The 144,179-nt window shown below is 45.9% G+C and overlaps 2 protein-coding genes across 2 annotated transcripts; one reads left to right on the top strand and one right to left on the bottom strand.

Annotated features, from left to right (window-relative positions):
* Positions 1-66,057: 66,057 nt before the first annotated feature.
* Positions 66,058-68,433, bottom strand: ASCL1 (achaete-scute family bHLH transcription factor 1). Its single transcript, XM_087813980.1, has 2 exons — positions 68,424-68,433; positions 66,058-66,777 (listed from the first exon to the last, which is right to left on the bottom strand). The coding sequence occupies exon 2, from the start codon at positions 66,718-66,720 to the stop codon at positions 66,058-66,060; it is 663 nt and encodes a 220-aa protein (XP_087670106.1). The 5' UTR covers positions 66,721-66,777; positions 68,424-68,433.
* A 13,982-nt stretch (positions 68,434-82,415) lies between these two features.
* Positions 82,416-136,787, top strand: PAH (phenylalanine hydroxylase). Its single transcript, XM_016223152.2, has 13 exons — positions 82,416-82,475; positions 87,710-87,817; positions 98,373-98,556; positions 114,518-114,606; positions 123,516-123,583; positions 126,406-126,602; positions 128,533-128,668; positions 129,673-129,742; positions 133,280-133,336; positions 134,114-134,209; positions 134,748-134,881; positions 135,463-135,578; positions 136,273-136,787. Exons 1-13 carry the CDS (start codon positions 82,416-82,418, stop codon positions 136,314-136,316), a joined length of 1,359 nt encoding a protein of 452 aa, XP_016078638.2. The 3' UTR covers positions 136,317-136,787.
* The last annotated feature ends 7,392 nt before the right edge of the window (positions 136,788-144,179 follow it).

The raw sequence follows: 144,179 nt of genomic DNA, 5'->3' as shown, positions 1-144,179 counted from the left end.
GGTCAAGGGGCTTGAGGACTATAAAAAAGATTTGGCCACTCAGAAGTCCTCGTAATAGTCTTGGCTGCATAGTAATCAAATATTTCAATACATAATTATCCCATAATACAACCGCTTTAACAAAGAAATCATGGCAACAAAGTCTTGAGAATTTATTTAGTTGGCACTTCATGACAGTCAATCAATACGGCTAGATGGCGCTGGGATAGTTTGGGTCATGGCGGTGGAGAGGCAAGAAAATACATTTTTGCACTGAAGTCATTCGATAAATAGCTTTCTGAGAAAGAGTGTCTCAGATGAGGTGTGAACCACTGTAAAAGATGTATTCTTTTGTCTTTCAAGTAAGAGAAGCAGCAGCTCAGTGTAATTAAGACTTTTGTTAACTTAGACCTAGATGTGAATGTTTTCATGTTATAATATCAAAGAGACTAGAAATCCAAGCCACTTGCAGCTAGGAGAGTGTCACAAAATCCCAAATGTGAATCCTACTTTTCTCCCTGCAAATTAACAAAAGAGTGTAAATAGGAAGTTGAGATTATTTTCTGTCTATTGTTAGCTCCCTACACTTTCAGGGCATAGCCATGGGGACATCCTACCCAAAAGGCAGCCGAGAGCAGCAATCTGCGTGCTCCCTGCCCTGTTCCCCAGTGACTGAGCCCTGTGGTTGGCAGGTAATGGAAGTCTCTCCAGGCCAGTCCCTATTGTAGGACACTGACGTCCTTTGTGGTGCCCAGCAGGAGATGGTAGGAATCAGGGAAAGCTATTCCCTAATCAACAAAAACAAACCAAACCAAAAATCTGCTTGTCTTTGTACATTGACTCTTCTCCCCAAGCACTCTGATCAGTTACCATCATAGCCCCTGGCACAAGTGCTATTTATGACACCCAACCTCCCGGTGCCCTTTGCTACACGTGTTCCCTTAGATTGCGGAATGCGACAAGCCACTAGATAAAACACTTTAAAAGACACTTATCCTCACAGTGAGGGAAGAATTTAGTGTTGAAGAAAAAGCAGCATTGTGCATTCAACGGCGTGGTTCACCTAAGGGGAAAAGCGATTTCCACTAAGACACTTTATTGTGTTATGTGCTTTTAACAGCAAAAGGTAGAGGGAAGCCCCAAATGCCTTTTAAATGAAGGACAGCAGATCCCCGGGCTTGGCAAATGACGCCTGAGTAACAAGCCTCTATGTCTTAATCACAGTATTTACGGCTAACAATTGAATAACCCCAGTCTCCAGATTAATTATAGATTTGCCCTATCTTTTACTAACATTAGAATTTTTCCTTGGATGAGACTACATTTCTTGTGTTTCCTTCTCTCGTTTCTATGCCCAACCGAAGAGGGGACAGCTTCCATATCACATTACCATGCCAGATACGAACGCAGAAAATGGGGGGCAGATGCAATGAGCTACTAGAGTGGTCTGTGACCCCAGGGAAATGTTCTCTCTTGTATCTTTTTTTTTTTTTTTAATTTAAGACTGGGGGTAGGGGTGGGGGTAGGGGTGAGGGTGGGGGCAGAAACTTCAGAGAAGTAAACCTGAGACATTGATTCAAGAGCCAGACAGTTCAATGAACAGGATAATCGGGGTAGTTTTTGACAGGTGCGGCGGCCTGCCTATAGCTGGCATATAATCATTACCATTTTAATAAGGCTCTAATAGGGGGGCTGATCACTCAATGGGGTGTGAGGATCCTAATTCAGCTCCCAATCCCACATGAATGTGCTAGAATTTGCAAGCTTTGTTTTCCTCTTTTGTACCTCTGAATGCCAATAATTACTGGCTATAGATTCAAAAATTCTTAGAACTGGAAGCTAAATTAGCTCTCCTAATACTGCACAGAAATGTCAATACTCATAAAAAAAGGAAGCAAGTGGGTTTTTTTGTATTCTTTTTTTTATTATTATTACACTTGTTAGCATTGTGAAGACCAGCAGTTGAAGTGGGCTGGTTTACAGCGTAATAATGACAGTACTGTCTCTCGCCGGAGAGCCCTCCCCCTCTCGGGAACAAAAAGTTATCCATCGGGACACATGAAATAAGTCTAAGAATCACACGCTGCTTTCAGCTTTCGGCGTTTCTTGCTGTGAAAGACGTCTCTCTGGTCTGGTTTAGGGATAATATTTGTAGATGTTCTAGAACTCCCACTTGAAATGTAGATCTCTCCTTGGGGGCTGGGGAGGGAGACATTGGATCATAGCTGAAACATAATAATAATTATTGTGATATTGAATATCATTATTATTTAGATAGCACAATGTTCTAGACACTATGCTTGATGCTTTATGTGGATTATTATATTTAATCCTTCAATACCTCTATCAAGTAGATATTTTTTTCTTAGGCCCATTTACAAAAATGACACTTAGAATGATTAAATAATTTACCCAAAGTCATACATCAGTCACCAGTGGAGAAAGGATTCAAATCGCCTATATGACACAATTTCAGTTTGTGTTTCTTATAGGTGACACTCCTCAGAAGCTCCTCAAGGCTTGTGCCTCACCCCACGTCCGGCCCAATGTCACAAGGTGCCACAGCCATTCACTCCCCCAGCATTGGCAGAAATGTTTTTCCTTGGAGCTAAGAAAGCTGGCTGAGGTCACGCTCTGGCTGATGCCAGGACTTGATTTTCAGGAATGCTCAAATTCACCCTCCTTCACGGGCCAGACCACACTCTCTCCAGAGAAGCTGTGGGAAATGAAATGTTCAGGTTTGGATAGGCAGTCTCCGAAATGGACTTTGTCTACACCGGCAACTTGCTACGTTGCTGTTCTTTGTTAGATGCCCTGCTAGCTTCTTACACAGCATGTGGGCAGCTCGGTACCAAAGCTTCTTGATGGCATCGCCAATGTGCTTACCTCAGAGCAAAATCTCTCGGTGTCAATCAGTGACGTACTGAAGTCCACATGCTTATCTTTAAAGTCTGAGAATACCAATTACCATGATCAGGTCTTATTTTGTTTGGTTGATATGTTTATTAATAAAATTTTTAGCTAAAATTTTACAAAACATGAAACTAATATATCCAGACCATTGTCACATTGTACACTTAACACCAGAATCTAATTCTCATGATGCTTCAGAATTATTTTCACTATGAATCATAATCACTGGGGACCTTTAAAACACACACACATGCACGCACACAAAATCTCCACGAGTTGTTTCCTGGCCCATGTGAAACACTACTAGGAAAACATTGTCAGGCTTGATTCTCATATGAAAGATTAGAGTCTCACTAACTGCTTTCTGATAGGCCAGTGTGAACAGAAAGAAGGTAAACACTGGAAGGAGGTGTCAATAGGTATTTTGTGTTTATTTCCTTAAGTATCTGAGCCTAATTCTCTGTTACTCACTATAGCTCTGTATTAGCTATTGCTGCGAAAGAAACTACCTCAAATTTAGCAGCTGAAGGCAGCAACAAACATTTTTTGTTCCACCGTTTTTGTTGGCCAGGAGCTCAGGAGCAGCTGCGGTGAGTGGTTCGGGCTCAGAGTCTCTTGTGAGGTTTTTGTCAGGACGTCAGCTGAGCTGTAGTCACCTGAAGGCCTCCCTGGGGCTGGAAGATCTGTTCTGAGGATCACCCACTCACATGGCTGTCCAGTGATCTTTCGGTGTCTCACTGGATGGATCTCTCCATTGGGTTGCTTGAGTGTCCCCCCGTGATGACTGCTGCCCACAGAATAAGTGACCTAAGAGAGAACAAGGTGGAAGCCATAATGTCTTTTCTGACCTAGTCTCAGAAGTCACAGTCCATCATTTCTTCAATGTCCTACTGGTTGCATAGGTCAGTCCTATTCGATGCAGGAGGGGACTACACAGGGGCAAGAATGCTGGAGGGGAGAGCCGCCAGGGCCACCTGGGAGCCAGTTACCACCACCTCCATGGCAGAACTCTTGACTCTAGAAGTGTTTTGTGTGGGAAAGGCAAGAGGTCATTCCTGCTTAGCTAAACAAGTAAAGCCAGCTGGTTAATTCTTCACACATAAGTCTACACATGAGCAGAGACCACAGGGACAAAAATCGCAAGCCATCTCATAGGTGTTTTCTATTAATACAAGGACTTCTATTTCTTACTTGGTCATGTGCTCATCTTTTCATTCAACAGAAATTTGCTAAGGACCTGCTATCTGCCAGGCACTGTGCTAGGTGTTGTGTTGGGTAACAACAATGGAAAATATATCTAGAAAGTACCCTCTAGAATTCAGCTTCACAGAAGTGTATCGGGGAAGTGCTGCTTCCTCATGGAAAATTCTCCTCACATTCTAGGTTCAGGCCTCTTATTTTATCATTACAGGAAATCAGACTTGTTTGTGAGTTTCACCCCAGATGCCATGCTCCCTAAGGATCAGAGAACCACCAGACCCAGGAAAATGTTAGACAAATAAGCTACATTTCTCAACCAGTGCAGGGAAGGACATTATGACAAAGGTCAACTGCACGAGCGTTTACCTGCAAAAGGTGCCATACTATTTAATACCGTCACAATAGAGCTAATACCTGCTCCTTGGCATAATATCCAACTCATAACATTACTTAGAACATTTATGTGCAAATTTTGTACTATTCATAAAATTGAATGTATTAATCATATCTTATTGGATGAAAATGTTGCACTAATATAAGAGATGACTGCAATAGCCATACTTGACCTGATAAATAATCTTTCTTCCTTTAAACTGCTAAACCACATTTTACTCATTAGAGGGAAAAAAGGCATAAATTAATAGTACCTACTTCATAGGATTATGTGAGAATTGAATGAAATGATTTACATGCAGCTCTTAGCACGGTTGCCTGAACTACGGAAAGCGTTGGGTAAATGTTATTATCATATAGCAGTATGTTATTACAAGCCTCACCCAGATGACTGGCTTTCCTTTGATGTTGGTCATTTATTAATACTGTTTCAGAAAAGTTCAGCGATGGGTCAAGAATTCCCACTTTGAACTCTGAACTTTTCCTCTAAGCACCCCCTGCCCATGGTTTATGGGCTATGATCTAAAGTAGATGTTGCTCCTACATATTTTTCACATGTGGTATATGACTTAGGAACATCATATGACTTAGCACAGCTGGTGTTTTTAACAACTCGTAGTGTCATTTTGGACTAAAACCAGCATCACTTTAGTCTATGACATGTTTTCCCATCTGTAAAATGGGATGAACGTGTTTAGAAGTCTTTTGTCATTTAATATGTGACAGTTAGTATCTGGGGAAGCAGAAGGGTACATTTTGATGGCATTGCTAATGGACTAGTCAGTGAAATTAACCTCTGATGTCCTACTTTTGATAATACCCTTGAGGTCTTCACTTGTCTGGTGCTGTAACAGAGGAAAGCAACGTATTTTGCCAACATCCAAACTCAGGCTGGTTTTGTGAGTATGACCTTTAGAACCAAATTTAGGCCTTTCCTCCTTCCAGTTCTGCTGAACATGAAGAAAACGTGATTTCCTGGAGCAAAATAAAAGGCTTAGCATAAAGACTGAGAAGGCTTCCTAGGTATCAAATAGCTCTTACGAAACACCGTTTTGATGAAGCCGTGTAAGCGAATCAGAAACATATGTATTAGATTTCCCTTGAGTTATTTGGGGTTTCAAAATCAAGAGATTAAGGAGGTAGCAGGGGCTGTCCTTCAGTTGCACAGTGCCCTCTGAAACCCCCAAAACGTGTTTGGGGGAAAGATTTAGCCAATCCCTCCGAAATTCGGTATATTCTCCACCCGACCGGGAAGTGCCCAGAATTCATGAGATTGTCTCATTGCCAGATCCCAGTCCCATTTCTAGATCAAAGAAGTAGAGTTAAGTACCCAGATGCTGGGAGGCTTATCTGTACTGAAGTAATGATCCTCTCCTAAGGTTTACCACGAATTAGAAATAAGCCTCTCCTTTTTTCATCTAAAATCAGAAAAGAAATATTAGACATATTTTTCTTTACTGAACTCCCATTCTGAAGATAATACCCTCAGAAAAAAAACTTGTTAAATTAAGAAGTGTGACCAGCTCATCTTTCATTTAGCTTAATTGAGTAAAGTAACTCGTTAGGGCTGAGAGCCCCAATCCGCTGATGGTTTTGTTATTGGAGGGTGTCAACAGTTGTGTCCGAAGGATGTTGGGGAATGCTTAGAAATGCTCCAATTATATTATTAAACTATACATTTTTTTAAAAAAACAAACAGATTTCTAACATCACTATTTTGAGGGGGAGAAAGAATGAGGTGTCCAAAAATCTGACAAGGAAAGGTAAGCTCTGAGGTACTGGAGTTCCACGTGTTGAACAAATTCAGATTAAATTTAAATCCAGCCAGGTTTGGACGCCATTCTCTTTGGAGCTTGGCGAAATTGGCAAATCAGCTATTAAAAAATAGGACTGAAGTGTTTTATCTGTGTTGTCCTTTGTAATTAGGCTGCTGAATAACAGAAGTATTATCACACCAGGGTTAGTGCCAGAGGATTATCCAAAGTTTTACAAATGGGATGCTAAAGTGGCCTGAACAGGTGCACACACAAAGCCTAAGGGAGGGGAGAAGCAGGAGAGTGAAAGCTGAGGCCTACTACTTTCAGCCGCATGGCGAAATTAATGGCTTCTGTAAGTGAATGGCACAGTTAGGTTACCATTGAACTTGCAAAATTAGAGGAAGGAGTCAGATTCTTCATTACACTCCTTTTTCTCTCTTTTTATTTGAAAGGAGGAGGTTGACCTTAATTGTCGTTTTACCTAAAAAAAAAAAAAAAAAAAAAAAAAATCTTTTCATTTGAATAATTTTGCAGCAGGCACGGTGACTCCTCAAAAGAATTGTGCCTTCTGAAATCTTTCCCTTTTTTCATAGTCTACTCGTGTGACCTGTGTGCTGGAGAGAAAAGCGAGTTAGATTGGAGTGAGCTCATATTTGACACATTGGTGAATATGAATTTGCAGAGGAGAAAAGAACAGCTAGGACCTTAAAAACAACAGTGAAAACTGAAAGTCAATTGGGCTTTACGTGGGCAAATTAAGGAGATGTATAGGAATATATATATATATATATATATATATATATATATATATATATATATATTATTAAGAGTCTTGCTTAGAATTAGGAGCAAATGTACAGGAACTCGTGGATTCTAAACATCCTCAGCTGGACTTTATATTAATATCCTAAAACTGTATCCATTTCCCCATATAATGGTAGTTCCATTCATTTAACACTGAGTTACTTTCTGTTATAATTTACTTGCAAAAAAGCTCTAGATTATGTAACTTTGGAAATTTAAACATTCTGAGGCTCCTAAAAGATGATTCCTTTTCATTTCCACTAACTTCAACACTCTCTTACCCAGCTCCCCTATTTTTTTGGCTATCTGGATAAGCCTGCAACCTTGACTTTGCTTGAATGGATTTAGGTTTCAGGAACCTGAGAGTACTACCAAGATTCTAGGCCTTCCCAGGGCACCACAGGTTTGTTCTGTGTGAGCCGATATAATGCACGTGAAACTTAGCTCCTGACAAATGACAAGGTCCTAATGCATAGTTAGCTGCTGATGTTGTTACTGTTGTTATTGTTATTATTATTATTACCATCATGCCAGCACATCCTCAAACACATCCCACCAGTATAAACAGTGCCTATAGAAACAGGCTAGGGATTCCTGTACGACCACAGAATCCAGTTTGTAAACATAACCTGCACCCATGAAACCACATCACTGACACCCGTTTCCAAGAATGAAACGCACAGCCTGGATTCTGTCCTGCACCAGCCCAGTGATCTTGTCAGCCACATCAAGATCAGTACTTATGCAGCTCTTTGAGGAAGGTATCAAAACATTTACCTACATCTACAACTGAATCTTAAAATAGTTTACTTATTTGTGTAAAAATTTGGGAATTAGAAACTACAGTTATCATTGACTACAGCAAGCACTGTGCTAAACACATTACGTCCAACATTGCATTGAATTTTCCAACAAACCTTCTATGGAAGTCTATTCTTTCCTTTTCTATAGTTGAGTCTGGAGGTTAACTACTTTGCCAAAAGACACAGCGGTGGCAAAGCCCTAATACTTGGTTTCCCCAAACCCTAACTCTGAGTTCTTTCAGAAGTAGAGCAGTGAACACAAGAGACCAAAATTCTAGCCCTGGGGGCTGACATCCTACTGGAGAGACAATGGTAGAGGAGCATATGGTAAATACTCTACAGAAATAAAGTAAGCAAGTTAAGGACAACAGGAATTCCGTGGGTAAGTGGGAAAGGGTAGTTTCAATTTTAAGCAGGGCCGATCAGGGTAGGCCTCATTGCGAAGGTGACATTTGAGCACCTGGGGCATTAAGGAAGTGAGCCATGTGGCTATGAGGACGAAAAGTATCCCAAGCAGAGGAACAGGCAGTGCAAACTCTCAGAAAAAGTACACCTAGGATTTTCAAAGAGCGCCAAAGAGGTCTTTAGGGGACCTCCTAACTACTCAGACATGGGTGATCACTCTCTTTGATATAATTCCCTTTTCCTCTAACTTATGATTGTGCAATTTGGGCTTCTGTTTATGCCTTTGGTAATATCATCCATAGATTGTAGCCTTTTAGATAATTTGCATTGGTAAATTATTTTATCATAATTATCCCAGAGAACTGTTAGACAGTTTTTCCTCGGTTGATTACAAATTATTTTGGTGATCCATTCTACACGCATTCTTTCTTGGAAGTCATCGACGGTCCATTTTTGGCTTTGTTACTAATACCCAAAACAACCACCCCTGAGATGGCAATCGCTGGGTACAGTGGAAGGTGTTTAAGTGCTTGGGGATCTGGTGGCCACTTTATAAAAACAAAAGAAGACAAAGGAGATGAGGAGATGTGTTCACAGACGTCTCGCCTCCTCTGGGAGCAGCCCGAGGAAGCACACTGGGGCTGACCTCGGTCTGCAAACCAGATATGCATTCCTATAGCTGAGTCGTTTGAAGTTCCCCGTGTGGTTTAGTGTGCAGTGTAAGATGTCAAATAAAGCCCAGGATAAGGTGTCAGTGTCCTTTTGGACAAAGCAACTTCTGAATTTTCAGCAGGGACAAAATTACATTCGTAAGAATGGAAAACACCCACTGCCGAAAATGGGTCCCTTCTTTAAGTCTTTTCAAATATTTCGAGATTAAATAGACCATGCAAACAATACCCATAATCAAATTTTCTTCCCCAATACCTGTCATTCCCTAGACATAAATCTTAAGGGACTGCACTCAAAGTTTTCACTTTAATAGATTACCATAGACCCACCATATGAAGCGCAGGACATGCAGCTATCATGCGGTTGACTAAATCTAAATTTTGGTAGTAAGAATAAATATACTTTTCTGTTGTATTTTAATCAGAATCCCAGGGGAACTCCCAGGAGATAGAGGTAAAGGTGAATGACCATGGTGGTCACCTTGGCAGTAGCACCAGAGTTTATAGAATAGCAACTATACCATATCTTTCAGTGACTTCTAAAATTCTGGAATCAGGTATGCACTGATGAAAGGGAGGTGAAATGCAAAAATAAAAATAAAAATGTAAAAACCATATAAACTTTGATGCTTTGAATATCACTAGTTGATTGACTTTGGACAAATTCCTAATTTCTCTCTAAGCCTCTGTTTCCTCAACCTTAAAAATGGGCATAGTCTATTAATAATTTTATGAGAATTAAATAAATTAACATATGCAGAGCACTCAGAATAACTTCTGTACATAAAAGGCAATCAACAACTTTTAGCTTCTTTCCTCCTTATTTTATAGATGACTAAACAAAGGCCTCTGTAGTATCAGAGAACTGCCCCAAATCAGTCAGCTAGTGAACAGTAGAACTAAGGCAGATTTTTAAATTCTTATTCCAGTGCCCCTTTAACAGTATACAAATTGTTACCATCAACTTTTCCTTGACTTTTTATTTTCATCCAATTAAATTTTAATTTGCTACACTGTGAGGGTGAAAATGGGCCTGATTCAAGTTGTGACTGCATAAGAATAAATGTCACTAATGGAGAGAACCACTACAGGCTCTAAATTCAGGATTTTGATTCTTACCACTGATTTTGGAGATTAAGGTGCTGATGGCCCAGTTGGATCCCTTCCACGGTGCCAGTGACACACTAGGAAGCCTTGATCCCACCCTCACCAAATTTCAGGGGTCGCGAGTGTGCAGAGCTGTTCTTTTACAGTGTACCAAGATCACCTGGCACTAGGAATCTCCAGGAATTCTCTTGGCTCCCTGGGGGACATATTGCAGAGAGTTTCCAGCCAAGGATGCCGGCCTCCCCCTTTGTCACTAGCTGCTATGTAGCTAGCCTGGATCAGGGCAGCACAGTGGGTAAAAGCACAGGATCTGGGCTTAGTTGCCTGGGCTCAAATCCAGTTCCACCATTTACTAGTTAAGTGACCTTGGGCAAGTAACTTCTTAGTGCTTTGGTTTCTCCACCTATAAACTTAGTCCCTATGTCTGAAGTTTTTAGAAGATTGCCCAGAAGACAGTAAGTGCAAAGTGTTTGCTGTTACTAATATTATCAGGCTTCCTCCAAAGTGTGAGTCTATCTTGACTTTATAATCTCCAATCCCAGATTCTTTGCACCTTTCTTCTCTGTTGAGTAGCATTTTACAATGCTAAATAGATGTTTTCTACATGAGTTACTTCAACTAGCAATTTAAACTCAATGCCTTTGTAGAACATATTAATTACATCTTCAAATTTTTGAAAGGATGGCACAAGCAAACAGACAAATACATTCCTTCATATCAGTCCTAATAATTTGATACTAAATTGTACATACTTGGGCCAAATGGGTCTTGAACAAAGTGCCAAGATCTTCTTGCACACAATTTATATACAGGTAGAATTTTATTTTTTTTTTAACCTAGAAATTCAATTTAAGTTAATTGGCTGATATGAACAGCAGTATGGCATAGGCTGTTGGGACAGGCTGCTTAGGTTGGAATACTAATTCCATCCCTCACTATCTGGGTGACTTTGGAAAATTTTATTTACCTCTCATCTCATCTTCCTTATCTGTAAATGGTGGGCAATAATTACACCTAATGATAGGATTGATACAGGATTAAAAGAGTTATTTATACAGCACTTAGTACGCACTCTGCTACATTGGAGTGCTACATACACATTTGTTAGGTGTCATTATGTAAATAAGTGTTAGGTGTCGTTAGAATGGAACAGAGAGCGATTAGCGTAGAGCAGAATGATTCCAGTGAGAGATTTTGCCATATAATTATCACTGGACTTTTCCTACATCATCCATAAAAGGCAAAAGAGACTTTACCTATTCATTGGAGTCACTGAATAAGTCCCCTTTGTAGGAATGGCCCTGGACCCAGTCCTATGAATCTGAGAACAACTTCTCTGGCCCAAGAATAAGCACATTGCCAGGCCTCATGAGCTTAAAGATACACAGTTAGTTTGAGTGATCATTGTAAGAGTGATAGCCCATATTTCTCTTCCTCTTTCCCTCTTCTGATCACATGGAACATTAACTCCCTGTAAATTACCCAACAAGAACCCTAGGGAGTTCCAACACAAGACCTTACTAGTGTTTGAGAAGTTTGCCAGATACTGATGCGTGTTTCAAATATGTTGATTTCCTAAAGGCAACCCAACCTTAGGAAATCACATAGATGTCTCAAAGCATTTTAGACTCCACCTGTTCCAAACCAAACTCAGTTCCTTCCCTTCCCTTCACACTCCACTACGTCCTCTTGAGCTCTCCACGCTCCCTCACCCAAACTAGAAAATGTGGAGTCTTGCTCAACATTTCACACTTTCTCATTACCCTTCCCACCCCCGATTGTGCATGGAATCCTAATAATTATGCTTCTGAAATGTCCTGTAATATTTCTCCTCTCCCATAACCACTACTCTGATCAGACCTCCCACTGATCATAAATGAGGAGGTGACACACATGCAAGCATGTACAAAGCACTCATAGCAGCACTATTTTTAATAACCTAAAACTAGAAACAGAATACTAGCCCATCAACAGTAAAATGGAGAAATTGTGAATGTTCATGAATGGAGTATTATAAAGCAAGGAAAGAGGTAAACTGCTATATACAACAACATAATGTATGTCATAGACCAAATATTGAGGGCAAGAAGCCAGTAGAATTTATATTATGTAATTCAATTTAATAAAGTTCAGAGACAGGCAAACTAGAGCTATGCTTGTCATTTGTGTAATGACAGGGAAGAAGCAGAGTGAGCCTTCTGGGTGCTGGTAACCTCCTGTGTCCTGCTCTGGGCTGTGGCTACATAGGGGAGTATACTTTTTAGAATTCATTGATCTGTTAACTTCAGAATTGCTGTATGTACTTGACACTTCAATAAAATGTTTTCAAAAAGAACTAGGATTTGCTAATTTGTTAGGTACAGGCACTAAAAAGTGACAGGAGGTCTCCGGTGTGAGTTACTGGTGTGGGTGGGGGGATGGCAGGGCTACTCAGTGTGATAAGCTTACTGGGAGGCAGCACTGCCTAGTGGTGCAGTGTGTGGGCTCTGGAGCCAGAGCCTCTTGGACTGAATGCCATCTCTGTTCCTAATTCTAGGAGCTGGGCGAGTCTCATAACCTCTTGTCCCTCTGTTTCTGCAACTGTTACAAGAGTAGTGATGATAGTAGCACTTCATTCTTAGGGTCAGGGTGATGATTAAATTATTGAATATTTGTTTAGAGCTCAGTGCTCTATAGAAAGTAAATGTTATATATGTGTTTATTAAGTAAAATAAGCACTGAGGGATCCAGTTTTGGAAGGAACTAGGGGAATTCAGTTTTGGACAAGTTGAGCCTTAGACATATATCTGTATACCTATATATCTATATTATATCTATATCTATATTATATCTATATCTATATTATATCTATATCTATACTATATCTGTATCTATATTATATCTGTATCTATATTATATCTGTATCTATATTATATCTATATCTATATCTATATTATATCTATATCTATACTATATCTATATCTATACTATATCTGTATCTATATTATATCTGTATCTATATTATATCTGTATCTATATTATATCTGTATCTATATTATATCTATATCTATATTATATCTATATCTATACTATATCTATATCTATATTATATCTATATCTATATTATATCTGTATCTATCTATCTGTTAATCTGTACATGATAGAGGTCAGGGACACATAGGTGGTAACTGAAGCCCTGGCACTGCACGGGAGCCCCCCAGGGAAAGCGTGTGTGAGGAGACACATGGAAAGGGGGCAGAGCCCTGGGCAACAATCATCACCCAGGATGTGGAGGGTGAACGGGAGCTTTGCGAGGAGAATCGGGACCGCGCATTTTCACAGAAGCCAAGGAAATAGAGCTTCATGTAGGAAGAGACAAATATAATCGGAGTGTCCATTCGAAGGTCACAGTGACCTTGGCAAGACTGACTGTACCGCACCAGCGGGCGGAGGGGCCCACAGGTAGGGCAAGCAGGGGGGTGGGGACAGCCAGCATGACTCCCAGGAGAGCGTGGAGGAGAAAGGAACTGGAGAGGAGCTGCCTTCCCAGGCTCGAGGCCGAGGAGAGGAGCCAGGCCCCTGGCAGGGGCGACGGAGACCCGGAGGGAGAAGACTCGGGGAGCAAGGCCTCGGGAGGGCAGGGAGGAACGGGTTCGAGGGCTGGCGTTTGTCACTGATTCGTGGGTGTCCTGTGCCCTGGCCGGCGCCCATGCTGGGGAAGCCAGCCGGCTCGCAGTGCTCATGGTTCCTAAACAGGTTTTGGCTGTCTTCCTGTGATGCTTAAACATAAATATCTCTAAAAGAAGAATATTTACCTTTCACGCAGCAAAAGTTAGGTCCTGAAAAGGAGCAAAGGGAGTTGAGGAAAGTAAACCAGACCATGTATTTCTGGGTCTCTGGGGACCGCTTGCTGTGATGGCTGTCATCTCCTCTCCTGCAGTCATCCGTCTCTGCAGAGCCTCCGCCTGTCCTGTCCTGACAGGGGGACAGAGGAAGGCTGGCACCCCCCCTTAAGGTTCAGAGGCTCCTTTCCACGGGAGGGATGCCGGCGTCCCGGGGAACGCGCCGTCTCATCGGCGCCTCTCCAGGGGCCTCCCCAGCAAGGCCGCGGCTGGGGCGCAGCTGTCGCCCAGTTCCTCCACTGGAGTGGCCTGTGCTGGGCTGGTTTTCTGGGCCCTTTTGGCTTAAACTTGCCGGGGTTTTGTTTTGTTTTTCTTCCTCAGATTTGCTTCCCTCATCTCATCGTCACTGTTCATTTCAGGACACTTAGTTTTATATTCTTTCATGAAAATTATCATTTCCAGCCTCTGAAGGAACCCCATTTAAAGTACTATAACATAACACATGGGCCATTTATTAATGTACAGAAAATATTTTCAGTGTAGGAAACAGAGCTGGGTAAGGGAGAAAACAGTCATTACAAGAGCAGACACGTTTTTAAGCCTTTAATTTCCTTGCATTTCTAAGGCTATTTGTAGTATGTAGATAATAGTCCTATTTCTAATATTTTTGGAAGCTGGAGGAATTCACATAGATTTTTCTAGAGGCTTGAAGCTTACTCATATAAGATTCAAAAAGAAGTTTCTATAACACTGTGACCATTTGGGATGAAAATCGTTCTAATATATATTACATTCCCCCTCTTTGGTACCTAGGATAACCAGACCTCTACTCTTTCTCAGCGGCTGAGGTTTATTTACCCAGGTCTCTACAGTATACCCCAAGCTGGTGAGGTGTCTAGGCCTGCTTGCCCTGGCACTGAACGGCCTCAGGTTGCCATGTGTTTTGCACCCTAATGGCTATTCTGTATGGGATTTATCTCTTATATTCAGCCACGAGAACACAATAAAAACATTTACTCTCATTTGAAACATAATGAAAATTGCTCGGACATCTGCATTTCTAGCCCACAGCAGATAAGAAGCTGTGGCTGTCCCCATGTCTGTTTCTGGCAGCAATCTCATCTAAACCTCTGCTCAAAATCCATGTGGGCTGGACACAAGGCTGGATGAACACAACAGTAAAGGGAGCGGTGACTGAGAGGTGTGTAGCGTGGTCTAGAAAGGGACCATTTCTTCACTCATTGCTCTATTTGATCCTCACAAAAACCTTGCAAGAAATAAAAACAGCATTTATTGGACATCTGCTATGGACCAGGAACAGTATTAAGCTTGTCATATGCAGTAATTCATTTATTCACTGAACAAATTTCCACCAATTGGCTACTTTGTGCTGAACACTGTTTGTTCTCAGCCTGGGGAACACTGCAGGGAACAAAGGAGTCCCTCCCCTCATGTAGCTCATATTTCAGTGGAGTGGTGGATACCAACCAACCAAGTAAATAAATACTTGGCACATTAGATGGAAGGAGCATGTCGGAGGAAAATAAAGCAGGGAGGAAGGGAGTGCAGGGGGTGGAGTCATCTTAAGTAGGATGGTTGGGAAGGACTCACTGAGAAGGTGACACTTGAGCAGAGAACTGAAGGAGATCAGGGCACCGGCCACGCAGATTATCTAGGGGAGAAGCATTCTGGTCAAAGGAAACAGTGCAAAGGGCCTGAGGTGGGAGTAAATTTTGCCTGTCGTAGGAGCAGTAAAGAGCCAACGTGACTAAAATAGAGTGAACGAGAAAAGAGTATTAAGAAATGAAGCCTGATTACAAAGGGCCATTGAGAGTACATGGCTTTTATTCTGAACAAGAATGGAAAACATTGGAAGGTTTTTAGCAGAAGAGTGGTAAGGCCTGACTATGAAGTAGGATCACCATAGTTGCTGTGATGAGAACAGGCAAAGGGAGTAAGGACGGAAGCAGAGGAGCTGGTTCAGAAGGCATCGCCTAATCCAGGAGAGAGGATGGGAGCTGGAACTCAGCGGGTTGTGACGAGGGGAGGAGAGGTAGGACTCAGATGCACTTAGAAGACAGAGCCAAGAGGATTTGTTGATGGATTAGATGCGGGATTTGAGAGGAAAATAGAGTCGAGGACCACTCCAAGGTTGGTAGCCTGCTCGAGTGAAAGAATAATACTGCTGCTCATGATGTGGTGAAGGTAATGGGAGGAACAACTTTTGGAGATAGCATAAGACTTCTGTTTTGGACAGGTTCACTTGGCGATGGCTTTCATATGCTCAAATGGAAATATCAAGCAGGCAGTGGGTGCATGCATGTGGAGTTTTTATTTTTTCAGATCAGGGGTAGATGGGAAGGGATTGGATCAAGATGGGAGGGGAGAAGTTAGCTTTGGAGAAAGAACATTTCTTTTGTCCTTAAGATAGTTGCTTAGTAAAAGAAGAAAGGTACAAATACAAGGAAATAATGAGGCAGAGAAGAGGGGACATGCGGGAGCTCATTTGGGGTGACCTCAAGCTTCTAGATAAAATATTTGGCAAGTGTTAGGAACATATTATATCCTCTGAGGCAGGGTTTGCATAAATGTAATGCAGCACCCATCACAGACATCGTTAATCAGCCCCAGCGCTCTCCCATAGTGGTCCTAGATGCAGCCTCAGTCTAGTTGTCCTCAGCTCAACCCTTCTCTGTCCAATCACTTCAGTCTGGAAGTGCAGCCAACTGCCAGTCTACTCAAGAGTGAGCTCAAGGCCTCCGCTCCACTCACTTCATCTCGGCGAAGAGCAGCTGCGATAAGAACCAAGTAGGAAATGAAGTTATGGACACCAGGCGAGGCTCCCTCAATAAGGGGGTAGAAATTGCTGGGGGAAGAGAGAGGACATCATATACAGAACTGGGTGACAGTGCCTTTCCTTGTAGCTTCACAGTCTGCTCTATCCAGTGGAAAAAGGCAGAGAGATCGCCTCCTATCAGAAGGCCAATTGGAACCTGATTTTCATTATTTCTTTGAAATTTGTTCCTGCTTTAAGTAGATCCGCTTTGAGAGGTTTTGGTCTATGCCGCTCATCCTTGGACATAGAGAAACCTGTCGTTAGTGGAAGGGCATTTCGAGGATTCGTTCACTAGGTGGACAAATACGAGAGGAAAAGGCTGGGCAGGAAGGAAGCATACAAGGGTGCGTTCAAGGACAGGGCCAAAAGGAGGCATCAGGGAACAGTGGACCCATCTCTGTAAGTGAACTGCAAGGTATGTTGAGGAGGGAGCACTGGGGCGTGGAGGCGCAAAAGCGAAACTAGGAAGGTAGATAGTAGTCAGATTGTTTTAAAATATACCAAGGCTCTGCCCGGCCGGGTGTGGCTCAGTGGTTGAGCATCGACCTGGGATTCGGGCGATCGGGGTTCGATTCCCGGTCAGGGCACATGCCCAGGTTGTGGGCTCGATCAATGACTCTCTCATCATTGATGTTTCTTCCTCTCTCTCTCCCTCTCCTTTCATCTCTCTGAAATCAATAAAGATATATTTTTAAAAAAATAAAATTAAAATTAAATAAATAAAATAAAATATACCAAGGCTGTGCTCTGGCTTGCAAGAGGATGTTGTCATCTTTGCAAAGCTGAAGAATGCCAAAACATGTTCTATTTTCTTACAGCGATACAAATATCCACTCATGCAAAGGCTTGCTATAAATACTAAGTGCCCTACTTATAGGACTCATTTCATCCCGCAACAACCCTATCCCATAAACAGTTACTATCCCCATTCTACAGATGAGGAAACTGAGGCGCTGAAAAGTTCATTGATCCATTGTAACCCAGTTGGTAACTGACTCAGTCAGGATTTATAGCTGGGTCATTTAGCTCAATAAGTTCTTGGGACAAGGCCCATGTGGGATTTTTAATAAATCCTTCCCCCACCCCCAGAGAAAAAGGTCTGTCACGGTGCCTGGTACATGTCAGGCACTCAATAATCTTTGCTGCATCAGCTGAAGACCACTCTGTCTTACGTTCACACGCACATTCTCCACAGTAGCCTCAAGTAGCCTTACAGCACCGTTTATGGGGATTGGTGATGAAATCACAGCAAATTTTGACAGTGTGTTGAGCGGGTGCCAGGCACAGCATTAATCTCTTGAGGTCCATTTACGCACTGAATCACTGCAACCCTGGTGATTACCTGTGTGGTGGTGGTTACCTGTCCACAGCGGAGGCTCAGAAAGGTTAATTAACTCACCCAGAGTCACACGGTGAGTTGCAGGGCTGGGCTCTCCTCCAAGGCCTGACCTTCTCCAGCGCCCACTTCCCCCACTGCCTCCCTCACGGGTCCCCCCACAGTAGAGGATGGGTTTGCTAGGCTCTGGCTGGGCTGTTTTGTGCGGTGACCAGGGGCACACATTTTGTCAGACATTCGGCCTGAATAAGAGGCTCGGGCCTTTTAGTCTGCGGCTGTGGAACAGAGAAAAGCCAACTGACCCAGAAGGGGATTGAACTTGTGACCTAGATTTCAGAGCTCCGGGCTCTGACCGCTGGGTGCACGCAGCACCTCCATCCAGCGGGCTGGTCATGAGGGACCCGCCTTGCATTTTAAAATCTCTGCCGCTTCTCCCCAACGCCCTCCCTCCTTGCTGAAGATTAAGAAACGGGGGTTCAGAGGGGAGCAGGGCGAGAAGAAAATAGATCGCGATTTAAATTCATGCCTCTGGACGCGCAGCTTAGCCCGCTGAACCCCGCTCGCGTCATCTCTGCCACCTCCATTCTGTGATTTATTTCAGGCGGTGGCCCTCTGTGTATGTAAAAATCCCCCTGAATGCCTTCCCCTGAGGGCAGTCAATGCGTCTCTCTGAAGTTCAGCGCCAGTGCTGATGTGCACGAAAAAGGGATGAAAAACGTACATTTTCAAGTCTCCCCAAAGCTTCGAGCCAAAAGAGAAAGAAAGAAAGTTGTCCATTCCCCTTTTTCAGCCCTCGCACTTCAAATGCTAATGAAAAGCGTGTTGTCCCGGCCGTGAATAGGTCTAAAATCTCGGGTTGGGGAGTATTTGCATACCCCCCTGAAAGGGAGGCAGCCAGCAGACAGGATTAGCGCCACACATCACCTCCCCCGAAAAGGGGCTGACAGGGCTGGAGAAAGGGGAGTGTGGGCAGAAGGCGCGCTGTGGGGCGAGGGGGGGAAGGGCCTGCTCCAGACACTCAGCCTTCCCTTCTTTCTTCCTCGGGGAAACAGTAAGGGAGAGAATGCAGAGTAAACGCAGAATCCCAGTAAAGGAATTTGCGAAAGGAGGGAGAAAAATCTTAACCGATCACTCAGAAACAACTTGCATAATTTAAATTCTGCAAGTCATCGAAGATGCACAATGTTTTTAAACAGATGGGATTGCTTTGCACTTTCGATGTTCGTTGTAAGTTATGTAACGGCCAATGTTTTAGATTTCTCTGTAGCTTTATAAAGTATTATTTTTATTGGCTACTTGACCTTCCTTTGTTTTATAAGTTTCTTTCTTTAGTTACAGTAAGGATTTTCACACTTACAGGTGTTTTTCTTAATCCTGTTGAGTTATGTCCTTAGAATAAACACCTCTATGGTTTTTTTCAGGCCCAAATGGTATGGATATCTTTATAGTTTTTTTCCATGTTTTATCAGTTTGTGAACTGACTATTTAAAATGGTATCAGAAGTGTGAGGCCCAGACGGGCGTGGCTCAGCAGTTGAGCACCGACCTAGGATCCAGGAGATCTCGGTTCGATTCCCGGTCAGGGCACACGCCCGGGTTGCGGGCTCCATCCCCAGTTGGGAGCGTGTGGGAGGCAGCCGATCAATGAATGACTCTCTCATGGTTGATGTTTCTATCTCTCTCTCCCTCTCCCTTCCTCTCTCTGAAATCAATAAAGATATAAAAAGAAAAAAAAAAGAATGTGAGAACTGTTCCATTTCCCTTCAAACATGTAACTTGTTTGAATGTTAATTTTTAATGAATTTAAGTTTCTAAGATCTTAACATTTTATATAACTTGACATTTCTAAATTGACATCTTTTACTGTCAGTTTCTTTCATTTCCATTTCTCTGACCACTAGTAAGGATTACATTATTTTTTCATTTGTTTCTTACTTGTATTTTCTCTTGGATGAACTACCCATTCTTTGTCATTTATTGATTGGGATGTGGACTTCTTCCATAAACTGGAATGAATCTTGGCAAATTCTAATACGAGCATTTCAGATGCAACTATATTGCTCCAGCCTATTTCTGCTTTACTGCAGTTTTGTTCTGTATCGTTGTATAAGCACATCTGAATTGTTATACTTTCCAACCGATCTGTTTCCTTGTTTGTGATCCCAATAAACATTTTGTACGGGACACTGAGCTGCAGCCCAGACACAAGACAGTGGATCAACTTATCCTGAAGCAGAGGTGGTGGGCAGGGGACAGCTGTGAAGAGAGAGTTCAGTGGGGCACATCTCCGAGCTCGGGATCCTGGGTTCCATGACGCCCTGCCCTTCCTCATCCTGAGGTAGGGCTCGGTCATCAGCAGCCCTTTGGCTCTTCGCAGGGCAGTCTGATGGGCAGCTCTTGGGGAACCCTGCTTTCAAGGACAGCAAGGGCTCATTTCCACAGCCATCTTTTTTTGTTATCATAACTTCGTTCATACAAAGAAGTTAATCATATTGCACTAAAAAATTACTTCTTGCTACTAGCAAACCACAGGTTAACTCATTAAAGATCCTTCCACTCTTTAATGCCTAAAATAAAGGCTATCATTTTGCATGAAAAACACATTAGACTTATGACAACCCTTTGCCATTAGAGCTTTACAGGTGAATCAAGAAAACATCCAGCTCTTAAAGGCAAGTGAATTAGGCATCTCCCTTTTTCTTATTTGCATTTTACAGTTGAATTTTCTATCAGGGACGCTCAGATGATATAAAAACGTAATTTTTCTTTTTAAGAAAATGACATGTATGGTTGTTTTAAAGTAACCTTATCCACGATTGAGACACTTACGGGTTTATGAGGAGTTTTGAAATCTCTGTCCCAAAAGATCTCTAAAAGCAAGACAGCTACATTCGAGTTTATTAATGTGTAGATGCAACTTTTCTTTTTCAAAAGGAACTTCTTTAAAAGCTTTCTAAAACTGTTATGTTGTGTACATCATAAACAGTATGCTCTATAATAGGTTTTTAAAACTTTCTAAAGAAAGACTTTTTTCCTTATTAAAACTCCCAAAACTTTGAGCCAAGAGGGGTATAAACTTTAAGCCAAGAAGGGGTAAAAGGGAAAAAATGCTAAGTTCTTTATAAAGCCCTATCTAGCCACCTGTCATCTAGCTACCAAGTGCATACACACGGCACACATCCATTGAGCACCCAATATGCACAGTGTTTTCTCCTAGGCACTGCAAGGACACAGTATCTCTTTAAGGACATTAAAAAGGTAAATCACAATAAGTGATAGTATATGCTACATACTCAGTTAGTGGCAAAGGCAAGAGACAGAGAGCAGTGCCACTCGGTATAGAACCATGCAATGGTGCTAGACCCCAAAATATTTTTTCTGGTCTGTTATCTCTTGAGTTACTGAGTGTCACCACTCAGTCTTGAGGGTTTTATACCAGATTGAAAGTCACTTTTCCTGCTAAAACACAAGTATCTTACCAAAACCTTAAGGGAAAAAAAGCTAGATGAATGCTAGATGAAAAATTTAAAAGCTATCCCATCAAAGTCTGTTATATCATTTTTCAAAATTACTTGGGCAGAGAAATCACTCAAAAGGGCAAATTCCCATTTTCATATTTGCCTGACAGACTTCCTATAAATCTAAAAGAAAATGATTGAAGGCCCACCCATACCTTTATGAGGTTGGTATAAATACATGTTAGAAGTTACATACATGATATATACTATATAAATATATGATGGTTTTATTATAGTACATTTATCATATTATTTATAATATGTAGATATATGATAAAATATAATTGTATTATCTTTTAGATTATTAATATTGATACAAGCATAGATTTATGGAATCTTGGAGTTGAAAGAGATCGTCAAGGTTTGGCCAGGTAATTTGCAAAATATGCCCCATGGAAATATTGTGATTGGTTATATAGAAGGAAAAGGTTTCTGTGCTTACATAAGTCTAGGTACTTTTAAGTTAGATAAAGTTACTATAACTGGATTTCTGAGGCTTTATTAATATTTTCTGAACAAGGGGTCTATGTATTTCCCTTTTGTACCGAGTCTCACAGTCCTGCTGAGAAGGCTTAACTGTAAAGGAAACTTTTGCACAAAAACCCAAAGGAGGTAAGAGGGAAACTGTGAGGCTATCGGGGGCAAGAGCGTTCCAGGCAGAGGGCAAAGCATGTGCAAAGCCCCTGAGTGGGAGCATGCCCAGTGTTTCTAGGCCCAGCAGCGAGAAGAAAAAGCAGCCGAGGTCAGAGCCATGCAAGGAACTACTGTCGGGCCCTGCAGGCCATTGTAACAACTTTTAGCTTTCCTCTGAGTGAGATGGAAACCTGGAAGAGCACAGGAGTGACATGGTCAGACTTACCTTTTAACACGATCACCTTTGCTACAGTGTTGAGGGTGGAGTCCAGCAGGGCTATGAGGGTGGGGAATGGGAGGGGAGAACATTAAGGTGAAAGCAGGGAGAGCACTTAGGGGATGTTGGCAATAACCCAAGCAAGTGATGATGGAGGCCGGGACCTCAGGGCAGCTGTAGGAGTGGGGACAGAGATCAGATTCTGGATGTCTCCTGAGAGGGGCACAGGCACTCTGTGTTGGAAGATTGACTGTGGATGTCAGAGAGGATCAATATGACTACAGGGGTTTTGATTTGCAACAACTGGAACAATAAAATTGCTAAGAGGCATGATGGGGAAACTGGAAGGAATGGGCTTTAGGGAAAAGACCAGGGGTTCCTTTTTGGACATGTTAGCTTGAAAATGCAGAGGACACACCAGGATACAAGCATTGGGACTCAGGGGAGATGTGGCTGAAAAACGTAAACTTGAAAGTAGGCAGTTTATAGATGGTATTTAAACCATGGGATTGGGTGAGATTTCAAGGGAAGTGGGACACAGGTCTGAGCTTTGGGACATTCTAAAGTGAAGTGATCGGGAGATGAGAAAATACTTGCCAAGGAGGCTAAGAATTTTCAGGAATAGCAAGAATTAGCATCTTTTCAATACTCCTCCTCTGTCTTTGATACCCATTACATGAATAATACTTACCTTGTAAAGATTTTATGGCTTAACATAAATATTTAGAACAATCTCTGGCCCACAGTAAGTATTCGATAAATTATAGCTATTTATTATAACGTTTTAAGGATTGCTCATTTTGTTTCACCAATGAGGAAACTGAGGTTTAGTAATTCCCAGAAGTTCACTTAGCTAATAGCTGACAGGAACAGAGTCATATCCATGTCCTTTTGTCTTTAAAAAAAACACTCTTTTCCCACTATTATCTTGTATGACTTTGCTTCCAGATATTTTTAGCTAAACCAACAAAGAAATAAAATTTTAAATTCATAATCACCAAGCACTATTGAATGCTCTGATGTCTAAGAAACAGGTTGGAATGGAAATAATAACTGCTATGATTTATTGAGCACTTAATGTGTGGCAAGCACCGCATGATCTCATTTAATACCCACAACAGCCCTATGAAAGAGGAAATATTATAACCCCTTCACACAAATAAAGAACGTGGGTCTTGGAGCAGTTAGCTGAGTGTCTCGAGAAATGTGTGCATAGCCTCCAAAAGGGAGTAAGAATTTGTGTTGCATGGCTGAGCATGGCGGGTGTTTCAGCTGTGTAGTTTTGGGTTTGGATCGCGGTGACCCTCAGTTTTGGCATTTTGTACTTACCAGCTCTCCTGGAGACATCAGCAGCTGGTCAGGTCTTTTCTTCAGAAGTGCCTATCCATTTTTCTCCAGCTTTATTAATGTCTGATTGAGAAATAAACATTGTATATATTTGTGTTTAACATCTAAGGAAGATATATTTCCAGAGAGGAAACTTAAATTCTATCAAGAATTTTCCCTGAAATTTTCCTCCTTCCTCCTTTCCTTTCTTCTTTTTCCTCTTGCAGAGAGATGTCCTGAATTCAGACCCAAGGCACCTTCGGACAGGTTACCAAGGGCTGCAAGGTGGCTCCCTGCAAGGTTTACACAGGTGAGCAGAAAGAACTCCAGCAGAAGCAGCAGATGGTGAACTTTCTGATGTTCCTCTGTTTAGTCAACTTTCAGTGTGAATCGTGCAAGATGCTTTCACTTCCATGTCCCTATGGACCTTTGTTACAAAACCTACCACCTTGTACCTTCTCTATTTATATGATCACTACGACACTCCATGTACCCCAAGGGTTGGCACTAAGTCTTTCCACAATTAAAAGCATACAGAATATTTATTGTGTGAAAAATGGGGATGAACCCATTAAATAGAAAATAGCAGAGTAGTCAAGAGGGTGGGATCTGAAGATAGAGTGCCTACAATTAAAATGTGGCTCTGTCCCTTACCAGCATTATGAGCATCAACAAATTATTTAACCTCCCTGAGCCTCAGTTTCCACATCTTATAATAGAAATGACAGAACCTCTTTCCTGAGGTTATGAATTTGCAGCACTAAGTGCATGGAGTATATGATGCTGTGTCATGTTGGAACACTGTTTCCCCAGATATGTGCAAGCAAATTCAAGAATCTGCTTGGATGTCATCATCTCAATGAGCCATACCCTGACCATCTCATCTAAATCTCAAGGCCCTCCAGCCCTACCCTAGCCTCCCAATTCCCCTATCCTCATTTTACTTTTTTATAGCATGTATTGCCTTCTGACATACTATGTAATTTACTTGTTCATTATGTGCTACTTATTAAGCTAGAAATTCGATACCTGGGACTTAAGGAGATTCTAGTTTAAACGAGCTTGTGTCTGATCACCTGTTTGACCACACACTGAAGTGGGACGTTAGCATGTAATGACTGAGGTTGGCTTCGTTTGAAATAAGTCCTTGAACACTCAGTCTTCTTACTATTTGTTCCTGGAAAGCTGGAAGAATACTTCCCAAGAGGTCTGTGTGCATGGTTACTTGCCAGTGGTAGTCTTCAACAGTCCAGCTAGTGTGCCACTCTTGGTGATTACTGGGTAGCCCCTGTGTGAATAGCCCTCCTGAAAATAACAACACAAACTCTGGAAAAAAAATATAAGAAATAATGACCTGAAGGCGCTGGAAAGTCACCATAAAGGCAGATTCTGATGGGCGTTGACACTTGGAAAAAGGAAACAGCGCTGTGTGTTTCTGGTTTTTATGGTAAGCCACAGTGTCACTGAATTGAAGCACTAGAGGCCAGGATTCAGAGCAATTACAGGGAGAGAGGAGATGCCTTGGGTGAATGGAACAGAGACAGAGTGCTACATTCTGCCAAAAAACTTTGCTGAAATCTCTGGCTGATCTCTCAACTATACATTCATAGTTTAGGGGCAAACTCCTAATAGCTCATCCAAAGCTAAAAGAACTAAACTAAAATGTCAAAGTTCCCCAATTTACATGTTCATTTCACCCAAGAATACCCTCCAAGCTGACACACAAAATTCACCATTACATATGGTGGTCTACACTCTTTTCAAGAGTGTTGCTGTCACTTGGGAGCAATGTTTGCATTATGTCAAAGTCTGGTGGCAGTGAAAGGGAAGTGGCTCTGGGCCCAGGCCGTCCTGAATGCAAATCCTGACTCTGAGGGACGTTAGGCAGGTTTATGAAGCTCTTTGACTCATTTGGTTCGTCCGTATGATTAATATGGAGATGTCTTTGAGACATGGAGTTGCCAGAAAGATTGAAATATTACACACCTAACAATGTCTTGTACCGGGGACACAATGAATAAATATTATACCCTTTCCTTCCTTATTCTCAATTTTCTATCGTCTCCGAATGCCGAGGATGTCAGTTATCTTTATACGCTTGTCTTATTGAAGAATTAATTAGCTATAAACCCATTGAAGAGAACTCAACTAAAAATAAGCGGGGGAAAACGGCAAGCTACTTTTATATATTTCTCTTTTTTCTTTTTAAAATGTTTTTTTATTTACGTATGTATGTATTTATTTATTTAGAAAAAGAAGAAGGGAGAGAGAGTGAAACATTGATGGGCCGCCTCCTGCACGCCCCTTGCTGGGGACCCACCCGCATGCGCCCTGACCAGGATTCGAACCGGCGACCTCCGGGCACGTGGGACATCACTCAGCCGACTGAGCCACCCCGGCCCGGGCCTTACAGATTTCCTTAAGGAAGAAAATTGGGCTCAGCTGAGCCTCCCTGGGAAGGAGCTGGGGGCGCTGCCTCTGGGGGCGCCCCCCTTCTGACACACCCCCCCAATTCCTCTAGGGAGCGGCCGCCTCTCACCCCACTTCCCCCCCTACTCTGCCTCGCCTCCCGCTCGGCTTCCACCTGGTTTCCGTCAGGACCGGCTGCTGCCGCTGCGCATGACCGGCGTGCTCCCGAGAGTGGGAATGTGATTGGTTGTTGGTCAGCCAATAGATTTGCTAACATAGAGTCAAGTGTCCATCCTGGGCCAATCAGGGCTGGGGTGCGGTCCGAGCATGCGCGCTTAGTTTTGCCTGCGGGAGGAAGAGAGGGGTGGAGAGAAAGGCGCCTGCAGGGGGAGCGGCCCGCGGCACGCTCACCGGGGCCGGCGTCGGGTCCTGCCCCACTACAGGTACTGGCTGTTTCCTTGACGTGTCAGGAGGACGAGTATTCTTTACGCCCCCAAAGACGGTTTCCTTTCCTCAGTGCTTCCTCCAGGTGAGAAAATCTCTTTTCTCCGGAGAAACGTGTTTTATTTCCCCAAGCAGAGAGAGCTTCCGTTCACTCACCCTCTTTTTAATAAGACATCTTTTTAAAAGTTTCGCGCTGACATGCTCCCAAGAGACAGAGCCTTGTGGGCTTACTTTCTAAGTTACTGCTGTGCCACTTAATTTGATTGCGTCGTCTTATCGCTGCGGCATGTCGTCCCAGGCGCCCGGGACATCGGGCCCTGTGACTGCCCTGCCTTCCAAGCACCTCACCCTCGCCCGAATCGCAATTCTCCGCACGCGAATGCTGGTTATGCAGAACACACGTCCCAAGGTGGCCACGGCCGCACGAGCAAAATTAAATGGAGATTGGAGGTATTATTAGATCAGCGCGCTCAGTTTCGCCAGCCAGTTTAGATAACTAGAACAGGAAGAAAAACATGCATTTTTTTCTCTCTCAAAGTTTTGTCTTTTGGTCTACATGGTTCATGTCATAGCTTTGCGTCTTCCCTTGGTAGGTACAGTCGCGTGTTCCCCCCGGGCAGCTTGGTCATTTTTCTGCTTGAGCCACCACCTTTACTGGGAAGAAAACGGTCGCGGGTGAAATTACTCACTCTGCAGCCTACAAGGCCCAAAGCGAGTCTGGCGTTTTATTGTACGAGACCAAAGGTTACAATGGAAAAGGTCTACACGAAATGCAAATGTATTTTTAGTTTTTCGATTTAGCCTTCATAAACCTTGACCCCCTTAAGTAATGTGCTTGAGCCTAAAATAGATTAATTCAATCAAAGCTCTATTTTCTCTTCTGAAGGCATCTGAGGCGGGCATTCAGAGTGGCGGGAAGCTGTTGCGTTATCGACACTGCCTTGGAGCAGTGTAATCTGACTCATTTATCAGTTTTTGCTCAGGAGGACCTGGAGCTGAGCTAATTTAGAGACTGAATTATCTCTGGCCCTCAGAGCCAGATGGCCAGTTCCTGCGAAGGTGGGGAAATCGCTTCTAGGCATTATTGGAAAGTAATCTGCACACCTGCCGTGGCCTCCAGGAGCAGGTTGATAAAAACAGAACGTGCTACATTCCTCCCACCAACCCTCGGCCCCAAACAAACACTCCACAGCCAGAATCAAATTCAGCATGAAAGGCAGAAGTTATCGCCCCCTTTGCTCACAAGTCCCGTTGGACCCAAACTCCCTCAAATACTAACTCTGTATTTTCAACACAGAAAACTGGGTTAGCTATCGCTTTCCATCCAGGTGCTTAAGTAAGTCTTTTCTTCTTGCTGTCGTTACGAAACGGCATGGTCAAGGACAGAGGAGAATGGGAAAACACTCGTGTGTAGGTTTACAAGAGTATTATTAGAGAGAAGGAATTACTTTGCTTCAAAGGTGGAGATTTACAATACCGGTATAATGTTTCTAAAGGGGGTAATGAAAGGTTTGGCCAGAGTTCTCCTTCTTGTACTTATGGGGCTTTTTGACTTGCATATGCATGTTAACACACGCTCACAAGCACACACACACAGAGATACACAAGATCTATCTATAATATAGGGATTCTGCATATCCTGCCTGCCTCTTGGGGTTATTAAGAGAGTGATTCATTCATTTTCTTACTTAATGACTATGTTTTGTTGAAAGGGTACAAAATATAGAAGACACGGTCTAGCTTCCAAAGGGATCGGTCTTGGAGAAAGGGTTACTGTATTTAAGAAGTTGTCATTGTGCTAATAAGTATTGTAATTGTGGGCCTTTTAGTTTTATTTAGAAATATAGGCTCTTTTGAAACTATTGGAGCAGGATGGTTTATAGCAAAGACATTTGCTGAGTTGGCATTTTTCTTCTACCTGTAGCATTTTATCAGTTTTAACCTAAGTGGTGCTTATTATTTTCCTTTGGCTGTAAGAAGTTAATAAGAAAACGTGCTAGAGGCATGAGAGAACATGGGCTTCAGAGCCAGCCAGGCCTGCAGTTGACTCTTGGTTTCACCAGTGAGTCACTGAGTGACCTTGAGAGCACCACATAAAGTCTCTGACCTTTATTGTCCTCATCTGTCCAATGGGCATAACAATCCCTAACCCTCAAAGTTTTTTTTATAAGTTGTATATAATTTTGTACTTAAAAAGCACCTAAGAGAGTAAGTAGTTCAATAAGTGACAAAAATAAATGGTCAGATTTTGATCTGTAGAAAGCTTAGTCATTATAATATGACACATTAACTGAAGACTTCAGACAAATTGATACGTTTCCATTCCCAACTCTAGAAAACCATCTCAAGGAGGTCTTAAAATTTTTAAAAAGCCATATATAAATTCCGTAGGTGATTTTTGTCATATTAAATAAATAAGTCTAGAAAGTCATTAATATGGCATTCTTCTCAGTCTGTTAGAAGAAAACAAAATGTTCATTCCAACAAGGGGATGAGGCCTTCAGGCTGCTGTGTTGTTTTTTCCAAGAGGGATAGCTCTTAATCAGAGTGCATTCTCCATTCAAAATAATCTGTGAAGACTGGCTTGAAAATGTAGATTCCCAATTGGACAAAGACAATTATTTCCAGATTGAAGTACAGTGGTGAATAGCTCTGCGCTCCAATTACCGGCAGACTTCTATTGCAAATGGGAGGCTGAAATCACAGATGAGTTTGCCTTAATTGGGAGAACTGGCTGAAATTGTACTTTAATCCCCTACTGTAACATTGTATATGTAGGTCATCTTTTTTCACGTATACGTGACAGCGCCCTGTTTATGTCCACTTGGGACAGCAAACTGTAATGGTGAGAGGCTTCTCTCAAACAAAGGGAATAGCATCCAGGAGTCAATCAGAGCCTTAAAAGCATATCACTTTCAAATAAAGGAATTGAAGAGTAAATTCTTTATCACAGCTAAGTGTTAAATCATAGACTAGCATGAAAATCTAACCCAAGGCAGTGTTAGCTCAAGCAAGATTTTCCTTAATCCCGATCATTCCTTCATATGCAGCCGCTTAAAAACGATCCTGAGGGTAGCTTCACTATTAGCACATGCCCACCCACAAATCAGGGCAGGTCTAACAGAGGAAGGAAAGATGGTTGAAAAAAATGCGAAGGAAATACAAAGCCCATACTGCTCAAACAACCAGCGAGCAGTAAGGAGTGCCTGCTGCACGCTGAGTTGAGGGCGGTGTTGGGTTGGAAGAGACAAGGATATTGACACTTTGTTAGTCACGATTCTTCTCAGGTTCTTCCTCCACTGCAGTGGGGAGTCTAGACTCGGGTGCATGAAGCCATGTCCTCAGCCACCACAGATCACCCACGTTTGTGTAGGCGTTCCCACTTTGCAGAGGGATTTCCCAGACTGTATTTCGTTTGGTCATCGTCCCTCCAAGCTAGCTGAGGTGGACATCATCAGATCGTGTTCCAAACGAAGAAGCTGAGGCCCAGATCCTTGCTTCGGGTGACAGAGCGAATTCATGCAGAGCTGGGCTGAGGACCCAGCCTGGAGCTAGACCCAACCCAGACTCACTGACTCCAGACTCTCTGTTTTTTGTAACATCACCAGGACAGCCCCAGCTTCTTCTCCATCCCTTCTGCTTCATTGGCAGAATCATTTGTTCAACAAAAAATCATAGCAGTGTACAAAACAGACCCAAATCCCTGCCCCCACAGAGCTTACATTCCAGTGGGATAGACAGACAATGTACAAAATAAGTAAAAAGTACTATATATTTGTTGGTGGTTAGTGCTATAGAGAAAAATTAAGCTGGGAAGGATTTGCTGGGTACAAAAAAAAATGCTGTTTTGGATCGAGTCATTTGTGGAGGCATTACTGTAAGGTGGCATGTGAACAAAGATCTGAGGAGGTGAGGGTGTGAACCTGCATTTCAGGCAGAGGGAGGAGTAAAGTGGTCCCGGGCTCAGGGCTTGTCTGTCTTGTTCCAGGAGTCACACTAAAGGCCTCGGGTGTGACGAGCTCGGTGGGCAAGGGAACGAGTAAGAAGGAAGGAGGTACAAGGTAATGGGAGGTCACATGGAGCCAGGCTTCAGGCCTGCATGAAGAGTTTCCTGAGTGAAATGGAAGCTTTTGATGGCTTTTGAGGAAAGGATATTACCACCTGGCTTGTGTCAAAAAGCTAGGTCTAGATCTGTACTGAGAATGGACTGAACAAGGGTCCAGGACAGAAAGAGGAAAATCAAGTAGGAAGCAAATAATACTAAATAATAATAATAATAGTGATAATAACTGGCAAAAGATGACATTGACTTCAGCTAGGGAGGTGGTGAGAAATGGTCAGAAAGATGAGAAATAGGGCTACTCTGACCCTGTTGCTCCCTATTTGCCTTGGTTGCTAAGTACTTGGAGATAACTGAGAGGGAAGGAGCTTTCGCAGAAAAAATGCTCCTAGGAGTGGCAGGCAGCCATGGGAGTGTGTGGCTCAGACCTCCCTTCAGGAGAGAACCTGCTGCGAGGAGTGGAGCTCGCTGACAGCCTCCAGCTGCCTTGCCTTTGTGACCCAGGGAGCAGCACTCTCACTGAGGCCACAGTTGCCAGGCTGCTCCCAGCCAATGACAGCGCCCAGCAGAGGACCTGGAGCCAGGTCCTTGCCTAACCCAGGCTCCTCTAACAATCAGCGGCTGCTCAGGGCTGCATTGTGGCCTGAGGCTCCTCCTTCATCCCTTGGTGGGAACACTAACTATAGGGAGGCACTAGAATAACAGAAAACTAAGGTACTAGTTTCTTTTGCTGAGCCCCCAAAATAAGTTTGGTCAAGATCTTATAATGATGTTCGCAAGCTGGCAAAATAACCAAGAAGCATGAAGCCAGTGGGGCATGGCAGCAGGAGGACCCTATCCTGAGATGGACAGATGTCACACCTGTGACGCCTTCCCACCTATTCCTCTTCCCTCTCCCCTTGATCCTTTTATAGGCATCCCTTTGCCCCCCCCCCCCCCCCCCCCCCCGCCCCGTGAGCCTTGAGATTCCATTTTGGCATCTGCTTCTCAAAGGGCCCAAGCTGACACACTTGGACTTTCTCATCAGCCTTAAGCTTCCAGGGTTCTCTTTGTCTCAGCTGAGGTTCTTGGAACTCCAGTTGGCATATCCAATTGTGTGCTGTAGCCAATAGCAAAAATGATACTACTTCTAAGTATAAATTGAGCCCTTGCTTTGTGCCAAAAACTGGGCTGAATGCTTTGCATGGAATATGTCTCTTTGATCTTTACTGCAACACAATGGGGGATGTACTATTTTATGTTGAGGAAGCTGAGTCTTAGAAAGGTTAATGGGTCTGACCAAATTCGAACAGCTGGTAAATAAAGGAGCTTCCACTGGACTTCAGCAGTCTGGTATAGAATCTAAACTTTTGCTACTGTGGATCTCAGGACAAGGTCCTCCCACTGCCCTGCCCCACTGGCTTCATGCTTATTGGTTATTTGATGCCAGTTTGCAAACATCAGGAGATTTTTAGCAAACTTATTTTGGAGTTTCAGCAATCAGCTAATATCTTAGTACCCTAATACTCTAGTACTTCCCTGTGATTAGACTTCCCACCAACTTCCTAGGTTCATACAATTTCACCTCTCTCAAAGAAAATTATTCTCATTTCTCCGCAAATATTGGTCTGATGCCTGGTTAGTGTCTTTATTGCCACATTTCATTATTAATTTTTAAATTAATTCTAAGTGACAACTATTTTATCAGCTATCACAGAGTGAAGAAAAGAGCCCTGAATTGGGATCAGAAGACTTGATTTGTAGTCCTAACTCCAACACTAAGGCAGTTCAAGATGTTTTCCATTGCCAGTCACAAAACTCCATCTGAACTAGCCAAGGAAAAGAGGGAAATTACAGTATTTGCTTTTCAAACTGGAAAGTCCAAAGGGTGACTTTAATTTCAGACTTAAATGTAAGTTGTGAAACCATAAATCCTAGAAGAAAACATAGGTAGCAAAATCTCAGACATCTCACATAGCAGAATTTTCACTGATACATTGCCTAGAGCAAGAAAAACAAAGGAAAAAAATAAACAAATGGGACTACATCAAACTAAAAAGCTTCTGCACAACAAAGGATACCAGCATCAAAATGAAAAGGGAACTGTATGGGAGAACATATTTGCCAATGATACATCTGATAAGTGGTTAATTTCCAAAATATATAAAGAATGCATACAATTCAACAAAAGGAAGACAAACAATCCAATTAAAAAATGATCAGATGACCTGAACAAACACTTCTCCAAAAAGGACATACAGATGGCCAAGAGACATACTAGAAAATGCTCAATGTCACTAATCAATAATAAATTTTTAAAAAATTGAGAATGAAATCCAAAAGTGAATGAAAGTGGGCAAAATTAACTAAAGACCTAGTGTTCCCAAACGTGTTCTTCCTTTACAGTAAAAATATAAATGTTAAAATAAAGATTGTGTAATTAGAATGCTTATCTAATTTTTAAAATTATCTTTATTGTTAAAAGTATTACAGAAGGTGGGGGTAAGGGAGTAGACAGGGAGAGATTAATCAAAGAACTTATATACATATATGCCTAACCCATGGAATGCTTATCTAATTTTACTTTCAACCATGAAATGAAATATATTGGGCAGGAAGGAGGAGGAACTAAAGTCTGCCGAACTGTCTGTGGTCCTGAAAATCCAATTATTAAAAACATGGATACTTTTTATTATTTACTTTTTAAAAAAAAAAAAAAAATTATCTTTCTTGTTGAAAGTATTACAGATGTCTCCTTTTTCTTCCATTGACTCCCTCCACCCTGCATCCGCCCCACTCCCACCCCCCCTACCACACTACTGTCAGTGTCCCTGGGCTATGCATATGTGTACATATGCATATAAATTCTTTGGGTAATCTCTCCCCTCCCACCCCCCACCCCCACCTTCCCTCCAAGATTCATCAGTCTCTTCCATGCTTCTATGTCACTGAATCTATTTTGTTCATCAGTATATTATGTTCTTTAGATTCCACATATAAGTGAGATCATGTGATGATGTTTGTCTTTCTGTGTGGCTTATTTCGCTTAGCGTAATATTCTCCAGGTCCCTCCATACTGTCCCAAAGGGTACGAGATCCTTCTTCCTTACAGCTGTGTAGTATTCCATGGTGTAATGTCTCATAGCTTTTTTATCTAAATTACAGTAACATACAGCTACAAAGTTATAATAAACACAAATAGGAGAAAAATCACTAAACAGGAGCTAGAATGTCTAATCTTCTTCTTGGTCTTAATTATGGTTTTCTTACAAAGAAAACATCCAACTCTCTTATCAAAGCTTACATATTGTTAGATTTATTCTTTCTAATATTTATAAACAAGAGCTCTCCCATAATTACATTATTTCTTTTTATAAACACTTCAACAAATAAATTCAGTTTTATATTGTTGATGCTCTTTCTATTTGCAACACATTTTAGAGTTTGGCTTGTTGTGTTTGTATACTGTTTGAATGCAAATAGTTTACATGTCATTACTGTTAACATTCAAGGGGAAGAAAACATTTCTGCAATGTGGGCATCCACCTTAGTCACCGAGCTTTCTATAATATGGCTCCCCACAGGATAGAAGACAGACTGTGGCTATGAAGAGGCATTACTCACTCATATTATCCGTGAGGAAAACTGAGACTCATGGCACTTGATATTGTACAAAAAATAAATTGCAGGATCCAAACTTACGTCTGTCTAATTGTATGTCAAGCTAGCCTTCCTCAAGCAGTCTTCCCGGGCACTTACCGATATAGCAACCCCCCCCCCCCCCCCCCCCCCCCCCCCCCCCCCCCGCTTACTTTACATTTCCCTCCCAGCCCTCATCTCTCTGACTTCCATACCCTGAAGCTGTGTGCTGAAGGACTTGCAAAGTCCTGAACACACCAGGCCTTCTCCTGCTTCCATGCCTTGATGCACTCTTTCCTCTGCCGGGAACACTCCCGCTCTAGGCCTCTGCCCAGTAAAATTTTCTCTGCTGCTCATCCTTCAAGTCCTAGATACTTCCCCCTGATGTCTCCTTCACCTCACTCTGCCAGAGCCCTTCTCTGGTGCTTCCATCGTATGTTGGAAGGTTGGAAGTTTCTTGAGGACAGGGACCTGCAGTTTGATCTTTAAATTTCCAGGCCCTAGAATAGTGCTTGGTCCACAGAGTAACCAATCTCTAATAAACATGAGATTTGAGTGCATGTATACTGGACCCCCATTATATCGCCTCTTCAGCATCCCAGTCTCCCTTCTTATGGAAACAGCAGCTTGGTTTGCCTTTGGAGAGCGAACACCCTCCTCCCCTGCCCCATATGGGACCAAAACAAGGTCCAATTTGAATCTTGGGTAGAGAGTCACAAAAATCAAGAAAGGAGACATTCATTAATCTTGATAATGGTGCCCAAATGCACCTAGTTGATAGTAAATGATGAATGCTTGTTGAAGGAAAGAAGAGAGACAAAAGGAGGGAAGTAGGGGGGAAGAAAGGAAAATGGGGGGGGAGTACTTTAGAATAGCACTCAGGTGAGGACCCCAGGCACAGCCAAAACCAGCCTGGCTGAGCTACAGACAGGGAGCTGTGAAGCCCGGGGTCTGAACTGCTGGTACCTTCTCCACTAAGCGGCTCTGTATCAATGGCTGATTCCTGCCAGGACTATTTTGGTACATCTATTATTGGCTCCCATTTCATGTCTGTTTATTTAATTCTGCTTTCAACTGGAACATAATTCTCTTGATTATCAGTTGATGCTGAGACACAGTAGGAATACAGATAATTGTCAGTGTGCACATTCTGCTGGAAATATAAAATTATTCTCTTCAGAGCAGTTGCGAGGGATGTTTGAACATGTATATTGTGCAGCATGGGCGCATGGAATTTCTAGAGCGTTAATTGTTGGCTCCTTTGCTTTCCTCCAGGGATGTCATCTGAGCCTCCCCAGGGGACTCAGGCGGATGCCCAGCTCCCCAGCATCCTAACGTTTGCTCAGCTGTGGGGAGCGTGCAGTCTCCACTCATTCTGAGGCTTGGACCTCCCTTCGTGGTTATCAGGGACCAAGAGGCTGGAGGGACAGACCCAGGAGCCAGTCACCGCCTCAGGCTCCACTCCTTTTGGAGGGGCTGCCTGAGCCAGGGGACAATATCTGAGCTAAGAGGGCAGCTACACAGGCCACATAGAGAGCAGCCTGAAAGCAAGTGGTTAGAGACAGGACTGAGTGGGGCCAGGGTTCCTCCATTTCCACCCCTCCACGCCTCACTCCCCTCCCCTCCCCTCCCCACTCTGCACGTTTCTCTCACGCCTCACCTGCTCCCATCCCCCCCACCTCTCACCCGCCTGCCCCCCCTCCAAATGCCCAGTGCACCTACCTCCAGCCTCAGCTCCCCACCCCCAGCGAGCTGCTTCACTTACCAGCAGCATCACTAATTGCTTTTTAGGGTCCCCTCTCTGCTCCCTGTTCAAAATTCACGGGGCGTTCCCCAGCCCCTTTTATGCTACTTTTCTGAACCTTTTCAGCCTCTTTTACAAACTTAGCACTTTCTGTGCCTCTTTTAGTCTTTGCAAGAAGAAAGAGACTTGAGAGCGTTTTGTGTGTTTTTTGGGTTTTTTTTTTTTTTTTTTGGCAATAAAGCTCCTTCTCCCGTACCCCCTCCCCCGCCCTCTCCCCACCCCCTGTCTCCACCCCCATCCCCAAAAGCACACGCATTGACCCTCCTCCCGCTGAATGGCGCTTTGTGCAGAGAATTTCCGGAACATAGCCCAGTGCCCAGGCCTCTGAGTGAGGAGGGGAGGGGCCCAGCCAGGCCAGGAGACCCTTAAGCCCACCCCATTACCACGGTCACTGTTTGCCCTGGATCCTCTAAAAGGCCTATTGTTGCCGGTTGCCAGGTATTCCTTAGCAACACTTAAGCCAAGCTGCCTACCCTATTTAGGCCCAAAACTTTTCAATGGCCTCCAAAACCCGTGCTTGTCAGTGCTGCAGACCGCTCCTCAAACAGCCTCCAAGGGGAGGGAGAAGCCGAACCATCCCCCAGCGTCTCTGCCTTTCAAATATCTGTGTTTGAGGCTGCTTGGGGGCTTCTTGTCATTTGCCTAGGATCAGCAGGCCAAACAATTGCAATTAAAATTTCTCTCCCCCCCAGCCCTGGCATCTCCCTCTCTCCCCGAGCTCCCCACCCCCACCCCAGTTGCAGACCTCCCTCTAACTTAATATTCAGCTGGGACTGGGTTTCATCATATTCTACAAGGGCCTCCTGACTTTCCTGCCCAACCATTTCAAAGGAAATTGCTTTATTATTTCAGGGGAGTTTGGGTGCCCTTGCATGAGGGGTGTTATGTTCCTCCCCATCTCTGGTGAGAAGCCAAATAATAGAATCATAGAGTCTGTGTTCTAGAAGGAATCTTAATGATGGTCCCAGATGAGGGTCTGGAGGCCCAGATCCTGGAATGGACTTGCTCATGTCACAGATTTATTTAATAACAGGAGGAACTCCAGAGCCCAAGGCCCTAGCCCCCAATCCTGTGCTTTCCCCCACTACACAGCCCAGAGTAACATGAAGAGCAGATTGGCAGAGAAACAAAAACAGTCTGTGCACCTCAAAAAGTGTAAGTGGAAAGAGGGCTGGTTCTGATTTCAGGTATGGTATCCTGGCCCTGAGTTCTTTCCACTCCTTTCTTGCGAGAGAAACATGAATTTGCCCCAGTCCAGTGCTGAGCATCCTTGGAGATGGAGGAGTTTTATTTGCTGCCTTACTTTTCTTACTGTAAGGATTTGAGGCATCGCTCCCAGGTTCTGAATTAGATGAGGCTCAACTTAGCATTCTAGAGCCATTCAGCTGCTTCACACCCCCCTCACCATTTGACACAAGTTGAGTGACTTGCTCAAAATCAAAGAGCACTTAGAATAAAATCAAGCTCCTCCCCATGGCCTGCATGGCCCTGCAGTGACCTGCTCTGGCACATCACCTGCCTCACCTTGTACCTCTCTCCACCTGAATTCACCTCATTCCAGCTGCATCTGTCCCTGGTACATGACAAACTTCTCTCTGCCTGGAAAGTTCAGCCCCCAGATCTTTGTGGGGCTGAATCCTTCTCACCACTCGAGACTCAGTCCATGTGTCACTGTCACAGGGAAACCATCTCTGTTCACACTCTACCAGCTTAACTTCCCCTGTGGTCCTTCTGAAATTTCTTTATAGCATGTATTATAATAAAATTTCTAAATTAGTTATTATATGCCATAGACATCTTTATAATGGTATTTATTATGATGATTATTTATAAACATTTGGAGCTTATTATCTGTTCCATTCCCACACATAAACTCCCTGAGAACCCTATGCCTCGTTTATGATTCTACTTCCAGAGTCTAGTACAATGCCTAGCACATAGGAGGTACTCAGTAAATATTTAATGAATAAAATAAATGAAAGAATGTGCTCATTGGTGGTAAATATGCAAATCAGAACTCATCTCCTAACTCCCAATCTAATATCCTTTTTCTTGGGGGAATAAAGGGACAGCCTTAGTGTGTTTTTAAGTATTTCCATATAACCAGTGTTTCTGAACCTTTTGTTATTATTATTCCTGTAAGGAGCTTTTTTGGACAGTTTTTTGCCTCGCTGGCCCTATGAAATGATCAAAGATACACTGTATATCTATTTATGTACTGTGGTCCTTAAAATGCCCCCACTCCCAGGAACAAATTTTTTGCCTCCTTGAGAGTGCTGTTTCCTCCCTTGAGAATGCATGTTCTAACCAACACAGTCATTCAGAGTAAAAGCACACAGATTTCAGATGGTGCTATAAAACCAGCGAATGAATCCTGTCCTGGCTGAACATCAAGGACAGTTGTCTCAGAGGTTGGGTGCAGGAGAATTCTAACCATAGAAGCAACAAGAATGGGCAGAAAGGATGGTGGAGTGTTAACTTTGGGCTTCAAGCCCAGCCCTCATATTACATACTTCACAAAGGATTTTTAAAGATCTTTAGAAAAACCCTTTCAGCTTAGGTAAATGTGGTATTAAACCGCTAATCGTTAACCCCTCGCCTCTTCTTACTCAGCTCTTAATCAGATTATACAAAAGCTTTCAGATGCTCTTGGTTTCCAACGCCAGTGTGTGAGGATGAGGTGGAGTTTTTAAAATGCTGGCTTAGAAGTCTAAATTTTAAACTTTTATTGTTGGATATTGGTCCACAAAATAAATTCTTCCTTAAAAAAAAAAAATCAGCACTGCATCCTGAAAGTACCTGTACATTAAAAGCTGACATATCTACAGGGTGTCCCCCCAAAAATGTATACAAAGGCTTTGAATAATTATAAAGGTGGTATTTCTTAAAATACATTTCATTTTCAAAATTGAGCTATCAGCTGTTAAAGTGAGTATACATTTTTTGGGACACCCTGTACACTCAGAATGTTCATTCATGCATTCATTAATTCAACAAGTGTTCACCGAGTCCCCCCAATGTGCCATTCATGCACTTCATCATGTTCTCTCTGCTTACCCATCACTCCAACTGCCCTGGTCCAGATCTCTGAAAAGTGGATTAACCCAACATCTTCTTCACTGCCTCTCTGCCTCCAGGCTGTCCCCAGCAGGTAGTGCTCAACAATGCCAACAAGATTATCTCTGACCAATGAGCATATTCTACTACTTGGAAAACGTTGGTTGGCCACATCACCTGGGGCCAAAACAACTACAAAATAAAGCCCAATTTGTTAGCATATTTAAATAGCTTTGCCATCTTGCTCTACCATGTTTAGTCTCATCCTTTATCACACCTTCCCCAGCAAATGCACACACACACACACACACTCACACACTATAACCATAAAGACTACACACAATCCCCCCACTTACCATTCCCACTCAAAGGCTTCCATACCTGTGTACATGCAATTTCCTGAACCTCGTGTGCCCGTTAGCACCCTTTACCAGCCAATGGGGAGCCTTCCCCAGCCCCTCCATGTTCCCAGTGGGAATGAAGGGTCCATTCTGTGACCCCCACACCATTCGGTTCATGCTTTGTTGTGGCATTTATCATGCTGAATTTGTCTATCTGCATTTCTCCCAGGAAAAAGTGAGCTCCTTGATAACAGAGAGTGTGTTTCATTTAGTCTTTCTTGTCTTAACAACTGAATCCCAATTGGCTGCACTATCTGGACCTGTTCCTGTGAGAGACTAAAGGAGGGAAATGAATCAGAATGTGCTTATTTCTGATTCCCAGAAGGTACCAGGGGATATAATTTAGAAACAGTGGGGTGAAATGCAGCTTCTCTGCATAGAATTAGACTTTCTGGCCCCAGAAAGAGGTGCCTTGCAAGCTGTAAGACCATTGGGAAAAACTTTTATTCCTCCCTATGGGTTTGGGGTTTGCTGGCACTAAGAATTCATGTTTACCCTTCAGAGACTGGCTTATGTGCTTAATGAAATAGGTTAATGCTTTTTAACCTGCTGAATATTAAAGAGTATAAATAGGTGTGACTGTAATTTTTACCAATGGGGAGATCTCAAAGGAGGCTATACCTGGAAGGTTTCTGCAATTTTCTAGAAAGCTCGGAGTCCCTAGTCTAGAGCGAGCCTGAGAGAGAGTAATACTGAACTGGAGGGAAGGACAACAGAAGGTAGGGATATCGGGGATAGGGTTCCCCCAGAGCTTCAGAGGATAGGAGTTCGCATTTGGAAGATTAGAAAAACTGGGTTCTTTGAGAGAGAATAAAAACTGACCAGGAGAGCCAACTAAAACCTAGAAATGTGTCTACTTTTTATAGGGATTGGACACCATGTCTAGCAGACAGTGAGTGTCAAGTAAATAATTCTTGAATTTACAAAGTGTAGAATTTACTGTTTTATATATGCTTTCCCTTGGACCCTGGAAAAGTCATAATTATTGTACTGCTTTTAGATTTTTCCTTTCCAACATTACAGTTTTCTCTAATTACTCATCAACTGTTCATTAAGGGAGTCATCCCTCCTGCAGCTTTGTGTGGAGTGGCTCTGGAAGGTTAGAGGGGCAGGATAGTTAGAGAAGAGAGTGGTCTGCCCTCATCCATTTCTTTGGTGTCCTACAGTAAGCCAAGCAGTGACCAGGGAGTGACAGAGTCCAGGACACTGACAAACGGATTCCAAAGCTCAGTTCCAGGGAAACATCAAAGAAAAACTCCCACTTTTCCAACTATAGACTCAAGGAAGAAAGCCCTAGAAAGGTGGTTTGGGGAAGTGGTAGACGAAACACAATGGGGTATTAGAGTTGGCTGGTACTGACTTAAAAGAACTAATTGCTGAATTTTTCTGAATTTTGTGAGTCAGTCTTTAAATATAGCCATTATTAAAAATTAAAGTAACTTAAAACAAAATAAATTACATTAAAAACAAAGGTAATAATGTCCAAAACTCATTACTTCTTATTTTACTATACCTTATCCATGCTCTTGAGATTACTTACACCTATTGTACCTGCAGCTGTGTGATGGAAATGCTGTATAATGGTGTGTCACCATTCATCCCCTCCCAACTCTGTGTTCAGTGATGTCGTGTTGATTGCTTGAAATCGGCTGTGGTGGGAGGATCTTCACCCAGATAATGGCAAACACTATAAATCAGGGCATATTTTCCCCTGTACAGATCCAGTTGTTAAATATTCTCCAGGGTATCACTAGTGAATTCTGAGTCCAGAGCTATAGAAAGATTTACTGGAACACTTACTGTGCATGAGAGAAGGGGTGTCTCATATTTGTTAACAACATAGTGTGTGAAGGCGCCAGAGCATGCTTTAGATAAACTGTGACATTTAACAGTTCTCACAATAATTCAATAATATTATCTCTATTTCTATAGACAAGGCAATAGGAGGGATTCTTGTGGTGATGTAACTGGTCAGTGTCTTGACTGCAGTGTTGGATACAAAACCATATACGTGTGACAAGATCTCACAGAATTAAACGCACACAAAAGTGATACACTGAATAAGAGTAGTGCATTCTGTCAGTGTCAATATCCTGGCTGCGAAATTACACTATAGTTTTGCAAAATGTTACCACTGGGGGGAACTGGGTAAAGTGTACAAGGGACCTCTCTGAATTATCTTTTACAACTGCATGTGAATCTCCCGTTAACTCGTACAAATTTCAATTAAGAATAAAATAGTAGCCCACACCTACCATACAATCCAGCCATTCTACCCTCAGGTATTTGCTTGAGAGACGTTAAAGCTTGTCATAAAAGACATTTACATTAATATTTGCACAGGCTTTATTTGTAATGGTCAAAATTGGTTAAGAATTCAAATGTCCACCAACTGGTTAATGGATAAACACATTGCGTCGCATCCAGACAATGAACTACCCTCAGAATTAAAAAGGAATGAACTGTTGTATTGATACACACCACAACATTGATGAATCTCAAAGTAATTGTGCTGAGTAAAGGAATCAAAACAAATAATATGATTATATATTGTATGTGTCCATTTCAATAACATTCCAGAAAAATACAAGCTAGTCCTCCCTGACAGAGAGGGGATCAGTTGTTGCCTGGGGATGGGAGAGAGGCTGAGGGGAAGAAAGGATAAGTTACAGTCACCAAGAAAGTTTTCCAGGGGGTGGATACATTTTTTATCTTAACTGTGATGATGGTCCATGGCTGCACATGTATGTCAAGCTTATCACATTATACACATTTAACACATGTAATTTATACTATGTCAATTATTCCTCAGTAAACCTGTTTAAAAGGATGCTTTAGGTAAAGGCAAGTGGGAAAAAGATTATTTCCATTAGCCTAATAACTGAGGCTCAAAGAGGTTGTTTCCCCAAAGTCCCAGAGCTAATAAATATTAGATCCAGGATTTCAGACCAAGTCTGTCTTATTCCAAAACCTGTATTATTTCCATTCCATCTTGCTGCATGGCAAGATGGACGTGTCAGCAATTAACCATAATAAGACCGTGTAATGAGCCATCCCCAAATCAAACATATTCTTGATCCTTCAGGTGCAGGTCAGCGAGAAGTCTACTGATCTAGGTTTATGTTCAGTTCGGCTTGGTTCCTAGGTATAGGTTACGTCCAGGTGTGTTCCATGGAACTGTCAGTGCCCTGGAACCAAGAGGCTACCTAGAGCATGTTATTCTTTTGGCAATGTCAGAGGTGCCCATGAGCAAAGTCCAGCTGCTTAAGCACAAGTCAATCTCTGCTTCCATCACATCTGGAAATATCCCATTGGCTGAAGCAAGTTAGATGGCTGATCCCAAACTCAAGGGGCAGGAAAGTATACTCAGCCTCTGGTAGGAGGAACTGGAAAGTCACATGGAAATTGTAATAAACACAAAAAGGAGCGATGAAATGGGGTGAATAACACAGTCTCCTAACTATTGATTGATAAAGGAAGAGACAATGAGTACCATTTCAGAATGGGTAAGGTTTGCAAAATTGGAGACCATAAAGGACTACTTCTGGGAGCCTGGCTCAGGCAGCCTCGGGGGATAGGAGGTTGTCAGTGGGAAGAAGAAAGCACAGGCAGGTACCAGCAGCCTCCCAGTCAGCCCTCAGAGGACAAGATGACGACTTCTCTGGCTCCGCCAGCATCCAGGCCCCCATTATTTTGGGTAAAGAAGGCTAATTTCTATCAAACAAGGTTTCCTACAATTCTGTAACCACAAGCAGTCCAGATGAGGCATTCAGACTATCTCAGTGACTTTCTCTGAGTGAAGCTGGAGCTGAACTTGATCCATTGCAGAGGCAGCACTCAGGAGAGCCTTGCTTCCTGGATCCCCAGCGAAGGCTGCCTTCTGCTCTTTGCCAAGCCTGTTTGTTCTAAGAGCCTTCCCACGTATTTCCAACACACTTCTTTTCCCACCAGCTACCAGGTCTAATTTTTGTTGTGTGCAATCTAAGAACAAAATAATAAAGTCTACATTACTGTTTGGGATGCTTCAAAAACCCAGGTGTCTGGATTAAGTTTCTGGTGACTCAACAAACACAGTCCTCTCAGAGGAGCCTAGTCACAACTTCTCCATGCTCAGGACTCACTCCCTTTCTGTCTACTTCTACTCCACCTTCTCTCTAGACAGGTCCTTTCATCAGCCTCTAACTTTCTGCTTCCTGGTGGCTTCTGTTTACTGCTTTCCCTCAACTGATGCAACTTCTTGAGGCATCCCCAGCCCAACCTCCTCAAGGGAGAAGAGTTGTAAGGGTGCTGTGATCACCGTATGGCATAGAGCTCCCTTGCTAACCAGGAAGCTTAAGCTACACTACTTCTTAGACTGTCTGCAGACAGCTTCCTTTCGGGCAGCACTGGTCTAAATAACTGTGATCAAATGTATGTGGATAGAGAGCATGACCATTTATGCATAAAGTTACTTCCCTGAGAGAGGACTGTAGGTACGGCAGGCTCCCTAAACACCAGCCTTTGTGTGAGTGAGAAAGGAGTGAGGGTAAGGTATAGAGAAAGGATGGGAATGGAAGCTAAAAGGTTAAGCTGACAAATAAGGGGTCCTCAGGAGTTTAAGCAGAGGAAGCCAGGCAGACACTTTCAAACCTGATGAGAGAGCCCAGTGACTACCTTGATAGACATTTGTCTTGCCCTGAGTTACTCAAGCTGAAACAAGCCTAGAGAAGCCAGCACTTGGGGACGTGAAACAACCACAGACTGGTGCAGGCTGTACAGGTCAGGGAGTGCACAAGGATGAGTTAATGAGGGACTTGTCAGAGACCTGGGGACCTCACAGAGCCTAAAATGGGCTGACAGCGCTCCCCTCCTCCAGGCAGGGAGCATCAGATAGTATGTGGCAAAGGCTTTTGTCTTCCTGTGTGGCAAATCTCCAGACAAGAGAGTCATTCTGCCTTTTAGAGCTGTGCAGCAGTTAGAATTACAGTTGATGGTCAAACCTGGACGGTTATCAGTTAGAAAAAACTAAAATCAGAGAAACTGCCCTGGCTTCTAAGAGCACATGATTCCATAAAAACCAAAACAAAATGCAATTTTAATAACTGGTGTTCATTAGAACTTTGCACTAAAATGCTTTTAAATACCTAACTGTAGATCATCTTTAGGACTTACTATGGCCAGATACTGAACTAAGTGTGTTAAATATATAGTCCTAATAATCTTTGTAGTAAACCTTTAAGTAGAAGAGATTATCACTTTTTTATAGATAAAGAAATGTAGGCTAAGGAAGCTTATATGACATTCCTCACATAGAGCTAAGACTCCAACTGAAAGCTGTATAAACCCCAAACCCAGCCCTTACTGCCATATTCAACTTCATCTTTCTAGATACTCATAAAAACCCATGAAGATGACATTTATTAGCTCCATTTTATAGAGAAGGGATTTCAGCAAAATTAAGAGATGAAGAGACTTCACTCAGTAGAAATGGACCAGCACTAGCACTCACATCTTCTGACACTAAAGGTGAGGCACCAGGGTACAGCTGAAAGACGATGTCTTTGAAATCGGACAGATTCGCACTCAAATGCCTGTTGCAGAATGTATATACTGTGTGACTTAGTATATACAACTTTCTCAACCTCTCTGAGTTACAAAATGGGATTTTTACACCTACACAAGGGGAAACAGTAAGAATTCAATGAGACAGCTTGCATACTATCAATATTAGCTTCCTTCTTTCTATTCAAAATTCATTCTCCTTCCGTTAAGCTAGCTAAAATGAAACTCTCCCAGTTCAAACCCATAAATATATGCATAAAGAGAAGAGGCCTGGCTTACCAATGTGCCGTGTTCCAAAGATTCATTTACCAGGTGTTATGTGGAACCTGAATGAATTTTCCAATACAAGTAATTCAACAGTGTGTGCTATGGGTTGAATTGTGTCTCCCAAAAAAGGTATTTTTAAAATTCTTAACCCCTGGATCCTGTGAATGTGACCTTATTTGGAAATGGACATTTTGAAGACATAATCAAGTTGAGGTCATACCGGGTTAGGGTGGATCCTAATCCAATGATGTGTGTTCTTATAAGAGGAGGGAAATTTGGACACGGATGCACAGAAAAAAGAACACCATCTGGTGACAGAAACAGACATTGGAGCTAGGAAGAGAGCCTTGGAGCGGGTTCTCCCTCAGAGCCTCCAGAAGGAGCTAACCCTGCGGACACCTTGACTTCAGACTTCTAGTCTCCACAAGTATGAGAGAAAAAGTCTCTATTGTGCTAAGCCACCCTGTATGCGGTACTTTGTCACAGAAGTTGTAGGATAATACACTGTGTTAAGTGGAATGTCAGCTTTTGCTGCCTACAGAATAAAACTAGCCCAAAGCTTAGTGGCTTAGGATAACAGCCATTTATTTGGCTAGTGATTATGTGGGTCAGCAGTTTGGGCTGGGCTCAGCTGAGCAGTTCTTCTGGTCCTGGCGGGCTCATCCTTGCATTTGCTGTCAGCTGCTCAGTCAGCCTGCTGGTCTCTGGAGGCCACAGCTGGAATGGCTAATCTTGGTACCCTGGTCTCTTGTCCCCCCTGTAGGCTTGCCTGGCCTACTTCTGATGGCAGCAGGGCAGGGTTCCAGGGGCACACAGAGCAGAAACAAAGCCTTTGGAGGTCTCAATTTGGAATAGGCACATGATATTCTATTGGCCAAACAAGTCACAAGGCCAATCCATATTCAAACTGGGGGAATAAACTCCATATCTTGATGGGAAGATTTGCAAGGGGTATGTCAGGGGTCTTGGACACAGGGAGGGGAATGATGGTGGCGGTTTTCACCAATAATCCACCGCAAGAGGTACAGAAAGCCACTCTCCCTGCTCAAGAGGGATCTCCAGTGGGTTCTATTCATCCCCTCTACCCCCGAACAAGTTACAGGACAGGAGTTTTTCCTTTGCTTTCATCACAGCCCTGTTTGCCTTCCATACATGCCCCAACCTGGGCCTGAACCCGAAACCCAGGTACATGCCCTGACCAGGAATGGAACCGGCAACCTTTGGGTGCACAGGATGGTGCTCAACCAACTGAGCCACTCCAGCCAGACAAACTGTTTTAATTATTGTAACTTTCTAAGACTCTTTAACTCCTGGAGGTTGCACCCAGATTTTTGATATAATTACTTTGTTAGGACTTCTACGTGTTTTGGTTACACATAAAAATGCCATTAACCATTAACTGTTTGAGATATAAGAGCCCTGTATCTTATATATCTCATTAAATCAACAAGGTTATTGCCATCATAAAAGCTGAAGTGACTTGCCTGAGACTTCTCAGCTCACTAGAAACAGGGCCAGAACTTGAACTCAGGCCTCTACACTCAATATGGAGCACCTTCCACCACATCATACTATTTTGTCCTTACAGGTCTCAGCAAAATGCGTCACTGGTGGTCTCACTTCAGCAAAGGATGAGCATCGACTAGGACACAAGCCGTGTGTTTACACAGCAGGTACTGCATGCAGTATGGTTCCTGACAGTGGGGACACTAATATGCTACAAATAGCTACCTTTCCATCCTTACTGAATGTTTGGCTTGGTGCCTTGGGGTCCCAGAATGACTGCTTCACCTCCAGATCATGTATGCTTTTCAGGCAAGAAGGGGAAAAACAGGACGCAGAAAGGTTGTGCCAGCTGAAGCTGCTTGCCTCTAAAGTGCTTTCCTGTAAGTCCCCTGAGTAAGTCCCAGTTGTGTCTCTTTGGTCAGGGCCATATCACTGAATGCTCTTGCTTTTTGCCTTCTTTTTGTAAAAGCTAAAGTCTTCTGATTTCTTTCAATTAGTGAAAACACGTACTCTTTTTTTTTTTTTTTAATTTTATTATTGTTTAAAATATTACAGATGTCCCTTTTTCTCCCCAATGACCCGTTCCACCCCGTTACTTCCCCCTCCCTAGTCCCTCTCCCCACCATTGTCCATGTCCTTGGGTTGTGATGAACAGAATAGAATAGATTCAAAACACTTACTCTTGTAGGCCTTTTGTAAAAGTGAAGTGGAGTTAACGCAAACTTTTGAAACGTAGGGGATACCTGTGCTTGGTTTGATGTTGTGAATTATAAGATGGTTTTTCAATGACAAACCGCCCTTGGCAAGGTTACGGTGGAGTCGACCTGCTTGCTCTGTCTAGATCAGCGTTTCTCAGCTTGATGGCATATAAGAAATGCCCTGGAAGCTGTGTAAGCTAGGAATACTCAGCGGCACCCCAGATCAATTAAATCAGAATCTCTGGATGTGGGACCCAGGCCTCTGTATTTTTCCAGTCTCCAGGGTACTTCCAATGTGCAGCCAAAGTTGAAACTGTGAAACAGGGTGATAAAGTTGCCACCAGCCAGCTGAGTAACTGAAAACCAGTCAATCTCAGAGAAAATGACAGCATCGATAGACTCATAGACTGTTATGAACTTTGCAGTAGGGATGTTCTCTCTGCCAGGCTGCTTCCCATTCTGATATAGGCTTGGCTGGCTCTCTCCTCTCCTAAAGATCACTGCCAAGTCCCACTTCTGGCCAGGGCCTACCCTGATCACCATGTTCCATATTGCAATCCGCCTCCACCTCCATGCAAGGCTGTCCTGTCCCCCTTACGCTGCTCTACTCTCTCCTTATCCACAGTGTATACTTATTACCCTCCAGCATACACAATTTACATATTAACTATCTTCATTGTTCATGATGGTCTCACCCCTCTAGAATGTAAGCTTCTTGGGCACAGGGACCTTTGTCTACTTTCTTCCCCAAATATCCCAAGAGCCTGGAGAAGTGCCAAGTACCTGGTGGCCACTAAGATAAATATCTGCTAAATGAATAAAAATTAGAGCCAGAAAACACCTGCTTGATTGTTCGCTAAACCCAACCTTGCTGTTGAACTGATGCAAACATTGCAGCCCAAAGAGGAGAAATGCATCCAGGGTCACAGAGCAATTCAGCTGCTGAACTGGGACCAGCCCCAGGCCCCAGGCCCTGGCTCCCAGTCCAACACGCTTTCATTACAACAGGCAGGTTTCCTGATTAGAAGCATGCTCACAAACAGCTCCAGCCTGCAAACCTGGAGGAGCAGCCTTTGTTCAGCCTAGCGCTTCCCAAATCCCACTCTTTGCTTTCTGGGGGCATTATCAGCTTTAGGCTTGGACGAAGCTGATTCGGAACCTGGGAACAACACGTATGCTGTCTATGTAATCACTCAGAGCCTAGAGTCCATACAGAGATCACTTTTTACCAGGCCTTTTTTTTTTTTTTTTGCAGCAATATTTGTTTTTTGTTTTCCCTAATCTGGGCTGAAATAAAGAAGCAAGCAGTGAGATTGCCCTCCGCTCTGGATTTTGTCAATGAGCCCGCCGTTCACTGTGCCTTTCGGCCTGATAAGGCCCACGTGGCATCTGCAGCAATGCTTCGCTATCTCTCGAGCAATCCAGCTCCCGTGCAGGCCCCTTGGTAACAGCTTGGCAAATCCGTAAAAGGAATGCGACTATATAGTTTGTGTGTGGACCATGGAGTTATTATGGCTTCCAAATTGCCTAGCAGGTCATTAATCATAGGCCAAGATAGGCCATCATCGCGGCGGTGGAGTGAAAGGCCCACATAATGCCGGGAAAATCATGTTTAACATGCGGGCCTTGCTGGCGTAGATATGGAAGGGGGAGAGGGAAGGGAGAAAACCATTCCCCTTCTAGGAAAGAAAACTTCTACTTATCTCTGATTTGCATTCAGTCCTCCCTCAATAGTCCTTAAGCCTGTTATTTAATTCATTTTGGTGCCAGGGATCATCACAAAGCAAAAACCCTAAGCGAGACCTATGCAGTCGGTGACCTCCAAACCCCCTGTCTTTTCTTGTCAGTTCTATGTCATTTGTGCAGTTGAACTCTACCAATTTGAAATGCTGACCTCTCCCATAGACAACCTTACTCTCCTCCCATGAAAGAAAGGCCGGGCCGAGGGACCACTCAAGCGGGAGATGGCAAGAAAAGAGAAAAGTGGTTGACTCGTAAATCAATTTCCACAGCCCACCCAAAACCCACACACGCATTGAATTTGTATAAATTAAAAATTTTTTTTGCTGAATGGATTTATAAAGAAGAGGGATCCAAGAACAAAATACGAAATTATGCATTGGGGCCAGAGAGAAAGGAAGGTGAAACCGTGCTCCCAGTGGTCTAGAAAAGTGCTGAGCCCTCCCCCTCCCCCCCTCCCCCAACAACCACCTTCTTTTACACCTGGACTCCCTGAGGTTGTTTAAAAAGAAAAGTTGAAAATAAAATGCAGGAGTAAAGTTCCATGTCACTAGCAAAGGCAACAAAAGGGAAGGCAGTGGGGAGACTACCAGAAGCACAGTATTTAAGTTATGGAGCCTATGAATTGCTAGGCACAAAAACTGGTATGTATATATGGCCCGCCTGAATTGTGCTATATTTTTGGACATGTTCACCGCAGGTTCCCCATGGCTGGGTTCAGGTCAAGCCTACCCAAAAATACAGAACTAGATGATCCCCTGTGACCTGTGGTTTTGCATAGCCAGCACTTTTTTTATGCCATGTCTACCCTTCCTGTTAGATTTTAGATCTTTTCCCATCAAAACCAGTCATTAACTATATGACAGTTTAATTGAAATCTGCATTTATTGAGCACCTACTGTTTCTGCATGAGGCATTGAGGATATAAAGCACACAGTCCCTTTAACACATACATAACAATCTAGTGTGTAAACAAAATCTAAAAGCCCCTCTCACATGAAAAATAATTATGAGAATAGAAATATGAGTTTTTCCTTCAACACATGAAGCGGTTTAGATTGTCTCTCCACATTCCCATTCTCTTGGTACTTGGATTTTTTTAGGCTGAGAAGAAAAGATCCAAGTCAGTTTGCATTTTGCTATGGTCTGTTTTTTTCTGTTCCCTAGAACTTCTGACAGCTAAGTGTAAAAAAAGAATAGTTCTCTTCTTGCATTCTGAAAATTAAAGGTTTCTCCCTATTATGCAGCACGCACTGATGACCTCTTATATTTCAGTTACTTTTGAGACTTGTGAAACATTGTTGGACAACTAATGAGGATTCACAAAGTGTTATAGTTGAGACAGATGGAGCATCACGGAGTTTCCCCCCTCCTGTTCTTAAGAGCTATTGTTCTCAGAGCTACAAAATGCTCATTGTAACTCCTGGTGGCCAATATGAAAATTGTCGTCATTTCTCTTCTTGATACAGCAGTCTACTTCATAAAAGTGAGCTGACAGTTTTTCTGAATTTTAAACACAATTCAAAGTTCTTCTATTTTGATCATTTCTCCACCCTAGGGGAACAAAGGAAGGCCTGTAATCAAATAAATGGAAATCAAATAAATCACATTGCGATAAGGGCAGCCCCCCCAAAACCCCCAAAACAGAATATGTAAAAGTTTCAGAGGAAAAGTGATCAATCTGCGTAAGGTGAGGTCAAGGAAGGAAGTGATGGCTGACATTAAAGGGTAAATGAATACATGAAACCAACAGAGAGCATGTGCAAAGGTAGTGAGAGGAGAAAGAGTGGGGTGTGCTCAAGAGACTGCAGTGTTTGGTACTGCTGGGACATAAAGGTCAGCAGGGATGGCTGGAGATCTGGATGGGGCAGCAGACAGAAGCTAGGTCATCAGCGCCCTCATTAACCATTCATTAGCGTGGACGTTCCAGGACGGTAATCACCGTGTTTGCCTGATGCAGCAGCACTTCACCATTGCCTACCACAGTACTGGCACATGGTAGGAGCTCCACGAGTATTTGCAGAATGAATAAAGTAACTACTAGCATGGACAGTGGGGACACCATAGAAGTGTTTTAAACAAGAAAGATCTGTGATCACACTTCAGAAACGTAACTTTGGTGGCAGTGGTGTTGTCTGTGTATTATTTTTAAAGTACTCAGGTAGCCCCAGTGTGGAAGATGGATTAGGGTGACATGAACAAGGAGATTATTTAAGAGGCAGTGGCCCAGAGAGAAATGACAAGGTCTTGAACAAAGGTGGAAGCAATAGGATTGAGGAAGTAAGAGCTGAATCTAAGAGATAAATATAAATTACCAAAAAAGTCTGGAAACAGAGAAAAAAGTATTTTTAAACAATACATTAATTTCATTTTCAAATAGCATGCTCTATGTGTTTCCTTCAACTTCCAGATGCCTTTATAAGCAAAATATCTCTAAATGTAAAGCCTAATTCCCTCCATTTCTTAATCATTAATCTGGGAAAAGAGTTCAATGAATCATTTGAATATTTTCCCTGATTTATAGAATTTTCAAACATTATATAGAATCCTTTGGATTTAGTGGTGCTCGCTGGGTGCTTGAAGAGGGTGAAAAAGGATCAGACGTGACTCTTGGGTTTCTTGTTGCAGATGTTGGGTGGGCCACAATGTCTGAAACCAGGATTTGAAAACAAGTTTGACATGTTTTTTCAAACAACATATTCAGAGCCTACTGGACACCTAATGAGGGCTGGATTGAGATCCTTAGAGGCTCTAGGGATGAAAAAAAATAGGAAGCACTGAAAATGTAGCTCAAACACCTTTTTGGCTCACCATGGCAAGTGGGGTTTTCTACACATGCCCTCAAACCTATTTCTGATCAAAGTAATGACCTCCCTCACAGAGTGATGAATAAGCCCATTTCCCTGCAACATTTAGTATGCGTGGGAGCAACAGATAAAATAATTGAGTGTTTTCTGAAAAAAAAACCTTGCTCATAAAGACAAACAAAACTGAGTGTCCTCTAAGACAGGGACCATGTTTCATTCATTGTTATAGCCTCCCTGCCCCGTATAGACATGGTGTACTTTAGGATCACAATTCCTGCGCGTTAAATGAATGATGGGAAGAAGGAAACAGTGTTTCCCCATCTGATGATTTCACATTTGATGATCTGTCATTAAGTCCATTGGATGGACTCTCCTTCGTTCCCAGGTCACACAAACCAATTTATGGCAACATCACATAGAAAAAGTAAGAAGTTACTGGTTAATTTGCTGATGTGGCTGACATGCCCTTGGGAAGAAACTCCAGATTCCTGGAGTGAATTTAGTGCCTTTCTGACACCATCCATGGCAGGCAAGGATGACACGTGCCCTAAAAGGAGTGACGGTGCAGCAGAGCTGAGGAGAGGAGCACCTGGGAGACCTGGAGTGATCAGGCAGGAGGGCAGAGATGGAAGAAGGTCCCTCCTCTGCTCCCTCTCCTCTGCCACACTACTCACTGAAGGGGGTTTCAACTAATGCTCAGCTCTGAACTGTAATTCATATAGTTTACCTGCCATTAACCCCCTAACTAGGAAACCCCTTTCACAGTGAAACCAGCAGTTACCAGGGGCAATATAACTGAATGAGGGGAGACGTATTGCCAGAGCACAATTTAAGAATTGCTGCTATCTCCACCTGCATCCATTTCCAGCCAGGACTCAAAGGGCAGCTTCTAACATTGCTCTAGTTGTCACCATCATCATCACTTCAGAGCAAGGATCTGCAAACTATGACCTGAAGGCCAAATCCTGTTTTTATAAAGTTTTATTGGAAAACAGCCATGTTCTTTAATTTACAGATTGCTCTTATGCTACAGTCACAGGAAAGATTTGCTTGCTACCCTTTACAGAAATAGTTTGCTGATCCGTGCTCTAAATCTTTTTGCCTAATTTTGTTGTTTGAGGTTTTGTTTTGTTTTAGGCTACCCAGCCTCTGATCCACCTTCCCTTGAATGTTCTCAAGCATTTTGTCAGAAAGCAGAACCCATCTCTTAGTATAAAAGTGAACAAAGCTAGACACATCTTTCCTGGCCTCCCTTGAATCTATGTCTGAAGCAATCAGAAGCTCCCACTCTCAGATGTGGACTTGATAGTGAATGGCACAAGGAAGCAAGAGAATTCATCTTCGCCACAGTGGCAGCTGGGGCTGTGGCTACAGCCAACCAGTTTCCAGGCAGTGGCACCACCAGCACTGGCAGGACATCCAGTGTCTAGCCCTGGAGATGGTGGCAGTACAAATGGTGGTGTCCAGAGTTTGGAGGCTGAAGTGCCTGCAGCTTCACCCAACAATGGTTTTAGCCATGATTTGGCTGCTGCTTACCCTCACATTTTCTAGCCCACTTTCTGACCCTGGGATCAGCCTTTCTAGTAATTCTACAAATGGCTCCAAACCTTTCAATAAGTTTCTTTTCATTTAAATCGGTCAGAGTTTATTTCTGTTGCTTGCAACTTAGAACTCTGATAAAACCATCTATTTTTTTGTTACATTTGTAGAGCAGCTAGCGTATTACAAATCACCATCACATAACCTGTTTTGTTCTTATGACAATCCTGTGATGTGTGCATTTATGCCCACTTTAAAGGTGAAGAAACTGAGGCTAAGTGAGGTTAAGCAGTCTCTTTGAGCCAACACTGGAATCCCTATTGATGAAAACATGAAATCTCTTTCTACCATGCCAAGCAGCCAGAACTCTTTTTCTAACACCAGGCACATGCTCATTGCTCTTTACTTACAAATGGAACAAACCCGATCTCTTCTTCAAAGCCAGCAGAGGGTTGAGAGCTCTCTTAATACTTACCAGCATCTTGTCATTTCTCACCTCCTTTATTCCAGTCCAGGTGGCTTTATTTTTTCATTTGAAAATGTCATCACCACGTCTTTAGCAGTGTGCTGTTACCTGACAGTAGGCAGAAGCATCCCCCCGGCCATATGGCTGAGTTTAATCTACATGGTCACGGTGTAATCCCGTTGAAATGGCTTCCCTTTGCAATCAAAACCGAATTTCACACTTTACCAAGATGGGGACAGCTCTTGTCTTCCCCGGAGTAATATAGATCTCCCCAGGCAGCCAAGGCCAATGGAAGTGGCTTTCTTCTCTAGGCCAGCAGCAGGTGGGGGGCAGGGCTGGGAGGCCAGCATGAATGGGGAGAAGCTGGAAAAGAGAGGCAGGATCACTTGGGGAATCAGAGTCCAAGGCAATCCACAGTCCCCACCTATGAGGTACCACCAAGGACATTTAACCCCTGGAACCTGGGAAAAGTATATTGAGAATATAAGTTACCTTTCTGAGACTGATGGTTTTCTCTTATCCACAAGTTGCTGCTTCTGAGTTATCGGGCTTATCTCCCCAGAAGGGCTAACATGAAAATCACAGTCCACAAAGTGGCCTTATATCAGAGCCACTTAGTTCATCAGAAATCCCCAGGAATATGTATGTTAAGCAAATATCCCTCCTTCCCCCATTTATTATAACGTAGCTCATCTCAGTCCCCAGTGTAAGAATCACTAGTGTAAATAAATATGAAAAAAAGTGCATGTCACTAGTGACATAGACCAAGCATAATGAAAGAATGAGACATCACTCTTTAAACTTACTGGTTGGTAAAGTTATTTATTTGTATACTAATACCCAATGTTGAGTACAGTGCATCGCTACATGTTGGGACTCACATTACCACTGGTGAAATTATGACTTATTCAACATTTCTGAAGGCAATTAGGTAACATGAATCCAAAAACCTTCGCATAGCCCGTCTCTTAGTAAAGCAATTCCTTTTCAGATGTGTCCTGAGGACCTAATCATGCATAATTGTTTGCCTATGAGGATCTATTCGCAATAACAAAAGCTAAAAATAAAGAGAAAGAAACCTCTTTGGGTAAAAGCACACAGATTGGGTAGGAGGTTATTATACATTCAGTCAATATTTAAAATTATGTTGTGAAGACTTTTTGATGATTCACAAATACGTAACTACTAGGTTTTTGCATATTTTTCTTACTCCATAAACTTCAAGGGCTGCAATCGTGTTGTTGTTTTCCATTAGTGTATCCCAAGGGCCTAAGATAGGGCCTGGGAAAGCATGTGCTGGATTAACAACTAAACTGATTAGTGTTCACATTTTAAGTATAAACATGAATTATATGCTGTTTTGTCAAAAAACACACACTTAGAGGTTGACTGGTTTTCTCTGGTTAGTAGAATTATAGGTGATGGCTGTTTTTTTCATTTATGTGTGACATATCACAGATGTATTCTGTGTTAGTAAACATAAGTCTACATCACCATCTAAGATTCTTCACAATATATAATACCATTATATGAGTCTGCTGATATTTATTAGACCCAACACTCCAACATTAAAATTTCAGGTTGTTTTATACTTTTCAACATTAATCTTAAAAATCTCAACATCATAACGAACATTCTTTGCTGGCTGATTTTTGTACATGTCTAATCTTTTTCCTTAGCAGAAGTACCTAGAATTAGAATGAGCATGTCTATTTACGTCTGTAGATTATCTCTAGCAACACATTAACTGTTCACTGAAATGTATAAACTATTTAGATGCCACAAAATTAATCCTATATACATATTTCATTTGTGTGTCCACGTAAAGCAGGGTAATGTTCTAGAGAGTGGGGAGGTGGGTGTAAGCAGGCCTCTGCTTGGCTGCTCCAACAGGAAAAGCCTAGAGAAAGAATATGCCGAATGAGGGTGCTGAATTCTCGCCCAAGCCTGAGGTCATTCTCCTCGGGAAGTGGAGACACGACAGACTGTGTGAAGCTGGAGCTGAAGCTGGGCTGGTCCAGCCTGGCCCCTTCCCAGGGCTGTGATGTTCCCTCTTTCTGTTTTTTCATGGAAAAGATAGCATCATTAGTTTGCACAAACCCTCACTGACTGCATCACAGCAGTGGTACGAATGCAGTTCTCACATCAGCGTCTTATATCATGTGCTGAGGGATGGGGGGAGAGTCCATAAGACTGGCCTGCATGACTGCACTCCCAACATCTTCAGGCAACAGAGTATTTGCTAAAATACTCCCCAAAGTAGACCTCATGTTTACACTCCTTTATTTTTGGCCAGCAGTCAGTGAGGAGGAAAAAGGGAAAATGTGGGAAAGATGAAGCGGGAATCATCCTTGTTGTCTGGAAGCCAGAACATTCACACAAGGAACCAGTGGAAGCCCAGGGGCTGAGAGCTGGTCAACTGTTGCAGAGTTGTATTTGCCGGGGTTATGAGCGAGAGCTTTTCTTGTTCGTTCTCTCTCTCTCTCTCTCTCCCCCTCTCTCCCTCTCTCTCCTTTCTCTCTCTCTCTCCTTTCTCTCTCTCTTTCTCTCTCTCTCTCTCCCTCTCTCCCTCCTTTCTCTCTCTCTTTCTCTCTTTTTCTTTCTCTCTTTCTCTCTCTCTTTCTCTTTCTTTCTTTCTTTCTTTCTTTCTTTCTTTCTTTCTTTCTTTCTTTCTTTCTTTCTCTTTCTTTCTTTCTTTCTTTCTTTCTTTCTTTCTCTCTCTCTCTCTCTCTCTCTCTCTCTCTCTCTCTCTCTCTCTCTCTCTCTCTCTCTCTCTCTCTTTCCCTTCCCCCCTCCCTCCTTCTTTCCTTAATTGGTGTTTTGGCACTCAGAAGAACTGATTGGTGGGTGGAATCCCAATCCTGGAGATTTGGGAGTTGATGCAAATTTAAATAATCTCACCAGGGACAGACGCAATGGAATTGATGGCCAACCCTTGAATTTCTACAAATGGTTTTCTAAAAATTTTCTAAGGGCTGGGGAAGAGGCCAAGGTTCTGAATCACTCCAGAATGCTGAGAGGATAGGGCCCCAGGAGGGGAGCACAGAGGCCAATTCTAACTTCTGAAGCTTACTGTCTCCCAGCAAAGTAACCTCTTCTTAGTGCTTCTTTTTTGTCTTCCACAAAATGGGCTAAAGATTTCCTACCTGCCTCACCTGCTTTTACCAAAGGATGGCTGCTCACTTCTTGGAGGCCCTGAAACTCTTCACACCACTAGACGATGTCCCCCAGACCCATGAACACGAGCTCTCCTTCATGTCACAGCATCTTGAAGACATGAACATCATAAAACAACAACACAAAATTCCCTGATGACTTCATTGTAGACAGCATTTTTGTCTCATGGGTGTGACTGCATGTGCGGCATATAGTTTCCTGATACACCAAAATAAACAACTAAATACCATTTCATTTTCAACTACATTTTCTTGAGCGTCTGCTGTGTGCTGGGTACCAAGCTAGGCACTTGGGCATATAATTACCCTCGTAGTTAAGTGCTACCTCCACTTACACAGAGGAGGAAACAAAGTTCCAACTTCCCACCTAACCCATGGTGCATGGAGAATTCCAGCCAGGTCTCTCAACCCAAAACCCAAACACCTTTCAAAGCAAAATTATGTTCAAAGAAAATCAAAAGAACCTTTCCTTATGGGGAATCCTTCCATTTCTCCCTCCTTTTGTTTTTCCTTTTCTTCCCTCTTTTTTTCCTTCTATTTCTTGAGTTTCAAACGTCTCAGATACAGTTCTAGAAGGAGGGAATAATTTTTGTAATACAAAGAAGATGGCAAAGAGCATGTGCAGATATTGGTAATGTTATCAGTAGCAGACAAGCGTAGAGCTGGTCTCTAGATCTTATTGGAGAAACTACAGGCTGGATTACAGGAAAAAGAATTTGCAATCTGGAGTCAGGCAAACCTGAGTTCAAATCCTGACTCTGCCACTACCTAGCTACGGGATCATGGACAAGTTACATAGCTTCTCTGAGCCCCTCAGGTTTTTCATCTGTAAGGTAAATATAATAATACATCACCTAAGGGGATTGCTCTGATTACCAACAAAATAAGATGCCTGGCACTTGGGAAGTGCTCAGTAAACAGGAGATGAGGGTGTAGCCATGTGCATATATTTTCACCGTGCCCATTGCAGGAAAAGTTCTGCTAAACTGCTCTGCTCTGCTCTGCTCTGGGAGGTCTGTCCAGCTGCCCCTCCACAGGGCTGTCTCTGATGACCTCTCCCAGGCATTTCATGCCGACTCTTAGGAAGAAGAAGCTGGGGATAGCTCCTCACATCCTGACACTACAGACACCACCCTTAGGCAGGCTCCAGCTCCTTTGGCTTTCAAATCCCTGCTCCTTTGGCTGGCGGGTGCTTCATGGGGTGGAGAGCCAATTTGCCATGGCGGTTTGTATCTGCAGCAGGCCTGACAGGCTGGGAGAGGAAGGCGTTAATGTTTTCTGACAGGCGACCCTTAATTGTGGGAGCTTTTCTTCTCGGCCTTTCTGTGAAATTCTGACTTAGGCGAGCAGCATAACAAAGTGGTAGGGCATTGATCTGGGGCTTGCACTACACTGAGCTGGGGGCTTGGGGGGACTTGGGGAGGCAGCATTATTCATGAAGACTTTCAGCTGTTTTTGTCTTTTAACTAACCTTTGAGTTTGATCAGAGGGCTGGCGGGCCTCCCTTTCGCCAAAGGCCCTGCTGGCACCTGGACAATGGAGACAGACTGTTTTTCCTAGTGTGGAGCTATAGCTGGGGGAGGCCAAAGGCTGTGCGCTCTGGAGGTGGCAGGGAGGGCTGGGGGTGGAGGGGGGACCAGCTTTACTTCTTTCTTGGTCTTGGGGACAGGGGTGGTTATTGATAGAATTTTCAGCTCCCTAAACCCAAGCAGCTGACTGTGACTGTTGACTCTCTAGGGTCAACAACTTTATCCAGCAAAATGCAGCGGACTGTGTTTCCCATTTGATTTTCAAACGCCACATCCCCTTCCCCTCCAAATATCTTTCTTCTGCTCTTTCTCCCACCCTGTGCCCTCTTCCAAAGGGCCCACTGGCTGGAGTAGGGCTCCAATCTGGAAGTGTTTGGATGTTGCTGTTTTTGTCTGTGTGTGTTTTCAATTGTCAAAAATGATGGCAAAACCGGAAAGGAACAAATGGGTAAAGAAAGAAGAGGTGGCCCTGCGCAGTGTGTCCAAGTGGTTAGAGCGCGGCCCACGCACCCAAGGGTCCCCGTTGGATTCCTGGTCAAGGGCACTGTACCTGGGTTGCAGGTCCCATCCCCCGCCCCACTCGCTCCTGCGGGAGGCAACCAGGGGGCGTGAGGGGGGCCTCAGCCGCGGTGGGGTACGGAGGCCGCGCCCAGCCAGCCGAGCGGCAGCTTCCCGGACCCGCAGGCCCGCGGGGAGCGGGGAGCGGGGCCAGCAGGGCGCTGCGTGCTCTCCAAGGCTTCGGGCTTCTTGGCAGGTGCGGAGCTTTTCTCTCCTGCATCCACTTCCTGCGGCGACCGCCCAGACCCAGGCCCAGGCCTCTAAGGCGCACTTCACAGAAAGGGACTCCCTTCAAGGAGTGTGGGTTGGCGCCGTTCCCCCACCGCGTCCCCGAAATAGCCCTGCTGGCCCGCGCGTCAAAGGCGGCTTTGTGAGCGGCCGCCAGCGGGCTGCCTGGAGCGGGCGCGCGCGGGACTTTCTGGACGCTCTTCGCGCTCTCCCTCCAACCTCCGTCTCTAGCCCCGCGTTCATTCTCCTTCTTTGTCACTTTCAACCTCTCGTTTTTTCTTCCTCTCTCCATCTCTCCTCCTTACGCGATCCGCTACTGTTCCCTTCCTCCCTCCATCCCTTCTGTCTTCTCTGTCCCTCTCCCCAAATCTTTCTCCCCTTTCTCTCCCTCTCCTCTCCCCCCCCCCCCCCACCTAGTCCTGCTTTTCACACTGCTGTGCTCCGGGGCAAGTGCCCCCCCCCCCGGCCCCCTGTGGCCCCTCCCGCATCCCCCGCCCCGCGCCCCCCCCTGCGGTCAGGTAGCCGCGAGCGCCGGGCGCGAGCTGCTGACAGCGGACGCCCGCCCGCAGCCAACCACCGCGCGGATGCGCTGCCGCCTGAATAAATCATTAAACCTGACACGCGCTCCGGCCGCGTCTGCGCCGCTACTCGCTTCCTGCCATTAACCTACACACCCTCTTTTGTAACAACCTAATCTTGCACACAAAAGAAGGAATATAACTTCGACCTGCGCGAGAGCCCAGCCCTTTGCATTAGGGGCAGCACAAGGACCGTAATGTCCAGGAATCCGCTTCCCTCCCTACCTTGGACTTCGGATAACCTGGAGTTTCTGGGGAAATCCGAAAGTGAATCGTTTCTTGGTCCAGGAGTGAGGGGAGGGAGAAAAAAGTTCAGACTTCTCAACAGTAGGAAAAGGGAAATGGGATTGAGGACATTGGTGCATCAGAGAAGCATCCGTAGTGTTCTTAAAAGGGATCGCAATAAAACAAGCTTCTCGGAGCTCGCTCTAGAAGATACAAATTAGGACAATTGGCTCCTAGGAATGTTGACTAAACTTCATCACATCCCCTCCCTTTTTAAATGAGTGCACACGTGGCCGAGTGAATGAATGGGTGGGTGAAGGCATGGCTGACTTCTCAACAGCAGCATGGTCTTTATCTTGGTGGCAAGTCCCCAGCACCGCCTCCTATCTGGTTCTGGAAGATTCTGAGCAGCAGTTATCTCTTGCACTGATATAGTCATTGACAGCTCTAAAACCCTTTCCTTTTCAATTCATCAGTTGCCCTATAAAAGGGAAGATACAGCTATTTTCCAGAAGAGAAAACTGTAACTGACTTGTTTTGCAAAGTGCAGGTAAGCCATTCCCTACTGGAAGAGATGAAGTCATTTTCCAGTGTTAGGTTTTGAACAGAGCTCAGTGCACCTCTGCCCTAGGAAGTTTTTGATGACCACCATGCATCCCTGAAAATCTGAGGCAAAACTAGGACACCCCTGAACCCCTGTGGGAGAATAGCCTGTGTGCCAGCCAGGGTTGTAAGAGCAGATGGCACACTTGAAAGCGTTAGAGAAAAGATGTTAATGGAGAGGCAGAGATGTTCATGGGGCAAAGGGAACTAGAATGATGCAGCAACAGGAGGCTACTAACAAGGCGGAGCCCTTCCCGCCTCTGGGACTAAAAGAGCAAGAGGAGGAAGTTACTACTGCATCTGCTACAGCTGCAGGAAAAAGAGCTGGTGCTGTGGAAGGGAAGCCTCCTGACTGAGTTGTGTGTGGCCTTAGACTAAGGAACAGAGCCACTGCCAAAGCAACTGAGCCCACACAGTGAAGAGCAGGGATATAAAGGTCTGATCTATCTCCCCTCCTACCTCACAATCTTATATTGGTGCCTCGCAGTGGCCAAGCCCAACAGGAAGCCAGAGGGCAAGGGAGCCCTAGTAAGGAAGTGCAGAGAGATCAGCCTTTGGACAGTCCATTCAGTCAACAAATACCTCTCTCTTCAGGGGCTGGGGAGATACCAGTGAACAAGACAGGTAAGGCCCCTGTCCTCATATATTTTACCATCTAGTCAGGGGTCATTGACAGCAATTGTATAAACACAAATACAGTTTTGTTTTGATTTCAGATGGTGGTAAATTCCAAGGAGAAACCACGTAATGGATGGAGAGTGACTGTGGCCTATAGAGGGCTGCTTTAGAGAGCTTGGACAGGGAAGGCTTCTTAGAGGAGGTGGCATTTGAAGTAAGGCAACTTGGGCTTCCCAGGAAAGCCTACCTGGACTCCACATCTACTACTATGTGGTTTGTGGGTGAGCCTCAAAGTTAGCCTCTGATTTAAAGGCATCAACTGACCAGTCCGGGGAAATGAGAGACAGGACAGAAAGATAAGAAAAGCAATACAGATGCATGTTTACATTTAGCTCCTAAGCCCGCCCCCCCCCGCCCCCCCGCCCTCCCGCCCCCCCCCAGCCATCCTCTAACTCCTTTACATTGTCTCCTCTGGGTGCTGTGGGTACCATCAAGCCCAGGTTACAAACAAGGATATTGAAGCTCAGAAAGAACTGGGCTGTTGATTTTGTGGTCTAAAACCCCCAGCCCTACAGGAGCAGCAAAGTGGAAAAACACATTTTACTCCCTCTTTCTTACTACATCTGAGTCCAATGCCTTTGAAGCCCTATGCAGAGAGCAGATCTCCCCGCTCTCTCTCTTCCACCGTGGGCTGGCCTGATGTGAATTTGAGATACATTTTTTAGATAGATCCTTCTACACACACACTCTCTTACTTTCAATTAAAGATAAAATTAAAGGCTGTGTCAGAGAGGTGAAACGTGTGTCCCAGGAGCTCCAGCCCAGCCTCTGATAATACTCGAATTCAACAGTTCTGAAATCTTTTTCTTTCCTTCCTGCACTCCCTGCCCCTCCTCATCAATTTTAGGCGGGCCTCCAGCCTTAACTCGGTGGTCTTCGGGTCATTTGTTGAATAGGTTAGATTTCTCAGGCAATAAAGTCGAGGCAGTTTTCTTCCCCAGCACCCCACCACCACCACCACGGCCACCACCACCACCACCAAAGAAAGCAGGCTGGGGTCTAGGACCGAGGGGCGGCTGCGATTGCTAGCCTCTGGGGTCTGCATTTTGCATTTCGCTGACAGCCAAGGCCGCTCCAAAGCCCCCTCGCAGCCAATGGGCAGCGGTGATTTATGGAGCTGACTAATGCGGGCTGAATGCGGCCTGTCACCGCGCCCTGAATGGCTTCCCTCCGCCGCACAAGCCCCGGCTTTGTGTTGCTAAGCGATTAGAGCAGATGTAATGAGATTTTGCCCAATCCCCCGCTTTGCCCTTTCCTAGCTTCGGCAAAATTGTGTGTGTGTTGTGTTGTTTTGTGTGTGTGTGTGAATTTTTAGAGTTTGCCTTCGCATTGTGGCAAATGACGGCTAACTTTGCCTGGAGTTTAACGAGACTGGATATTTCCCGTTCAGAAGTGAGTAAAAGAACACCTGTCTTCACAAGGGGAAGGGGGGTAAAAATCCCCTTTGTGGGGGCTGAGACATTATCCTAATGTTATATTCATAGCGATAAATGACTTGCTACACTTTCTTTGCCTACCTTATCTGAAAACTTGCAAAGGAGCTAAATTAGAACAAAAAGAAATGGGGGGTGGGAGTTGGGGGCAGGGCGGGGAGCCCAACTCTGCTCCACCAAATGAGGAGATAAAAATAAAAGCGGGGCATCACAAAAGCATTACTTCCCTCAAGTAAGCTCTAAATTGGCCCACTGCTGGCAGAAAGTCCGATTATTTATGGCGATGAGGAATTTACTGATTTTTTTCCCCTTAATTACGCTCGTCTCTTTGAAAGGGGCTGGAGCCTCAGCGCGCATTCTATGGAGGGTCATTTAGCAAAATGACATCAGACGCTGCGGCGTGCTCCGCGCATCGCAGCTTTAAAAAATGATTATTCTGTGCCACTAAATGGTATAGATGTACCAACACAGACTGGATTTTTAACTCTGGAAGACGTGCTGGCTCCCCGTTCTTTGTTGGGTTTTGTAAGACGCATTTTGCGCTCGGCTTTCCGCTTGGCTGGAGACACGCACGCTGAATGTGCGAGTAACGCAGGAGGCGAGCGAGGCGCCGGGAGAGGCGCAGTGGGATTCCGATCACGTCCCTGCTAACTGACAAGAAGCGAGCCAGCCAAAAACCCCACCAATTTCTTTTTGAATCTTGGTAATTGGGTACTTTTACACGCAGCTCACGCTACGCGGATAGAGTCACCAGCTTAGATAGGCCAGTGTCTCAGAGCGACCACACATTTCTAAGGCTTTTATTTCTTTAAATGTAATTCCTTCCGCAAGGAATTCATATCATACGTGCCCTTTACTTAAACATCGATGTGGAAAGTGTGCATCCTCGGGAAAAGAAGTAGAAAACGTGTGCCTGGGAGTGAAGTGAGAACACACCCACCACCGGGCCTGTGGAGAGGGCTACCTCCGGGCCAGCCCTGCCTGGCCTCCTACCACCATCCTTCCTCCCACCCCAGCGCCTGTGATCTCATCCAGCCTTTCCAGTTTCACAATTAGGAACTCAGAGCTCGGGTAAGGGTTAGAAAGTGGGGTGAGGACCCTTTCCTTCCAGTTCACTTTTTGGGGCATTTTAAGTCATTTTTATCAAAAGACAATACAGCCATCAATCACCACCTATTCTCTTGGTGTATGAGTACATCTGCAGCATACAAGGGGAAGAAAACCCTTTTTATCTATATGTCTACACTCAGCGTAAAGCCACCCCAGGTAGGACTGGGCTTAGCACTTTGTCTTTCCTTCCAGGCACCATGCTTTGCACCTCCCGCTTCTCCCTCGCCCACCCCTTCCTTTTGGAATTTCGATAACTTGGACAGGGCAGTGGAGTCAAAGACTTTTTCACTTGAAAAAAAAAAAAAGAAAAACGTTTTATTACGAAACTACTTTGTATAAAACAGGGTTATACATGGTTTTCGTGGGGGTTTTTTTTGTAAGTTTGTAATAAAACAGTAAGAAAAAAAAAGGCAGTGATAGGAATTTCCCAAAAAGGCAACCTATCAAAAGCACTGGCTGCCACTTTGCGTTTGGACAGTAGCTGCATAAACTTTGTTCTGGAACAGTATTTAATAACATCATTAATACATTAACAAAGTTTCTATAAAGTAAGACACATTGGTGCTTAAGTACATCTGGTGGCCTTTTGACCTCACCTATGAGGAGAGTTCTTTACAAAACCACACAGGGAACATGGCAGTTGTAAGGTGAACTACACATCTAGAATATGCAGAGGTAATAGCATTACATGTTAAAGTATCAAGATATACACATTTTAAACCATTTGTACAAAACTCTATAAATTTTTTCTCTTTCTCTCTTATGTACAAAAATATCTTAATATATCCCCAAAGTGGTTAGGATAGATACAAATAGATTTTTCTTATAATAAAAAAAAAAAAATCACAAAAGATTGGAAGCATCCTATGATGAAAACGGTGGAAAAGATGGTGTGAGGGAGTGGGGCTCCGGGAGGGGCCCGAGGATGGGGTGTCAAAGGACTGAGTATAGCATAGTTTCACTGCAGACAAATGTCCACAGCTTATTGGGATGGGGGATACTGAGACGACGAAAGACACCAACCCCTGGCTAGAGGGTTAAGAACTGAGCTCTCACAGAGGGCGGGGAGGTGAAGACGCCCTGCGAGCGCCGCCAGCCCCGCCTGTCAGCGGTGGGTGGGAGTTGCTATAGGGCGTGTGCGGCTCTCTTCCCCTCGAGCTCCAGGCGTTTGCACACAAGCAGCATTTTGCACTTTGACTCGGGTCCTAGTCACCCTTCATGCCTCCGTGAATGATTGGAGTGCAAAGATGCAGTTCTGAGCGCATCGCATCCCTGTTTTGTGAGAGCCGCGCTCCGCAGGCCTGCCTCCGCTTGGTTGGCGTTGGGGTTGGGGTTGGTTGCCTGTTTTATTTTTTTCCTTCTCTTGTTTTTTCCTTCTGTTTTCTCCCTTCCAGCATCACTGACGAGAAAGCACTAAAAATGCAGGTCGTGCAGTCGGCCTATAACATAAGAAGAACGGGAGAGGTTAATGTGAATTTGGAGGGCGGCCTTGGGGGGAAACGGAGGTTTGGGGACCGGAGGATCTGCCGGGTAGAGCGCCTCTTTTGACAGGTCCCGGGACTCGGTTCTCCAGAGTCTCTCGGTCTCACTCCTCCCAGTCCCGGAGACCTGGGCAAAGCCACTCTCAGAGGCCACTGGTGAAACTAACATGCCAGGATTTCAGATCCACTCACTTTGACAAATCCTTGAGATCGATCCCCCATCCGCACCCCTCGTCTCCGTGGAGACAGTCCCCCTCCTACACATACTAAGGCCAAGGGAAAAGGCTGAGGGCGACTAGCCTCCTCTCACCCCCGTTCACCCCCAAACGCTACCCACCTGCTTCGAAGGCCCATTCGCACAGGGCCTGAGCAGGCCGAGCCCCTCAGAACCAGTTGGTGAAGTCGAGCAGCTCTTGCTCCTCGGGGCTGAGGGGGTCGTAGGAGCCCTCGTCCGACGAGTAGGACGAGACGGGCGAGCCCGCCATGGAGTTCATGTCGTTGGAGTAGCCGGGGGAGATGGTGGGCGACAGGACGCCCGCCTGGAAGGCGGCGCTCACGGCGTCGTGCTCGTCCAGCAGCTGCTGCAGCGCGCGGATGTACTCGACCGCGGAGCGCAGCGTCTCCACCTTGCTCATCTTCTTGTTGGCCGCGCCGTTGGGGACGTGCTCGCGGAGGGTGGCGAAGCCCAGGTTGACGAGCTTGACGCGGTTGCGCTCGCGCTCGTTGCGGCGCGCCACGGCGGCCGGCTGCTGCTGCGGCAGGCTGTAGCCGAAGCCGCTGAAGTTGAGCCGGCGTTTGCAGCGCATCAGTTCGGGCGAGGACGAGCGCTGCCGCTTGACTTGCTTGGGCGCTGACTTGTGACCGCCCCCTGAGGGCTGGCCGTCGGCCGCGGGGCTCAGCGGCGGCGCCTGCTGCTGCTGCTGCGCGCTCTGCGCCGCCGCCGCCGTGGCGAAGAAGCAGGCTGCGGGCGGCAGGAAGGGCTGCGGGGGCTGCGTGGCGGGCTGCTGCCCGGCGCCGCCGCTCTCCATCTTGGCAGAGCTCTCCATGCGCGCCGGCTGCCAAGGAGTCGCGGGATCGCAGCGAGCGGGGACGCGGGGCGCGCGAGGGAGACGCGGACAGGACTGGGGTGCACGAACAGAGAGGGAAAGGAAGGGAGAGAGAAAGAGGGAGCCCGCAGGGAAGTTTAAAAAATTACAGAATCCCCGAGAGACTTCTTAGGATGGGCGCAGAGACGGTGCAAAGGCTTTTCCTCCTCCCTCCGCGCCTCCTGCGCCTCCTTCCCTCCTCCCTGCGCGGGTTGGCTTCGGGAGCCTCGCGTGGCGCTCGCGTGTGAGGCTGCTGCTCGCGCCTTCTCGTTAAAAAAAAAGGGGGGGGGGCAGAAGCAGCAAAAGTCAGTGCTGAGTGCGCTCTGCTGAGCCTCCCGCTCCTCGGCCCTGGGGCTGCGCTCTCTTGCGCCGGGTCTCGGTCTCTCCAGCCGCGGCTCAGGCTGTTTTAATTATTTTGTTAACCTCCTTTCTTTCTTATTTCCCTCTTTCCCTCGCCCTCCCTCGCCGGCTCCCTGTCGGTGCGCCTTCCACGTTCCCTGGCCAGAAGTGAGAGTGCTGGGCGGCCGGAGTGCGGCTGCCTTTTCAATGGGACACCCAGCCCCACGCGCAGCCCTGGCCCCGCCTCGCCCCCCACTCCCCGCTGCTGCGGCGGGCGGCTGCAGCCCCCACTCCCCCTCCTCTCGCCTCCTCCTCCCACCCACTCCCTAAACTCCCCTGCCTCCGGGTCCCCCGCCCGCTCCGCGCGCCCGCTCCTTGCAAACTCTCCATTCAGCCGGGTTTGTTGTTGCAGTGCGTGCGCCTGGCGCGTGCCGGACTCCCGGCTGAACAAACAGGCGGCGCGCTCGGGGCGGGCTGCAGCCGGGGGTGGCTTTGGGAAGGGGGGGCTGGCGTCGCAGGAGGGGCGAATGGCTCTGCGAGTTGGGGTGTAAGTGCTGGCAGTTTTGGGGTGAAGCGCCCCGGGATTCTCCGGAGAACTTGGAGCAAAGCACAGGGGAAGGTTTGGGCAGAAAAAGCGGCGAGGGCGGTGTGGAGGTTGGAGTGGGGCTCCATGTTTCCTGTTTTCTTCTACGCCCCGCTGTCATTCTCTTTGGGGGAGGGGTGTCCTCGGCGTCTGCGGGAGCTAATGCAAATTTGCGATTGAAGTTCAGAAAGATGGGGGTAACTCCGACCGAAGTACTGGACTGTTAAACTAAAAATACTGCTGACTCCGGTTCTAGTCCCAAGGCGTCCTTTCGCGAGCTCGGTGGCCCTCGGGAAGCGGCATCCTCTCTGAGTTTCAGATTTCTTGTCTGTAAGCAGAGGTTGGATTAGATGGTCTCTAATATCCCACCCAGGTCTAAAAACTGGGAGGTGGTCCCCACAACTGAGCAAGCGTGGAGGGTGCCCAGGAGAAGGGAGGCGATCAGCGCCCGTAGGTAGGTGTGTGCGTCAGGGAGGCCCCCCAGGACCAACTCCGGCTGCCTGTAGCTTTGCCCCCACCCACCCAAAGGGTAATTTCCGATCCCGTTGTGGGGAGGGGAGATGCGTAAAGAAAGGAGTTTTCTGGGATATTCGGGGCTGAGTCTGAGAAAAAAGATGTGGGGCGCAGGGGGGAGGGTGTTGGAGTTTGAGGGGCTAGAGGCCCTTCCCCGGTGTTTGGCGCCGCCGCAGGAACCTCGGCGGCCTTGGCGCAGCCTCCATCCCGCCCCAGGCGTGTGCCCGGCGGGCCGGTGGCAGGCGACTGGGAGCCGAGCCCGGCGGGGCCGCGTGCTGGCGCCGCGAGGGAGGGGGCGGCGCTTGCCGCGGTCGCCCGGCCGCTTGGACAGCGCCCGCCCAGGAGCCCTTCTCGGCCCGGGCCCTGGCGCGCTCTGGCCTGAGCCTGGTCCTGCTTCGGGCGCCTTGGGACCAGGCGCCGCGGGGAAGGCGGACCGAGCAGCGGGTCCCGTCGCGGTCCCGCTCTGGTGGAGGCAGGGGCGGGCGGCGGGGGCGCGTCTCCAGTCGCCTCTACTTAGGCAGAAGGAAGCAGAGGGTAGCCATCCAGTTGATTGGAGGCCTGGGTGCAGGGATGATTGCGGTGAATTACCCGGATAATGACTTCTCAGTGGACTTTCCTTTGTGAAGTTGCATCTTTCTAAAGGACCCCTGGGGGTGGACTCAGGTTGCCGCCCTTGCTACGTGTGGCCGGCTGTGAGGGTTGTCGGAACAATAGTGGTGGTACCGGCTACTAAGGACCGGTGGCTTGCTGACCCCACGGGACTTTGCAGAACCGGTGTGGTTTACACCTCCAGCTTCCTGCCCCACCCCAGGAAAGGAGCTGAGAGGTCTCCAAATTCACATTTGTCCCCATTTCTGGAAAATGTAGGAGGTGGTGAGGCTTAAAGCACTGCCACACCACCAGCTTCCAACCACGGGATCTCACCACCTGGCGAAATAGGTTCTTCAGGCACTCGGTGCAGGTGGCTACCCATTGTCTAGGAAAGTTCTCCTGTGTCCCATCCGCTCCTCTCTAGCAAAATAGTGGGGGGGGGGAGGGGGACGGGGAGGGGCGTTGGGGGGGGGAGTCAGCATCATAGGGGCATCTCAGTGTGTTTTCTTCCACTTTAGGCTGAGCTCTCTTCCAGCTCAGACACTAAGCATTCCACACTTAAAGTCCATAGTTCTGGCTCTACCCCTGGTTTCTGTTGTAACCTTGAACAAGACCCTCTTCCTCTGCCACACTCAGTTTCCTGATCTGTGCCTGGTTTCAAAATGTATCTAGGAGCAAGGAAAAGCTTTGGATAGCCAGCAGGTGTTCTCAGTTAGGCTTTGTGCATGCATGGAGATCCTAATTATCAAGGACTCCAAGGCCAGAGCCTACTCTCAACCACCTCCACCACTACCACCACACACACAGACACACAGAGAGAGAGAGAGAGAGAGAGAGAGAGAGAGAGAGACTCTCTGAGGCCCAGGGAACCCCACGTCTTGGGAGAAGGGGCAGGTAAAGCAGATGGACTTGATTTGACATCCAGGCTCTGTTACTGAAACAGCAGTGTGACCTTGAGCAGACAGTCTGTACTTGGAGTCTCAGTTTCCTCATCTGCCATGCCCACAGTTAGAGCATCTACTTACAGCTTCTGTGAGATTTCAAGGAGATACCTGTGGAACATTCCGAATCAGGTCTAGATAGGAAGGGATTGATGAGAAGCGCCTTTCTAAGCAACAACAAAGTATTGCTGCTCCCACAGCCCATCCAGGGAAGGTTTATAGGAGGTGGAGGCCCAGCTCTGGGATTCCTGGAATCACACCCTGATAGTTGCTACAGCCTTTGGAGATCCATTGCTACTTGTCTCGCTGTCCCAGCACCTGGGAGTGGGTAATTCCTGTCATTTTTGAGGAATGGTGGTGATGCTTGCAAGTCAAGGTGATAGGAGATAGCAGCCAAGTTTTGAACATGAGCAGGAGAAAGTGAGATGAAACACAGACATGCTCTGTGGCTGGCACATGGCAGGGGCTTCAGCAGAGCCACTGGTTCTATGTGTCCCCGTGTCCCCCCCACCCCCACCCCATGCCACCAATGGGCCTGACTCCAAGCAAGACCCCAGGATTTACTTGACCAGGTCACTCAAGGTTCCATTTATCTATACATGGAGGGGAAACTCACAAAAGGAGTGTTGGATGCCTTCATCCCTAATGAAGGAGTTGTGGGCCCTCTGCTCACCTGCCAAGGCTGTTGGGAGAATGAAGTCTGATGTTGTTTGTGAATTCACATTGCAAATCCCTCCGTATATATCATGGACTGTCATTCTAGTGATGGGGAGGCAGGACACTGACCCCCTTCCGTATGTGCTACCCAGAATATAGACATCCTAGAGAAAATGGGAATTTTCCCATTCTGCAATACAATAAGGGCCTTAATTTCTGTACTTCCAGGCCCCTCTTCTGTTTAGGAAATCCCGGAGATGGACCATACCTGAGATTAAACCTTTTCCACATTCAGCGTCAGGATCTCCATGGTCAGATGGCTTTCCTAGTGATGAATAGGGATCGTTGCCCTGGAAACCCGAGACTCTGGTGTCCAGTCTCCTGCCACCTTAATTTCCACTCACAGTCCAAGGTCAGGCCAGTGCCTCCTCTGCTCACACACTATCCTGATGCTCCAGGATTGTGACACTTCTCTCTGGAGAAAGGAGCTATGCCTCATCTCTTTTAAAAAGTTGCTCTGTGCTTTTTCTTTGGGGGGAGGGGAGTTAATATTCAAAGTGAAACTAGGGTTTCCATTGAAGGAATCATTTAGTAAAATTACATTTATAGCGGATCCTGAATTAGATTCAGGGACAGTACAAAGATGAACGTGGGCCTTAGATTTTTGAGTGGACACGAGTTTTCATGCTAAGCCCCAGAATCCACGCCGCTGCTTTGAGAAAAGTGTGCACTGGGCATTCAGGTATTTGGGTCCCAGCAGCTATAACACAGGCCCTCTGCCCTGGGGTGAATGCTGCTCTAAGTCTGTGCTTGACACCGTCCTGCCCAGGGAAATGAGTATATTACCGAACAATCTACTGTCTCCAGCACATCCTTCCCAAGGTAACATCAGAAACAGCTGCTGCCAACCTGAGTGAAGTCTGGCCAGGCTGGGGTGGCCTGTTCAGGGGGCAGAACAGCACCAACTACAGATCTGGCTAAGCTTCTTGGTCACGGCAGCCAGGCCTGCACCTGCATCAAGGAATCCAGGCTTCTAACAAATCTGTGTGCTTTTTCAATACGCCTGGGGTGGGGTGGGGTGGGGTGGGGTGGGGAGCTGGAAAACAAAACAAAAAAAAGCACAAACTATTATTTTACCGTGGCTTTTTGGTTAGGGAGGGGAGTTTGGGGTGGAGGGAGGAGGTAATTTGCAGCCACCCTCACAAGTCCCTTTTGAAGTTCTCCAAATAAGGAGAAGTAACGCGAAGTCTTTATTTACTTTTTTTTTCTAAAGCCCCATTTACATTATGATTAAATACCTTCCTCGGATAAGCATAAAGAAAGTCGTTAATCTATATAGCTCTCCAAAGAATCAATACATTCTAAACTTTTGTAGGATTTGTTACACTCTGTTTTGTTACAGTAGGCCAGCTCCTCTCTGTCTAGGCACATGGCTCTCTTTCCCTCCCTCCTCCAAGAATGAAAATAAAGTAAAGGTCTTTCACGGTAAACAAAACCAGCTGATTCTTCACAGAGAACCCATGAATAGCTGGAGAAGGGGGAAAAAAAAAAACAACTTACAATAAACGGTGCATTTTTTTCTCTGCTGGGTATAGTATTCAAGGATCAGGGCAGTATTCAAACAGAGGCCCATTTTTTTGCTCACAAGAGAGTTTAGAAAAGAAGCATGGGGTCCATTCAGCGCTTTCTCCCCTTCACAATCGCAGGGCTCCATGAAACCTATCTTCCATGCCTTGTCCGAGTGTTTCTGGGGACCAATTAGTGCTTTGTTGCACGGCTTCTTTGCTGAATCTTTGAGCAGCGAGAAAAAGCGCTCTCGAGTTTCCCCTTATTTTGACCATTTCAGTCATTACTCAGTGTAATAATTAATATGACAACTGGACGCTCGGGTTTGTATAGAAACACCTCAGCCACAGGAGCGAGCGTGCAGTGGGTGGTAACCAGCCGCACATCAGCCGGAGGAGCCATACACACAAAAAAAGCGATGAATGGCCGGAGAGAAAGAGCAGGAATAAAGATGAAATAGTTGGCACAACGCGGAGGGACAGAAAGCGGACTCGGATGGGGAGAGGAGGGGCGGGGGCACAATTAGAAGGGGAGGGGGGAACACCCTACGGAGGTTAACTTATTTGGAAACTGTTTTCTGAATAGAAGCGCGGCCGTGAGTGGCCGGCTCGCAGCCAGCTCCGTGCCCCGCAACTTTTTGAACCGCTCGGAGCGTGGCTGGGGGCGGGGGCGGGCAACCTCTAGGCCCTCGCGGGGCCTTCCGGGGCGGCGCTCGGCTTTCCACCCGCCCCGGCTCCCCGCTCCTCGTGAGGCTTCATGTTTACTTTTTTTTTTTTGCAAAATACCCTGCTCCAACTTCGGAGCTGGCAATACAGAAGATCCACCCAAATGCCCGCGACGGGAGTACTGCACCACCCCCCTCGAGGCTAATTTGGGGGAGAGGGCATTTCGGAGCCACCCCAACAACTCTGCATCTTTGCCTCGGGGAACAGCGTACTGGGGGGCTCCTGGCGGAAGGGTCTCTCCCCGGCAGCGCGCAGCCAGCCTGGGCGCAGCGCCCGGGCCCCCGCGCGGTGCCCGCCGCCGCCAGGCCCCGCAAGTGCGCCCCGCGGTTGCGCCCCGCTCCTCGGCGGCATAATAAATAATTAAGAGGGTTTAAGCGCGTTAGCCACAGCTCATGCTAATGAGCCAGATGAGGGCTCGCGCTAACCCGAAGTGACAGTTTGCATATAGCAGGGAAGAAAAAAAAAGCCCTGCACTTTCCCCCCAACTTGATTGCCCGTTCTCAAATTCATGGGTCCCCAGTTCCCTCCCCCCGTGGCCCCGCATTTCCCTCTCTTCACGTCCCTCCACCTCCCTCCACGCGCACCACACGCACTCACTCCCTCCACACCTTTCTGACCCTTCCTCAGTCTATCCCTCTGCCCCGCCGCATTGTGACCTCACGGAGTCCCCGGGTGCCAACAGGTGACCGGCGCGTCCTGGCCGGTCTCAGCGCCCAGGCGGTTCAGTGCCTTTCTTTACACGGGGTGGAACAATGCACCAAGGCTCCCATTCCCCGGAAATAACTTTGAAGCTCAGGGTCAAGGCCCTCTGAACTCCAGGACCCTTGCGCGCCCTTGGGTGCTCTCTGCGCTCCGCAAGGCAAACGGAGCTACCCGCTGGGGAGAGGAACGCAGGAGCCGGAGCCCTGGAGCTCGCGAAACGCTCCTGCCGCCTCCGGAAAGCAGGGGCAGTTTGCCGAAGCGACTGAGGTCAGTCGTGTGTCCCCATTGTGTGGCCACGTGTCCTGTGTCCATCATCACCTCCCCAAAGTCCGAGCTCAGCCCGACTCCTGGCGGCGCGGCCCGGGAATGCCCGGCCCATAAATCAGCCCCGGCTGCGAGCTCTCCCCCGCCCGGTGCAGGCCTGGACGCCGCCCCGCCGGCCGGCAGTGTTTGCTCCAGCCAGGTTAGGAAGAGCCGGCCGCTGCACCCCGTCGGCCTGGGAAACTGCGCGCCCCAGTTTCCCTTTCCCCCCACTCTCTTCCCCAGGCCCAAGCACAACTGTCAGGCCTTTTTTGGAGTGGAGGAGAGGAAGAAGGTGATTGCTAATACATGTGTTCATTGACATGGAATCTTTAGGAAACAGCAACAAAACCAAAATTAAATGAGCTAATATTTGTAGGATGCTGAGAACAGTGGCTGGCACACAGTAAACTGTGTACGCGTTGTTCAAGAAATGCAAGCCTGCTGAATACATGAAAGGAGCTGTGGGCTACGACAGCCATTTCAGCCGGTGTGCCCAAGAAGTCTTAAAACATGCGCTACCTGACTATTTAGTCTGGAGCACTGACCTCTTTTCCTTCAGACTGTCAAACCAAAAAATGACAGCCGCCGACACAGTAGCTCTCCTGTGTGAATGAATTAAAAAAAGGTACCTATTTTTTGGTCAGACTGGCAACAAATATATTTTTGGTGCTCTGCAGGATTTTAGTAATTAGTTTAGGTGTGTCATGAGATGAAAAAGGTTGAAAATCGCCGATCTACGATGTGAGAAAATACAGCTTAAATGTAAAATGATCAAGGTTGATACACGCATTGATTCACCAAAAACTGTTGAACATGATCTGAGAGAAACAAGACAGTAATTGCCTTTGATAAGCTTGAGTTTAGTGAGCAAAAGAAGTGTACAAGGAAAGACGCCCCATTAACCCACAGTGGGGCAAGATAAGAGCCCTCCTCCCTCATGCTCCATGAGTCCTGCAGCTCTCCCCTCCCCATCCATCAGGTTACCCCCAAATAAATACACAACCTATGTTAAAAGAAAAAAGGTGGACTTGTTATGCAAACACATCCTAAAGTCATCCAGCCCCTCTTTCCCAACTAGATGGTCATCCCTAAGCTTCTCCTTGAACTAACACACACACACACACACACACACACACACACACACACACACTTAGCACCCCTTAGTGTTAGGTGCAGGAAAAAGGCAGGTCACTTGAAGTTAAGACAGACTATGTTCTGGAACTCTGTAGCAATGCGTCTCCAGGCAAAATGCTCACCCTGTTCCAGGGTCTCTGTCTACAAAACAAGGGCCTGAGTAAGAAGCCTCTCTCCAGCTCTCACTGTATAAGCAACATGGACACAACCTTAAGACCCTCTAGTGGCAAGGGCTCCCCTGTTTGAGTAAACATCTATTCTCGGCCCTTCCTGACGCCCCCACCCCCCAATAACCTTTAGGAGGTAAATGACTCCATCTACAGCTTCATGAGGAAGACCAGTCCTTGCTGGTGCCAGGATTTTGGCTGCTGGTGGCCAGAAGGTGGCAGCCTCAGGAGTCAGCATGGCTTTAGCCTCAGGAGACGGGGGTGAGAGGTGGGCTTTTGGCTCATCGGAATTCATGTGCAAAGGGAAGAAACTCACTACTTTCGTTCACGGCTTTGCTTGGGAAACCAGACTCCCCATTACTTGCCCGAACCGCTTTTAATTTGAGATTTGGGGGCTGGAAATGCTCCTTTGCGGGCTGTGTGAGTCGCTCGCCACCTGCCGGTATTTTGTAGAACGGCAGCGGGAGTTGTGTGAAAATCTAATACTATCACAAGTTAGCTGATTTCTACTAATTCTACTCCACACAATTCAGTGCAACCGTTGTAGAGCACCGTGCTACGTGTATCACGTCCCCCCAAATGTCCACATTAGGAATACACGAGGTGCCTGTTATTATTCAGATCTGAAGCTTCATCCCAGACCCACCAAATCAGAATCTGGCCAATCTGCCTTTTTAACAAGCTATAGAATAGTTCTTTTGTGCACTGAAGATGAAGAACTAGTATTCCAGAGGTGTCGGGATGACAAGACACACTCTCCATTATTCAGACCTGGGGAGAACAAATCTCTTCTGATACAGAAGTCACACTAGTCCTATAAATATACTTTCCTTGGGTAAAGGGATGATGCCCTGGTGACTTCTAAAGGGGGTCCAGGGGCTTGATAAGTTATTATAGAGATGGTGTTTCAAGGTGGATGGTTAGAAATTTGCAGTGGAAAGAAAGGGGCCTTGGGAACAACTTACCCAGCGCAAAGCCTTTTGCTTCCTTGACTTTGAGACTCCAGCAACCTTAACTTCACTTCCCTTTGACCACCCCTTTTGAGGCTGCATCTTGGGCTTTTTTTCTGCACCCAGAACAGCTCCACCTTGGAAATCTTAACTTTCCACTCTCCACTGTGATTCCATCTCATTCTCAGTTCTGCTGAACCTTCCTCTAACCTTTTCCCCCAAGTTCCATTTCTTTCCAACCTGGTCTCTCCCCAAAACTCAGACTGGAATGTGTGATTATTCCATGAACCTATAACCTATAAAATGCTTACCTTCCCAACCTAAAAAACAGCCAACTCTTCCTTGATCTTATGACCACCTGCACCCAGTCACATGTCTAACCCCCACCCACTCCTCTGAGGTTCATCACTGCTGGATTTCCTCACTGTGACGGTTAATTTTTTGTGCCATCTCTACTGGGCACAACATGCTTATTTGGTTAAACAGCTTTCTGAGTGTGTCTCTGAGGGTGTTCTGGGTGAGTTAACATTCAAATTGTAGACTGTGTAGGGCAAATTGACATCCCCAATGAGGGTTGGCCTCATTCAACCCACTGAAGGCCAGAAAATAACCCAAAAGATGAATAAAGGAGAATTCACACACTCTTTCTCTTTGAATGATGTTGCCCTGAACACTTTTGTGCATATTTTCTATGATTAAAGTAATATGAATTGAGTACTTGCTATATATCAGGGGCACTGTTTAGTTCTGGAATTTAGAAAGACTAAGATTTAGTCTGAGGCAGGAAGCACCATCTGAAACAACTGCTCTGCTTTTATTTTATGAATATTATTAGTCTTGGCATTGACTTCTTAGAGGCTTAAATTTGCAACGTGCCCTAACTTTCACTGGTATGCATTTTTTTAGTCTTGTTTTAGACTTACTTTATAAGGCATTCGAAGTCCTTTAGGATATGAAGTATAGTATGAATGAATAAATGAAAAAAAATAAAAGCTAAAGAAAAAAACTGAGGACAGAATATTTGACATAAGGGCTGCCCTCAACAAATATTTGTTGAATGAATGAGAATATGAGTGACAGTACTCAGTGACCTCACTCTGATATTGTCAAGAAGAGATGATAATGTAATAGCTCCAGGGTCTTGAGATTTTATATGTATATTTCATTTAATAAACCTGTGATCAAATGCACTTCATTTATCAACTGATTTTATTATGACCCAAAAAAATGTCTAAGTTCTGCTAAGAATTCCTGGAATAGCCTGCTATAAATCTTTTGATACAAACCATGACTTCATAGATCAATTGCATTTTGTTTGTGTGGGCATTTGTTGGTAGTGGTAGGGAGAAGTTAGACTGAAAAGAGATATAACAGAAATGAGGTTCTGGGGAAGCTCACAGCCAGCTGACTTTGCAGGTGGGGATTTTCCAAGTTTTTGCAAAGAGATATGCATTGTTCTCTGAATTCTGATGAGAAAAGTATAGTTTTTGGACAGATAAACCCATCTTTAATACCATTCCCATGTGTTCTCAAATTGTTAGAACTAGATTTGGCTGAGAGTGACAGAAATTTCAAAATCACAGGGATTTAAGCAAATGTTTCTCCTAAATCTACCTCTAAGCAGCCCAAGGCTACTGGAGTGTGGCTCCATGGTGTCAAGAACCTGGCTCCTTCTATCTTGATTCTTTTTGCTCTGAAAAGCATGCCTCTCATTCCTAAATTTACCTCATAACCCAATATGGCTGCTCCACCTCCAGTCTCATTATTTCTGTCTTCTGAACTGCAAGAAGGAGACTGTAGAAGGACAAGGGCGTGCTTCCTTGAAGGACACTTCTTAGATGTTGCACAGACTACTTCTTGCATTTCTTGGGTCAAATGGCAGACCTGTAGCTATACCTAGCTGCAAGGAATGCTGGGAAATGTAGTTTTTCTTTCGGGAGGCCTTGGGGCTGGGTAGCTGACATTCAGAATGTTTATTTTCTGGAGAGAGGAGGAAAGAAACAGGGTGACGAGCCATACATGCCACATCCATTTCTTCTTTATCAAGTGGGTCAAGTAGCTCCTAAACAGCAATGTAACAACCAGGCCAGCTTCCATGAAACACTTCCATGAAATGGGCCAGTATGGAAAAGCCAAGCTCAAAGGGATGTAGAGTTTCATGTTTACGTTGGTTCTCCTTGACCACCAAGTCCCACGAGTGATCAATGCCAGCTGACTTTGCAGGGTGGGAAAGAGTGAATCCAGGTAAATGCTGAGGACACACTGGATCTGTGTCCCAGATGAGGAACACTGGGCTTAGGAAACACTGATCTGATATAGGGGACTTATCACAACTTCTCCACCCTCTTCTCCAAAAGAGAGGCATTATTTTTAACCTGGAATGTAAGCAATCTTTGGGGAGAGAAGGAAGACCTTAGTATCATGGAATCTCTTCAGGGATGGAGAAGTTCTCTATTATATTGGTCAGGAAACGAATCTGACCTTTGACCAAGGTGGTTTGCTGTCAAAATCCCCCCAAATTCTTGAAAAAGTAGTCCAAGAAATGTGGAAACACCAAGGAAATTGCCTCCCCACATTCACCATTTCTAAATTCTGCATAAATGCATGGACCTTGTTAAATATTTAAGGGAATATCTCTATTTTTTTGAAACCCATAGGTTTAGTTACTACTCTCATAGTATGTTAAATTCTCACACAGGTTTATAAAGGGTCAAAGTGGGGATGTTTATCTCAGCACTGTTTTCAGGTGGTAAAAAGTTAGAGACAGCCTAGGTGTCCGTCACTGGGGAATGGAGACTTCAAATGTGATGGATACACACTGTGGAATACTCTACACTGGTGGGAAAAAAACACACGATGAAATCTGTCGAAGCTCTATATGCTATAATAAACCTACTCTACAACATCACTCAGGTCCATGAAAATACATCCATGCACCACAATATCCAGGCATTTAAGAAATCCAAGGCTAAACAGTAAACATATTAGGGACGCTGCCTCTGGGGGAAGGGAATGGGAGTGGGAATGAAGATAAAAGAGAATAAATAAATACAACAGGAGATTTTACGTGCCATGAGCTCATAGGTTATGATTAACGCAACCTCCTAGAGATGAAGTGAAATGAAAAGGTACCGATAACCAGCAGTGGTTGGGAAATCTTCAGCTTCCAAAGCAGTGAAGGTCAGCTTCAAGTTTACCAGGTTCACAGCCGCACCTCTTGCGACATGGCATCCACCTCGTCATGGCCATCGGCACTCCCTCGGTGCTCGGATGCTGCTTCGAGACCTACACTGTCAGTACAGTTTTCTTAGGAGCCAGCAGCACCCTCAGTAACTGCAACACATGGTATTCCATCCAAATTAAATAAAAAGAGAGTTTAAAAATCATCTACAGAATTCATGTCACAAGAATCTCATTGTAAGTGAGGTTTTATCTCAGTGTATGGATACATTTCACCTTTTTTTTCTTTACCAGAATAAAAAAATTTTGAAAGAAGCTAGTTAGTGTTTTTCTCTGAGATAGCAGACAATTAAGCAAGCTTTCCTCCCAACCCAGGTCTGGGGCATTGTTTTATGTGAGATGGGATTAAAGTTTTTATTTTTCACTGGTGTGAGGAGAAAAGAGAAATATTATTATTATTATTATTATTATTATTAATCCTCACCGAAAGATATGTTTTTTTAATTGATTTTAGAGAGAGAGGAAGGGGGAGAGAGAGGTCTGAGAGAGAAACACTGATCAATTGGCTGCTTCCCATACATGCTTCGAACAGGGATTGAACCCCAAACCTAGGTATGTGCCCTGACTGGGAATCAAACCTGCAACCTTTTGGTGTACAGGACAGCGCTCCAATGAACTGAGCCACCGGCCAGGGAGAGAAGTGCTATTATTTTGTCCTAAGAAAAATCACTATTTCAGAAAGAAAAGTATTTGAGAGCCAACACCTTGGAATCCGATGAAATGTAGTGTGACTTTGGACTAATTTAAACTTTCTGGGCCTCAGTTTCCTTATCTATAAAGTGGAGTTGCAGAGTTCATAGGGCCGTTGAGCGGAAAAAATGAAATCATGCTTACGGAGAGCTAGGCACAGTGTCTAACACAAGTGTGCATGGAAATAAGCAGCTGATTTTGCTCGCTTGTTTATTGGATGCCTCTTATATTGCTGCTGGCCACAATCCTGTCTTCCCTTAGTGTGCCAGCAGCAGCAAGGGAAGAAATGATGTTTGTAAGGCAACGTGAGAGAGGAAACCTCCTCATTGTGTGTCTACCACACTAGAAAAAGACTGGAGTCAGAGAAAGGATACAGATTCTCCTGAGGGTGGAAGTCAAGGCCTTGCCCTTCATGGTCAACATCACTGAGCATCCAATTTACCATAAGAAACATTAATCAGACACCCAAGGACTCTTGGGCAGAAATTATACTTAATTATGTCTGTATTCTTAGCAGGCAGTAGAAAACCTGGCACATTAGAGGGGCTCAAGAAATCCTAAACAACAACCCTTAAAACCCCCGTTTTAAAGATAAGCTGAGGCATAGACTTGAACAAAGCTACACAGCTAATCAGTGGTGGAATCTGTTTGTTTAGAATCTCAAATCTGAGTTTTTTCTGATTTTGTTTTTTCAGATGTTGGTCATTCCATCAAAGAATTGTGGGAGGGGAGGGGGTGGATTTCTAGCAACCTCTATTATTGGCTTGTTTTCTCGGTCCATTACCCCCTCCCGGGTAAATATTGGGCAGCCACTCAAGGCCTTGATGCCGCTGATTTTTCACATCCTTTCTGAACCTCTGAGTTTTCGGTGTTCTTTCATATTTTGTTTTGCTCCCAGGGGCAAGGAATGCCTCATCTCAGTTTCCTGATCTGAAAAAGTGGGGTGAATGACACCTTCCTGCCCACTTGAAACAGTCCACTCTCCAACACCCGCCAGCTCACTCCTAGCCCATCCCCTTATTTTCTTTAGTAGGCTTAGCTCTGCCTAAGCTTATTTGTTTATTTTCTGCCTCCCCCTCCCCCAATGGCCCAGTGGGGGAGGCAGGAGCCTCGGCTCACTGACTGTACATTCACTGCTATGCCCCCAATACCTACTGGAATACAGGTCCTCAGTAATTAGTTGTGGCCACACACTATTTATTTATTTATTTTAATTGAATTATTGGGGTAACACCGGTCAATAAAGTTACCCAGGTTTCAGGTGGACAGTTCCGTAGTAATCACGTGCACATTGTGTTGTGTGTTCACCACCCGCCTCACATCCCTTCCACCACCCTCACCTCCCCGCTCACTCTGCTACCTCCCCCACCCCTCGCTTTCCTCTGAGGTCTGTGTCTGCCAGTCGGTTATTTTTTACTTAATCCCGTCACCTTTTCCACCCAGCTCCACAACCCCCCTTCCCTCTGACAAGCTGTCCGTCTCTTCTCTGTATCTGAGTCTGTTTCTGTTTTGTCAGACGATTTTGTTCATTGGATTCCACATGCAAGTGAAATCCCATGTTACTTGTCTCTCTCCGACTGGCTTATTTCACTCAGCAGTATGGAGGGTCCTCAAAAAATTAAAAGCGGGAGCTGCCTTATGACCCAGTGATCCCGCCCCTGGGAACAGAGCTGAAGGACGCCAGACACGCGTCGGAAGGAAGCTGTCGCGCCCGCGTCCCACAGCCAGGGCCGGGGGCAGCCCGCGCCCACGGGGTGAGCGGAGAAGACAGCGGCGGACGGTCACCGCGGAGCGCGACGCGGTGCCCAGGGAGGGGGTCGCACCCTTTGCGGCAGCGGAGGGACCCGCGGAGCACGCTGCCAGGTGACATACTTGGAAACAATAGTATCTTCCACTTACGAAGTGTTTCCTTGTATGGCGAGAACTGCACCAAGGGTTCCATGCGCGGCCTCACTGATGTCCCTCGGGCTCTTAGAAGCCCCGGCGAGGGGCTCTGCCCCCCCCCCCCCCCCCCCGGCAGGGCGACTTGGGTGGATGCCTCGGGCAGCGGCTGGGCCTCAGTCGGCGCGGCTCCGTCTACCTGCGCTCTGCGGCCACTGCGCCAGTGTTTCCAGGGTCACCTTGTGTGCGGTTTTCTGAAGCCAAAGCCCAGAAAGGCAGTGCGCTTAGTGATTATGGAAAAGGGAGGAAAAGCCCGAGTGAGGGCCCGGCGCGGCGGCGGCGGGAGCAAGGGCCGGGTCGCCGCCGCCCTGGGACTCGCCGCGCCCCCGGCGTGGTCCCCGCGGAGGGCGCCCGCGCGTCGCAGAGCCGCGGGGAGGCCGAGCCTGCGGGCGGCGGGCTCCCGGGCGGCTCCCCGCGCCCCGGGCGGGCGCGCGGCCAGGGCGGGCGGGGCCTCGGCCACACCTCCCGGCCCGGGCGCCCGGGGCCGCCGCGTCAGGACAACGCCCCCGGCGGCCGCCCTCCGCCCCAGGTGGGGCTAAAACCCTCGGGCACGCGCCGCCGCGCTGACGGACCGCGGGGACTGGCCGCCCGGAGCCCAGCCGTCCGTCGGAGCCATGTCGGCCGTGGTCCTGGAGAGCCGGCGCCTGAGCAGGAAGCTCTCGGACTTCGGGCAGGTGCGCGGGGCGCGGGCGGGCGACTCCCACCCCGCAAGCCCCCCGCGGGGAACCCACGGGAGACGCCGGGGGGGGCGGCCCAGGGCGTCCTCCACAACTGTCTCGGGGAGGACGTCTGTCCCCGCGGCTTTCAGGGGACCGGGCACTGCCTGGGGAGCTGGGGGCCCGCTTCGGAGCTGCGGCCCGCTCGCTGCGCGTCCCTAGGCAGGTCGCCCGCCTCTCTGTCGCCCGCGCTCTTCTGTGCTTTGAAAGGGCCGCTCCTTAAGCACCTGGAATGGGAGACGGGATCCTTCTCCGTCTGCTCTTCTGCGATGTTTCTAAAACGCTCCCGGCCTTGTATTGAAATTGTGAGAAATGGCATCTTCCCCCCCCCCCTTTGGGAGAAGATGAGGCGCGAAGAGCGTCTCAGGCCTCAGCTGGGGAAGGACGTTAACCGAGAGGAAAATGAGCCAGTTAGCGCTGGGCTGGGAGTGCGGGGGCCCTAAGGGGGCTTGGGGCCAGGACAGGGCCCGCGGGGCGTCCCGTGCCCGGGCCTGCCGCCTTTCCCTGGAGGTGGACGGCTGCAGGATAGGCCCCCCCTCCCCGGGCTCTGCCCTTCGGGACCTGCGCCGCCCAGGGCGACACGCGGCCTCCCAGGCCCCTGCCACCTGCAGGGCTGGTGAGAGCCTTAGAGAGCAGGGGGCTGAGGGCAGGGCGGCTGATGTTTTGGTGTAACGAGGGAAACTGCAGACCTTCGCGCCCACTTTCGTTTTTGGAGTCCTGAGAGGAAGACTTCCTTTGAAAGTGTATGTGATGCTGGGAGACGGGCGACTTGGGGTCGAAGAGGGACAGTGTGGGGGTGAGACAGATCTTGACTTTGTCATCATTTAGTTTCTGCGGTGCTGGCCACGGGCCCCCGCAACCCTGGGAGGAAGTTAGGGACAGCGATCTGGTTGGGGAGCCCTGGAGAGCAAAACTTGGTTTATGAAGCACTTAGAAGATGACTGGGAGCCACAAGCTGTCGCTCGTGATGACTAGGGGTGAAGCAGGGCTCAGAGCATGGCCTGGCACCTGCTGTGTGTGGAAAGCAAGGCATTTAACTTGCAGAGCCTCAGCTTTATTCGTTTGAAAAGTTGGAATAAAAATACCCACGTCCTAGGGGTGGTATGAAAAATAAATGAAATAATGCCTGTAAAGCTTTTAGCACAGTTCCTGGAGCATAGGAAAGTGCCAGTGGTGTGTAGCTGGAATTGACTTAATTGTTCAGCAAAATGTGTCTGGAACATTGGCAGGAGGGACGAGCACTGAGTCAGGCTCAGTGACTGGTGTAGCTTCGCCATGGAACGATGCTGGGCACGAAGTCAGGAGACCTGGGCTCTCATCTTTGGGTTAGTGAAGCTGTGTATTGGGAAAGCAACCTAACTGTGGGTGAGAAGAGGCTCCGTTTGATATCTGTAAAATTGGGGGTGGATTGAAGTAGAATAAACTTAAGGATTCCTTCCAGGTCTGCCAGTCTGCAAAAAAGACATGGTGTACGCCTTCGTGAAGCTCCCAGCTCAGATAGAGAGCACACACTGGGAGTAATTCTGTCACGAGGCTGGAAGACATATGGTACAGCAAGTGCTCTATACATGCAACAAGCGTAACAATCCTGCAAGAGACGTTGAGTGACTCATTTATTCACCCAACAAAGACTATTGAGCACCTACTAAGTGCCAGGCACAGCAGAATTTCTGCCCTGAAGAAACTTACATTCTAGTGTAGGAGACAGAAATAAAAATATTAACCAAATGAACATATTATTTCATGTAGAGATAAGTGCTGTGAAGAAAAATAGAGCAGAGAATGGAACTCAGAAATCACAACTACGAATGGCAAAGCCAGTGTTCAAAAGCAGACCTGTTTCCGACCCCCTGCACACTCCTCCCCCTCACTGCTTCCTCCTGTAGATAAATGCTGGAATATAGAGGCGTGTCCATGGCAGGATGTTTGCCTATTGTTTTCAGTTGCCTTGCACTGTAGATACATGTGTGCTTAACCACACAGGTAAATATGCACCTCCTACTATGGGCCCCCCAAAGCACTAAGGTGGAAAGTCATTGCCCTTGTAATATCTTTGCCAAAGAATATTATTGCTTGTAATTTGGAAAAGTGTTCTTTTCCGAAGATAATGAATGTATTTGTTAGACACAGCCAAACACAATGTATTTCTATTGTTAAATGTGTTGCTCAGTGATCAAAATCCTTTCTTCCTGGTTCCTAGTAAAGTGCTTTCTCCCAGCCCTATTTCTTCCTGCTTAGTTTCTAAGCTACTCTTCTCTGCCTTTACCAATCCTGGAGGTACCTGTGTGTCTAAGTCAACTCACATGTCTATTGGAAACAAATAAGGTATAGACTATGAGCCAATAAAAGTATATTCTGCAAGAGATTTGGCCAAGGTTCCATGCTGGGTCAACACAGCAATGTTGAAATCAGTATCTACCCAAGACCACACCATTTCACAAACTTCTAGGCGCTTCCTTTCATTTAAAGTCTCGCAGGCTTTGAAAAGGGGAGCCATAATCCCAGTTGAGTCTGCCACTGGAAGGCAGAATAAGGACTTTGGAGTTGCTGGACCTGAGTCCAAGGCCAGACTTTGCCACTTATGAGCTGGGTGTTCTTGGACTTAACCTTGCTGAGTCTGTTTCCTCATTTGCAAAAGTACAGCACCCACTTCACGGGGCTATTCTGAAGACATGCAGACTCTTAGAACAGTGCTAGTTGCTGCCAATGATGATGTTTATTAACTGTGAAAAGTACCAAGTGTGGCTCCTGGCACAGACTGGGTACTCAGTCAATATTAATATTACGAGCACTAAAGAGTAGGACTTATCATATGGTAAATGTGAATTTGTAGACACATTTGAGAAAAGCCATAATTAAAAAAAAATAGGCTGTATATTTTTATCAGTGGTTTTAAATATTCCATGGTTAAGAATAATCTGGGATGCTTTTGAAAATGTGGATTCAAAGATACAACCCCAGATATTCTGATTTGATTGGTTTGAGAGGAATCTGCATTTGAACAAGGAATCACCAGGTAATTTTGGATTGGAGATCCAAGGGACACTCACTGAGAAATCCTGATTTAGAAAGTCTGTAGGGAAGGTGGAGAAAGTAAAAATGCACAGGTAAGGAGTGGTATTGAGTATCTAGTGATTAGACCAGAGAAAAGCCCTTACTTTGCAAAAAACCAAGTCCTTAATATGTACCTTATGTTCATAGCAGAGGGAAGTGTACAGAAAGACTGATATTTAGGAGCCTGAGTTCTTGACCTGGGACCACTACCTGTGTGACCTCAGGCAAGTCACTTTCTTTTGCTCATAGTTTCTTTATCTGGAAAGTGAAGTTTGAACTAGATGAACTCTAAAGCCAAGTGTAGCTCTGTGAGTCCATTACTATCAAGTTCCATGTGGGCATCAGAAGCCAAAGGAATGCACAGACTGAAGAGGGATTTTTCTGAGAGAAGTGAGACCCAAGAAGGCTCACTTGGGGTACAGTGCATTTACCCCAATGAGGAGTTGAAAGGGCAAGGAGGATACCAGTTGGCTGGCTGGGCAGGGTTCTTGTGGGTGGGCCTCAGGAGACTCTTGACTATCAGAAGGAGGTATTTGATCCTGCTGGCCATGGGGAGACTCTAAAGAACTCTGAGTAGAAAAAAAGACATGAGCAAAATTCTGTTAGGGCTGGATCAGTGAGGATCACTAACAGCTGGATTAGTGTGGTGCCAGTAGGAACAAAAGAAGGATCTGACCCTGAGAGGTATGTCTGCAGAAGGTCAGATTGGTCTTGGTGGTTCACTGGACATGCACAGGAGTGGAAACGGGGTGGTGATGGTGTTTCGAGCATGGTGCATTCACATCTGAATTGAGAGGGGACATCTATGGAGATGTATCAGGAATATGTTACTTTTCTTGGAGACCAATAGGATAAGAGAATATTGCCAAGGAAACTAGGAACAGGGAAATCCTTTCTCATTTCAAGGAAGCCAGAATGAACTAAGGGCTCAGTGTTCTCTGGTAGGAAGAAGACTGATGTCAGAAACTCATCTGCATATCTTTGGCAGGGCTTAAAAGAGGGAGAAGGCAGTGTGGAGTCTGTAATAAGTCCTGGCTCATAGACAGTATTCTGGGTTCCATAACTATGAGTAAGCTACTTAACTTCTCTAAGCCTTAATTTTGTCATCAGTAAAAGGAGGCACTTGGAAATTAATAAAACCTACCTTCTAGATTGTTACAAAAACTAAATGAGATTATCCGAATCAAGCACTTATAGTGCCAGTGACATTATAGGCTCTTAGTAAATGATGGATTAAAAAATTTTAGAAAGATTACACCATGGTCCATACAGGGATATATAACAGTTCCGTCTTCTAATTCATTAGAAAGTCCTAATGGATAACATAACACCCATTCCACTAATTTCTTTAACTTGCTTATAAAAGAGTATTTTTCTGCACATTTTTCTTCGTAGTTTTAGGTACACACTGTTTATTTGTAGTCACACATGGAACTTCATATATTATTATAAAACTTAAATTTAAAACATTTAAAAGATTTCAGCAAACTCTGGAATGCCAACCCTAATCCCACCTTAATTTGCTGTCACATGCGTGTAGAAAGTGCTAGATCCTTGACATGCTTTGCTGTTTGGTTTAAGACACCCACCTTACAATGGGTTATTTGTGTACTTTTACATATTTTGTAACTATTTTTCTACAACTGGATGTCCAAGATCCCAGTGTACAAGAACAAGCTAGTGCTGCCCTGAGAGCTTTGCCAAAGGCATGAAGTCATTCTTGTGTATTTAAAATATTGCCATTATTTGTATGACTCCTCTTAATATTCTATTTAAAATATTTTATCTTTTTAAATTTTGAGCTTCTTCATCTTTATATCTTTTAGAGCCCGATTACCTGGCATTTGGTAGGTACTCATTGAAAGATATTGGATCTATAGGGCGACTGGTGACACCAGTGAATAATTGAAACTTCCTAAAGTTAAAATCTGACCTAGGAGCACTACTGAAAATATCACTGCCCTTGACTTACTTTTCCCCCACCATGCTATATACTTCTATATAGAGTACATGTAGCTCACTATATTCCAAGGCTTAACTAGAAGAAAGAGTTCATGATGGCCTCTTCCCTGGAGGTCCACAGGAATAAATTGCTAAACCATGGAAAGTGTTTTAACCAAGTGTGTTTAATCCTGTAGGAAACAAGCTATATTGAAGACAACTCCAATCAGAATGGTGCCATATCACTGATTTTCTCACTCAAAGAAGAAGTTGGTGCATTGGCCAAAGTCTTACGCTTATTTGAGGTAAGAGCTTTATTAATTTTTTTTTTTTAATCCTCACTTGAGGATATTTTTTCCATTGCTTTTCAGAGAGAGTGGAAGGGAGGGGGGGGGGAGAAAAAGAGAGAGAGAGAAAGAAACATTGATGTGAGAGACACATCGATCGGTCGCCTCCTGCATGTCCCCCGACTGGGGCCGGGGATCGAGCCTGCAATGGAGATACGTGCCCTTGGCCAGAATCGAACCCGAGACTCTTCAGGCCACTGGCCGATGCTCTAACCACTGGGCAAAACTGGCTAGGGCAACTTTATCCATTTTTGCCTTGGATCGTGGCCCAGCTGACTTCTGTCTCATGTTCTAGTCGGATGCAGTGAACAGAGGATCTGGAACTGGAAGACTTGATTGTCAGCTTAGGCTCTTGCGTTAACCAACTGGGTGACTTTAATTAAGAGTTTCATTCTCTCTGAGCTTCAGTTTCTGCATTCATCCTGAGAGCCATTCAGAATCACTGGTTGCACACCCAGGAAACCAGCCCTGGCCTCAGACTTGTTTTATCAAACTTTTCTCAAATTAATTCCTGTCTTCTCAGTGTTCTCAAAACACTTTTTACTTTTAACTGTAGCACTTATTTTGCCTTAAGGGTATACATTTCTCTCTGGCCCTGAGGATGGTTTCTTCAGGCAGGGCACCTTGTCTCAGTCATCTGATATCCTTTACAGACCCAGATTTTTATATTTTAAGTGTTCAATTAAGAATGAAATTGAATTTAAATACAAGCAAAGGAAATTAGACTTTAGTTTTACTATTTTGCTCTGGATTTTAAGAGGGAATATTTTTGAATCAATTAATTTTTACCCTGAGTTCTTTAATAAAATGAAATATGATGACTGACTACATAAATAAATGGAGAAGAGACAAAACACCCATGGAGATGAATTCCAAATAATTTAAGTAGATACTCTGTGCTCAGAGACCGAGAGCATAACTCCCCTCTTCCTGAGTGTGGGTGGCACAGAGTGACTTTCTTCCAAAGAAAACATTATGAAAAGGAGAGAATGGAGTAACTTTCCAGTGGAGAACACAACAAACAGTAGCTCAGCCAGTGATCAAGGTCAACATCAATAGTGTTAAGTCATGTCAATAGTACATCCCCTTGATGATGTGATAAGAATGGCACCTTACCTCTGTGGTCTTCCTGCCCCAAGCCCATAACCTCAGTCTAACCATGAGAAAAACATCTGACAAATTCCAATTAAGGGATATTATACCAAATACCTGACCCATACTCCTTAAAACTATCAAGGTCATCAAAAACAAGGAATATCTGAGAAATTGTCAGGAAACCAGCCAAGAGGAGCCTTAAGGGACATAATCACTAAATGTAATATGGTGATCTGAATGGGAACATAGAACAGAAAAAAAGATATTATATATAAACTAAGGAAATTTGAATGCAGTAATTTCTTTAGTTCCTGATAATGCATTAATATTGGTTCATTAATGTTTCACCATCAATATAAGATGTTAATAATAGGGGAAACTGGGTGCAGAGTATATTGGAATTTTCCGTAGTATCTTCTCAATACTTCTGTCAATATAAAATTGATCTAAAAATAGTTTATTAAAAAATTAAATTTGGCTATCCAAAAAGGGGAGTTGGGGTGTGTGGAAATGCCCGCTTTCAAGCAATGATTGGAGAAGACAGGCAGGGCACTTTTTGAATGACAACCGTTTATTAGAAGTAATATATCTGTAAAGTGCTCTTTTGTAACAATTTAGCTTTTGTATTACTCAGTTAATCAGCATTTTCCCCTTGAGAGGTCAGGCCTTAGAGTTAATAAATTAAATAATAGTAAATTAATAGGATGTTTTCAACTTAATATATAAACCACAAGTAACTAAATTACCTGGACTGGATGAAATGTACCCAAGGGGTGTGTGTGTGTGTGTGTGTGTACTCTGGGTAAACTTTTAAAAATAAAATGTACTGGGGGGACATCGGTTACCAACATTACATAAGTTCCAAGTACACAATTTCATCATACATCATCTGTATATTGCATCGTGCACTCACCATCTGGATGAACTTTTTGAAGCATCCAAAGTCTCAGTTGCCCTGGTCAGTAAGTGGTGTCATTATGTACCCATTGCAGAGGAGGAAAGAGGCTGCTGTACTGGGAGACTGGTGAGCGGGTCGGGGTTAGTATGCATGGCCCCCCCGCCCCCAGACCTGTTTCAGAAGCTGCCCTAAACATTGCATAGGTCAGCATGCTGGCTTCCCCGCTCACCAGCCTGGCAAGACGCAGTAAAGTTACAACTATTCAAAGTGCCAAGGCAAGGAGGAAAGCCTCGTTCCGCTATCTGCGGAACCGCGAGCCAGGCGGCGAGGCAGGCAGGGGTGATGCTTGGTTTCAGACCCACCCCGCTTGGCGAAGAAGGGACCCCTCGGCTTTATGAACGAGGCGCCCGGCAGCCTGCGCGGTGCCCAGGCCGCTGCCCCGTGGCCGACGGGGTTGAACTGTCTGGGCCACCGGTTCCAAAGCCCAGGAGCCCTCTCCCAGCCCACGCCCCTGCCGAATATGGCTCTCCCTGCACATCGGAAGCACTTCTGGAGTTTTTCAAACGTGCAAATGTTCTGGCCCCATCCTCCCATTCACTGGGTGAGGAGGATCTGTTACCAGATATTCTTTCTTTCTTTCTTTTTTCCAAATTGAAAAATGTGTCGAAATACAAAAAAAAATGACGGCCCAGAATCCCACCGTCCACAATAAACCCGTCAACGCTTTGACACATCCACTCTCATTTTTCCATGTATGATTATGGTTTCCAGAGTCAGAAGTTAACATGTTCTTCCTTAACAAATATAGAATATTCAAGGTACAGCTATAGTCCTCTCCGATGTCCCCTCAATCCTGTCATCCGGCAAACTTCCTGGCCAAGGCAACATCACTCTGTTTAGTACACTTCCTCCCAGCCCTTTCCAAAGCTATTGGATATTGGCAGGTGCCGTGCTAGGCGCATTGCTCTGCAGCGTCTTTGAGCCAGTTCAGTAGAGTGGTCAAGAGCCCGGGCTTTGAGAGAGATGCTTGATTTCTCTGTGCTTTAGTTCCTTATCTGTAAAATGGGAATAGTAATAGTGTCTGCTTCCAAGGGTAGTTCTGAGGATTAAATGACTTAATGCATGTAAAATCCTCAGAGTAGTTGCATATCAAGTGTTCAGTAAGAATTGCTACATTTTTTTCCCCCTGAAGGCTATGTTTTTGAGATATATACTTGTTGATAGAAATTGATCAAGTTCATGACCTTTCAGTTCTGAAGAGCAGCTCTTAAAATGTGTACTCCACGTGGTGGAAGCTTTCTTAGCCCCTCTGCACCAGGAGCACGTATGAAGTGTCCTAGCTCCTCAGAGAAAAATCGAGGTCTGCAGGTGAGGGCAGGCTTCTCCCAGCGTGGCTCGGGTTCGTTCCCTTCCTGAGATCCCATCTTTTCCGTACATGATTAGCACCAAGTCACCAGCCCATTAAGAGATGGTGTTGCTTGCCAATGGGCCTGTGGCTTTGTGCACCTCAGCTCGTAACAATATCCGAATGCAACTCAAAGGGTTTGATGTTCATAACAGAAATAGTGTTGCTGTGCTTGCATGTGTTGGGTGGATGATGGGGCGAAGATGCAGATGTTTTAGTGAATTGGGGCCAAAAGATTAGGCATATACCAAAACCTGTGCCTGCTAACCTGCAAACTCCCCACTGTCCTCAGTAATTTCTCCTGCCAATTCTTTATGCAGTTATTTAAACATTTTCCGAAGCTCTCTAGTTTTTAGCCTCTACTACTTCATGTTTCATGCCTTCTTAAAAAAAAACACCAAAAGTCTCCTGTGAGTTTTTACAGCAAGTGGTTAATGGGCTATGAAATTGGAAGCGGGCTCCTTGGGGAAGTTGCGCAGAAGCTGTCCCTCCCTCCACCGGCCCCTGCTAATCACCTTACTGTGAGCTCTCCAGGGAAGGGACCCGCAGTCAGCAGATGCACAGAGCTCTAAGCGACAGCATGCTCCATTAGCATCACCTAACCGATGGAGACAGGGGCTCCCACGAAGCAAGCTGCCCAGGGCTAGACACTTGGAGCTAAAAATTGCTTCAGGCTTCACCCTCCTTTTTCTCAGTAGGCTGGCCTTTTGGAAACATGGAAAAGGCACAATCTATGCTTGTCACACTCACTTCCTGCACTCTAGCTACCTCTGCCCAGATGACCCACACCTTCCCCTCATCAGATATTCAGGGGGCTCATACTCTCTCATGTATGCATTCAGCTTATATTTTTTGAGGATCTACTGTTTTCAGACCCTATATCGGTGCTGGGGAGGCTGGGATGAGCCAGGCAGACATTCTCTATCCCCATAGACCTTAGAAGAGCTCAGGGTTCCATGAGCTTCCTTAACCCAGACTTGAGACAGAGTTGGGCAGGGGAGATTTCTTGCAGGCATAATGTTTAAGCTGAAACCTGAAGGGATGGGCCAGGAGAGAGGCAGGGGGAAGTAAATTCCAGAACAAAGAAACTTGAAGTAAGAGAACAAACAAGTGATCGGGTCATGAAATCCTCAAATCCTTGACCGTCTGCCCACCTAGTGTTCCTGGGGACAGAGGCTGGGTTACAGAGGGGGCATGCAGGCAGGTAGGTGTTGATTGCTCTAAAGTTTGGACTTTGAGACCTGCCCCTGACCCCTGGGCCTGGTGAGCAGGACAGGATCAAGGGTAAATCACGAGGGTTGCTTTTGCCCCGCTGCGGCCTTAGGTCCAGGACAGTCGTGAGCAGCAAAATGCTTACAGGAGACATTTCTTCTTAATAAAAATAAGAAGAGTTTGGAGTCCCACCAGAGGAAAAAAATTCTTAGACTTCAGATGACTTTTCCATTTTATTTAGATCCCCAAATATAGGTAATGATATAAAAAGCACCCATGTAACTCACTTGCTGCTTAAGAAAGAAAACACTGTATAAATGGCTAATGGCCTTGTGTACCCCTTCCCCTTCCCCTCCCTCCTTAGAGGTAGCAATGAATCTGAATTTTATAGATGCGATTCCCGTGCGTGCTTTTATGCCTTGTTCTGTATGGATAACCATTAGTGATGCATGGCACAGTTTTGCAAGCTTTGAATCTTCGAAACAGCATTGTTTTGAGATTTGTTCCCACGGTTCTCGCTCATTCCTTTCCCCCAGTCTGTGTTCCACTGCGTGGCTGTCCTTTACTCATTTCCTATTGGTGGGTGCGTGGGGGGCTTCCACTGTTTGTCCATACAAATGGAGCTGCACTAAATGTTTCGTGCAGGTCTGAGGCCCTGTTTATTGAAGAGAAGGACCTCAGGGGGAACCTGGCACTGTTTTTAGCCGTTGAACAGTTCAGAGCTGGACACGCTTAAGAAATGGCAACACAGAGCTTACTTTTCACACGTTGGTTCTGAGGTTAGGTCTCGCATGGTGACCTTTTAGACAGTGCTCTGGCCCACTGATGGCGCACACGATGCGACTGTTCTTTGGTAGCCTGGACTGGAACAGGCCACAGCGCCTTTTTGATCTTATCTCTCTGGTGGCAAGAAAGGTGTGGAAAGAGGAATGTAAGAAAAAGGATGTCCTTTTTCTCTAAAGCCCTGAAAAGATCCTGGGTGAAGCTGCTACTCCTAACTCTCCCCAGGGAGGGGTCTCCTCTGGGTTGGACACAACCCCAACTACGTGGAAGGGAGGGGAGGGAAGAAATAATCTAACAAAGAGGGAGGAGACTCAGGGAAGAAAAGACCAAAAGATTGTAAGAGAAACTTCCAGAGGAAGCAAGAGTAGAATCCCAAAAATGGTGTCCAGGGTGTGAATCCTACTGAAAGTCCAACATGAACCAGTTCAAGAACCTTCCTCCAAGGTGGGGGGGGGGGGGAGGGCTGTGTGTGTGTGTCGGGGGGTGGTGAGTAATCTTGCCCTCCCTCTAGAAATCAATTGTGCTGCTCATACTTCACTGAATGTTTTTGATTTCCTGTTCATCCCAGTGGGTGTAATTTCCACTCTTGATCAATCGAGGCTGCTGCTGGCCCTCTCACAAGGAGACCAGTGAAATATAGAAGAAACCCTGCCTGCACCTCCATGCAACTTCTTCCCAATCTTTGCAACTGTCATTTCTCACCCCAAATATTGTAGGAGCCTCCAGACTGTTTCTGGCCTTGCCCCCCTACAGTCTATGCGTAAAACAGTTGCCAGAGTGTTCCTTTGATAACATGAGTCAACGGATGTCTCCTCTTCCTAATTACCTCCCTTAGCTTCTCCCGTCTCTTGGAGTGAAAACCGAGCTTCAGATAATGGCCAACTATGCCTACGTGGTCTCTTCCCAGCCCCTTCTTTGCCTGTGCCCTGTCGCCCTCTCCCTTTCTCACTCTGCCCTGGTCACACTGGCCTCCTTGGTGACTCTCAGTTATATTGGGCACTGTCTTACCCCAGAGCCCTTCCACTTACTGTCCCTCATGCCTTGCTCCTTCACTGAATTCGGGTCGATGCTTAAGTGTCACCTGTTTATTTCTCGAGGCCTTCCTGACCACATAGCCTAAGGTGGCCCCTCCATTGTACCCCTGGATTCACTGATCCCTCTTTCCTGCTTTATTTTTCCCTATTTCCTCTGAAGACTACCTTTTACTCATTAATCACAGTTATCGTTCGTCTCCTCCTTTGAGAATGGAAGCCCCACGAGGGCAGGGATTCTCCCTGCTTTCCTCCCTGTCGTACCCCAGTGTTTGGCACATCGGAAGCACCCAGCTGGGTGAGCAACTGGAAGCTCCTGTTGGTTTGCTCCAGACCAATGGTTCTGGACATTCTTTGTGAATGTCTTTGATGTTACTCTAAGGCAGCAGCATGTAGTGGTCTAAGAAGCTCTCCTTTTTCTGGCCTAGTCTCATCTGAAAATATGTTCAGCTTTTCCTTCTCCGTTTAGAGACATGCGCTTAGGAAAGGAGCTGAGGAACGTCTGGGGTTAAGCAAATACTGAGGGCGAAATGACTCCTGAAACAATGTGTTGCGATGTCCAGGGAGATGTGTTTCGGCACCACGTTGAGAGAAGCAGGGTACACATGAGTTCTTACTCAATACCCAAGAAGGAAGCCAAAACCCTGCCTTTTTCCTTTCGAATTCTCACGAAGCTGTCAGCTAATATTATTATCTTTATTTTAAACATGAACAAACGAGAGTTCACGGCCAACTGACGTACCCAAAGGTGGTGAGCAGCAGAACCAGAAACTGAACTCCGATTGTTCCTAAGGCCACACTCTTTGCCCTATACCTGTTCTGGAGAAATGACGTAGAGGAGAAGAAGGGGCCCTAAGCTTGAAGTCGGGATCCAGAAGGACATGTCCCTTTCACTGTTTGAATCCTGGGTATTGCATTTTATCCACTCGTGACCAGTTCCCCTTTGGAAAGATTTTCTTCAAGGTTGGGAACATAAAGGGGTCTGTAGTCAATCTTAATTAAAACAGGCTATTCATTTCACGTAGCTCTTCTCTGGTCCCCACACTCTCTGCTCAAGGGTCCTGATTACTCAGGCACCACACTGCTGTCTTTTATGTGTAAATTAACTATTGGACAGATTATGAAATTGTCTTTGAAATGTTTGACTCTAAACCTTTCTTGCCTCCACCCGGGTGTCCATGTAGAGTAACAGAAAGAGTTCTTCCTTTATCCCTCACCCAAAGATGTGGTGAGTGTGTGGGGGTCAGTTTGTAAACCTGTACAGAGCCCCTGTTTAAAAATAAAAATGTATTTACTACAAGGTAACTATGATCACAATCAGGTTTGGAGGTTCATTTCTAAAGCCACGTTTAGCCAAAATTATTGGTACTTAAGTATCCACACTGATAAGCTGGAAAAACTCCAATACAGAAATTGCATGTCAAACTAGAGAGTTAATTATTAGCAAACCGATTCAAATGGGAAAGAGTTCAAAGAATCTGGCTGGGTCTTCTCAGCCAGACTTCCCTCACATTTAAAAGGTATACTTTTCTTTTCATTATATGGGTGATATTATAAGACTTTTGGCAAATAAATAGAAGTTATGCATAATCTCATCATAACTCTTTTGATGCATTTCACTCTAGTCTTTTTCTTTTTTTTGGCCTGGGCATAATGTTTTAAAACATTTTTTAATTATCACATACCTATATACATCATAAGTATTTTCACAAGGGGTTGTCTTGTAACCTTGTAAAGAGATAAAGTGAGTTTTTCATTATAAAAGCAATAAATGTTGTTTTAGAAAAGTTGCTCTATGATAAAAATAAAAATAGGAGAAGGAAAATCACTCCTGTGCCCATTACCTGGAGACCACCACTGTTCACATCACGCAATAGCCACTGACACTTTATTTTCCCTAAGGTGGTGGTGTCACTTGTTTTTAAATAGTTGTATCACCTCCACTGAGTGGTTATACTAGTCCGCCTAACCATTCCCCTATTGTGCAAATTTAGTTTGTTTACACATTTTGGCAAAAAATTTCCCCATAAGTTAGGTCTCTAGAATAGTAAAAGTTGTTTGGGGTACAGATTGTCTTATGGCTGTTGCCAAGGGTGCTGTGGGCGGTGAGCCCCAACAGCCTATGGTCAGCCTCCCAGCCCGCCCTGCCCCTTCCACCCTCTCGCCCCCACACCTCTGCCCTCCCTTAGTCAGCAGGTGAGCTTGCCAGAGGCGTGGCCGTCCTGGCTATTGGCCCCCTGTGCTCTCTGCTCTCTGTGAGTAAATAGCAGGTGGAACTCACCCCCTCTCTTCCTTTCTGAACCAAGAAGGATCACTGTGTTCTTTTCTGTGTTTAGGAAGTTACCTCTGTTTGCCTAGAAAGCTTCAAAGCAACTGCTCTCCCTCTGCCTTCCCTCCTCCCCGCTCTCTCTCTCTGGCCCATGTCCTCACGTTGGGTAACCTGGCGTCACAGGCAGGGCTGTGTTCTCTGTAGCTGGTGTCCTCAGATCATCGCCGTGACTCTAAGTTAGAAAAAAATGGGCCCCTGTCTCCCACCGTTTTTGGCGAAGCCCCTTCATCTCTGATCTCATTCTTTCCAGCCCCTTTAACCTTCTCAAAGGATTGTGGGGAAGATCACAGAAAATAATTCTAAACTGTGCATTACTTTCAAAGCGAACATGTATTGATATGGTTATGATTCATGTTCTCGTGACCCACGTGCCGCGCACCATCCAGGGGAAAAATTCACTTCTTGAATGACAAAGTTGATGAATTTTGTTTTTTAAAGTTGTTGAGTTTATTCAAGTGAAATATTATTTTTTCTGTCTATTTAAGTGTTTGGGGTAACCCCAGTTATGTGTGTATTTTAATATAGGGCAGAGGCGTCCCCTTGGTTGTCCCCACAGTGAGTGGCAGTATCAGTGAAACCGCAGACTTTCTAAATAAGTAGCAGGTGACTTGTCACGCATTAAAATTTGAGGGCCAATTTAAGCAAATGAATCTTTTTTTAAATGACAAAACCGTAATAGCTAAAATTTCACCAGCTAAAGACATTGAATATGAGTAGGTATAGCAAGTAATTATTACTTTTTGGCATTTAATAAAAGCAGCTGGTACATGACTCCCCCCTTCTCAACGAGCCTCATGTGTCCACCCTGTGACACACTGCCATCTGCCCTGACTCAACCCCAGGACCGCCTGTCCCCTTCGCCCTGCTCTGCTTGTATTTTTTCCCTTAGTTGTTATCATTATAAAATAATATATAAATTAGTTCTTTTTTATGTTTGTCATTTATCTCCCTATAACTTGAATGGTTGCTTTTATAAAGGGAAGTGTCTTTGTTTCCCTTCGCTGATGTATCCCAACCACCTAGAAGAGTATCTGTGCCTGGCAGATGCTACACACACATTTATTGCATATTTAAATAAAAAGCAATTACACAAAAACGTGAGCAGTAATTATACTAAATAACTGTTACCAAGCATTTACCAGGTACCTGGCGGTGTACATATACCATTTCATCCAATGTTCCCAACACAGTTATGAAGCAGGTGTCCCTTGATATCATCAACTACAGATGTGGAAACTGAGGTTAGAGACAAATTGTTTCAGGTCTCATCGCCAATATAATCGAGGACTTGGATTTAAACCCAATAAGCCTGACTCCTGTGGGCCCTGTTCAAGAAGAAAAATGTTGCCTCTATATTATCTATCTACTGAGATATTATTATTGCAATTCTTTGGGATTTCATTTGAGAAAGGGGCTTTTTCCTATGGAAGTATTTTTGGCAAACACTCTCCTAGACATTTGAACCAAATCAACAGCGTATGGTTGCAAACCCTAGGCCTTCAGCAGATTTCCACGTGGTTAAATTCTGCCCCATTGGAACTGTATCCCCACCTTTTGCCATTTGTTATTGAGTTTTGCAAAAAAAAAAAAAGGTAAACAACTTGTGTAACTTTAAGGACTTTGTTCGACTCCAATTTAAAAAACTCTACTCCCCATCCATCTGCATTTCGCTGTGTTGCGTGTTTTGCTCTGGTTTTGTGTGTTTGGTCCACGTGAATGCCAGTGACTGTCCCCCTCACATGCCCAATCCTGTTTTCTAGGAGAATGACATAAACCTGACCCACATTGAGTCCAGACCCTCGCGTTTAAAGAAGGATGAATATGAAATCTTCACCAGTCTGGATAAGAGCAGCATGCCCACCCTGGCCAACATCATTAAGATCTTGAAGTACGAGGTCGGTGCCACCGTGCATGAGCTCTCCCGGGAGAAGAAGAAAGACGCAGGTGAGAAAGGGAGGAATTTTGCCGCCCCAGCGACTCTCCATCTGTTGGTAAAATAATGGCAAAAAAATAATATCTACCCTGGAAGACCATCAGGGGATTAGCAAGAGGATGTAGGTTAGGGGCCTAGATGAGTGTCTAGCATAGGTTAGACGTTTAATGAATGTGAGTTACTTCCCTCCTTCCTCAGGATAGCGATTTCTTATATTAGTTGTTTTCTTTCTGTTGGTGCTGTCTTTATATATGTTTCATTCTTGCATTGTCATGCTCTCGATCTCCCGTCTCCAGAGGTGGGATGGTTGGGGTGTCCAGGGTGCTTTCTTTGTAAACACAGTTTCAAGACAAATTCCATGGTTCTCTCCATTCCAACCAGAGGGCTGTCCCCATGTTCCTCTCATAGTATTGATTCTGTAGCTGGGGACTGCCTGCCCCCTTGTCCTAGGGCTTTCAGTTGTTATTGTCACCTCTTTATCTGTCTCTTCCATGAGATTACAAGCTTCCTATAGGTAAGGGGAGTCTTTTATATTTATGTCCTACGAGGTTAGCCCAGTGCTTAGAACACAGGTGCTGAGCAAATATTTGGGAGCGAATGATTAAATCGAGGCATTGTCAAGACTTGACCTGCCTCCCTGTTGACTTGCTGAAGTGCTGTCCATTGATGTCCCCCGAACAATAAGGCAAAAAAGTGGGGCAGTGAAGTGTAGGTGTCACAAGTATAGGTTGGGGTTGAACAAACTTCAGTTCAAGACTGACCTCTTCCCCTTAATGACTTTGAGACCCCTGACAAGTCCCTTTCACTGCTCTGACCTCAGTTTTTCATAGGGCTTTTGTGAGGGGTAAATGAGATCATACATATACACAGCTTAGACTGCCTGTCTGGATAAATGATAGTCTGTGGTGGTTGTTACCATTACAGTTTTCCTTAATAGAATACACAGGAACAATGTGATTGCTTTTTAGGATACAAAGCATGTGCAGATAAACTATTTTAAATAAACTTTTAATTTTTTAAAGCAGTTTCAGGCTTACAGAAAAATTGTCTGAAAGTACAGAGTTCACACACGCTCTCTTTTCCCTCCCCCTACCCCACCCCAGTTTCTTTTTTTTTTAAATTATTTATCATTTATTTATTAAAATTTCTCTTTATTGTTGAAAGTATTGCAAATGTCCCCCTTTTTCCATTCATTCCCCTCCCTCCTGAACCCCCCCCCCAGGCCTTCACCACACTGTTGTCTCTGTCCATGGGTTATGCATATATGCATATAAATTCTTAGGTTAATCTCTCCCCACCCACCCACCTATCCCTGCCTTCCCTCCAAGAATCGTCACTCTGTTTCATGCTGCTATGTCTCTGGATCTATTTTGTTCTTTGGTTTATTTTGTTCATTAGATTCCACATATGAGTAAGATCATGAGATACTTGTCTGACTGGCTTGTTTCACTTAGCATAATACTCTCCAGGTCCCACCATGCTGTCTCAAAGGGAAAAGGATCCTTCTTTTTTACAGCTGGTGTAAATGTGCTAGAAGATGCTTGATATGATTCCAATCTTCTTGAACTTGTAGAGACTTGTTTTGTGTCCTAACGTGTGGTCTGTCTTTAAGAATGTCCCATGTGCACTTGAGGAGAGTGTATATTCTGCAGCTTTGGGGTGAACTTTTCTGTAATGTCAATTAAATCCATTTGATCTAGTGTGTCATTTAGAGTCACTGTTTCCTTGTTGATTTTTTTGTCTGGAAGATCTATCCAGTAAAGTAATTGGGGTGTTAAAGTCCCCTACTGTGACTGTATTGCTGTCGATTGCTCCTTTAAAGTCTTCCAGAAGTTTTTTGTTTTTTTTTAGCCTGTGTGAGTCTTTTGTTCTGAGGTGGGTCTCTTGTAGACAGCATATATTTAAGTCTTATTTTCTTATCCATTCAGCTACCCTATGTCCTTTGATTGGAGTATTTAATCCATTTGTATTTAAGGTTATTACTGATAGGTACTTATCTATTGCCATTTTATTTCTATATGCCTATGTGTCTCATTCTCTCTATTTCAACTTCTTATTACAGCAGCCCCTTTAACATTTCTTGCAATGCTGGTTTGGTGGGAATAAATTTCTTTAGTCTTTTTTAGCTGAGAAGCTCTTTATTTCACCATCTATTTTGAAGGATAGCCTTGTTAGGTAGAGTATTCTTGGTTTCAGATCCTTGCTTTTCATTATCTTGGTTACTTCATGCCATTCCCTTTTGACCTGTAGAGTTTCTGATGAGAAATCATCTGACAGCCTTATGGGAGCTCCTTTGTAGGTAACAGGTTGCTTTTCTCTTGCTGCCCTTAAGATTCTCTCTTTATCTTGAATTTTTGGCATTTTAATTATGATGTGTCTGGGTGTAGGCCTCTTTGGTTCTTCTTTCTTGGGACAAACTGTGCCTCCTGAACTTGTATGATTTTTCCTTGACTAGTTTAGGGAAGTTTTCTTCCATTATTTCTTCAGAAAGGTTCCCTAACCCTTGCTTACTTTCTACATTTTCTGGCTATCCTATGATGCGAATATTGTTACATTTCATGTTGTCCCACAGCTCCCTTAAACTGTCCTCTTTTTTAAAATTGTTTTTTCTTTTCCGTTCTCTGATTGAGTTATTTTTTCTACCCTTTTTACTAATTCGATGATCCAATTCTCAGCTTCTCCTAATCTGCTGTTTATTCCTCCCAATGTTGTTTTAATTTTTATTATGTCATTCTTAATTTCCTTCATAGTTTTCATTTCTTTTCTCATGCTGTTGAGCATCCTTATGATCAGCATTCTGAACTCTATATCTGATAGAATTCTTATCTTCATTTCATTTAGCTCTTCTTCTGGAGAATTCTTTTGTTCTTTCACTTAAGGCTTGTTTTTTGTCTCCTTATTTTGGCTGCCTGGTTGTATTTGTTTTTATGTATTAGGTAGATCTGCTAGGATTCCCAGTCTTTTGGACTGGGAGTCCCAGTCTCTGGTGCAGGCCAATGTCAGACACTGTTTGTGACTAGCCTTGAGTACCCTGTTTGAAGTTTTTTTACTCCACAGCTTGTGGTTTCCTCTGCTGGGGTTGGGTGTGTTTGGACAGGACCAAGATGTGCACCAAAGTCTGCTTTTCCAAGCTCTGGGTCCAGAAGCAAACCAGGCAAAGACTGAAAGCACCCAGAGGCTGATTGTTATTCAGTTTTTTAATGAGCCTCAGGCTGTGGAAACTCCACAAGGTAGGGCAGCTGATTTTTATCAGTCTCTTAATGAACCTCAGGCTGTAGAAACTCCACAAGGTGGGGCAAGAGGTTTTCCAGCAGGCAATTGGAGCAATTGCTTACCCCCAACCCCAGGCAAAAGCTGCTTGGAAGGTAAATGTCTGTCTGAGAAAGAGGTCCTCTGCTGTATGGGGGAATGACTCAGCACAGGAATCCAGATGGCCACCCTCTGAGCCCCACTCCTCCTGCCATCACCCCTAGATTCTCCTCACACAGCTCTAGTCCACTCTGCCCTCCAACTGCCGGGGCTCAAGGTGAGTGGCTGCACATGAAACTTTGTGTGTTGGCTCTTTAAGAGGGTGCCTGCATTTCCAGACATCTCTCCCTGGCAGACAGAAACCCCGTTGCTTTTCACAGCCAGATGTCATATGGGCACCTTTCTCAGTTCTGGTGCTCTGGGATGGGGAACTCAGCTAGGGGTTTAGACCCCAGAGTTCTCAGTGGGAACCTCCCACAGCTGAGATCTCCCTCTGGAACTTCAGCTGCTGCCTGTGGGAGCCCTGTTGCACCTCCACACTTCCTATTGTATCACTATACAATAGTCTCAATGTGATCTCCACTTTAGGTCCTTGGTTATGAGGGTGCTGTCCAGCTCGTCTTCAGTTGCAGTTGATTATTCAGGATGGTTTTTCTATATTTTAGTTGTAATTCCAGTTTGGTCCTGGGAGAGTGTCAGTGTAGCTTCCATTCAGTCCACCACCATCTTGGAAATTCCCTGTTGTCTTCTTAACATCTTGCATTAGTGTGCTACGTTTTTAATAATTGATGAGCCATCGTGATACAATATTATTCACTGATGTCCATAGTTTACATTAGAGATCATGCTTTGTATTGTCCAGGTCTTTGGGTTTTGACAAATGCTGACACAGTAATTGATAGTGGTGGATAATGTTATGTATCTATCATTAAAGTCTCATGCAGAGGGGTTAACTGCCCTCCGAATGCCCTGTGCTCCACTGATTCATCTTTCATTCCTTACTTGGTCCCTCTGAAAATGACTGATCTTTTTACTGTCTCCATAGTTTTGACTTTTCCAGAATATCATATAGTTAGCGTCAGAGCATGTAGCCTTTTTAGACTAGTTTCTTTCACTTAACAGCATACATTTAATTTCTTCATGTCTTTTTGTGACTCAATGGCTTATTTCCTTTTAGTGTTGAATAAAGTCCCATTGTATGGATATACCACATTTAGTTTATCCATTCATCTACCAAAGGACATTTTGACTGCTTCCAAATCATGGTGATTATGAATAAAGGTGTTATAAACTTTCATGCGTAGATTTTCGTGTGGACCTGAGTTTTCAGCTCATTTGGATAAATACTTAAGAGTACAATTGATGAGATGAACTATTTTTTCCTAAATAATTAAAAATTTTTCTATTGTAAAATCAGAAGTTTTTTTGTAAAAACACTGAAGACTTTAAGTCAAGAGGATTTCAGGCTCTGCGGCTGAAAATAGCATTTTCACAGGCAAAGATGCTTTAAAATGAGACAAGATCCACCTCTTAGCACAGGCCGCTGACACAGTTTCTGAAAGATACCTCCAAGGCCTTGCTAGGAGATCTCTCTTCTTTCTTTGCCCTTCTCCTCCTGTGGCTACCATGCAGACAAGGAAGGCCATCCAGGGCTCTTCCCTTTCCCAGGGTCAACAGCCAGCTCATGGGCTCAGGTCTCTGGGGGTAGGCACTTGGAATTTCTCCTCTGATCAACCCTGTCTGCCTCCCTCCCCCTTCCACCTTCCAAGCTGCTTCCCTGATGATCATCTTCTTTTGCTTTTCCGGCCACCTGCTCTCAACAGGAGCTGTAGGCTCTCAGTACAAAGGCCCTGCTGGACCCAGGGCCAAGCCCTGCCTCTGCTTGGAGCAGGTGGAGGCCTGGCCAGCTGGGGCCCTGGGGTCGGAAATCAAAGCAATTGACAGGCAGGCACAAGGCCCCTTGGGGAGCCAAGGAAGATGTATGTAGATCAGATGAAGGGCTGGCAGCCTGAACTGGAGGCTCAGAAAGGAGGTTCTTATGGGCCTTGGAAGAATAGCTAGGAGCCCAGACTTTGAAAGCAGGGCTCACCATACTGACTGTAACTTTGGGCAAATCGCTGGCCTTTTCAGCCTCCCACTATAGCGCATGGGAGTAACAAGAGCCTGTGTTTTGTAGGACTAATGAAATAACACCGGTGGGGCAATGAGAGCAGTGCAGAATGTGTTGAAGGGCATAATAGATGTCTCTCTCTTTTTACCATGATCACGGTTGCTATAAATAATGGCCCGAGCCCAGGAGTCACGAAAAGCCAGCCCACACACAACTCCTTTTTCAGAGATTCTGAGAACTAGCAAGTGACCTCAGAGGTCATGCAGCCAACAGATTTCTTAATTTTTCATTGTGAACAACAGAGGCCGTGACTTGCCTTCGGGCAGAGTGGATCCTGTGCAGTTGTGGGTACCCGTGTGCCAAGTGATGCTCTGTGCCAGGCACTGTGCTAGGAGCTGGGGTGAGAGAGGGTCGCACTGCCCATCCTTAAGGAGCCTGCAGGCCGACCTGGGTGACGAGACACCCAGGGGGATACAGTAGAGGGACGGGGGCTGTGATGGAGACAAGGCTGATGGCATTGGGCTTCTCCACTGTTTCCCTTGAGGACCCAGCAAGTGTGAAAGTGAAAAGCCAATGTTTCCACACACAGGCATCACATCGTCCGTGTTGGGCTGGTCAGAGGCTGACTGTGGCACAGGTTTGATTCCCTAGTGGGGCGTTGAGATTTGAAGTTGGGTTGGAGTTCTACCTGGTAGAAAAATAACTGCTAAGACGAACCCTTTAAAACAGTACAGGGTTTGTGACCTTTATTTCTTAGGACGCTTGGTAGCCCGATCCCATAGTTGCTGCCCCTCTGTGACTCGGTTTCCTGACTTTCATGTCCTCATAACAGATCAGCTGCTAAGGATGCAGGTGACCCTGAAACAGCACAACCTTGTGCCTACGGAGACAGATGGGCCCGTCAGGTGTCTGGGGTAGTTTTTGCCTAGTGAAGTCTGGGCACAGAAATATATTTTTTTAGGGGAAACACCCACCACTTTGCAGAGTTGCTCTCTCTGCGGAACTCAGTGGGAGGGTGATTAAGAGGAAGAAAAGCATCATGGTGGGTCCGAGCCTTCGATTCTTTCCATGCAACAGAATGTCGTGTCCGGTTAGGGGCTCAGACCTCAGGGGCGAGTCTGACAGCAGGTTGAAGTGGGAGATCTGAACCCCTCAAGTCAATTAGGCTAAAGCACTTTTCAGTCCAGTGTTGAAACCATTTGAAAGGCCACGCGGGTGATAGAAAATGAAACTTTTCAGTTTCTTAATTGCCAAAAGTTCCCCACCCAAAAGAGCTTAAGGGAAGGTTAATTATGGCGACAAGTTAAAGAAACCCCAACCTTCTAAAATGCCTCCTGGAAAAGCTGATGTGAGTTTAATAGGATTTTAATCCAGAGAGTCTTTTGAATAACTTGAGATCTATTCTCCTGCTACTCTCTCTCCTGATGATCTCAAATCCTTCTTCAACCCAACATAAAAGAGCATTAATATCTCCCATCGATCCATCTCCTAATCCTCTTACCTTTCCCTTTGAGTCTTCTGCATGACATTGCATTTGGAGGGGGGTGGAAAATTCCTCCGTGGAGACAGATTGCAGCCAGGAGAAGCAGACTGACCAAATGTCTTGGCTAGACGGAAGTAGAGGATCATCGCCTTTGGGGAAAGTTGTATGTTGGGAGTTATTTTCCTAAAGCAAATGGACATTTAATGGATTTTGTTCAAGTTGTGGTGATTATAAGGGTCCTGGTGTGGAAGCAAACAGAGTCCAGATTGCTCTGTGCGTGTGGGGGGGGAAGGGCTATTTATTTATTTTATCTCTCTGGCCTGGGGGCAATTAGGATTTTGTCTTTTTTATTTGGATCAATTCATGAAGCAGTGATTTAAAGGGAAAAGTCATTGTGTGAAGACATAAGCAGCATTAGCATGCTCACTCCCTCCCCGCACGCACCTCTCCCTGCAGCGCTCTGGAGCAGGGCCTGATGAGGCTGAAGCTTCAGGCCAGTCGTCGGGAGAGGAAAGCTAGGGTTCCTTGGAGGAATCTGAAAAGACCCTGGGTTTGGGGCCAACTGGTACACATGTGTGCGCATGCATATTTTTTAAAAGAGAAAATTTTTTTCAAAGGTATCTTGATTCCCAAAGAGATGACGAGAATCTTAAGAGAGAAGCTGCCTAAGGCTGGAGGGGGTCCCCACTCCCACCCCTGTGCCTGCCTTTCTTCTCTGCCTTCCTCTGCTTCTCTGTTCTGGGCTCCCTTCTTCCCTTGGTCCCCCTTCTCGGTTCCAAACCTTCTCCCGTGCATTTCACGTGGCCCATGGGTGCCTCTCAGGGCTGTAGGTGCTGTGGTCCCGGGTGTGCAGGAGACTGTGCATTTGTGCGTTTGTAGGAGCTCGCAGGGTGATGGCCGTTTGCTGGTTACCTGGGGCTTGCTGGATGTGTTGATGCTGTAAGTCCCGGCGGCTGGGAATGGGACTTTTGTTTCAACAAATCCCATCTCCCCCAGGACCCAGAACTTGCCTCTCCCTGGTCTCATTTTCTTAAGCTTTGTCCTTGATCTCCAAAGTGACAGTGATAAAGTCCTTGTCCAAATCTGTAGGCTTGGCCTGAGCCCTCTGAAGCCAGTGCGGCCAGGGCAGGGCTCCTGGAGGGAGACAGACATTCTAAAGAGGCTTCCCGTGTCTTCCTTTTGACCCAATGTAGCTTGGCCATACTTCCTGTCGTAAGTGGCAGGAAATCAGATCTCGGGACAATGCGAGTGCTCAGAAAACAGAATTCGGTATTTGGGGATAGAGTGGGCAACCTGCCGAAAAATACATTTATAGACAGTGACATCTTCCAAAAAGATACTGGGAGGACAGTTCCAGTTTAGATTGGTGATTGGAATAAATGACCTTGCAGGTCATTTTAAAAATGTATCCATTAGGTCATTCATATCCATGTCCTCATTCTGTGCACTGATTCATTTCAGCACATTTTACTCTTTGCTCCATGGCTAAGACCCTTTTATACATCTGGTTCTCAGTCTCATTTTAACATGTGGACAGAGAGAGACCAAATGCTCTTCTTGTCACATCAGTGAGAAGCAGGCCCCGCACCCAGCAGACCCACCACCGCCCTGTCTGGGAGGGGGAGGGAAAGAGCTTGGCACTGTCCGCCAGCATTTGCCTCACTCATTGTTGCCAAGACTTTCCTAAAGATTGTCTCTTCTCTAGAAAGAAAGTAGACGCCCCTTAAAAGAGAAAAACACAGCCATCGAAAGTCTTCATCCTGCAGGATGGTGGCAAGCCCCCCTTCTCTCTCAGGGGGGGTATGTTTCGAGTAGCACAGCAACTGCTTTTCCTGGGGGCAGGAGGCCATTGCCTCGGAGGAGAGACGCCCAGGAGCCAGGGAGGCCCGGGTGAAAGCATCCTTCTATTTTGGGCCTGAGAAATGGCCCTCCATGAGACAGGCTGGAGGCAGAAGTCTGGGGCAAGCCCGGTGCCTTGTCGGCTAACCCCTGGGGCTGGTGAAAGTCTGGTGGAGGGAGGGGGTTAGATGGGACTCAGCCTGCACCTTGAACTGCTATAAATTTAAGTGGCCTGCTCTGACCCGGTGGCTGGGAAGCAGGCTCCAGCCGGGCCTGTGGGGCCCTTTGGCTTAGGCGCACTCCCAAGCCAGCCGCCCCTTGGTGTCTGAGCTGAGCAGTTGACCCCAACTTAATGAGACCACGACGTGGGTGTCCAGGGCCAGCTCTCCCGCGGGCTGCTTCCTTGGATCCATATCAATATTCATTAATGATCTGCCCCCCCACCCCAGTGTCCCTGGCTTCACAGAGGGCCTCTGTTGCACCAGGCTGCCCAAGTCATTCATTAACCACCAAGCCCAGTGGCCCGCGAGGCCATGGAGGGGCTCGCAGAGGCCAGCCCACCACCGGGGTATTTGCAAAGGTCATTAATGAACTAATCTGATTTAACTTTTCAAAACAGAGCCTGGGTCACTGGGGTCAGTCTCTAGTCCCAGCATTGTGAGTGAGACTGGGGGGGGGGGGGGGGGGGGAGAGGCTGTGACCTTCACTGAAGAAGAGAAAATGTGAAGGTGTGTGGGAGGCCCTGAGAACTTAGGTATTAAAAAGTCACTGCCCCTAAATCCAGGGAGCTTGGGATGAAAGGTGGGAGGACCCCAGGATGTCCTAGGGATTATCTTTAAGGGCCTTCAGATTCTTGTTTAGGTTCTTCACCTCCTTTCCCTCTCCTGGTGGGAGGACAGGAACCTAAAACCAAGCCCCCCCACCTCTACCTATTCTGAACTGCCCAGCACAGCAGTTAAGTCCACAAGCTGCAGAGTTCTGATTCCAGCCCGGGGAGCCCAGGGCGCTCAAGCAAGACCTCGCATCTCTCGGAGCCTCAGCCTGCTCATCAGTGAAGCAGGATGGTGCCCAGGATTTAAGCAGACAATGGAAGGAAAGTGCTTAGCACAGACCTTGTGCACTGAAAGCTCCCCAAAAAATGTAGCTATAGCTATAGGCTGGGAAACTTGGAAGAGCCTAGTTATAGAGGATGGAGACACAGGTATGGATTCCAGCCCTGCCACCAGTGGCCTGCGTGACTTGGCACAGATTGACCTACTGTGGGTCCGCTGCTTCTCACCCCAACCCTGGAGGCCAGCGAGGGATTGGCTGCCTCACCCATTTCCTAGATGAGAAGCCAGAGGTGCAGGCATCAAGTGACATGCTCACAGTCACACGGTTTGGGGCGGGAGAGAGAAAACTTGAACGCAGACCTGCTGGCTTTCGTTCCGGGGTGCGCACCCCCGTGGAGCAGTGTGAAGCGCAGGCCCAAATGCAAAGGCTCAGGCCTCACTTTGCGCGGGGCTCTCTGCAGCCCCTCTCCCTGGAGTGCTTGGTGTCCTCCGAAGGGAAACTGCTTGCTTCCCAGCCCCGCCCAGGCTGGCCTCTTCCCCACGAACAGAGGCACCGAGACCTCGAGAGCATATTCCCACCGCCCAGAACTTGCCTCGCTTGGATCTCCCTCCCTTAAACCCTGTCTCTGCTCCCCAAGGGGACACCTGCTGAACTCTCCAGCGTGAGGCCTGGCTGGGGCCTCCTTCTACCCAGATGATACGTGGGCTGTACTCAGCTTTGCCAGAAGTTGAATCCTTTGAGTCTTTGCAAACTTCCCAAATTCACCATCGCCCCCCCCCCCCCCCCCCCCCCAAGAGGTCTGACGGCCCAACTAGTGTTTCCCGTTTGGAGGAGAGAAAACAGTCACCCAGAGCTGCAAACACGCTGGGTCTGCTGCCCTCTGGCGGTCAGTTGAGAAACACCAGCAGCACAGCTTTGAATCAAGGTGGGGGCCCAGAGGCTTCTCCCTGCGGAGAGCCTCGTTTCTTTGGTGCGGGGAGAAAGGGAAATGGTAGGGGCAGTGCATCTTGGAAGCTAAACAAATGTGGTGGCTGTACTTCCAGAAACAAGCAGGGTTGGCCCTGATCAAACAGGAAGCGTATTTTCAGGTGTCTTGGCCAGCCTCAGCCCTCACAGGCGTTCCCCAGGTCTCGGAACATGAAACCCCAAGCAAGAGAGTCCCATACCCCCCATTTTATGGAGAGGGAAACTGAGGCCCAAGATTAGAAAGTCTGTTGATATCAGAGCTGGACTGACCATCAGCTTTCTGACTCTAGTCTCAATTCTCCACCTCCCCCATTATTCCCCTCCCACTCTTTTTTCTTTTTTTATATCATCATCATTAAAATTTTGATCACAGTAATGGTTAACCCTGAGCACTTACTGTTGGTCAGTCACTGCGCTGAGATGTGACACATTTGCTAATTGAATTGATGCAGTAATGCAATAATACAGATAGTTTTTGTCCATTTTGTGAATAAAGAAACTGAGGCTCTGAGAGATAAAATACTTGCTCAATTATACAAAAAAAAAAAAAAAAAAGTGGCAGCCTTCCTTGCCCTGCTGGAAAACTTTCTATCCTGTTCTCTGTGCTATGTCAAGCTAAGGACGGAGTAAAAAAAAAATTCCCCAGAGCTTGCAGCTGAACAATAATAGTACTGTTGACCCTTGAACAACGTGAGGGTGAGGGGCACCCACCCCTGCATAGTCGAAAATTCATGCATAACTTAACTCCCCCAAAACTTAACCACTAATAGCCTACTGTTGACCAGAAGCCTCACCAATAACATAAGCAATTAATGAACACATACTCTGTATGTTATATGTATTATATACTGTATTCTTAGAATAAAGTAAGTGAGAGAAAAGAAACTGTTATTAAGAAAATCATAAGGAAGAAAAAATACATTTATAGTATTTATTGAAAAACTCCACGTGTAAGTGGACCCATGCAGTTCAAACCCATGCTGTTTAAGGGTCAACTGTATTTACTCTGCGCTGGTACTGTTCTCAGCAAATCACATAGATGAACTCATTTACCCTCATTTTGTTCCTGTAAAGCAGTACTTTCTAACACTATTATTCGCCCCATTCTACTGCTAGGAAGACCGAGGCACAAAGGTTTAATAATTCATTGTGGGTGCCCCAGATAGTAAGCGCAGAGACGGCATTCCGGCCCAGGCTGTCCAACTCTGCTGCCCAGGCCCTTAATGTTACTAGACTGACTCTCCTGAAATGAACAGGGGACCGACTCTGGACTAAGTGGACCCGGCTATCCCAGATGCCCTTGAGCTATGGCAGGCAGTGTCACATCTCCAAGACCCTCGCCCTGGGGCTGGAGCCATAGGATGTCACATAAAGTAGCATCCCCATTCCTCTCCGTCCCCTTAGGCTGCTTTCCTCTTCAAGAACTTCCTGGCATTGTTACATATTTAAATTTATTTATTGCCGTTTCTTGGGACCCCCACTTGAATATAAGCACCACAGGGTGATGACTCCATTGTACTCACCTCCCAATGTCCAGTGCCCGGTAGTAGTAGTAGCCGCTCAGTACATATTTGTGGAGTGTCCTTTGGCAAGTCTAAGGGTCCCGTGAGTCAGATGTGGTAGAGCAAGAAAGGGCTGGCTTGTCCTGTCCCAGAGGGAAGCTGTTACTGCCGGAATTATGGATGCTTCCCGGGCAAAAGGATGCATGAGTGGGGAGGGGATGCTTTTGAAGCAAAGTGATGGGGAAACAGGAGTGAATGGTCCCCGAGGAGATCCAGAGCCCGGCTGACTGCAATGGGTAGGGAGTAGACCTCATTTCCAGGGCTGCCAACAGAGCCCATTGTACCAGGCAAAGTGCTGGACTCAAGAAGAAAGGAGAGCTGGGGGAGCTTCGGGCGATGAGTGGGAATCCAGGCTCCACGCTAGGTGAGCAGAGTGCGGGGCTGAGCCACCCCAGACTCCAGAGTCCAGCAGCTGGGTCCAAGGAGGTCTGTGAAGAGACTGACACTCTCCGTTCCTCAGTTCACCTGTAAAATGGTGGTAATAGCGTCACCTATAGCATGGGTTGTTATGGAGTGGGACGTTGCATATGGAAGTGTTCAGGGCAGCCCGGCCGGGCATGGCTCAGCAGTTGAGCGTCGACCTGGGATCCAGGCTATTGGGGTTTGATTCCCGGTCAGGGCACATGCCTGGGTTGCAGGCTCAATCAATGACTCTCTCATCATTGATGTTTCTATCTCTCTCTCTCTCTTTCTCTCTCTCTCTCTCCCTCTCCTTTTCTCTCTGTGAAATCAATAAAGATATATTTAAAAAAAAGAAAAAGAAAAGAAAGTGTTCAGGGCAGTGCCTGGCACACAGCAAGTGGTGCATAAGCATGAGCCAGGATGACTGTCAACACGCCTTTTCCTGTTATTATCACAGGGAGCCCACCTGGAGACACGGGCTTGGCGTTAGGGGCATGGACACCCCCAGGCAGGAAGCTGCAAGGACAGTCAGGCAGCCAGCTGTCCACACCAGTGTGCTCTGCCCCCATCCCATAGCGGTGGGACGGATTCATGGTCAAGACTTGAGAACATGGAGAAGCCAGGCCTGAGTTAGAATCCTGGCTGTTGTTTTCTAGCGGTGTGTGTTGGGGTTTTCCACCCAACCTCTCTGTACCTTCGCTTCCTCATTGGCAATGTGGGGAGACCAAATGCACCCACCTCATAGGTAAAATATTTAAAATAGCGCCCAGGGTTAGTTTTTATTACTCACGTAGGCAGTAGAAAGCTTAGCACTTCAGACCTATGGAAACAAGGCTAGACCAGGGCTGGGGAATCTTTTTTCTGCCAAGGGCTATTTGGATTATTTATAACATCATGCACGGGCCATACAAAATTATCAACTTAAAAATTAGCGATGAAAAAAGCCCCTAGATTTATTGAGTTTCGAGTCCCACCTGTGGTTGCCTGGGCAGGGCCAGACCAAATGATTTCTTGGGCTGTATATGGCCCTCAGCCTGGATATTTCCCACCCATTCTCTGGATGAACCTTTGTTTTCTATTTTTTAAAATGAACCTTTATTGATGCTGTCGAGAAAGCATCTTGTTTTGGTGGACTGTCTAGATCATGGGCGGCATTTCCCCAGCGTGGCCACTAGATGGCACACATGTTCTTTCCTGCCCGTGAGGCCCGCGCTGGGAAGCGGTCCCCCGCCGGGGCGCAGCCCGGCCTACATTCTCATTTACTCCTCACCGCGATCCTCCTAGGAAAGAGGCATCCCCCGAAACGCTGAGCCTCGCCTGGCCCACGGCAAGGCCTCAAAAAGGGTTTGCTGTTCTTCCTATTATGGTGCTGCTGGTCCCACTTCTACAGCTAGGACGGAGGCGGGGGCAGGGTAAGGGGCTAGGTGGAGACTGGATGCGAAGCCAGACCTGATCCACTGCAGGTTCAGCATCTTTCCCCCTAACTCTCATTTCAGGGGAATGAGGGGTGCCTTGGGCTCGCTTCATGCACCCCCACCATGTCCGCTTATGCTCTCTGACATTTTCTGGGGCTACTAGATTCTTACTTCCTGTGTGATCCTAAATTAGTTATTTAGACTTTCAGACCCTCAGTTTCTCGTCTGTACAGTAGGAGTCATTACACCTTCCTAATGTTGGAGATACTTCAGAAACGGCAGTTAAACCAGCGCTGACACTGCATGCCTCATGGTCACTTATTAATGCCTCACGTGTTAACATGGCCAGGCTCCCTCCCTCCCTCCTTTTTTTTCCTTCCCTCCCTCCCTCCCTTCCTCCTTCTCTGCACCTGGAACTATAGTGTACTCATGGTTCCTGACCTCATGGTTCCTGCCCTTATGGACCTTACAGTCCAAATGTCCTGGTCTCTGTTCATTCCTGGGACAATTCCACCCCCAGGGTGTCTTCTTTCCTTTAGGCCACAGGGATTTGGGCACCACCACCTACTCTCTCCCCTGGGGTCCCTCTTTCTGCAGGACCCCATCTGTGCAGGCCACGCAGCTCAGGCCCCATCTCCCCCCAACTACACTGCTCCAAATATGTGCAAGCCCACAGATTCCTTGGGTTCTGCTGGGCACCCTCAAATCCTGCTACCTGACTCCTTTCATTCTGCTTCATCATTGATTTTCTTTTCTTTTTTCTTTTTTTAATATATATCTTTATTGATTTCAGAGAGAGGAAGGGAGAGGGAGAGAGATAGAAACAGCAATGATGAGAGAGTCATCATTGATCAGCTGCCTCTTGCACGCCCCCGACTGGGGATCGACCCCGCAACCCAGGCATGTGCTCTGACTGGGAATCGAACCCCCATCTCCTGGCTCCTAGGTCGATGCTTAACCGCTGAGCCACGCCCGGGCACCATTGGCTTTCAAATTGGCTTTGGCATCCAAGGATTCTGCTAGGATGCCTGCAGGCCTTTGGGAGGGAGACACATGATAGGAAGATGGGCCCTCATGGCTCATCCTTGCTGACAGTAGAACAAACAGCTCCGGTTTAATCTGATTTATATTCTGGGGTTACAGGTAATATTGTACTGCTAAAGAAAAACATCAAAATCTAGTCCACTCTACCATGATGGGTGGGAGGGAGATGAATTTTGAGATAATTCAGAGAAAATCTCCAGGAAAGAGAACATTTTGGGGACTGCGTTTTAAAATTAATTTCCAAGGTGCCAAGTGAAATAAGCCAGCCAAAGAAAGACAAATACTGCACGGTATCACTTATATATGAAACCTAAAAAAAAAAAATTAAGCTCATAGAAACAGAGAGTAGATAAGTAGTTGCCAGGGGCTGAGGGTGGGGGATGGGGAGACGGTGAAAGGGCACCGATTTCAGCTGTAAGGCGAATGAGGTTTGAGGATCGAATGCATGACATGGTGAGTAGAGGTGGTAACACTGTCTTATATCATTGGAACTAGCTAAGAGTGTAGAACGCACATGTTCTTTCTCCTCCAGATGATAAATCCATGTGAGGTGATGAGTGTGTTAATTTACACGTGGGGGACACCCTTTCAATGTATACGTATATCAAATCACAACCATGTACACTTTAAATATCTTACCATTTTGTCAATTATACTTCAATGAAGCTGAAATAAAATTAGTTTTTCAAGAAAAATGGGGGTTAACATTTGAGTCATAGCAGTCTGGTGGTTATCTGGAACCCCACTTTCACCACCATTAACTGGACTAATTGGGGCTGACTGCACGCTTCTGACCTTGGTCGTGTCCTGCCAACCTGCCTCTCAGGATTTTGCCTTTCTGTGTTGCAGTGCCCTGGTTCCCAAGGACCATTCAAGATCTGGACAGATTTGCCAACCAGATCCTCAGCTATGGAGCGGAGCTGGATGCAGACCACCCCGTGAGTCCATGGCCCTGCCCAGAAAATTATTTCAGCTCCTCCCCTCCCCCATCCTACTCTGGAGCAATGTAATGTGCCTTTATTTGTTTGTTTGAACAGCAATCATTTATTGAGTGCCTACTCACACATCATCATCATCATGGTCAGTATCATTGCTGGCGCAAATATCCAGAAACTATTATTTATGTATAATACATACATGTGTGTGCACACACACAGACACACTCAGATATGTAAATCATCTTTATTTCTCTGACTTTGTACAGTCACAGGGGATTAAACCTGTGCTTGGGAAACAGTCTACTAACAACTCTTCCAGGTCCAGGGAAGCGTGGGGGTGGCGACATTGACCTGGATCTTGAAAGGAGTGGAAGATGCTAGTCAAATAAGGAGACAGGAGGCGTCATGGTGGAGGGAACAGTGCGTGCGAGGCGCAGGGTCCTGAAGGTGCCCAGAGTATTTTAGAAGGGCTGGTCGGTGTGACCGGTATGAGGACCAGGTTTCAAAAGTTCTGGTACCAGACAGAGAACTCAGACTGTCTTGCGTCCTACGGTGGGGAGGGTGCCCTGTACCGGTTTCTGGGTAGAGGACCAGGGTGGGGAGATTTGACCCAACCTCTCCCCTGGGGTGGAGGGTCCTGGAGAGGAGCAGCCCAGCCTGGGCTCGGAGCCGGTTCTGGCAGCCTCCGTAGGCAAGAGATGCCACCGCCATCACGTTCACTGGCCTTTACTGTCCTCCCAGGCCAATGGCCCCCATTAGCCTTTAAGTGACTTTAAGGCTGTTCCCATTTGCAGGGGGTTAGGGAGCATCTGCATTTCCCCCAGAGTCTGATTTCTCCTCACATCACGTGGGCCCTTACAGTTGAGTAAGCTGTGAATGATCCCCTTTGACACGTCTCTGTCTGGGGCCTCTTGGCCATGGGCCCTGAGAGCAAAGCATCTCCAAAGATACCGTTTCTTTGCAAAGATGTCTGGTCGCCTTTGACCCAGTCCATGGGGTCGGCCCATCTTGGCCTTTCTCCTCTTACCAACCTCCAGTCCCCCTGCCCTGGCCCTCATCCCTCCCGTTGGCCACACCCCCTGTCATCTGGGGATGGGGGGGAAAAGGCCAGTCCAGGGACGTGGCCACCTCCCCACCTCTGTCCTGGTGTGTCTTCTCGGAGGCAGATGGGGCCGATCTTAAAACCCTGGAATTTATTCCTCCTTATGGACCCAGCCCACATTTTTGGCTCCCTGGCCTCTCAGTGTCATGAATTTTATCATAAAAATGCACTTTATCAGGTACACAGTCCTCCTGAGGAGGAGCCAGGCTCTCTCTGTTCCTTCCTGCGGCTTCTCGTCATATCTGGGAGCTGACGGGCCAAGGACAGCGCAGGCCCTCCAGGGTGCGAGCAGAGGTGCGTGTTCCTCGGACAGGACCCTCTGTTCCGCCCCGTCCCATGGCACTCGGGGAGCTCGCCTCTCCCTGACCCTGCTCTTGGCAGTGGCACCGGTGTTTGACCCAATAGCCCACGCCAGGGCCTCCAGAACAGCCGCTCAGAAATGAGGCCGGGGAAGGACTGTTCCCGAAACAGAGGCGAAGGGCTCCTGCGGTGGGGGAAGGAAACAGGGCAGCTGTGCTCCCCTCTGGCCATCGCCTTCCCTCCGTCCCTGTCCCCTTTCTTCCTTCTACTGTGTTGATTAAGTGAATGACACTCAGAGCTAACGTTTCTTGAGCTCGGATTGTATGCCAGGCCCTGTGCTAAATGCTTTACCTGCATTTTCAAAACTTAAATGACCTAACCCATGGGACAGTTGTACTTTCTCGTTTTCAGATGAGAAATCTCAGCAGAGGGGGCAGTGTCCCCAGTGTCTGTGAACTGTGTCCCAGACCACGTGCAAGGAAGGGGGTTGAAATGATTAAATAGGACATGGTCCCGGCCCCCAGGAGCCTCCCGTTGTAGGGTTGAGGGAGGAGGGCTGACTACTCTCCCCAAAAGGGTGGCCGAGGGGGAGGTTTGCAACCGTAAGCCTGGCAAGCAGGATCCAAGTGGGTCTGTTCAGTTTCCATTTCTAAAAGCGACTCTCCTTTCTCCAACCACACTCAGCCTCTGCTCCCGTCCACGTTGCTTCCTTTGCCGGGGATGCTTTTCCTTCTGCCCCCCAGCTGCTCTCTCCCTGCCGGAAGACCTCTATTTGCTTCTAAGGCCCAACTCATATACCTTGGCTCCCTAGCGCCTTCCACCTGCCTGTTGCCCAGGCCCAGTGACTCTCACACTCAATGCTGTAGAGCCGTAGGCACGGCGATTTAGACTTTGATCAGGTCAGAATAAATTCACTACTTCATGACCCATAATAACCTCATAGGAGGCATAAGCTAGAAATGCAAGTGAGAGGGTCATAAGCATGTGTCCTGAGCTACAGTCTACGAAAAAATCACATGATCAAAGGGAGGAACACTGTTTCTGAAACTCCGTCTTCAGCATGTACAAGTTTCACGGTCTCATTAGAGGCTTTGGAAAGTCCTGCAAAAATGAAACCCATGTAACCTAAGGTTTCTCAAACTTACTTACCCATGGAACCCCCTTTAAGCCCCTAGCAACATTATCTTGAATGGTAGTGTTCCCTGGAATACAGTTTGGGTAATATTTGGTTAAATCATAAAGCAAAGACGTACATGATTAAACACCAGGTTTAATGAGTCATACGGTCTGTGCTGTCAATTCTAATGTCACTGTGGGCGGAATGGTTAGGGAGGACTTCAGAAACAGGGAGATCTGAGTTAAGCCCTCTAACAACCAGAGTAGCTGACTGCTTAGCAAACAACCCCCAAATCCATGGCTTAACCCAAGCAAAGTTTATTCCCAGTGCAGTCAATTGGGAAATTGCTCCACACAGTCCTGCAGAGACCAAGCCCCCTTACCCCCACGGGCTGCGCCCTCCTCCAGGTCCTCGGAGCCCTCCGCGCTCTGCGCCTGCATGTAGAAGCCCCTGAGAATTGCTCTTGGGAGCTTTGTATGGGCCGGGACTGAAGGCGACTCACATCTCTTCACTCAGACTCCACTGACTACAGCTCAGTCACAGGCCACAACTAACTGCAAAGGAGACGGAGAAAAGTACGTTAACAATATTCTCAGAAAGAAGGAGGGGGCACCAGCAGCCCCCGCCACCCAGTCCCAACCCCAGAGCTGTCTTTCAGTTTCCCTAACACCCGCACCTGTGTCTAGATGAAGACCCGCACTGCGGGGAGCCTTCTGGTGGGGAAATGTCAGTCAACACCACTGTTCCGTGTTCATTTCTATTCTTGATCCAAGTCTCTCAAACTGCTTTTCGGTCTTTCGGTTGTAGGTATTAAGCTTTCCTACTCACCAGCAAGAGCCTGCTCTTTCCTAAGACCAGTAGTTCTCTCCTTTCCTCTCCCTCCACCCACCCAACCTTCTTCACCTGAGGGCCTGTCAGAATCCATTCTGAGGGTCAGCCAGCCAGTTGAGTGGTCATCAATGACTGTCGCACGCCTACTAAGTTGCTCTGTCAAAGTTATTTATTTATTTATTATTGTTCAAAATATTACAGATGTCCCTTTTTCTCCCCATGGACCCCTCCATCCCCCCCACCTCCCTCCCCGGTCCGGTCCCTCACCACACCATTGTCTGTGTCCTTGGGTTGTGCATAGATGCATATAAATTCTTTGGTTAATCTCTCCCCCTCCACTCACTCCTTCCTTCCCTCTGAGATTCACCAGTCTCATATATGCTTCCATGTCACTGAATCATTTCTGTTCATCAGTTTATTAAGTTCTTTAGATTCCACGAGATCATGTGATGTTTGTCTTTCTCTGCCTGGCTTATTTCACTTAGCATAATATTCTCCAGGTCCCTCCATGCTGTGCCAAAGGATAAGAGATCCTTCTTCTTTACAGCTGCGTAGTATTCCATAGTGTGAATGTCCCACAGCTTTTTTATCTACTCATCATTGATGGGCACTTGGGCTGTTTCCAGATCTTAGCTATTGTAAACTGCGCTGCAATGAACATCGGGGAGCATATATTCTTTCTGATTGGTGTTTCAGGATTCTTAGGATATATTCCTAGAAGTGGGATCGCTGGGTCAAAAGGCAGCTCCATTTTTAATCTTTTGAGGAACCTCCATCCTGTTTTCCATAGTGGCTGCACCAGAAAAGTAATTTTTTAAAAGTTAGGAACAGCTGTCATATGGGTATATATAGTGAACATCTGTCAAAGATCCGTGGACTCAGGAATGAGGGACCCAGCAAGATGACAAAGGTGGTGCAAAGGAAGATACCAGAGACCAAAGTCCATATGGTCGTTGGAAAAGCAAATGCTGGGAGAAGATCACAAAGATGGCCACACAAATCACCAAGGCCCCAGAAGGCAATAAAGTCGTAACTGTGAGTGTTCTCCTTTCTGCTGGACCGAAATCATTTGTGCCTGGACCATAAAATAAATATTTGGCAACTTCTCCCTCTTCTGTAAGTCAGCATCCAACTTTAAAGAGTTGGGGCCTTACTACGTAGCAAATTGCACATCAAACAAATGTACGTGCCCCTGGAGCACACAGTGAGCTTGTTAAATAGCGATCTGATAGGATTTGAAAAGGCACCCTGTGACATTTGTTTTGCTTAAGGTTTGCATAATTTTTTTAATAGCTCTTCGGAGTGTGCCGAGTATGCCAGGCACAGAAAATCCAGTGATAAGTAAGACAAACACATTCTTGAATTTAATAATTATTAACAAGTATGATGATTATATGAAAGGAAAAACACCCAGGTTGCCGAGGGGGTTTATTGTAGAGGAAAACCAATAAACTGGAAAAGCAAGGAAGGACTTTAAAAGTGTGATTCAAACCAAGATAGAAAGACTGAGTAGTAGCTTATTGGTCCGAGAAAGTGAGGAATAGTAATCCAACCAGAGGGAACAGGCCTGTGAGGGCTGCAATACAGGGGGAAAGCGTGGTGCGTTTAAAGAATTAAAATAAGACCAATCTGGATTAATTTGGAGACATAATTTGTGGGCAACTATAGTTCAGCATGGAGTTGGAAATGTAGGCAGGACAAGCTCACATAAAGTCTTGTGGACTATCTTAAGGATTTTGGATGGTACCCTAAAAGCGATGAGAAAGTTTTCAAGGAGGGGAGTGACCCCTCCAGCTTTGCATTTTGTGGGTCTACGTGCGCCCAAGTGAAGGGCGGTGGCTTTGGAGAGGAGACAAAGGAAGTAGTTACAGGGTCCCGGCAGGAATGGTGGAGGCCTGAACGGAGCCTAACAGCGAGAATAAACCCGTAAAGGACAGACTCAAGGTATTTGAAAGGGAAAATGGTCAAAAATTGATTATTGGATGTGAAGGAAGAGGGGAGGAGAGAAGTAAAACAGTAACTCCCGGGTCACTGGCCTAGGCAGCCAGATATCCAAATCCTTTCTAGAACGGGCTTCTTGGCATCATGGGTGGTGACCATGGCTAACAGCACGGAGTGAGCAAGCGCAGTGGGCATGGGCAGATGGCAATGGTAGATACTTAAAAAACCCGCTTTGCACCTCTTGTCTCCTGTGTGCCTTCCTCCTCCCTCCAGTTGCTGTGGGATCCATAGGATGCAAAAAGCCTCTCATTACTGCCTAAAATGTAAATAGCGAGGTAAGAGTTCTGTAGATGCTGTTTAAGAAGCCCAAGGACGGGCGATGGGGCTGAGCGACCACTCTAGAGTGTATTCTTTTTAGGTTCTGAACCAAATTTCTCAGCTTTGGGTTTTCCCGCCGTTGCGCACAAATGCATCACTGTCTGAGTGTCTCCTTGTACTCAGAAGTTTACTTGATCTTGTCCGCCCAGCACTGGGAGGGGCCTGCACTGACCGTCCCGTGCACTGCTGAAGAAACTAGGGCTGCGAGAGGAGAACTGACCCACCCCAGGCCGTGCTCCTCGTGATCGAACGGGTTAATAATCTAACCCAGCCTGCCTGCCTTTCTTTTAGGTTAAAATTCCCCTTTAGTCATTCTATTTTTTTAATATTATTTTTCAATTACAGTTGACATTCAATAGTATTTTGTATTAGTTCCATCCTGCCTGACTACAGATGGCATTTCTGAGGCTTAACCTTAGCCATGAGGTCAAGAAATGATAACATAAAAACTTCTGTCTAGGATTCTCGGGAGGCTTTTCCACGTAGCTCCCCTCCCCCCAGAGCCTCTCATAAGCAAAATCACACGCTTCAACACCCTCAGGCACAGCAAGTCTGAGGGCAAGGCGAGTGGTCCTGTGTAGGCTTTGCATCCTGTGGCACCCTCTCTACTTTCTTCCACCTCTCCTCCCCTCTCCCCCTCCCCCTCATCCCTTCTTTACCAGCAATATATTTTCCTGTCAAAACATACTTGGTTACACGCAGTGCAGCCAAAATTGCTGCTATTAGCCTAATTGAGACAGGGTGATTATAAGTAAATTACCCGCGGAGCTCTGACACTGTGCTATTAGTCTAAATCGAGACGGCGCGATCAGTCATCGCCAGCCGGAGCTTCATTCAGGGCGACTTCCACGAGGTGCGGAGGCCGTGGTCCCCCGGCAGCCCTAAGGATGCGAGGCCAGCTCCCTGAGAGGCGGCCTTCAAGGGTGCGGCTCCTTTCACTGGGAAGGGAGAGAGCAAAAGCCCAAAGCCCATGCAGCCCAGTTGATGGGGGCCCCTTGCAGGCTAATGATGAACTTTCAGTGCCTTTGAGCTGAACAGACCATGGTTAGAAACCACCCCATGGACAGAATCTGTGTACATGTGCGTTGATGTATCTCCATGGATGAATCTGCTGCCACTTTCCATAATGACTTGAGATGGAATTTTACTATTGCTTTTCTTTTTTCTAGCTATAAAAAACCCACACACAGTGGAAAACTTCAAAAACATAAATAGCACGTGAGAATAAAACAGTTACTGTTTCTCGTTTTCATCACATTTGTTGGGCTTTGGTGTATTTCTTCCATCATTTCATTCATTTATATATTTATATATTCCCTCTGACATGCTTGACACCTACTGGATACACAATTTTATTGTAAGCTTTTTATCACTGATGGAAAAATGTTTAAGCTACCTAGACAAAGTACATTACAGATTGAAGGTAAAGAGAAATCGTCATGGGCCCCCCATTTCTGGAGGCGGCCTGATGAGGTGGAGATCCACGGTTTAAGGGAATTCTTCTCTTGTCTCTCTGAGTTTCAACTCTGAAACCTCCACTCACCAGCCTGGGCAGGACCAGAGAACCCGAGTGGAGGTCCTGGTTCTGCAGTTGAGAGTTCTTGGGCTCCCTGAGCTTCACCTTTCTCAGACCTAGTTCAAAATATAGAAATAGATGTTCCCCAAGACACCTTGTAAGTGCAAAAGTCTACACTTCATACTTAGGGCCTGTTTAAGGCATTTACTACTGACTGTTAAATAAGACTGGAGGGTGAGGGTGACTGTCACAGTCAAGCTGTAACGATTGACAACCATGAAATTTATACTTTGAGTTCTCAGTATGGAGATGTGTTCTTCATTTAGCCCAAAAGATGGGTTCATAAAAAGGTATGTTAGTACTGCTTGGAAATCAAATCATGGTGCCCAGTTTTTTTTCTTTGTTTCTTTAAAAAAAAAAAAAAAAAATCTTTATTGATTTCAGAGAGACGAAGGGAGAAGGAGAGAGAGAGTTGAAACCTCAGTGATGAGAGAGTCATTGATCAGCTGCCTCCTGAGCACCCCCCGACTGGGGATCGAGCCCACAGCCCGGGCATGTGCCCTGACCAGGAATCGAACTGTGACCTCCTGGATCCTCAGTTGATGCTCAACTGCTGAACCACACCTGGCTGGCCCTAGTTTTCTTATCACATCATCTCAAAGCAAATTATCATCTCCCAGAAGATACAGACCCAATGGTAGTTTTAACTTTTCAGATCCCTGAGCTTTTCTACCTGCAATAAATGATTCAAAACCATGCAGTGCTCTAGGGAAAACAGGAGTTATACTTTGCAATGATCATGTCATAGAATATTTTCTAAACTAATAATTACTTAACTTATCTGGAATTTAGGTTTTGAATGAAAAAATGTATGGTAATTTTATTTTTCCAGTGTGAAACATTTGGATTTCTCTATTTCTCAAAACATATACACATAAGTGAGATCATACAGTTTTGTTTTCACTCTCTGACTTATTTCACTTAGCATAATACGATCAAAGTCCATCCATATTGTCAGAAGGTTTTCTCTTCTGTTTTATGGCTGAATAAATACATATAAACAATGGAATATTATTCATTCACCTATCATGAACCTTCCTTAGGTTGTTTCCATGTCTTGGTTGTTGTGAATGATACTGCAATTAACATGGGGTGCAGATAGCTCTCCAAAATAGTCTACCTTACAGATTTGTTGTGAGAGTTATAAATAAAATACGTTTCTAGCACACACAGACTGGCACATAATAGGCATTCAATAAATGGTATTTTAAAAAGTTGCAGTGGCAGTAAGCATGTTCTGTTTGTCTAGCAGGGAGTTAGGAGGCAGTGCCAGACACTTTCCATCAGTCAGTCATTTAGTGGGTGGTGTATATCTTCCATTATAGATGCCCACCCTACGGGCTTGGCCTAACGTAGCAAGTTTACAAGTTAGAAATGCTATGGATCAGATTTCTTTAAAACCTGTACACTGTTTGCACTTTCGGATCCCACGGCACAGGGGCTCACACTGAATTGAAGGTGTTGCTAATGGTGTCCCTCATCATATTGTGGGAGAGCCTACCCTTGGTTTAACGGAGACTTTATTTTCAGGGTACAATCAAGGGAAGGAGCGGTGCACTGTCCGAGCTCAAGGGCTCCCATCCAAAGCGTGCATGGATATGCCAGGCCTAGTCCTCCCACCCCCCTCCAAAGCCTCGAGATAACAAGGGCCTCCTTTCTCCTAGGGTTTTAAAGACCCCGTGTACCGTGCAAGACGCAAGTACTTTGCTGACATAGCCTACAACTACCGCCAGTAAGTCTGGGCCGATTGCTGGGGGGGGGGGGGAGCCCTCCCCTAGCCTGCCTCTCCCTTCCCAAGGTTGGAAAATACCAGCATGGAGAGTCCTGCCGTGCGCGCGCGCGCGTGTGTGTGTGTGTGTGTGTGTGTGTGTGTGTCCCTTTAATAACACCTGTTAAAAAAATGCCGCTAGACAAAACAAAATTCCCCGCTGCTGGGGCCCAGCTCCCTCCCAGGCTGTGCTGTGTAATTAGGCAGTGACGTCTGAAATATTATGACGGGCCTCGGTGCTGAACAGAAGAGCCTCTGGTATTCTCCACACTGGCCGTGGAAGGAGGGGAGAGAATCATTTACAGCCAGGGGCCGGCCGCTGTGCTGAAATGAGGCATCTCGGAGGGCCCGCGCCGGCCTCCCGCCTTCTTCCATCCCGCCTGACCCCGCTGCGGGGCAGTTTTCTCAGGAGCCTTTTTCCCGGTCTGGGATGCCATGCTCCTCCTCTGCTTTCTTTTAGCCAAAGGAATATGCAGATGTTAAATGTGTTATTTGCAAGAGAGCTGGGTGCTATTTTGAGTCCTCAGGAACCTCAGAGGGGCCCCATGGGAAGCTTAGTGTCTGGGGGCTGAGCTCCATTCCCGAGCTGAGGGCGTGAGGAAAGGTGAACACAGGGAGAAACCTAGCAGCGGACCGGACCACCGAGCAGCGGTTCTTTAACACCTGGATAGGATAGAGGAAGGTAAAGGAGATGGCAGGGCTCTGCACACTGGGGACAAAGTCACCTTCCAAATGGGAAAACTTCCTCCTCTGAATGACTCCTTGTAACGGAAGGATCCAGAACCATGCTGACCTTGGCCTAGCGCACGTGGGTTTTGGCTTGTGGCGGCAGGAATCACAGACCATGGCGACTTCTCTCTCCTGTTCTTCCCTTTGCCCCAGCATGGTCAGGTGGGTGGGCACCGTCAAGTCAGGTACAGATAAGAGCCCTTCTTCAGCTGATCAATAATAATAGATCACATTTACTGGGATTAGCTCCCTGCTATATCTGGGAATTCGCTAAATGTCTGTGTACATTATTTCATTTTGTCTTAATAGTAACTCCCCATTTTCCCAATGGGAAAACTACAGCTTAAAACAGTTAAGTAACTTGGCAAAATCATATACCAGTAGGCGGCATGCTCTGGTTTTGAACTCAGGCTTGTTTAACTCCAAAGTCATTCTCAGTCACTTCCCTGGGTGTCTGGGGACAATCAGAGTCAGCAGACTGCATTTCTCCATAGATTTCACTCTATGCCGGTTTCTCTCTTTCCTTTCTGTGGTTCCTTCTCGGTCTCTTCTGGCCAATTCCCCCCCCCACGCCAGAAACAGTAACATCTTCCAGGACTCAACTTTGGCCCTTTTCTTCATCTTCCACCAGCCTCCATGCCAACAGCCCCCACACTGGGGTTTCTAGCTCCTTCCCAATAATTGCTCCACATGGGGATCAAACTTGTGCACCATGAACCATAGAATCCCAGCATATTGATCGGTTGAGAAAGCGTATGTCCGAATAGTTAGCCCATGTAAGAGTGACACAGGCTAGGCGCAGAGAGGTTTACTAACTTGCCCAAAGCCATCCGGCTATGACCTGGCACAGCCAAAAGTTGAACCCAACTCTCTTTGTTTCCAAAGCCTGTATAATGGTGCATCCTTAGGCAGGGGTTTACCTGATGCCCCTTTCCAGTCCCTGCTGGCATCACAGGACCTTCTGAGCTTGTCTTGCTTTTAATACTTAAGCAAAAATCTGTCTCTTCCCCCTGATCCCTGCCCAACTTCCTACAGACCATAGCAGTGACTTTGCTTTCCTGACCTTGGATGAGCTGCAGTTCTGAAAAGGCAGGAGTGACCTAGTTTGGAGCCAGATGACTATAAGCCATGATTCTGAGATAAACAGTCTCTCCTGGTCCCAGATGCTGAATATCCTGTTAGGAAACAGGCCTGCAGCCCACAGAACAGTCACTGGTCTTCAAAGTCAGGCTTTCTTGGCTTTTATTTTATTTCACTATTCAGAACACAGCTCATTCTTAGATAGTTTTCCAAAGCACCTTTCAACCTAAGGACTCTGAAACTATTATATCATGTTGCCTGGGAGCTTATTGGAATCTAGATGCCTGGGCCCTCCCACCCCCACAGATTCAGGATCCACGGGGCAAGTCCAACATATGTACTTTACCAAGCTCCCTGCAGTTCTGTTATGTCATAGTGGAAGACACCAAGTAAGCAGATCTGATACCTCGCATGTGTTTAAACACTTTTATAACTTCCCAGGGGCCGAAATATCAATTCTAGCAAGTACATCCCACTACACTAGGGTCTCAAACTCATGGTGCACATGTCCAATCCTCTCTAGCCCACAAATCATTGCTTTAGTTCACATAATACAGAACTGTACCTGAAATTCGATGCTTTTGTTTCAAAAGAGGATGCACTCTTCAGTTGTCTCAACCCCACCCTCCTATTGCCTATATCTACTACTTTACACATTTACTTTCCCTCCCTGGCCCCAAGGTAAGTGGATTTCCACCTTCCCTAAACAATTAGGCAGATGAGAGAGCAGAAAGGCCTAGTGGTTTCCCCCTGTGACAGCAGATCCTTGGTACAGCTGATGAGGTGAGACCTTGCGTTGCTGCTTAACCAAATCGGTTGACTATTTCCTACATCAAGAAGTGGAATTTTCCCCTTTCAAACAACTCGTGAAAACCGCGGGAGTCCGGGTGGTGGCAGCTCACAGAGTCTGGACCCATGTCCCTCTGCTAACGCTCCTTCACCCGGCCCGAGGCAAACACCTCATGCGTGTGTTCCAGTGGGCAGCCCATCCCGCTAGTGGAGTACACGGAGGAAGAAAAGAAGACCTGGGGCACGGTGTTCAGGACTCTGAAGTCCTTGTATAAAACCCACGCTTGCTACGAGCACAACCACATCTTCCCGCTTCTGGAGAAGTACTGTGGCTTCCGCGAGGACAACATTCCCCAGCTGGAGGAGGTCTCCCAGTTCCTGCAGAGTAAGTCACGTCGGGGCCAGAGGTAAAGGGGCGGGGGGGCAGCGAATGGAGGCCCGTGTGACTGTGTGGGTGGCAGTGCTCGCGGGGTGACGCTCCCAGGAAAAAGGCCGTGTCGCTGCTCAGCTCTCCCCCCTTCCAGCCTCCACGGTTAATCCACGCTCATTGCCACCCCCCATCTAAAGGCACCAGGCATGGATTTTGCCTTTTCGATGCCCCTGAAACATTTTTGTTTTTTCACACTCAAAGCCCAGGTTGCCCAGTCACTGTGCTCTTTGTAACCCTGCTCTGTCATGAGATGGCTGCAGCGTGCCTTGCGTAAGAAATGTGTTAGTTGTGGGCAGTGCTAAGAGCCCCGAGCGCTACGTCTGTACACCCATCCGGTATGAATTTTGCTTTGACTTTCTCTGGTTGGGCAAACCTGCCTCACTTTTGTCACCTGTCCCATGGACTCTGAGCCGGCCTTTCAGCCTTTCTCACAGGGCAGTTATGAGAATGAAATAAGATGTTGGGTGTGAAAGCACCCAGCATAGGGATGCATATACAGTAGGTGCTCAGGGCATTTGGGCGAACTTGGCCTCTGAGTACCTCAGTGGGGAACTACATCATCGGGGTGACTGGCCTCTCACGTCACTTCCAGGGAGATAAGTGTTTTCTCTGCCAGGTGTTGTTCATTCAGCAAAACCAAGTTATAACAATCAACTAACCCATAGTAAACACCTACTATGTGCCAGGTAGAATGAGGGAAAGTGGGAAGACAGACCACGCAGGTTTATAAAAATGAACTTTCCATGCCTCTGAGCTATGTGGAGATGGTATGGTCAGCCCTGGGGCAGGGAGCCAGGGAAATTGTGTGGCCAGAAGGGAAGTGGCAGCTGGGACTGATTGGGGGGCGGGGGGGGGCTATAGGACCTTTTGGGCTCCTCTCATTTAGAGAGTCTTTGCTTCTCAGATAAATAGGGAAAGGAGTGCTCAAGCGGAGTGAACTTCACCCTGAAGCTCCAGAAAACCTACGTGGAAGGATAAAGGGTCCTAAGGACATTCTTTAGCTGATTACCCATGTTGCCGTGGCCAATAGTCGTAATAATAATAATAAAACTGTAATGCTAGCCACTGGGGAGTTATAAGTGGCAATTAAGAGAACAGCCCCTGAAGCCAGGCTGTCTGTAGCTGTGACCTTGGACAGGAACTTGAACATCTGTGGGGTTCAGCTTCCCCATCTGTGAAACGGGGAGAGAAGAAGCATGTACCTCGTAGGGTTACCCTGAGCAGTAGTTGGCCTGTACGTGGTTAGAGCAGCCTCTGATAACAGCATTAGCTGTTATCACCATGCTCACCGTCCTTACCTTCCTGAGGCTGAAACAAATTGAGACAAATGGAGGAACCAGAGAGATGGGAACAAACAGCAGCTTTATGATGATAAAAGCAGCCGAGGGAAGGTGGTAGAGATGTGCAGCCACCGTGGATCCCTGTTCCTTCGTCCTAGATTAGGCGGATCCTTGCCCATTCCTTGGCACGGCGGGTAGTCCATGGCATGGCTCCAGTCGGAGGAGCCACTGCTCCTCGGGGCGGACGGTGTGAGGTGCGATGGAGCAGCCGGGGCTCCTAACGTCCTTTCCCTTCCTGGGAAGTGCAGTGAAAATTCCCTCGGTTGCAATTTAACAAACAATAATGGAAGCTAAATTTGTTGGATGTTTCCAAAATGCGAAGCTCTGTGAAAGTACTTTACTAGCTCTTTTGATTCTCAGAGTGACCCTAAGAAATATTCATCCACATGTTGCCGATGAGGGAACTTGCTCGGCTCACATCACCCAACTAGAAAGTGCCGGGCAGGCATTTGAGGCCAGCTCTGCCCGGCATCAGCCCCCCTCCCGGCCAGCGGTGCCCGGGCCCGGCCCGCTGAGCCGCGTTGCGCCCCTCCCCTCGCTTCCAGGCTGCACCGGTTTCCGCCTCCGGCCCGTGGCCGGCCTGCTCTCCTCTCGGGACTTCCTGGGCGGCCTGGCCTTCCGAGTCTTCCACTGCACCCAGTACATCCGACACGGGTCCAAGCCCATGTACACACCCGAACCGTGAGTATCGCCTGCCGCCTCCAGGGCCCGCCACGGCGCCTGCCCCCTCTCCCTGACCCAGGAACGAGGTCTCAGTGCCTTGTGGACCGGCTCGCAGAACAAGTGGCCTGGGCTGTTTGATGCTGAGAGAAAAACTCATCTCTTACGGGGACCTTCGCTGTTCAAACAGACCGCTGATTGGAGATTGGGGTATCTTGTGAGCCAGAGATTCGGACCTCCCGTGGCCATGGGAATGCGAGGTCACATTCAAATGCCAAATGGGAGCAGGAAAAGGAGCTGGCAGGCTATCCAAGCACCTCCTGAATACACACCTAGATGCTTCTGAGCTTTCTTTGCCTAGATTGTGTTTTGACTGGAGGCAGAGAGAGGCTGGCTGCTACGCCGCTTACTTTTGCATTTAGCTACTGTCTTAGACAATTTAAGCAATTTATATAAAGTCAGCAAGACACCCCAAATGCCTACAAAGTTCATTGCTATAAATCAGATAAGACCTCTTCCTAATGGGCCTGGCACATAACGTGTTAAATCAATGTAAGTTTTCTTCCCTGACTGACCGCTGCCCACTCTAGAATAAGAGAGGAATGGTAATATTAAAAAAAAATTTTTTTTAATTTCCCGTGGGGTATAACTGAGCACATTGTATCTGCCGAGGAATGTCAATGCCAAGGTAAAGACTTGGGATATGCAGTGTTCGTGATCCACAGCTCACTCAGGGGTGTGGGAGGATGCCCACGGGAACATTGGCTCTTCTGCAGCCCACTGGGCGCACACCTAAGACTCCCTCCTGCTGTGCCCTGCCCTGTCCCCTTCTTTTCTTTCCTCTTCGTCTCCTTCTCTTATGCCCTGCCTCATCTGATTCTAAGGTTTGCACACCACTAATTCTTGGAAGTGAGGTCATAAGGCTGAATGAATTACCCCCCCCCCATTACTCCTCTAGAAAGACTGAGTCTGGCTTGCCTTGTAACCCTTCTTCACCTCCAAGCTCTGTGCTTTCTGTCTTTCAGTGACATCTGCCATGAGCTGTTGGGACATGTGCCCTTGTTTTCAGATCGCAGCTTTGCCCAGTTTTCCCAGGTGAGGAATGAAGCTCTTTAGCCTTCTGGCTACAGGGGTGAGACCTGGATTGTTCAAATAGATTGATCGCATGGAGGCACTCTCATGTCTTCTGGAAGGTACAGTTCTGCACTCCCACCTGAGATGGGTGTGTGGTCCCATGGAGATGGATAAATTCCCATTCTAGAGATCACAGCATGGGATTGGTGAATCCCTCATCCTCTGAATTATATTGTTGACTTTGCTAATCTCACTTGTCCTTCCAAGTTTGGTTTAATAGCCTTTTCATCCACGAAAACCTCCCTGATTCCCATGTAGAAGTCAAGCAGTCATTTGGTATATGCTTTCATTAAGTAAGATGACATTTACCAAGAATCCAATGCCAATAGCTCTACTCAGAGTTAGCAAAAAATAATAAGCCAAACGTCTTACCACTATCAGCAAAACAACAGGTCAGATCTTGATTCATCTATCACAGTGGTGACCACATTCAAAAAATGTTTTTGGGATCAGTGAAAGAATCCTACTAATGCTCTCTAGGCTCTGAGAGAGAGCCTAGAGCCATGGTTGGGTAGGTGGGATCATAAGATTGTTGAATGACGGTACTCGCATAGGCCCCACCATGCCACAAATCAGCTGTGTGACCTGAGAAAAGCTGCCTTGTCAGGGCACCCTGTGCCTCAGTCTCTACAGATGTAGATCAATAAAAAGCAATCCTGCCACATAAAAAGAAAAGAAAAAAAAAAAAAAATAGGATGACCCATGAGCAAATGCTGGACCAAGTATGAATCTCAGAGTAATGGGATTGTGTGTGAATTTTATAAGCAGCTGGAAGAAATAAATATTTCTACTGTTGAATGAAGATGCTACCACTTAATATCCGAAACAAATAAACAAACAAAAAAGCTGAATTAATTGCTTGCTAAGTAAGGGAGAACTGTTCTTGGAAGACACAGCCTTCTCCAAACGAAGAAATCTGTTGCTTTTATGTAGGGTTTTGGGAATTGTGGACTCAGAGATTGTTGGACTTTTAGAGGTGGGGGTGTTTAAGGATGAACTGAACCTTAACTGGGAAGCATTACCACTGGGCTGAAGTTACTGCTGACGTGCTGACTTTCAGAAGTGTAGTTCTTGCTGCCAGGATGTCATTGATTGTTTGGGGAAGCTTTAAAACTGGGATCTGTTACTATGGCCAAAGATAAATTAGTTTTCTTCTCAGAGAATAGAACTTTTTGTTCTCACCATCAGAAGCTCTTCTGCCCAATCAGAGGCTAAGTAACAATCCTCCTTCAGCCATTTCCATTTTGGGGAGCCCCACAGGGAGTGGACAGTTACCTGAGTCAAGAGACAGGAGCTGTGGGCCATGAGGGTCACGTGGTTTCAACTTTGACCAGGACAGTCCCAAGGCAGAGAACCATTCTGAAGCTTCCCTGAGCACATTCCTTTTTGATCTAAAGCAGGACTTGCTTTCCTCTAGAGTAAAAGATGGGGTGGGGACGGAACACAGGGAAATCTTGAGTCCCCTGTTCTAGGCAGGCTGTGGACTCACAAAGAATGGTGACTACTAGAACAGGGCACCGTTCTGATCTTGGATTTATCAATGGCTTCTGGTAGACTTAGGACTGGGCATGTCTGGAACAGAGATGGGGAAGGGGCAGGAGAGTAGAGCCAGGCTAAGCCAGTATCTAAATTTGGTTCATTCTAACTAGACAGCATTTTCTCAGCATGTAATCTGGGCCAGGCTCTGGGTTTGGCCCAGGCAGGAATAAAGAGATGAAGACCGTGTAACCTCTTGCTTCATCATGGCTCAGTTCTTAGTTCTTCTATCTTCATTAATTCCTTGGTGATATCACCCAATTTCATGGCTTTAAATACCATCTCTATCCTGATGATGAACACATTTATACCTCCACCGCAGACTTGAATCCTGAAACCTACACTTACATATCCGACCGCCTAGTCTATATCCGCCCTTGGAGGTCTAATAGGTATCTTTATTCATCCTGTCCAGGACCGAATTCCTGGTTTTCCTGTTCAAACCTTCTCCTCCCACATTCCTCCCTATATAGTTCATATCAACTCCATCCTTCCAGTTTCTCAAACCAAAAGCACTTGGGACATCATTGACTCCTTTCTCTCTTACATACCTACATCCAATTTTTTAGAAAATTCTAAGAGTTTTACCTTCAAAATATGTGTAGAATCTGATGATTGCCCATCGCAGTCACTGCTGCCAACCTGGTCTCAGCCGCTAGCATTTCTCACCTTGGTGACTGCAGTAGCCTCCTGGCTGGTCTCCCTGTCTCTACCCTTGACCCCCTACAGTCTGTTCTCACAGAGCCACCAGAGTGAGTCTTTGATGACATAAATCAGATCTTGCCACTTTAGCTCCCCATTTCACTGAGAGGACAATCTTAAGCCCTAAATAGCTAAAAAGGTCCCACTTGATTGGGCTCCAGATTTCTCTTTGATATCACCTGCCACTCCCCCCACTCTCTTACTCTGGGGGCGGGGGTGGCAAGTGGTATCCCCTCACCCACACTGGTTCCTCTCTGCGCCTTGAACCAACTGAAATTCCCCTCCTTAGAGAGCTTTGCACTGGCCGTACACTTGGCCTATGCAGTGCCCTTCCCTCAGATGTCAGAAGGGCCAACAACCTCACTTTCATCAAGCGTTTGCTCAAGTGTCATCTCAACAGCGCTTACCCTGGGACCCTATTTAAAATTACTCCTGACACCTCCCCCACTCCTGGCACTCTAAATCCCCCTCAACCCTCTCTTTTTTTCCCTTCCTCCTAAAGAACTTACAACCTTCTAACATTCTCATGTATAATCTTATTATTTATTGTCTGTTTCTACCCACTTAAATGTAAACACCATGAGATAAAGGTTGTTTATCAATTTTGTATACCTCCAGCTGCACTCAGTGTTTTTGCAGTTAATGAATGCATACTGCAGGGAAGACGTGCATATGGGCATACATGCAAACATGCAAACATGCACACACTGATACAAGGCAGGCCGAAGCAAATGCTGTACCAGAGACAAAGAGGCCACTAGAGAAATTTTGCAGTTAGAGCTGTGATGAGAGGTGGTCCATGACATTTCAGACTCTCCAACTATATATACCTGGACGGATGTCCAGCACTTCTGTGGTTTCTTCAGGGTATAGGATTCAGTCTCACCTCACACTGCGGGAATGTCCCACTCCTGCTGTGGGAGAAGAAACACTGAGCTGGAATTGAGATGACGCTTTAGACACAAAGTACTGTGTAACCTTGAGGTCATCTCCATTTTCTGTGCCACAGTTTTCTCATCTGTAAAATAAGTGCAAAGGACCAACTGCTGGGGAACGGTTTCCCCCACTCTCGAGATCTGTGACTCTATGACGTGTGGTTAGGGAAGACCTGACAGAACACTCAGGGTCTCTCTGGGTTCTTCTGAAGGCCTCTAGCCAGCCATCACCTTCCTGTGGTCAAGTACAAGGTTGAAACTGAGGATAAGGGTTGCAGATAGGCAGACACAAGTTGTGCCAACGACTGTTCCTCCACAATTGCAGGAAATTGGCCTCGCCTCTTTGGGTGCACCTGATGAGTATATTGAGAAACTCGCCACGGTAAGTTCCCTCTTTCCCTGGTGGGCAGTGAGAGCGTTATGGGCTGTAGCCCTCAGGTCTTCGAAGCTTCGATCGTCCCCTGAAAGCCAGGTCACTTGGCGAGCAAATCAGAATGCGCTGGGTTACATTTGCACAAGCGAAGTTTTACATTTGGATTTCTCCTTATGGTTGGATTTTGAAATCAGCTGCATGCAGATGTTTACATGTGATTCTAAGCAGAGTGCCTTGAAAACATCAATAGGCCGTAAAAATTGCCCTTGAGATTTCTTGGGCATAAAGTGTGTGTGCGGAAGCAGTGATTAACGGGGGGTAATTCAGAAACCCCAAGTTTAGCACAGATGAGGGGATGACCCTTCATTGATTCTGTCACCACCCAGTCCCCTGCCTCCCACAGCTGAGCCTGATGGGACTGCCTGGTAAGTTCAACCAACATAAAGGGAACATCTCACTCTAGTCGATTCCATGAGGGAGAAAGCAAAGTGGGAGAGGAGTTCTTGTCTGAGAGGCAAGAATTTTCAGGGGCATACTTTTGGGGCTGCCTCAGTACTCTCCTCCACTATCACTGCTTCCTGTCACATCTTGTATTCAGCCAACTCTTGGTTCAGCAGGTGATTGGTTAGGGTGAGACCCAGGGGACAGAGAGGCGACCCCATGTCATGCTGATTGAGAGAACAGACCTGCATAAGCTCTCACCTGGGCAGGCCTGTCCTCGATCCTGGGGCATCTGCTGCCTTCACCTTCCGTGGCGTGTGCTCTCAACTGGACTTTCCATTCCAGATCTACTGGTTTACTGTGGAGTTCGGGCTCTGCAAGCAAGGGGACTCCATAAAGGCATATGGCGCTGGGCTCCTGTCGTCCTTCGGCGAATTACAGGTATGACCCTAACAGGAACCAACGATGGATTTGAAAGTGGTGGAAACATCTGAACATTCTTTTTTTCTTGGTGCTATGGAAACCTCATTTACATCCATTTTGTGAGTCAACCCAGGGGACTAGCCTTAAGGGATTGGTACCTGAGCAGCTATGATCCGATCATGAGTGTGGGTGTTAGACATTGAACTGTAAGTTCACAGGTCCCTGGGACAGAGGGCCCTCCTGGTTCCAAGGCTGAACTGTGCATACAGGTGTGTGCAAACACGTCAGACACTACGCTTGGCTCCCACATCGCCTGTTGATCCCCTCACTTGAAAATGGTTGACGTTAATTTCTCCTTTCTATCTTGACTTTAGGTTTTAGGTGAGCTACAAAGGGTGGAATATCATCGATGCAAAATAATTTAGTTTACTGCATTTGGCTGGGGTGTGGAAGGAATCCGGGTGAGATAGGCGAAGGTGCACAGATGGCCTGTCGGATGCAGCAGGGACCACTGGCCCTGATTTAACTGTGAAAATTTTCTGCTTGGTGTTTGCAGTACTGCTTGTCGGACAAGCCGATGCTCCTGCCCCTGGACCTGGAGAAGACAGCCATCCAGGAGTACACGATCACGGAGTTCCAGCCCCTGTACTATGTGGCTGAGAGTTTTAACGATGCCAAGGAGAAAGTGAGGTGAGGTGGCAACTGGGGCTGGTCAGCAACTCTTGGGACCTCCCGACTGGTTCTGGTGTCACTGATCTGTGGGTGGTTGGCCAGGAGGTGGACTCCAGTGCTCACAGCAACAGTGTGCAGCAGATAGAGCCTCCCACCCTTGCCCCTTCCCACCTTCTGTTGGGAAGTTTTCCTTTGTGACACCTTGTTTCCATCTTATTGTCCGGATATGCTTATTTTTTTCTATAACATTCTTTAGCTGGATTCTACTTACTCTTTTAATTTTATTTTATTTAATGAGATTTGGGGCCTATTGTAACCTGGGCTTTTATTGTAAGCTGCCTCTGTCCTTTTGGAGGTAGGTGGCCAAATAAATATGTGCATACCTGAGTTTGTATATTCACATAGACACACAAACAGCAAAGGGTTCCCAAGAGGACCTTGCTAAAAACCCCACCTCACTTCTCAGCTGCCTTCCAATCCCCTTGTTCTAGTGAGTTTTCGGTGCTGCTAACAGCCAGGTGAAAAGCCATGGAGAACCCTTTCCGAATTACCTTTTCCCCAAATGGCGCCTTCACTCAGACCTGTGGCCTTGGTTTCAGGAACTTTGCTGCTACGATCCCACGGCCCTTCTCAGTTCGCTATGACCCATACACCCAAAGGATCGAGGTCCTGGACAGCACCCAGCAACTTACGATTTTGGCAGATTCCATCAACAGTGAGTAACATAGCTTTTCAGGTCACTCTCTTTCCCAGAAATAGAGGGTTGTGTTTTCTTACCTTCACAGTAGGAACAGTAAAAAATGTATTAGATACTGAATTAAGGAGAAGGGCATCCCCCGGTAAGACCATAGCACGAGTGGGAGTGGCTCCCCCATACCTTAGTGCGTGGTCGAGGCTGAGTTATCTGTCTAGACTGCACATGCTATCACTGGGGTGATAGTTAAAAATGAATAGTCATTTAGCCCCAAACTAAATTCCTTAAGTTTGTGGTGTGGCTGGGAGTTTGTACTTGTAATAAGGTCCCAGGTGATTCTGACAAAGGAGGTTGGTACGAAGCACACTTTTAGGTTCAATGGCTTGGCTCCTTGCAAGCACCAATGGACGGTCACATAAAAGAGAAACAGAATGGCTGGTGACTTCCCTGGGGGAGAAAACTGACCACTCCTTTCCTGAGAAAGAGCCTATGGAAAGAGGAAGCTAATTACATTAATAGCTCTAGCGCTTCCTAAGACTCGTAAGGACCTAAGGCGTGACTGCCCAGATTCTATCACCGCAGCTGAGCTGTGAGCGCCGTGAGGGCTGGGGTGGTGCCTGGCATCTCCATGCATCCCCTCCGTTTCCCACCGTGACACGGGAAGGGTGTTTGTTCAGAGTATGAGTGGCTCATCTGTTTTGTTTTGTTTTTGTAGGTGAAGTTGGAATCCTTTGCAGTGCCCTCCAGAAAATAAAGTGAAGCCCTGGACAGAACCGGGTCTGTCAACTGAGAATCTGTTGATGGAAATCCAACTACTTCTTTTATTTTATCTGAGAAAAGTCTGAAAATCAAACCTTAATTTGAAATGACAGCCTTAAATCATTTTTTGAACAAGAAGGGAGATCAACAAATAAATCTAAATAATCTTAAGTGACAGCATACTAATATGTGCCCAGGAGCATGATGGTGGATCTTTGGGGGTCATCTTTGATTTAGAGGTGATAATCACATACTCGCAATTGCGTTAAAATGAATGTCACATTTCATCAAAGTTAATCAACTTGTAACCTGCTTCGTTCAAGCTTCATATTTACCATAGAGAATGCCGAAAAGAGTATGTATCGTTCAATGTAAAACGCAAGCCTGGGGTTAGAATCGAATTTTTGGATTTAATATCAGTCTTAGCCTACAAAGGCCATTTTCTATTTCAGTAAACTATGATTCTAACTGCTTTGTTGTGTTCCCTATGAAGATTTTCTTTAATTCAGGACCTTATTGAAATAGTTGTAACCATTAAAGTTCATGGTATAATATCAAGACATTTCCGTATGTTTTATTGTGACCATAAACACTGCTGTGGGAGAGAATAGAAATCCCCACCGGACTCCTACAACTTGCAGTGTCATGTTCCGGTAATTCTAAAGTTTGTTTTGGGAGACATTTTAAAAACACTTAAGATTCATTAGATGTTAACTGAAAGCCTGGCTGGTAGATATTCAGTAAATATTCATTGAATGAACAAGAAAATACATTATTAAATAGCAAGTGAGATTTTTAATTAGGAAAATCTTGAGTGGTTACAAAATTTTGCATTTTCAAATGTTTCTTGGAATGAAATATTACTCTCATTGCCTTAGAAGTATGTTAGTTGGCTAATCTTGTGACATGAAAGAATGGCCACAGTCTGCTGTCCAGCCCATTGCAGGGGCTCATTGTGATCATCTGAGTCACGTCTGGATGGATGCTCAACAGACTTCTGTTTCATTGGTTGTGCGTTTTATGTGAACACTGGATACGTGAGAAAGAGCGGGGGTGATAGCAATGTCTTAAAACTGTGCTTTGAAATAATTCTCACACAACTTCACCATTTTATTTTGGAAATAGTTAAATCTTCAAGGATTTTTGTAGCATTTCTTTAAGTGTGATCTTCAGACCAGCGGTGTCATCACCCACAGTTGATCCTGGGCACCATCCCAGCTCTACCCAGCTGGGATATCTGAGGATGGGGCACAGGGACCTGCATTTTTAAGTACTCCAGGTGATTTTTTTTTTTATGCCCAGCCAAATCTACTGGGGACATTAGGTTTGAGAAAACTGACTTCTGGTGGTCAGTTCTGCCACTTGCCAATTATGTCACCTTGTAAGAAAAAGTTGAGAAACAACTAAAGTTGCAATTTACTCTTTTAAAACCCACTGATGAGTTTGTATCTTAGTTTAAGTTATGATTTTTAAAAGAAACTTATCCCTTGCACCCAGCTTGGACCAGATTGTGCCTAGGTAGTTTGTATTGATGCAGCTTCAATAATAACTGGCACATGGGAGTGCTTGATAAAGGTTTGTTAACTGATAAAGAGAAAATGCATAAATGACACTTCTTTGTTAACCACAGTGGGGCTGAAATGGTCAGAAAGTAATGAGCGACTTGACTAAAAATTGCAAAAAATCACAGAGGAGACAAAAATAAGAAAGCCTATAAAAATGGACTTTGCAAAGGAAAGAGAAAAATATGTGACCAAAGCTTCCTCTTGCCAATGGAGTCCCCCCCCCACCCACACACACCCCTTTCCTTTGACCCCTAGGAGGCCACTGGATGAGTTAGGATTGAGCCCAGGACCCAGTCAGTGAAGGGATGTAGTGGCAGGCCCCTCCCTTAAGTCTCCACTTTCTGTGTCTGGGGAAGGGAACATTTTCAAGCTGTTCCCTAGAGGGCCTCCCCCCACTGGCACCCCCAGAAGTAAAGGCTTAGCCTGGAAACGGCGTTACTCGCAAAGGGCAGCTGCCAGCCTGGGGAGGTTTGCAAGCTCCTCGGCTGTCCAGACTCCTGGTGGCCGCGGGCCCCGAAGCTGCCGAGCCCAGGAGCTCCCTGTCCCCGGCGCAACCCAAATGGCCTGAGGCGCGGTGAGGAAGGAGAGCTGCCCAAGCCCCCGTCCCCAGGACGTCCTGGGGAAGCCGGGTGGCAAGGGGCTCCCTGCAGAGCCCCCCTTGGGGGAGGAATCTGTTTCCCAGCAGAGGGCAGCCTGGGATGACAAAGTAGCGGTCTTATGACCACAACGTGGCTCCTAAAGGGGCGCTCAAGGCTGGAGATGAGGGAGAATGGCCCGGACCACCCGCGCCACACCCCCAGCGGGCTCCTCAGCACCGAGGACAGCCCCCCCCCCCAGGGACCGCCGCCCCGAGGGGTGCTCAAGGCCCAGCGCCTGTCCTTCTACGGAGCAACAGTCAGGAGCGGGGCAGAGGCCAGAAGACACGACTCTGCCAATTGCCTCGCTCCGCAGACTTTGAAGGAATGTTGACTGAGCGGAGAAAAGACAGAATGGACAAGTGCCACCTTGACCCCGTGGTGACAAGGCCTGGGGTTTACATGGCCGAGAGCCGGGTACCCTGTGTGTCAGTGCTGGGGGCCCGCATCACACCATCTGAGATGGGCGATGTCACCTTTCAATAGCACTGCTCTGAGGGTCCCGACTCAAGTGCTAGTTTCCCATCAAGCCCAACCTTACGTCAATAAGGCTTCTCGGCACCTTCCACTATAAAAAATTTTAAAACACACGAATAGAATAAATGCTGGTTTCTGACTCATTCTAACAGTAAGTAAACTCTATATGAACTCATAGAGGTAAAAAACATCCCCATCTAACTAATTCATAAATGCACTTGCAATTAGCATGAACTCTTTCGGTTAATAACTTGTAAATGGTGTACTAATAATATTTGTACATTTTACTAAATCCACAGAAACATTTTAACCTTTAAGGGCTTATGGTCACAGGAAATTTTTAAAAACCAGACTTATTTTTAATTTACATTCATATTTTTATTGCAAAGATAAATAAAATGCTTTTAGGAATAAAATATATTGCATTGGGATACAATTCTGTGTGCAATACGGAATGGAAATAGGATTTAAGAAAAAAACCCATAAAATTTTGACTATTAGCTAGATGCTTATTCACAGATTTTGAGTGGATAATGGTGCCTCTCAAGTTGGAATGAAATTCAGCTTTCATTGGATACCTGTGGAAGAATGAGCTACAGTTTTATTTTAAATGTCAATATTTTAGTACACCAGAAAATATATTCTTTGCAACATGTGATAAGAATTTTTATATTACAACTTACAAGTATATGAGGGGTATATCGTTTTATAAATTTCTTTTAGGTGTATGAGATGGAAGTTTGGATGCTCTGTGTATAATCTATAGGCTGCAGTGTATTTAGTGGCCCCTAAAGGGAGTCTCTTCTCACACGTAGCTCCAGTTCTACTTCCAGGGCAATCTGGAGAGGTGGGGAGAGTTCTCATTTGCACTGACTACTCCATAAAGTATTAGGATGGAAAGCTCACTGGGAGGGAAATGCAGCCTGGTGGAAATAGCACTAGATCTTGAGTTTCCTCCCAACTCACTCTCTGAACCATAGTTGCCCCATTTGAAACATGGGCCGAAGAAAACCTGCCCTCCCTAATCCACAGTGTGGTAGAATATAATGATAAAGAACATGGATCCTGGAATGGATAATTCCAGCTTTGCCACTTACCAGCTGGGTGGCCTTATGTTTCTGATTTCTCTGTGCCTTCTGTTTGACATCTAATACTAACCATAATAGGAATAATAGTTCTTACTGAATAGAGTTGTTGTGATGATTAACCAGGTTAATATTTACAGATAAAGTACTTTCAGTAGTGCCTGGCACATAGCTAGTATTATTACTTACTACCTTAGCTATTACTATTGTTATAATCATTCACTTGGCTGTTGAGAAAATCAAATGCATTCAAAATGCTTTAAACTGTCTGGTTGCTACACAAATAAAAGGCATACTGATAAAATTATATTAGTTATGGTACTTTCAGCAGAAAATTACCAAAAAAAAAAAAAAACCCCACACAAAATAAACCCACAGAAAAACTTCACTAAAACTAGCTAACCTATAAAGAGATTTATTATTGCCCATTATAGTAAGTCCATAGATGTCATATTCAGGGCTCCAGGGCCGTTACTCTGGGCTGTGTCCCATGCATGTGCTGACTTTGTCTTCACAGTGACTTCCCTTTCCTCAAGCTCACGGGATGGCCCCTGGCAGGAGCTGAAGCCAGGTGTTGCCCTTTTGCTATAGTCTGAATGCTGTGTCCCCCTAAAATTCATATGTTGAAACCCTCACCTTCAAAGGTGATAGTATTAGGAGCTTTGGGAAGTACTTGGGTCTAGAAACTGGGCTATCCCAGAACTCGACCATGCTGATGCCTTGACCTTGACCTTCCCAGCCTCCATCACTGTTGCTTATAAGCCACCCAGTCTGTAGTATTATGTTATAGCGGCCCAATTTGCTTAAGATATCCTCCACCTAATAGCTCATCTTAAGCCAGGTGCCTGTCTCTGGATCAAAAACACGGCTTAAGGAAATACCATGCAGATTGCCTTCACCCTGGGTGTCTGAACTGGTTGTTGGCAAGTGCAAGATTGTGACTAGTTTAATCAGGACCCAGCTCCTAAAACTGGGGATGTGAGTCACGTGCCGTCTTAGGGTCCCAACAAGAAGTAGATGACATATTAAAACCAGTTAAATGAAGAGAATTTAATAAAGTGACTATAAAGCTGTGGGCAAATTTGGGCAACTCAACAAGGCAGAGTGCAGTCCAGGGGTGGCAACAGCAAAGGGCCATTATCAACACTCCTCACCTAGAGGATGGGGAGCTTCTCCTAGTACATGTGCACAGAGAATCAGATGGAGAGGGCTGCCCACGGCCATCTCTGTCCATCGCAGAGAGATGCGGTCAACCCCAACTGCTGAGCAACAGGGGAGCTAGCAAAATAAATGCCTCGGCCTCACTTTTCTACCACTCACTGAAAAACACTGGGCCAGGGAGTCGTTAACGCCATCCGTGTACCCCCCGCAGCAGGGCAGACGCCCAGGCCCGAGGTCAGAGTGGGGAAAAATAAATGCACTTGGCGGAGCAAATGGATTAGTGCACTCCAGGGGGTGTTGTCGCACCTGGGCCACACGGGGAGGGGAACGATGCCCACGCAAGATCGCGTTGGTAGGAGAGGAAGGGAAGGCTGGATAGGTGTCTAAGGAGATTCACTCTGCGTTGCCTTGTTCAAAATAAAAGTGTTCTGTTTCTTTTTCAAAGATAAATGACCCAAAGTTGCAGACATCTCTTATTTGTCAGTAAAATCCATCCTCAAGGGAGCTGCACAAGAAGATGACAAAAGGCTGAGCAGCCACCGCTTGATGAGGGATTCAGGGAAAGGGGGATGTCCTGAGCTTTCAGGGAAAAGTGAAGAAATCCATCCCCATGAGGGATGCAGGGGGAAGTGGCTGTTCCCTTGACAAAGCCAACGAGGCCGGAGCCGGCTCTGCGGTGTAATTTACTGAATCGCGTTGGCTGCCCTGCAATGTTTCAAGGCAATTTTTTTTTTTTTTGTAATACATGATTAGTAGGAAAAGATTTGGATGTTGCCATTTTCCAAAGAAAACTTGACTACATTTAGTAATTGAGAAAAATGTTCTCCTTGGAAAGTCTCATATTTCTATGCAAAGTGGTATTCTAAGTCAGAGTTTACACAATGTAGTATTGTCTAATGGACTACGATCAGCTAATTAATTCTGAGCTAAATGTCAAGATAAACAAACCCAGTCCCTAAAGGACTTCAAGAAGCTCTCTGACTAAGTGGCACCATCGAGGGCAAAGAGAGTCTCTACCCCCTTGGTTCTCAACACTGGCTGCACATGAAAACTATGTGGGGAGATTTTTAAAAAATCTCGACACCCAGACTCCACTCCAGAACAATTAGAAAAATTTTCAGTGAGGTCGAGGCATGGGTACTTTTTGAAAAGCTCCCTAAGCAACTTTAATATTCCACCAGGGTTGAGCACCTCTGGCTTATAAGACACATCCCTGATGGACGCAGCATGCCCAAATCAAGCGCATCATTCGCTTTGCTGATTAGCTCATCAGTTCCATCCAAACAGCCACCCTGACCCGTGGAGCCTGTGACTTCGTTTTACAGCGTCTTTCAGCCAAATATCGAGGCAGCACCGTAGAAGGGTTAGGAATGGGAGCTCTGAGGTCAGGCTGCCGGGGTCAAGTTCAGAGTCCACTCACGGGCTACCCTTTTGATGAAGAGTTTCATGATCTGTAAAATGGGGGCAACAGTAGGACTTACAGCACAGATTGTATTGAAGATTCACTGAGAGTTAACTTTCTGCTTATAAAGTTCTTAATGCAATGCCCGGCACAGAATGAACTCTCAATAAATGCGAACTCTTATTATGTGTCTAGATTTCAGCCAGCTGGAAATCTCCGAAGGAGCCCTACATACTGCTCACTTGGCTGTGCAGAGTTCCTTTGACAGGGGAATGAGGTGGGGTGTTTAAGTAGCTGGGTCTTTTGGCCCCTTCCAACTCAGATTCTACGGATCTATGAGATGCTTTGGAGTCACCCTACAAGTAGAAAACTACTACTGTTCAGCCAATAATAGCCACTATTTATTGAGTGTGCCAGGCACGGTGTTAGGCACCTTACAGCTTCTCTAAATCCCCGTAAGGATCAAGCGGATCATTTGCTTTGCTGATGAAAATAGGAAGCATTCCCACTTTCATGATGAGGATCCTTTGGCCCAGAAAGGATGAATAATTTTCCTAAGATATTCCAGCTAATATCTGACCGAGTTAGGGTTCAAACTGGGTCTCCCTGGCTTCAGAGCTCACGCCTGGTGGACTGAGGCAGGCTGCCTGTCTTGAATGACACTCCTCAGGGTTAGGGCTGACGGAACTGCTTCTCTTGGAGAAAGCAAAACACTTGCTGAACAAACGGGGCTATGTCCCAGGGATGGATCCTCCGTAACTAATTTCTTTTTTTCTAGGACAACACAAATTTAGAGCACAAAAGTTAAGGGAAAATTCATATTGGCCCGAAGTCCCCACCTGGGGCTGGGGCAAGTGGGACCCCAATGGCTTTGCTGCCCTGCCTGGTGGCTGGTGGCAGGGAAGTAGCAGGTTGCTAGTGGCTATAAATGGACTCACATTAGCATCCTAAATATGGAGTGTGAACAGCTCTTCACGGCTAATCGCCTCCCACTGCCGAACACAGAGACTGGGTCCTCAGAAGAGCACCCAAGGCGGATCCTGCTCTCCCCCCACAGAACATGACCTGCTCACCCATTTTGCAGGATAAAAAGATATTTCCATCTGGCAGACAATTCTCTTTCCTAGGAATGCTGTGGACCCGGGAACACCGCCCCAGGGGTTTGCTTACTCTGCAGCCCAAAGCCAGTACGGACCCCTGCACTCCAGGCCTGTGTGCCTCGCAGGCGGTGTCGTGTCTACCTGCACAGGGCTCCCATCAAGGCACATACACTGAAAAGACAGCGTCTTTTCATGGGGACAATGTGAAGCCTTAGCTCTTCACTCTCTCTCGTAATATCTTTTTATACTTAGTATCTTAATAGGGATCTCCTTCAAATCATTTTAAAATATATTAACATAATGCACTCTAGGTCCATCCATGTTGTTGCAAATGGTAAGACTTTATTCTGTTTATGGCTGAGGGATATTCCATTGTACATGTACCACATCTTCTTTATCCAGTCATCTATTGATGGGCACTCGGGTTGCTTCCATATC

Source organism: Miniopterus natalensis, chromosome 2 (assembly GCF_054644295.1).
Source record: "Miniopterus natalensis isolate mMinNat1 chromosome 2, mMinNat1.hap1, whole genome shotgun sequence".
NCBI classification, from domain to species: Eukaryota; Metazoa; Chordata; class Mammalia; order Chiroptera; family Miniopteridae; genus Miniopterus; species Miniopterus natalensis.
The sequence above is the reverse complement of the archived record's forward strand: the minus strand, read 5'-3'. Positions and strand labels throughout refer to the sequence as shown.

Bases quoted from the DNA above. Each gene is read 5' to 3' on its own strand.
- ASCL1 (XM_087813980.1), bottom strand. From the start codon at position 66,720: ATGGAGAGCTCTGCCAAGATGGAGAGCGGCGGCGCCGGGCAGCAGCCC.
- PAH (XM_016223152.2), top strand. From the start codon at position 82,416: ATGTCGGCCGTGGTCCTGGAGAGCCGGCGCCTGAGCAGGAAGCTCTCG. The intron at 133,337-134,113 runs GTAAGTTCCCTC...TTTCCATTCCAG, and splicing joins ATATTGAGAAACTCGCCACG to ATCTACTGGTTTACTGTGGA. The intron at 134,210-134,747 runs GTATGACCCTAA...TGGTGTTTGCAG, and splicing joins CGTCCTTCGGCGAATTACAG to TACTGCTTGTCGGACAAGCC.